At 37.4% G+C, this 137322-nt stretch overlaps 1 protein-coding gene across 6 annotated transcripts; it reads right to left on the reverse strand.

The window, feature by feature from the left end:
* Positions 1-2725: 2725 nt before the first annotated feature.
* On the reverse strand, positions 2726-103403 carry ADAMTS20 (ADAM metallopeptidase with thrombospondin type 1 motif 20). 6 transcript variants are annotated; one of them, XR_014183152.1, is made up of 39 exons: positions 103169-103403; positions 102510-102856; positions 88455-88614; positions 84422-84681; positions 74762-74845; positions 73957-74081; positions 73082-73122; positions 72654-72759; positions 71403-71549; positions 70669-70810; positions 69248-69352; positions 57357-57502; positions 56194-56375; positions 55964-56100; positions 54736-54853; positions 51324-51419; positions 49935-50101; positions 49696-49825; positions 48489-48615; positions 47602-47812; positions 46905-47069; positions 46042-46206; positions 44733-44855; positions 43325-43432; positions 41943-42107; positions 41422-41712; positions 40936-41097; positions 39322-39498; positions 14941-15108; positions 13517-13690; positions 10640-10813; positions 9874-10074; positions 9608-9737; positions 9359-9453; positions 9168-9262; positions 8636-8769; positions 7869-7937; positions 5147-5251; positions 2726-4476 (listed from the first exon to the last, which is right to left on the reverse strand). XR_014183152.1 is itself a non-coding variant. In XM_082043420.1 (39 exons), exons 1-39 carry the CDS (start codon positions 103257-103259, stop codon positions 4387-4389), a joined length of 5736 nt encoding a protein of 1911 aa, XP_081899546.1. In that variant the 5' UTR covers positions 103260-103403; the 3' UTR covers positions 2726-4386. The 6 variants fall into 6 exon arrangements, 4 of the variants coding, with proteins under 4 accessions (XP_081899546.1, XP_081899547.1, XP_081899548.1 ...); XM_082043420.1 differs by having other exon boundaries at positions 7869-7960; XM_082043421.1 differs by lacking the exon at positions 44733-44855 and having other exon boundaries at positions 7869-7960.
* Positions 103404-137322: the final 33919 nt, after the last annotated feature.

The following is a 137322-nucleotide window of genomic DNA, read 5'->3' on the forward strand; positions in this document are numbered from 1 at the left end:
CACTGGAACAGGCTGCCCAGGGGCGTTGTGGAGTCTCCTTCTCTGGAGACATTCAAAACACACCTGGACACATTCCTGTGTAACCTCATCTAGGTGTTCCTGCTCCAGCAGGGGGATTGGACTAGATGATCTTTTGAGGTCCCTTCCAATCCCTAACATTCTGTGATTCTGTGATATGGGTTCTGCTATGCTGGCCTCCAGTCCTACTTTTACCTGCACTGAGTGAGATAACATGTAACTGTTCAACATATGAGTAAGTATAAAGGCAGTCAAGTGTAGTCTTTGGCAATTTCATAGTTCAAAGTAGAAATATGGAAGTCTACTGTATCATGAAAGTTAATTTTCGGAAAGGTTCCGATGGGCTTTGGAAGCACCTTCTTTGGAAGGCAGTTGGAAATTTTTTCAATTTACAAATTAAGCCAACATGGATTACTATGAAATCTCAACTGGAATGTTCATATTTGATGTTCATTTTAATATTCCTTCCCTATTTAAATATTCAGTTACTATGCTTCAAAGCAATTTTTGTATATTTTTCTCCCTGTTGTCTATATTTTAATTAAGATTAAAATATTACAGCACATTTCCATTGCACGTCTAATTTAAGTTCAGTTTTGATAGCCACAGAACATCAATTCTAACAAATCTGTTTCTTTATGGAAACAATAAAAATCAACCCCTCACACTCCTCACTAATCTTATTGAAAGCCCTGCAAGATACAGAAAGCACTTGCAAGATAGTAATATTTTATTCAGATACTGAATATCTCAGGGATCTCATGTGTTACCACAATAAAACTGCAAAGACATAAACCCCCAGTAGATGTATGTAATTTTTATTTCAAATAGTGAACAAAACTGAGGATTTATGCTAAACATATTCCAGGTCATAGGACTGGAAGAAAAAACCAAATGCTTTCCTTTCACCTTTTCAAGTATGTCTCAGGTATTACAGCCTTTCAGTTAGGTAAGAAATATACCTGACTATCCTTCAAAAACCTGGATAGACATATACATGTGCTGAAATCACAGTCACAACTCTTCCCTTGGCTGATGGAACAACACTTATATGTGCATCCTGGATCAAATATTCTGCTTCTCTCTGTGGGTAGAGATGCACAACAGTCCCAGCAAGGGTGAATTCAGCTGGGATGGAAACCTGTTCATGGACCCAGAGCCAGGGTTTCCAGCTCCTCTGCTATCTCCCTGGTGTCACATTAGGGGAAATACAGGCAAAAGACATCTAGACAGTGTCTTCATCAAGGGATGCCACAGGTACTGACACATGGCAGCACACCATTTCATAGTACATTGAGTAACATTTGGTTAGATAAACGTAAGAAATAAGGCTTTTTACATCTAGTCAATCTTCGGCATTCAGTGCTCAGATAACTACGTGTATGTGTGTGGGGGTGCATATATATAAGCAAGAAAGTGCTGTTGTGTCACCTAATACTTGATGCTATTGTTGATGGGATTGAAAATGTCCTAGAAAACATCTAACGGAAAGTATTGATACAATCATCTTTAACTATTAGCATTCCTTAATTCTTTTCTTCTGTAAAGAATAGTGACAGGACAGTTGAGTGCTTCATTTCCTAAGCATCAACCAAAGCTGGAAAGCTATGTGACTGTGACCAGTCATGGGCAGTTTGGCACACACAGACCCACAAGTTGGAACTCACAGCACTCTCATGGAACAGCCCGCTACCCTGGTACATGTGTCAGCTGCCCGGTGCAATCCATAACAATGACAATTAAAGGAGATGGAAACATCATACTGCAAGTACAACCCATGATTCTCACTTCATTGCATGATCTTTCTAATACGTCAGCATCATCACATTTCCAAATTCATTAGAGCTTATTATCAGGCTCACGTTTGCCTTAAATTGCCCTCAGGATGAAAAGTTGGTAAGTTGAAATAGGGTAATTGATTAAGCCCTTTTTCTCAAAAAAATCAAAATCCTAACACAAGGAAATCACAAGATGCCAGAACAAACAAGTACTTTCTCACTACACTGGAGCTGAAACTCCAAAGGATAAAAGAAAGAAAAGATGTAAAAAACTACAATTCAATACAGTGCTGTTTCATGCAGAAGTTGACTTTGGGCCACAGGGTTTACTCTAATTATAGAAAATAAACATTTTTACTCAAAAATCACTACTATTACCCAACAAAAACATACTGTGTTGAATATTGGGTTAAAAATCACATTGGCAGTGGATTTACAGCGTGATTTTGTGGCAGCAGAGCTGAGAGCACTTCCTTGCCCTTAAGTGGAGTTTCAGGGCTGACAAAAAAATGGTTCTCCTGGGTATGGAGACAGACCGCAGTTCCCCTTCTGCCAAAGCAGGTGTCAAGGGACCATGGTCTAAATGAATTGATCAGTGTTTAGCAGAGAGAGAAGGAAGATTATTTCAGATTTCTACGTTATTTTAGTGAACAATTTACAGGGCAACCTGCCAAGAAAGGTAGAGGTGAACATCGGAGGATGACTGGAAGGAGGATGCAGACATGGAGTTTGTACCTCCAAAGCAGGATTTGCTTCCATGGGTGACATCTGTATGACTATAATCTCCTTGTGCAGCAGTTATTCCAGTATAAGTCTATGTATATTACTGTGAAGAGCTATTAACAATGTAGTTATACTGTGCATACACTATTTTTTTTGTAATGTTTTGTACTAAGCATTTGATTAAAAAAAAAAAGTACATATTCTGATACCATTCAAACAAGCATATTTATTATATAAATATTTTATAAATTACAAGATTTTAATTATAAATGTAAACATTTCTAGGAAAATAATGCTTTGTATTCTTATTAATGTTTACAACTAATATAAGGCACATAGTGCAAAAATACATTTCTGATGCAGAGATCACAAAATGATTACCTGCATGTGTTATCTAAAAAGTAGCTGCTTACATTTCTGTGGTACAGTATTGTTTTTAATTAATACATATTGCTAATTCATGGATAATTCTTTGTGGGCAATAATGTGATATAGCTGCCATTTGATCTACCAATTTCAGTGGCATGCAAAACAGATATTTGGTTTACAGAACACATATTGTCAGAAAAAGTATGTATAGCTATCTGGTATGTAACGTATGCTATTCTGCATGTAGAAAAATTTATTCTGAATACCTGAGAGTTTGCCCTGAAATGCATTATCTTTATATGCATGTATCTCTACAGTTGTGGACTATAAAGTAATACAAAACAACAAATCAAAGAGCTAGATTGTTTTTTAAACCTTGTAACTCTTCCATACATTTACTTCTCTTGAATAAATAATTTTAAGTAGAAGATGTTAGAAATGTATTTACAACCACTGAAAAATTCAATTGAATCAAAGATGGACACCAAATACGCTGTAGGGCTTGATGCTGCCTCTGCCCAGAGTTTTCCCTAAGGTTACTGAAAATTAGGCTGAATTGGAATATAAGAGGGACAAACACTACAACCTTTACTAATATGCTATTGGCCAATATAAGGAGTAAGGTGTATATGGAAAGTGTTTAAGTAAATACATATTCATACAATCACATACAAGATGCTACAGTAAACAAAATACACTGCTTTTACAGTATACTTGGATGAGAATCAGGGATTTAAAAATCAGATTTCCAAGCAAATTGTTTCCTTATTTTCTTTTCCTGTAACCACGACAAAAATAAACCTAGATGTTTAATGTACTATAGAGATTACAGGGGTTAAACCACACTTCACAGGATTACTGCTAGTATTTGAGCACCACAAAGAATATAATGAAAGGGATGGGGAAAAATGCTTTTACTGACAGAGACACACAGCTCTATAGAAACTATCTGAAGTGTGTTGGTTATACACTCTTCTTCTGGAAATTATTGTCAGATAATTCCTAAGAGGTTTCAGAAAATTAGAAGCATTTTCATATATTACCTGTCTTCTCTATATAGGAATAACTCCTTTTTATGGTTTACTACAGTTGATCAAAAAAATCAGTAGAGTACCATTTTACCGAATTCTGAGTAAAGAATTGCACTGATCAGTTGCAGGTAAAGTGTTACAATCATGAAACAATTTAGGCTGTTACCCATAGTAGAAACCTCAGTGCAAGTTACTTGCTAATATATACTGTACATTGAATGAATGCCTCTCCATTAAAACCTGAAGGTTTATGATTGTGATTTAGGCACTTATAAGCCCACAAATAGATAATACATCCCTGAACAAACACTGAAGAAAACAGGAATTCTTAGTAGTGAGCAGTACAGTAAGGAGCATTACAGAGATGAAAGAATTAATATATATATAATATATGTATTCACAGCACCTACAATTTGCACCTAAAAGGCAGATGTCCCTGCTTTGATGTTCTTACCACATCAGAGTTCTCACTGTATTTGAAGTTGGAGACCAATAATTGTGTTAGGAATACATTTTCCACAAAATCCTCCACATCTTCCATATATTTTAGTACCATCCTGGGAAAGAGACAAAGAGAACAGTCAATCAAGAAAAGCGACTGAAATCACAGTTGTACAAAAATCTCCTTGAGGTTTGCACACAACAGACCCTTTGACAAATAATACTGACAAATACTAAATCAAGAGAGAGCATCAAATTAGCAAAATGGGCACAAAGATAATTTATCAGTATCACCATGTACCTTCTTTCCTGTCTCACTGTACAATGTTGTCTTAAACTGTGCATGTTTGCAATTCTTGTTTAACTGGTCTTTTGGTTTCCCATACAAATCAAGTTGGAGGTCAGCAATCTGTAAAGATCCTCTGTAGTAGGGCTTCTTTAATAAAATGGGTTTTTTGGTGTTGGCTTTTTTTTTAAGCATTATGAAGTATTTTAGTAAACCTGATTAATATACGAATAGGCTCTTAAAACTAGTAAGAGGAGGATAGGCAGGCAGTGTTGATCTGGATTATATTCTATGTGATTAAACACGCTATGAGATATTTAAGAGTAAATTATCAGGCCTAGTTTTCACATTACATCTGGAAGAAGATTTAGAAGGGTCAGATACCTTGTGCACTATTTTTGATTTCCAACTAGCTTTCAGTAGATAGTCATCAGTTGCACCCCTGGAGGCGTAATATTCCAAGTCATAAGAGCAAGTAAAGGAAAAAAACATCAACTTACGTGGGATTTGTGTATGTCAGCAGTTGCATAGTTGCCCTGAGTAATCCACCTAACTGTACTGGATAATCTCAGACCTGTACCAGCCAAATTAATGCTGAACTGTCCCTAACAACAGAAGAAAAAAAAAAAAAAAGGCAAAATGTAAAATACAGAGCTGATAAACAGAGTTTAAAACACTAAAACACTTTGTATGTCTGCACATTTCACTTAGGGAATATCTAGACAGTAAGGACTCAAAGGTGTGTACTTAACCTGTACTTAACTGTACACCGCATTGTACCGTGACTTTTTGGACACTTAGGACACAGAGACATGAACAGGTTATTCTGCAGTAAGCAGCACCCGTGCATCAGCTCATCTGCAGCATCTGTCTGCAGAGTCTGAATACAGAACTAACAGACAATTGACATTATTTTAGCTTCCTTGCTACATACTAAATTTTAATTTATTAAAAGTAGAGACTTTCAACATGCGAGAATAAGGCTGGATTTCTTGAAAGACTTTGTTTTTTAAAGCGCCTGAATTTTTTTAAAGTAATGTGGTTAGAACCTACTGCTATCATGAAATTACAGACATATCACTTCCTAGCCATCTAACTCTCAATTTTTTGCTAGCATACTGTTCAAGTGTCATTATCTTATAATCTTCCATTTCTTTTTCAATATACCAAATAACAGAATTGAACGTGAACATAAGTGGAGGTTAAGATATATAAATTTATTGCTAAATGAAATGTTTTGCAGTACAAACCATTCACAACAGTTCATTGATTCTAAAATATTTGCCTACACAAAAACATACTCTGAAAACTAGTTTTAAAACAGACTGAGTCCATAGGAGAATAAGAAATATATTAGAAGATACAAACTGCACTTGATAAAGAAACTGTGGTAGAGAAACATATTAAATTGCATTCACAGAGTAGTACAATATGTTGGAAAGAAGTACTAACTCTAATGGTCAGTTCGGGCAGCACTATAATCACAAAACTCCTCCACATCTCCATATAATTCACTGAAGGCCTGAATTTCTGTATTCAAAACTAGTTAAAATTGCCTAAATCCTGAAAACAAAGCTTTAGCAAAGACTACATTTTTATTAGATGTTAGCTTCTGTATTTTATTGCTTAATACCATCATAGTCAAATATCATGTGATTCTGTGATCATAGTCAGATTTATATTTTTCTATATATAGAAGTATCTGTGTTGGTATATGCATGCATGTATGTATAAAAATACATCAGTCTTTATTCTTGTGATTCACTGAAATTCCTTTATAAAAACTCAGTCTTATATTGTCCAGTAGGGCAGATTTGTTTTCAGAGCACTTCTGTGTCAAGTTGCTATGCTTATAGCACTGATACACTCAGAATGAGCTAACATAAGCTCATATGGATAGGGTAGGTTGTTCTTCAAGTACCCAAAAAGTGGAAGATTTCCATTTAATAAATAAAGCATCTGGAGGAAATTCACACAGACTGGAATGCTTTCCACAATTAACCGGCCCAAAGTAACTTCATTCACAGTGATACCATTTTGCAAAAATAAATGAGAAGTGCTATGTACAATTATAACGACAGCTTAACAGCTGTCTGATGCCATGCTCAAGGTCAGGAACAGATTTCAAGGACTCAGAGTGCAGAAATGGAGGCCTTTTTACTGTATCTAAATTGTCTCAGCTGCCCTTGAATGTGTCCACCCACACAGCCTGTCCTAAGTTTAAGCCCCTTGGATGGATGGCCAACAGCAAGTCTGAGCTGGTCTGTCTTAACTTCATAATCAGTGAAAAGAAATGTGCTCTTCCAGAGGATGGTTGACATCATCCTAAGGTGTCTCACAGAGTAATATTAGCTGAACTGTTTTCTAGGAAATACCACATCTGCCAGTGGACTCCAAAAGCAGCCTAGATGGACTATTTCAGACTAGGGCTCTATCTGCATCAGCAAGGAGGACATTGTGATATGAGCAGATCCATGGAGTGAAAATGTTGGGCCAGAGAGCTCAATGTCCGTATACACTACACAGATCAGGGTTTTGTTTTGGACTAACTCTCATCTAGTCCCAGAAACTGAACCCTCATCAGCAGTTGGACTGCATTAAGGCCCGTCTGGAGCTCATTATTTTCATCCAGAAGGCATCCGTTTCATGGCTTTCAAGACTGCTCCATGATGCGAACCATCACACAGTAAAGTGGGACAATTCAGAGATTCACTTAAAAAGCACCATCCAATCCAATCCAATCTAACACACTAATGTAGACACATCAATGATTGTATAAATTTTAAATTATGCTGCTAAATGGGATTGATTTCCTCTGGTAGTCTTTAAAGATATGAAGAATCAGCAGAGAAACAGACAAAAGATAAGAAAAAATCTGCAGGATTATAGAAAAGGAAAGTCACCGGAGGAGAACAAAGACTAAGAAGGGAATAGGGGAAAAGAAAGGGTACATCACATCCAGGGGGAGGGAGAACGATATATGAAATACATAGAAAGCTGATTATACATACATGGAGCCTGGAGGGAAAGTGTGGAATAAACAGATTAAAAAAAAAAAAAAAAGGCAGAATGGAGAGAAAGGAGAAAGAAAAACTCTGTATTAATGTAGTCCACAGAGTAGACAGCGTAGGATATTGCTTTAGAAACTTAGAGTTCTAAAGCAGATTTTTTACTTTTTTCCTCTTACGTGCACATTTCAAGGTCATAAGGAATCGTAAATACCTGTGGACATCTGGCAGCACTGTAGCAATCTCCAGCTGTAGCAAAAGGAACTGGTCTCCCAAGTATAGTCTGAGCAAAAAGAAAATCTGTGGCTAGAAAAGAGAAAATTACTCAACACTGAAACTGCTACATGAGGAGGTCAGGTGAAAACTGACCTGCTAACTGACCTTTTTCTTTTTTTGGTTGGTTGGGGGCTTGTTTGTTTGTTTTTCCTCCAAACCATTTTAAATAGTCCATTTCAGTTAATGCAAAATCAGTCCAACCTACAAGCCCAGTTTCCTTTATGAGAGAGGAAGGGGTTGGGAGACCATGGATGTGCACTTGGGTGCAGCTCCCAGTGAGCTGGTTGTGGGCCACCTTGTCATCTTCAGGCAGAGGCCTGAAAGTGCTGCAAGATTCCCTGTCCATTTAGTATGTCTGCCAACTAACTACAGTGTAGGAAGGCTTTCCCAAGAAAAATATGCCAGGAGCTAAAAGAAAATGGAATAATGGGAACAAAACCTTAGAAACTGAAGCTAGTTCACACATAAAATATGAATCGGCAAGACACATGCCACTTGACCACTTGGAACAAACTAACACGGGAAGTAGTGTTGGTTTCTCCATTTTTTTTTTTAATTTGAAATTCTGACTGAATTCCTAAAGGAATTGCCCCAAAATGGTACAATTGAGTCCGTAAGTGGGGTCAGAAATCGTAATTTGGTAATCACAACCATGTGCAATTTCAATAGAATACTCACATAGGCAAAAACTGCCAAAATGCTTACTTTTGATTTGCATGGAGGCTACATCAAATCTTATTTTGCTAAAAACGGTGAAGCCAGCTGCGAGGTAATCATTTTGACAGGCACAGTCTTGCCTTCTGCTTCCATTGAAAGGACATTCATATGGATTCTGCAGCCTGGAGAATAGTAAAGGTTTAGATTTCCTTTTGATATTTTCCATAACATTGTAGTGAAAATTAATTGCATTGCATCATGCCGCATAAAAAATATTAAACAACAGTTAGTGAACAAGAAACTCAGCTGTTAATCTTGGCTCAGTGAAACACTATTTTCTACACCATTTCTACTAAGGTCAAGATTTTAAAAAATTATAATAATTTAGTGTAATTAACACAATTTCATCCCTGAAGTATCCACATTTCTGTCTGTGTGTTCTTATGTCTGGATCTTCAAAACAGAAAACCAGGGAGAAAAAATTCTACTCATCTGTCCTCACAAAAGCGAAGTATTATTTTATTATTTTATTTTGGAAGAAATAAACATACTTCATAAAGTTACAAACCCGCTTTTGTACCTGAATCCATATACTTCAGAAAAGTTGTCTGCTTCACCTTTTACCAAAGTCAGATATTCTTTGGGATTCTCTAAGTGCATGCCTGAACAATAAATCTGCAAGAGGAAATACAACCCTTCAGCAAAATCTTTATTAGAAAAGAATTATTACATAAAAATATGTGCTCATAAAAGCTCAAATATTGAAAGTACCTTTATCATCCTTCCCTTAACGTTTAGTAGGTATTCACCATCATTTCTAATCCCCTTTTTAATCTGGATATCTCTGCAGGTGGTAAGAATTTCACCTTCAAAATGAATTATTAAATCATATTAATATTTCATGAATAGAGCCTAGCTTTAGGACTTATGTTTGCAAGATTGTACTCCAAATAGATATATAAATTTTATATAAATAACCTGGAATATTAACTTCAGCTGAAAATTACAGCTGTTACTTACATTCTTCCTCACGGCAGATCTTTCTGGAGTCTGGTTTTAAACGTGGCAGGCACAAGTCACTGGATAAGCCGTTTTCAGTCATACATTCTACAGTTCTCTCCTTTACCCCCACTCCACAAGACACTGAGCACTAGACGTGGATAGCCATCCAGAGTTAGTTCAGAAGGTAGCAAATCATTAACAAAGTTACATCAGCAAATTAGTCTTGGCAGTCATTTGTGTTTGAGGCAGCTATGAAAAAAATCAGCTTGCACATCTATACTCACCTTGGTCCACTTCCCCACTCTCCAGGTAGCTGCTTGTGAACATCCTTTGACATTGCATTTATAAATGTATGCGGATGGCTCTACTGGGCATTCTCGGTACGCTACAGTTTGAAGGCCATGGGCATGCAGATCTTGAACAGAATGGATTCCAACACAGTACGTGATCCTCTGCTGGTAACCAAACCCACAGCTTGTTGAGCACTGAAATAAAATCCCCAACACGGGCGTTATTTCTAAGAAACAACCTTTGGGCAGCATTGCAATTATAGAAAAGTCAGCTGTGGCCCTCACATTGGTAAAGCCTGTAATTCCACGTATGCCATGTTAGCATGCAGAAGTGAAGGTCTGCAGTAGGTGTGCATGCAAGGAGGGGGGATGTCCCACGCTGCCTTTTTCTCAGATGTGCAAGGGGAGCAAGCACTGATCTACCACTTCTCTGAAATCAATTAAAAGATTTTTGTTTACTTCAGTGAGATCAGCTCACAGGAGAGTTTCCTGGGAAGCAGCAAAGGAATCCTGTGGTGGGGGCAGCTGTCCTCTAGCTTCTGTTCATAAGTCTCAGGGGGCTAACAGAAGACTGATAACACAGTCACTAGAATAAAACATGGCTGATTTGAAGGTGTAATGTGCAGAAAGTTTAGACACCCTTATTCAGATGAAAATACACATTTTTTGCTCTGCAGGCATAATGCACAGGTTACGGCAATATAACACTCTTTAGTGCAAAGCTCTATCAAAAAAAGCATGAGCAGTATAATTAGTCTACCTGTGACAGTTCTCCTGTCAGCACCACATATTTAGAGGGAGCTATCCCACAGTTTTTGGTTGATGTAGGCTTTGTGGCAGGATCACAGAAGCTTTCATCCACTTGGAGCTGGTTTTCACCTACACACTTCACTTTTCGATATATTTCCTTTCCTCTTCTATATGTTGTCGAGCACTAAGAGTGAGAAAAACAGCTATAGGCTTTGTACTTAAAACTAGCCCTTTACAGAACAAAGTTATTTGCCAACTGCCACACATACCAGTAAAACCCAGACAGCAACAACTTCTATGACATCTGTTATTAGTGTTGGACTGAATTACTCACTGGATCAAAACCCTTTACTCTGTTTCCAAAGTTCAGGTACCTCCAATCAGCTGAGAATACAATTATGTATAATGACATGACACTAACTGTGGGGTGAGATGGAGGAGAAAATTAAAATGTCAGGCCAGGATAACAGGCTGAGTGAAAAAGCTCTTCTGTGTGAAAAAAGCCAAAAAAGGATTTCAGTGTAATAAGAAAGGAGTAAGTTGGTCAAGAAGAGAAAAGGGGGAAAAGAAAGGGGGGGAAAGAAGGGGGGAAAAGGAAACAAAACTGCCTGTTAATGAAGACAGTGGCAGCCTTGGGCAGCAGTATCTCTTGAGCCTGTGTCTTTGCTCTCTCTGTGTCCTCAGATCTCTCCCATGGCAAGTTGGTGGGATGAAGAATTGTTAAGGTTCTGTCAGGACAGATGAGAACCTTGCTGCCACCAGAATGCAGAAAAGTGGAGGTACAGGCTGAGCAATACATGTCAACAGCACATCCCCAGCTATGGGTGCCTCAACTTACATGCTTGAACTTGCTGTGATAAAGGAAGGCTCAAATACACAAACTCCAGTCTCTGCAGAGGCAATAATCAATAACACCACCTAATACAGTCAGACCCAAACCTAACTTAGTATTATTTTGGACCCAACAACAGTCAATTAGAAAACTCATCAAAGTCTGACACATAATAAAGCCTATTGTTCAAATTTTATTATTATTGACTCAAAGAGGCATTTTGAAGTACTAAAACAAGACACCATAGAGTAAAACAGCTCTGACTTAGGAAACCTACAACTTTAACAGGTTAGGTCTTGAAAACCTCGAAGGATGTATACTGCACAAATTCCCTGTGCAGCCCATTAAACTGCCTGGGTTTTCTTCATGAAGAAAATGCTTTTCGTAACGTCCAGTTTGAACCTCTCTGGCTTCACTTTACTCGTGTTCCCTCTTGCCCTCCTACTGTGAGACACTGTGCAGAGCCAGGCTCCCTCCTCTTGGTAACTTGGTTGCTTTGGACTTGTAGAGGGCATGGAGTGTGGAGACAGTTGGCTGGTTTATCTTGCAGAAACACCTGATCTTTTAATGGCATGGGGCAGCTCAGAATATCAGGCACATAGGGAATAGCTCAGTCATGAGGTAATGGTGACAGGCAGAAGAATCCTTTTCATTATGCTCTATACATTAGTCTTGTAGCTATTCTTTTCTTTAGTATGAAAATGCCTATGTGGTAGGAGAAAGGTGGCTGCTGCTCTCGGCCTCCCAGCTGCAAGCTGGAGAAATGCTACATCGGGAAATGTTCCTGTGACGCTGTGACTGGTGAGGCAAGGAGATGACACAGGAGCACTGAGAGCTGAGACAGCTGGGCAAAATACTGCCAGTTGGGTGGAGGCCGTACTGCACCGGGAGCAGAATACAGGTGGATAAACACTTGAACTTGTAGCTTAATACTAGATGTACAAGGCTATATATGAGGCTGGTAAGAGAAGGGAATTGAACACAGGAATTTCAAGGAAACAGCAATATCCACGTGGAAGAAGTTACAAACCAGCCAGAAGATGTAGTGAAACACAATGCATTTGGGGTGGAGAGCTTGAACACCCAGCTGGAATATTGCAGATGTTTGACAGGAAAGGAAATTTCACCTTCATTGTCTGAAAGTGTATATGCTAAGTTCATATGCTAAAAGCACATTCTGAGACACTTCCATTAATTCCTCATTTTAACAGTTCTACGTGAAAAGAGAAAACATGGAAGAAACATATAGTGCCAGCTTTCCCTCAGTGTAGCTTAACAGAGGAATATATGTGTCCAAACTGAAGGAGTATTACCCAGGTTTTACAGAGCATCAATAAATGATGTATATATTAGCAGTATTCACCTCTACAGCATTGTGTTCCTGAGAGTTTTGAGCCTTCATATTCAAAGTTTCAGGGGATTTACCCTAGAAAACTTAATAATGCATATTATTAAGATGCCACAACTGCATAAACTGGGTTTTTGTTTAATCTTATGGTAAAAGACAGACCCTTCTGTATACTATTTTAAGTATTATACATAACTTCTGGGTTTCCATCTCTTTGTATATGTTTGTATACATGGATACAAAAGTTATTATATTTTTAGCATGTAGAAAACAGTTATCACACCTTTAAAAATGACAGTTCTCTCCTGAGGGTATCTTTATATTTTCTTAAATATGAAAATGCATATTTCATAGGAAAATCATAGAATCATAGAATAATTGCAGTTGGAAGACACCCTTAGGATCATAGAGTCCAACCATAACCTAACTCTAGCACTAAAACGTGTTCCTAAAAACCTTGTCTAAATGCCTTCTAAACACCTCCAGGGATGGTGAGTCCGCCACCTCCCTGGGCAGCCTGTTCTAACACTCTCTGTGAATAATTTTTTCCTAATATCTAATCTGAACCTTACCTGGCGCAACTTGAGCCTAATTCCTAATGCTGATCTTTATTTTGCCTATGTTTCCTGGTAAAAAAAAAAAAATGGAAAAAGATCTCATGACATGACTCAGTCAGTTACTTCATACAAGTTGGAAGCTTTACTTACATCTTCCCACTCATCTGCCAGCCACCGGTACTGCACGCAGGCAGGCAGCCAGCAATGCCTCTTGCCAGCGGGCCGGGCACCATGGGGACACATCGCTTCACTCACTTGGCCCAGGCCCTTCAGCTGACAGTAGACGTCCCTTTGCTGAATCCCCACTCCACAGGTTACAGAACACTAAGAAGAGACCAAAACCAGCCATTGCCAGTGTGAAATGAGACTGTCCCCTGAAGGTGCTACAGTTGCCATTATTACATGCTCTTAGTATATAGTATATTATTTAAAATATACCTCACAGCTCCTACCATACTAATATTTTATTGTATCAGAAAAAAAAATTATGACAAAAACATAAAACTGCAATTAAAATCAAAATTTTTAAGAAATACAGAAAATAAATGCATCTGAGGTACGTAGACCAATCTTTCTGCTTATCTTAATTCACAGCAGGAACAATCGCCATAGGAATATGCAAAGCAAAAGTCTACATTTTTGCAAGGTTAAACAGTTTACTTTTTGAGTTTAAATAATTCCTTTATTCAATACTGACAGTCTTGACTTGTTTTAAAATGGAAATATTAAAATTAAAGAAAAAAAATCAGTAGTTCAGGTTAGAGAAATCTTGAATACGGGGCAGTATGTTGAGGATGCTTCTTTCTTTTGCAGGTTCTACTAAGGATTTTGAATTCTGAGCAGCTTAAAAAGTTTCACATCCTTCCTGCCATGTGCCTCCTTTCCTCCTTCTTGGCTGAATGTATTTCACTACAACACCAGGGCTTGCTGTGACAGACAGCCCCCTTTTACCCCACTCAGCAGCCCAATTACAGGTCCCAAAGTCTACCAAAAGACTCAAGCCCAACCATAGAGCAGATATTACTCTAACAAGTGTGGCCAAATTATGGAGAGTGGTAATATGTCTTTGTCAACGTGAGGAATTATATTTTGAAAGAGTGAGTGAAATGCAAAATATTGCCACGTGCTCAGTTATGCATAATTTCACAACAAGATGAGAGATCTTTCATAAGATCAAACCAGGGAAAAGGCCCACAACTCCTTTTCATTGCTCTTCCCCAACAAACCTGGCTTTGCTTCAATATTTAGACTATGACAGCAATTACAGTGGTACTACTGAATTCATTGCTGAGGGTAAGTAAAGTAAAAAAATGTACAGTTATCTTGAATTTACAAGGTACCCACCCAATACAAGTTTCAGATTACCAAGTAGTTTCAGTTTTCACAGATATTTGCTCTGAATTACTTTTAAAAGAAAGAAAAACATAATTAACTACTTACTATTGTGTAGATTTACTTGTGATGTGCATACAAAAAAATCTTCCTGAGAATTGCTGCCATTGAGGCAGTGTGTCACCAATACGATCTTGTCTTGTACTCTCACAGAGAACATAATTATAGCAGATTTTACATACCTCTTTCCATCTGCTGGCCTTCCAAGCAGGACATCTTCCAGCTCTACATATTTTGTATGTCCGTGGTTTTTTCAAATGTCTGCAGTTTCCTTCCTCTATTTTAGCTTGGAAGCTATTAAAACAATGTACATCACGAAACTTCAAACCTTTTCCACAGGAAACAGAACACTGAAAAGAGAAATGTATTTCATTACTTTATTAAAAATCTCAAACTATAAGAAAACCAAAAGAAGCTGTGGCCTCTGTGATTATAGGAATAAATTTCTATGTTACGACATAACATTTACACATATAAAATTTCTTTGTAAGCTCTTTCATACTGAGCATTACCAATCAGATGTCAAACATCTTGTGTCTTGTCCATTCATTCATGTTGTCATTGACAACTACCCAAGCTCAGCCATCTACATCATGCAGGAGACAGCTTGATATACTGATCTCATAAGAAGATGCTCTATCAGCCTTCTGTTTCCGGTACATTCATTGCTATTTTTGTGTAAGCATTATGCTTATCATCAGCATTAAAAGAAGAAAAACGGAAAATTGTGGGTATGCATGTTTCCAGCTATTGGGCTATGAAGGCACATTTGTCCTGGCACCTCCTTCTGTCAGCTTTGTATATCTTGCTGTATGTGACACAGGGGCAAGAGAAGAGGTATAGATGCTATAGGTCATGGTGCAGTCCCTGGAGGCATGGCCTTGCCCTGCCACCCCGGGATTTGTTACTTATACACACGACTGGCTCCAGGACCTCTCTCCCTCTGGTGTAAACCCAATGGAGCTGCAGATACACTTTGAGAAACCCACCCTGGCAGGAGCACTGGCCATGACTGTAGCGCACCTGACAGATCAGTCTCTTCTGGAGAAAAGGCCGTTCTTCCGCTATATTTCCACCCTGCCACAAGACTTTAGTGAGGTTTGAATTTAATTCTTCAAACCAGGGCTGTCCTATTCCCCCCACAGAGCAGAGCTGCGGGTCCCAGGGAACTTTTGGTCAGACAAGGAACATCTGAAGCACTTCCACATTGGGTGGCTGCTCAGCTGACTTCTCTTGGATCGTGAGCATTCTGAATGTCAGCACTAAAGTGTCATTATTATTTTTATGCTTTCATTAATCTTTTTTATGCCATCCTATGAAGAAATTTTGATCAATTGAATTAATTCACTTTCTGTCTGGAAAGTGAACATTCTTAATTTGTTCTAGGATTTCCTCTGTACTTTATTTTACACTTAGACAAGGATTTCTTACACAATCAAGTAGAGAATTAATACTCAAAGAAAAATTCCATTTCTAAGTGGGTGTGAAAAGGAGCTAAACATAAATTTTCTTCCAAAGTACCTAAGATATTTCTCTTCCTTTTATCTTACATTGTCATCTATGTCACTAGAATTACATATAAACTTAATCAAGCACTTTTTTTAAAGTATATTTTCTGTCTTCAAGAAAAGAAGTTGTCCTGGTTTTGTTAAAAAACAAGTTTCTCTTTTAGTGAATTTTGCCTGACAGCTAAAGCCTTCATATTAACTGCATTTTCCTGGAGAACCAGACACATGTTTTGGTAAACCTAGCAATGGAATGCAAACTTATTGATAAGCATGGATGGACATCTCACGAGAGGGGCGACGAGAAACAAGTGACCAAGAAACTGACCAACTGTGTATAACATTCCATTCACGTGAATACTTCATATCAAAGTGGGAGATCATGAGGATCTCGTCCCTTTTTCCTTATGGCCGACATTAGGAGAGGACCTTTCTAGTTGTCCCTGTGAACTGAGGCCTAGTGAGAGACTGAATCCAGCTCCAGTTGGCTGCAGAGTCTAATCCAGGACTTTGGGTGCCGGCTCTGCAGTTGCTGAGACTTTCAAGATTGGTTTTGTATATTTTGTATTATTTTCTCTATTCTTATTAGTAGCATTAGTAAAACATTTTTTATTTTTTCCAACTCTCTTCTCTCTGTCCTTCTTTCCCTCCCAATCGCCTGTCCTGAGTGGGAAGGGGGGAGAGGGAGGGGCAAATGGGGGAAGTGGGGGGGAAAGGAGGTTAACAATACATCTGCCAGGGTTTTATTGTCACTCCGCAATCTAAACCCTCGACAGAAGTTCAGATCATTCAGCCTTCAATACCAAGCCTGGCAAACGTTTGCCTGAGAACAACACCTGGAGAAAAGCTTTTAAAATAGATAACAAGCAACTATATTAAATTAACCTGCTAGGAAAGAAACATTTTTCACAATAACTGTACTTCATTGAGCAGAATCTCAGCTGACTCATTTGTCTTCAAATACAACCGGGATTCCTATGTGTCCTTAAACATTAATATGTGTCACCTTAAAGGTTTCACTGAAACTGTCAATATATTTTAAATTAAATATTTGCAGAATAAAGGAATAAATTTAATTTATCACAATACAATGAAAAGCGTGTTTCTCTTAAGCAACTATGTTTGCAAAAAGATAAGAGTACTCATTTAGTCACAACTTGCTTTTTATATGTCTGCTGTACTATTCCAGAAAAAAAAGAGTATTTGTTTCTAAATTAAATCTTGCTCTCAGAAAAATCTTTCAATTTATCATTTTTAAATACTGTTAATGTAGTTTTGCAATTTATGTTCAATTAATTTAGAGACTGCTTCAAGACAGGAAAATACTTCCCAGAACAGAAATTACCTGAAACTATATTCTTTCATTCTTTTTATCTATGACTAATGTAGGTCAGAAAACTTAAAACTTTGCAAATCATATAATTATAAAGGGCTTTCAGAGAACTCAGCTCTGAATTCAGAGGGTTTAATTATCAAAGCAGGCAAGATAACATGTATGCATGAAAACTAAACTACTGATGTGATCTTAATAATTGATTTTACTCTCCCCTGAAGCTTTTTTCCCCCAGGAATTTCAATCATAAAATGTAGACCTAAAAGACCCCTAAATTCTGAAGATTCTTCCTTTTCATTCTTCAATCGTATGTAAGTGAAGTGCAGCACAGAGTTACTTAACCTCCTCCTACAATGTGTTAGGAAAATAGGGCATGTCCCTCCTTCCTCAATGGCTCCCAAGAAGCCTCCACGTCAGGAGATGAGGCTGCCACAGCACAGAATTATCTCGCTCTTTAATTTCTCATTGCCCTCAACATTAATATTAAGGCAACACTTTCCAGTATATATACATATTTGTCTATACAGCCTGTGCAGGTATCTTTTATCCAATAAAAACAAAATTTATTGTACAGGGCTGCTATTAGCAATAGAATATGCAAAGAAGTCTTGTAGCTGTATCTCAGTCTTCCTCACACCTTCAATAATATCTCTACCCACTAGTTATGACATTACATATTTCCTTCTACATGGGTTAGAATTGGATCTGTTTTGGTGGTTTCGGGTTTTTTTCTTTCTGTTTTGGGTTTTTTTGCTTGTTTTTTTAATTCATGAGTCCAAACTCAACTGTTACATCTCTTGTATATTTAAATACTGTAATTTAATATTTATAATTTGTGCTATTCTTTCTTCTGAAGAAAAAAGAAATCAAATATTTGTGTGTTAAATTAGCCTATTATAAGATATTTTTAGTAGTTACAGAACAACATCTGTATAAAGAGATTATTTTCAGTCCTCTTTCATAAGGATGTTTACTGAATTTTCTAACTACAGTACAATTATACAAGAATTAAGAAAATCCACATTTGTTTTCTGTCATATTAGATGGGAAGCTGAGTTCAGAAAGGAAAATAGCAGTCTGGATATTAAGGATAACAGAGGCTTTACAAACAGTTACTTCAAATGGTGCTTAAAATTTCTTTCACTCCAATACTGTTTAGATTGGATGACTCGAGATACCTGGAACCCATTCTTGTCTTAATGTTACATGCAGAAACACAAATGAAAGATAAGCAAAATCTGTAGGTAGATATGATTTTCAATTATTTTGAAAATATATTCGTATTTGCAAACAATTCATTTAATGATAAGAAATATAATTGAACTTTCAAGTAATGTAACTTTTGATAAGTAATCTGTTTTGGTTTTTTTTCTTGCTGAGACAATAAGTTACAGAATGTTGCCAACTCATATCAAGAAAATATCCACATTTAAATAACTTTTTTCCAGGGAGTTTTTTCACTCTGTGTTAATCTAGTGCTATCTTTAGCAACTTTTGAAGACATGTTCAACAGCTCGTGATTATGTCGGAAAATCTTAAATGCATTAAATCCTTACAAAATGTAAGTTTTAAGAAAATAGAGAGATAGCATTTCTGTATATAGATTTGCTATCTTACTCTTTCACATAATCATCAAGTCACAGATCTCATCCTGTGTTTCCGTGTGTCCAAAGCTCTGTTGAATAGATCTTACACTGAAAATAAACTTAATTGTGCAAAAGGTAATTTGCTAGTGTCCTAACACTGCAGGTTTCAACTGATGAGCTTTCAAAGTTGTTGGGGTTTTTGTGTGTTTTTTGTTTTGTTTTAATTTAAGGCATGAAAAAACACTGACGTTTAGTTCATTAGGTTAATGTGTGCTGCTTGTTTCACTGAAGGAAAGATCCTGGTATTTTTAAAAACTAACCCCCCCTAGACATTAAGCTGCTGTAAACTTCTGCTTAAATATGATTGCTCAAATTCAAAACCAAGCAAATCACCAGACTAAGAAGTGCCTCCAGGCAGCTTTGCTTGAATGAGGTGCTTGGGGTACTGGATGCCCCCGAATTCCATGGGGCAGCTCGTGCCCACTTCAGTGCAGTTCCATGGGCTGGATTCCCCTTCTGCTGCAGTGACCATCTCCCACCAACATCAGCATGAGTAAGAGGAACCTAAATACCTCTAAGGATCACACCCTTTGCAATTTCAATGGGATCTTGATATAATTAGGGCAACTAATTCCAGGATTGTTATTCTTGAAGTCTCACATGTACATCAGCTACAGAAGCACCTAGGCTGCCCTGAGCCACAGTCGCACTTTGAAAAGTTCCATTGGTGCTGAACAGTCCAATTCTACAAACATGCACAATCCTTTCACACACTGACCAGCTCAGCACTTTGTATCCCATAAGGACGATCAGCATCCTGAAAACAGGTTTTCCTCTGTTTCCACTGACAAGTTAAAAAAAAGAAAGCTTTTTTTTAAAAAGTTAAAAAAAAAAAATTTCTCTAAGAGTGCACTGAGTGCACAGGAGGTGAATGAGGCACGTTACAAAGTACAATGATAGATATTTAGTACAAGCAAAGAGAAATGCTCTTAAGTTTTTATTCTTTAACATATGAAAAAGCTAATGCACTCACCCTGGATGTAGATGATCCAGGATCAGAAATGGAAAGTTCAAGAGGGTGTATTACTCTGTATGTACAGTATCCTCCTGGAACTGGACATATTTTGGATTAATTCCTTAGATAATACATAAAAATAGTTCTTAAAGGGACTGTTTCCTCCCAGAATGCCTTGGCATCAGATGCAAGGAGCTCAGCTGTGTTCTTTACTGGATGGTGACACACCTTCAGCAAGAAAAATGAAGACTACTTCTGTCCAAGACAGCTTCTCATTGGAGACTCCTGACAAGCAGATAAGGGTTCTCTGTCCTCCAGCACAGAGAATGAATACCAAGAAAGGAAAACTGGTCTCCCAAATGCTGAATTAAAAGCTTTAATCAATATAAAGTGGGCATGCCTCTTAACTTTTCTGTAAGGGCAGAACACAGCTCCTGCTCGGTTCTCGGGATGAAAAATAGAGATTCCAAAGAAGATACCTGAGTGGGACTTCCAATTGGCTAAAGACATCTAAATACAGCTTACAGGGAGGTGTCTTGCATTGAGCTACATCCCCACCAGTGTTTTCCTTAGAGAGCTGCATATTCCACACATGGACCTAAGATACCTGTCTAACAAGTTTCCTTTCATTAAGAAGCATCAAATTCTCACTTGCACAGGAGTGAGCCCTTGTTCTGTACTCTGGTAGTCACTCGTGTTCTTTTGGAGCCTCTAGCCTGTAGTGCATTTCTTACAAGCCTGAATTTTGCCCTTCATAAGCCTGTGTTCCTTCTTGGAGTTTCTCATGCATTATCACACACTATCTCTGAAATATGGTCCTCTCACTGCTTGGTGCCCATTCTGTTCTGTGAGATGCTCTGGTGGTGATCTTCCCAAGGCTTAATTCCTCTGAGCAAGGGTAGTACAGCTGCACTTAACACTCTTGCTGCTTGACCTCCTTCCATTTAAACTTGAACAAGGTCAAGAACAATGCAGTCCTCATGGCACACTTCCCTAATGTGGCTTCACTTGTACAACATTCCATACAATTGGAGGCTTATGCAGAGTACATTTTCCACACATTTTCTGCAGATTGAATGTGTCGAAAAAAAAAATCCATAAGAACTTTAAAGTTCAAAAGAAACATGAACATTTATTTTTAAAAAAAGGTAAGTTGAAAAAAAATCCTGTAACCACTTTACACAGAAATTCTAGCACTTGTCTCAACATTGGCTAAAGTAATATTTCCCATATGTCAGCTTCTTTCAAAAACATAAAACTACAGTAAGAAGCTGGACTTGATTACTATTGTTCAAAGTCGTTCCATAATGCTAGCAACTAGGACTCATTTGTTTGGGTTTTTTCATAATAATGAAGTTCTGTGAGGATCAGTCTGTCAGAACTCCTGGTGCTTTCTGTGGCACAGCCGGCCCCTCAGACAGGCGTGCCAACATCACTGCCTACCAAATTAAGGCTCTTTCTGCAGGTGACACGCAGAGTTTCACTGAAAGCTTTTTGATTCTTTCGCTACTGTTATTATTTCATTGAAAAGATGAAGACCTTGGATTATTTAGTGGATTTTGTTCTAAATTTTCTTAACCTTTTCTTTCAAGGGAGTGTTTTGTATAGCTTAGCTGGTAGGTCAGTGGGCTTCTAGATACTGAAAAACAGACCAGTAAATGCAAAGCACAGAGCAGTTTCTTTTTGCATTCATATTCGCTATAAAGGGACCTAAAGTGACTGTCACTAGTAGTACTGTAACTGTACTAGTTTTAGCTGGGATGAAGTTAATTAGTACGGTGCAAGGTTTTGGATTTGTGACTAAAATGTTGCTGATAACATATGGACATTTTATTTATTTTTGAAAAGTGATTATACAGCATCAAGGCCTTTTCTGCCCCCCATGCTGCCCCACCAGCCAATAGGCTGGGGCTGCACAAGAGGTTTGGAGGTGACACAGCCAGGACAGCTGACCCCAAATGACCAAAGGGATATTCCACACCATATGACAACATGCTCAGCAATAAAAGCTGCAGGGAAGGAGGAGGAAGGGGGTTGTTGTTTGTCTTCCCAGGCAACTGTTACACGTGACGGAGCTCTGCTTTCCTGCAGATGGATAAACAGCTGCCTGTTGATGGGGAATAATGAATTAATTCCTTAGTTTGCTCTCCTTGTTGGCACAGCTTTTGCTTTACCTGTTAAAATGACTTTATCTTAACTCACAATTCTTCTCACTTGTATCCTCTCAATTCTTTGCCCCATCCCACGCCAGGGTGGGCAGGGGAGTGAGAGAGCAGCTGTGTGGGGATTAACTGCCTACCAGGGTTAAGCCACAACAGCACTGAAAAAGGATAAAACATATTACAAAAGGTATTTTCTTCCTCTTTTTGTCAGGCACTTCTGTGACTGGGCAGAAAGATTAAAAAGATAGGACATTTATATAATGAATCAGAATAATTACAAACCTACGGGGTTAAACACAGTAGTTGCTTGGGTTGTCTGACAAACTGCATTTTGATGATCTCTGGTTGGCCCAAAAGTCTGTTTGGGCTTTTTAACAACTTAGCTAGAAGTAAACTGGGACCACTACTGCACAGAAGATACTAGTAAAATGTTACTTTGAGCATTACTTAGTTGAGAGTTACTTCAAATTTTTGTTTGCCATATTAGAACTAGCTCTTCTTCTGCCTCCTTCCTCCCTGTTAGCTGCATCTTCCCAGGGCTCCTTGCAAGGCTCGAACATGAAATAGGTATTTTCAGCTAAAAGTATTCAAAAAGTTGTTTTTTTCCTTTAAGTACATTGACTGCTGTCCAGAAGCAACACAGACTCTGTAATTAGGTTCTACTGAATTATTTGATTCAGAATCAGTAACTCTTCACTAAAACAAGCATAAACACTTGTGCCATTAGCTCTATCACTCAGAAAAAAACACGGTTATAAAAGACCAACCATTACATCACTCCTGAAAAAGAGCAAATTGAACTCCGGAAGGTATGTATGTGATTTACTGTTACATCTAAGTTACACCTATTTTAACTACAGAAGTTAAACTGAAGATATTTTTGAGTCACTTCATTGAGTATGGCTTCATTTCAAAAGTTCAGTAATATATCACATTGCTCTGGTGGTCAGAAAATGTCTTGATTTGATTTGGTCCTCCTTGCAGCTGCAATCTGCAAATCTTTGCCATATTTCTAAACGTGTTCTTGCAACTTTAGCAATGGAAGGGAGGAAGACCAGGCTAAGAAGGACCCAAAGACTTCATCCAATCTATCATGCTGCTCAAAGCTACACCTGGACCATTCCTAACAGTAGTTTGTCACTCTTGTCTCCAATGACAGGGATGCTACAGCCTCCTTTGCATGCATTTTTCCACTGTCTAGCCATCCTTACAGTTAAAAAAAAAAGTCTTAGGATTTAACAATAGTCTCTCTTACTGTTAGATTAGATCGTTACTTCTCATTCTACACTTAGCAGACTGAGAAACACTCACCTCTTTGTAAACACTGATTACAGGCTGGCAGAATATCTCATTCAGTCTACTCTTCTGTAGACTTGGTCTTGAAAATTGCAGCTACCTCAGCCTTTCCTCATTCATCACTTAGTCCAAGTCTCTTACCATTCATGCTGCTGTCCTCTGAACACTCCAGGCTGTCTGCATGTTTTTTACAAGGATGTATCCAAGACTGTATGCTGCGTATCAGCTGAAGCTTCAGAATTAAAATGTACCATGACAAGAAGCCCATACCCAACAAGCATATACCAAATATTACTTTTTTTTGTTCAAGTTCTTTGTGGCCTTCCTACTTCACAGAGTTCTATATGACATTTGAAAGATAAGATCTAGAGTGAAAAGTACTTCCTGCATTAATATTTGCAATCATACTGCAAACCTCATGGGATCTTTGATGTAAATTAGTAATAAATTCACTTCCTTCCTGTAAGTGCTGCCCTCTGATCCAAACACTATGTAGATGGCATTCCTACCACACAAATTGACTGGGTCTCTAAGTTCAATAACTTCTTTTTTTTTAATTCAAACAAGACTATATTTCTAATGACCAAATGCACAGCCAGCTGAGCTCAGGGAATTCCAACAGCTCCCTTTCTCTCAAGCTGGTGAACTACTGCTGAGTGATGTCTATTTGTAGAATGCTCCAAATGGCCTCCACAGCTACTGCAAATTCCTCCCTGTCCATTGCCTCTGCATGTGGAAACAGAGCACCCCTAGAATATGTTTGACTCTTGTATATCAAAATGTGAAAGATGAGAAGCTAGCACTGCCCATGTTTCAGTGAGTTGCAACACAAGCATAATCTCAAAAACACTTTGCAAAGTTCAGTCCCCAGCACAGCTTCAGCTCGCATGACACTGACAGATGATCCCCTGAGGTCAGCGACACAGGGCAAGTCTCCACGTTCCGCCTGTTGGACTTGTCAAAACCATTTGCAAAGTGTATCATGAGGTACTGTAGCCCATCTGGAAACAAAAACAACCATAGACAATCCAGCAATGCATGTTCCAATCACACCTCTCTGAGCCAAACAGGTAATCATGATGTTTAATTGTTCTTTTCCAGGTTTTTGGCAGAGAGAGGTCAATAATATGGATATTCTTCTGTTCAGACTGTACAGTGAGATTTCCCAGTACTGGTTTTCAGTTCTATGCCCTGAAAAAAACCACAATTTTTAGTAGTTGCAACTACTACCACCTACAAAAATACAAATTCGGATTAGCTATCCAAGACTGAATCTTTCATGACAATGTTAGAGCTGCCTGAACTCCTTCCTGATTCCTTGCTAAGCCAGGATGGCCCACAGTTCCACAACCACCTTCCCTCACCTAAATTAAAGAGAAAATTTATCACAGCCTCTGAAACGAAGTATTATCTCAAAATCCTTCTCCATCCAATGCAAGCAACAGTACTGCTGTGACTTGTGCGGTATTTTTATGACTAGACATGTATATAGGCTCACGAGTCTCAGAGTCTCTTCATTCTAACTCATGAAGAAAGCCATTCTCCTTCCTCTGTGATAGGATCCTCCAAAAATACCTGAGTATTGCAATTGCTACACTTAACACATGAGTTATTTATAGCTAGATTCTGCAAATAACAATCATGTTTTTTCTAGTTAACATTGAGCTAAACTTCATCCAGATTATCAGAACATCTCTTTTGTGTTCAGACAGCTTTGAAGTGAAAGTACTGTTCTGACTGAAATTTATTTAGTGTTATTTCAAAATCTTAAATTTGAAGATCAGTTTTCCTCCCCAACAATTTCACATCCATTACTTGTAATTAATAAAAAACTGGTAAATTTGGAGTAGAATACATCTTAGATTTTTATAAACAAATGTAGTGTTAAATGTCAGTTCTCTTATTATTCTCATGAGGGAAAGTTACGAATTTCCCTCTCAGGAGCCGTTCTCTTCAGCATGGAAGCTAAGGAAGGATGGCCCTCACACAAAGTGACTGCCATTACCTGTAGCTCTCATGGCATGAAAACCAGAGAACAATTTGCTCCAAGTATCATCACCTGCAGCCACTATCACAATCTAATATGGAAGCTTCATAACTTCACCCCTCTCAAGAACAAAAGGGAGCAATGATAATTTTCTCTAAGGTCTGCCCAAGGTGCACTTCCACATTTTTGGTCTGGCTACGTACTCTGGCTGCATAACAGGGTGAGAAATCAGACACACGCCAAGTTTCCACCATCCATATGTTGGTCTCCAGGGCTTTCAGGTACATATCGTGGATGTGAAGACCAGTGCGTTCCAAACCAAAGCCAGTGTGGGTGTGCTGGAGCGTGCTGTGGTACAAGCTCATAGACAGTGTGCCTGTGGCAGCTGAGACCAGCGAGAGACAGCAGCGACTCTTTTGAGGTCATCTAACCTGTCCACTGCCCAAAGCCAGTCCTCTGCTGACAGGATTGAGCACTGTGTGCTCCATTAAAAGGCAGCATTTGTCTGATTCTTTTTCAGAGAATAATTTTGTTTCAACTTCCATCTGAAGGATAACAGAAAACTCCTGAATAATTTTTTTCCAAGCATGCTGAAGCACATCTACTGAATAGGTGGACAGAAATGAGAAACTACCTACATATACATACACACATAGAAAAAGTAGGAATAAAAAAAGAACAAAGAGGATTAAAGACAGATTTTAGGATTGATGTGGGTAACAGGAAAGTAAAACTGCTAGGAGAGGATATATATGGCATCTAATAGGAAAGTGTTAATATATTCCTCTTAAAGATAAAGGCATCCTGATTCAAACAAGCACACCCCAAACAAACCCTTCCATTGTATTAAAGTCAGAACCATCAGTACAGATCTTGAAAGTAAGATGATTTCATGTCTGCAGAAGCCCAACTCTATTGATGATACTACAGAGGAATTTTAGACAATATTTAAAGTTGTCACCACATGGTCTGATTTTGTTTGTCCTGCCAGCTGGCGGTGGCCTTAATGAGAGAGATCCCTCAGCAAAACAGCAGTCTGCCTGGATGGCAGATCAACAACCAACCACACTCTTTGCAGCTGTTGGAAAAATCAAAATCAGAACTCTTGAACTTCCACTTCATGATCATTCATAGAATTTCTTCCTTCTACTCAGAATTGTGAATAAGTCTTTTAATTTGGCCTGTCTTTCTGATATCTCAAAGCGCTATCTATTAACTCAAGTTTAGCACAACTACAGCAGATGACCACATCCTCCTTTGAAAGCCCTTTCATGTCTTTCCCTCTCATGATGAACACCACCATGCTGCTCATCACTGCCTTAGGCCCGGCATCCTTTTTGATGCCAGCTACGGACCACTTGAAAAACAGGCTGTTACCATGCACAGCTGCCCACCTACCATGATAGTCAGCCAGGCTTCTCTGTGCCATGTATTGCCATTGCATCCACATACATCTCATAATAATACATAATCTGTAAGCTTTTCCAGTCAGCAAACTTCTCTTTGTTTTACCTACATAGCATAATTAGATCTTCGAACAAACTTTTAGCTATTGCAGTAACACAAGAACAACAGAACTGCCAAAAAAGCTGCAACATTATTTTAGCAATTGTAGGATTTGGCTTTTACACTACCTGTATCTTTAGATACTGGTGGATACTCAGTGGTATCCAAGTCCTTTCCAAGGGCATGCTCATATAATAATCCACTGCCCAAAGAACTGTATTTCACAGGTGCTACTTCAGGTGTCATCATTAAAGAAATTTTCAGAAACATTTTTTCTGTAAATGGCTGACCCTGCTTTCCGTATTATAGAACTACTCTTCCTGCATTTTCTGTTTTTTCCTAAAAATGTAACAATCTAATTTCTCTTCATTTTAAGAATTAATTTACAACTTACAAGAGATAAGATTTTATTTTTAGACAAAGTTCTATCACTTTTCTTTCAAAAGAGAAGAGTTGTCTTACTTGTTTGGAGGTGATTCCACTACTCTGCTGCTATAAAGAGTGCAAATTCCTAATGCCAGGTAAAAATCTCAAGCTTTAGGGGGACTGAGAACTGATAAATAAAACAAAAGCCTTTTATGAGAGTTCACTGTAAAGCCTAAAAATACCATCACACAATTCAGAAAGGAAAATTTGGGCTCAAGCAATATTCAAATCTAAGTTTCACAACAAGGAACCAAATTTGACTCAAATTTTTGACAAGTTAATAAGTCAACATGGCATACAGGAAGGAGACTACCATCTTCCCATTTTCTGTAAGAGAGTAATCCAAGGCATCAGAGAACACAAATCATGGAGATATTAGTGTGAGTGTAGATGGAAGTTTGTATGGCACAGTGGAAGAGGAGAAAAATAAAGCAAGATGAACAGTTCAGCGTCAAAAATACAGGAAAGCTAGAAAGAGAGGGAAATTCTTCACAAAAATTGAATATCATACTTTATTGGACTCGAACATGAATAGTTGAGTCAAAGTCCAAAATCAGACTCAGTTGTCATGACCCATCCCCACGATATTATTTTCCTTCAGGCTTCAGCTTCCCTGGCAGAAGAGCTCACTATTAGACGCAACAGTAACCTAACAGAGAAACATCTACCAGTGGCAGGGATGCTAACACTGCTAATGTGATGGCATCAGTGAGATGCAAAAACAAGCCCTGTGCTAATTAAAGGTATTTTATGTTTCTGTTAATGTTTACTTGATAATTTTGAAAATTTAAAAATAATCACAGCTTCATGAGTTGATGATCAATATGTTCTCCGTCAACAGTAATGATATATCACGTGCTACCTCATTTAACGCTCCTTTATAGGTTCCATTTAATCTATCAATTACAGTAAAAATTGAATTGCATAGTTAGTTTTCCTGCCTTACTTGCTCTTGATTTGAATCTGCTGCATCGGGTTACCACCTGAGAATCAGAAAAACAAAAGGTATTTCTGCCTCCTTTCAGCAACCATTTGGCAGGCTCTGCTACCTCATGTGCAGGTCTTAAGTGTCACTAAGGAGTCTGCACGTACCACTGCTAAGAACTGCACCATCAGCCCTCAAGCAACATCATCACTGTAATTAATGACAGTATATATTACAATGATGAGAAGTAAGATCAGCTTATTAATTGCTGGGAGGGAACAGATAAACTACATTGCTCAGCTGGTATGTGTACCAAACTTGTATCATCTTTCAGTTGAATGACTTAAACAACAGATGGCTGAGGCAAATCACAATTAAAAATACAGGAACAATGGTAAGTTGTTAAAAACAAAACATAAAAACTCACAACACTACCACGAAAAAAAACCACAAACAAAAAAACCCACAAAACCAAAACCAATGCAAACAGCACCACCACCACAAAAACCCAGACAATTCTGCCTTACCTCTCCTTGTAAAATCAGTGGCAAAAACGAACAGAGGTAGACCCTCACTAACTCTTTCTGAAAATCTTAATCCACAGGTATAAATTTGTGTTGAATTTACAAGACTGAATAGTAATCCTGCTCTTTGCCTTTCATACCTCCTAGAAAGTATTTGGTACAGACACCTTTACCATTACATCATTGGAGATGTGAAATTGCTGACTTGTCCAGACTTCAGCAAGTCTCATCTTTCTTTATTCCACAGTCATGCAACACTAATAATACCTTTAAGCAATTACATGAAGGCAGCAGCATTGGAGACAAACAGTGAAGTGCAAGCATCAATAAAAAAGGGTGGCAAAAAAGGAGATAGTGTGAGCAAAAGAAATGGCAGAGATTTTTTTTTTTCTGTTTCAAATAAATGGATAAATTCCCAGACAAATTTTCCAAATGGAGAACAACGGATGTATCCACATCCATCCAGCAGGTGTGTTCACAGACCTCCATGAAAAACAAACAGCAAACCAAAGTGAATCCATTTTTGCTTTCACTGACCAGACAGTTTCACAGACTGCACCACAGGGAGGATCTTGTTATGCTTGGGAAAACTGAACAAATGCATGGGAATGACATAATCTGCATTCTCACTGGAAAGTAATGTTCACCTCTTGAGAGCGACATTTTAGTCATAGGTGTTCACAATAAAAGTTGGACCATGATGGAGCATCTCTGGTGTGGAAGCTACGTTTGCATGATCGTAAGGGTTGCACAGAAAAAAATCATTTGTTTATATACTTTTCACAATTTAAAACTTCATTTTATGGATTCTTCTTTTTTATCTTCAGAGATATGGTACTTTCAATTCACCAATTACAAAAGTAGTTAGAGATGATACAGTCTTACAATGCTAGACCTATTAGTTTTAGCTAAGTTTGCAAAAACCTAAAGATGAGCAGAAGAAACACTGGAGGCCAGCAACTGCAATCTCTGATTTATCATTTTTAATCATCTTAGCAGCAGCAAAACAGTAGCTCAGAAATAAAAGGAATAACAAATACATGAGCTCTGTATGTCTGTCTGCTCTATAAAAAGTATCGCTTCTCTTTTTCATTTGATTAAAAGCTAATGTTTTGTATTTGAACTTTAAAGACAACTGAAAATACAAAGCAATATATATTGAAATAGTACAGTATTGTCAGAAATTTTTCAAACGTTTTAGAACCATGCAAAAGTATAACTCTATGGTACTTAACACAATATCAGGTAAAGAATTAAGAAAAATAACTCAAATTACTTTAAACATTAATTGGACATGAATATATGCTTATATTTCAGCCAATAAGAAATACAACATTTTACCTACCTTCACATGTTGAATTCCAGTTTGTTTCCAACCTAAGCCACTCTCCTGTGTATTTTCAGTTTCCTTACAGATCAATCTTTCCAGCATTGCAGTCATGTGCATAAATGTGAGCACACATGCAAGCTTCTGAAAGACTGATTCTGCAGGAAATCTGTGTGCCTGAGCCTGCTCTCAAAGGGAAAGGGCCACAGATAAAGTAATACATACGTTAATATATGTACTGACCAACAGGACTGTCTGTCTTGTGGAGTCACCAGTCTCCTAGTTACCAGTTTCCAAAGAAAGAACTGGGAAGTCCTGTAACAGAGAACTATGGAACATTTTGTTCATTTCCTAACCCATGCCTGGAAACCAAAATATTTATGTATTAACCCTCATAAATGTCAGAAAATGCTAATACTTTAATATAAGCTTAATAACTTTTAGACTTGGGTCTCCAAAATGCTTTGAACCAACATTTGTGACTGGGGTTTTGGTGTTCAAAACTGCCACATATATACAGGCAGCTCAGAGATCTGACCACCGAGAACCCTTAAGCTTTTCTTAAAGTTGTAACTCTGCAAAAAAATACATGAATACTTCAGTAGCTTCACATTCCCTTCATTTCTATTAAATGCCTATATATATATATATTTATCAATGGTACTAAGGACCACCTGCTTTTTTCTCCCTTCCATGATACTGTTTTGTTTGTTTTTCTTTGACTATGTTCCCTGCTTACTTGTCCTCTTTCTAAATGGAGGGTCTGAAAGTTCTGCAAACCTTCTCATGCAAAGTGTTCTAGGAATGTAAAAAATTACGTTATGCCTTCAAGATTAAGACTGGAGCATTATGTTATGATCCTCACTATTCTTTGCCTTTTGTCACTAAGTGGGAGCAGGACTGGGCCATTAAATCATAGCTCCAGAAAAAGGTTCAACAGTTGGTATCTTTAAGCTTATCTTCAAAGATCATGTGCCAACTACCTATTCCAGTCCGGTTGTTCAATGGCATCAATTGCTGCTTTTATCAGTAACACTGTTTGGTTTTTTTTTTCTGTTCAAGTATATATGAGCTTCCCCCATGAAAACAATGTCACTACAATATCATACGAAGTTCATTGCAACACAAAGATTACTCAATTGTAAAAAAGCCTCAGTTTTAGTAAAAGTGATTAGTTCCCATCTCCCACCCTCCGCCCCTTTTTTTTAATATATATATATGTATTCTTTTTAGGACATTTAGGACCTTAAACATTCTTAATAAAGGACACGTTAAATATAAACACAAAGCCACACAACATGCATAAAAAAGAAGGGTTAAAATGCAATTGTATTTCACAGACACAAGTCACAATCATTAAATTAAATTATCACACATACATTATAACTTATTTATTATTTCAAGCTATACAGGCAACATAGCACCAAAATGGAGAAATTTCCTCTAAACTTGATGAACAGTACACAAATAATTGGTTTTGAATTTTGGAAACAAGTATTTTCGTCCATTTTTATAAGAATTAGCCTAAATGAAATCCACTATCTCAAGTCTGTTTTATTACACGATTTGGGTAGTGACATATGTTATCAGTTATCTCTGAAAAGGCACCCCCCATTTCCAAAGTTTAAAAAAATGAATAGCATATGTTAACATTAAGACTTCAGCCAGTGGGATATTAAATAAACGTGCTGCATTGGTAATGAGGTATTCTGAAGTCTGACATTAGGCAGCAGCAGTAGAGGTAAAAGCCTGAAGCTGGTTTTGAAAACCAGGTTCACTGATTCTGAATTCCCTTTTAATATAAAAGATTATCTTTGAAAATATAAATACTTTTTACACATTAGAGTGAATGAAGGTATTTATCATACATAGCAAGATTTTTTTTTTGCATTAAAATGAAAAGAAATATTTCACTTATGCAATTCTGGGCTGCTTCTGCTCCTGCAGAAGTCAATGGCATGCCTGGGAGTAACAACACTGGAAGAAGACTGAAATGTCAACGTCTAAAAACATGAATTTATATTCATTGAAAGCAATAATAGATTTCTTCCACTAGTGCAAAGACAGAATTACACTGAAATTGCTCTGGAGCAACTAAAAAGAAAACTGAAGAACTAGAAAAACATCCACATTAAAGAACACCACATTGTGTCTGAAGGGCAGTAAGTAATAACAGCAATATATTTCTGACACTTAAATGTAACTTAGAAGGTGAGCTGATCCACTCTTTTTATGCTTATTTTCTAGGAAATCACAAGGAATACTTAAGAAATTACATGAAAATCCTAAGAGTGAGAAAAGAAAAAAAAAAAACAACCACTTCATCAACATTTACAGAATCACAGAATGGCTGGGGTTGGAAGGGACCTCTGGAGGTCATCTAGTCCAACACACCTGCTAAAGCAGGTTCACCTAGAACAGATCACACAGGAATGTGTCCAGGCTGGTCTTGAATGTCTTCAGAGAAGGAGACTCCACAGCCTCTCAAACAAAATATGATTATCTTCTGTAAGAGTAAAATCTTGCCTGAATCACTGACCATAAAGACACCTCAGCACAACTGGATTTAGGCTGTTCCCAGTGAATTCTGAAAAACTAACGTTCTTAAACTGCAGATTTGTGAGATTTTTTTTTTAGTATAATTTGAACAGGTAGTGAAACACTCATTTGTGATACTCAATTTATTGACTAACAAAATACAACTGACATGATTAGTTTGTTGCCAGTGTTTGATTCTTCTAATAGTCTCAGAACAACGTAAAAACACTTTGCACATGTACTTGTTCTTGAGAAAGTTTTGCTTGTCAACTTTTAATCTTAAGGTCACTTTAATTACATTATCTTTTAAAACTTCAAAGAAATTAAGAAAAGAATTCCAGAGTTATCATCTGACTTCATAATCAGTATATGGTTAAATTTTATGTCAAACTCTTAAATGTCTTGAATTTGAAAATAATTGGATGTATCACAGCTCAACTCACAATATAAATGTGAAGTAAAAGAACATGAATCCAAACATGTTAAGAAAACAAATATAAGAAAAAGTGCTAATGACTGCATTACAATTAACTCACACTAGAGAGTATAAATCCTCTTCCATTAGTATTCAAATAAAATTCCAAATGTAGATGTTTTTATGAGAATCTAACAGAAAACAAAAACCTCAAGATGGACCTTAACTTTGCTGTACTCTGAACCGTAACTGGTAGTGCTTGGCAACCAAGCTGCATAAAGACTGTACATGAAACTGTTCAGATGAGGAAACTGGAACACCTCAAAAAGACCGATTGAGGTAAAACTGAGGATGGTACAGAGCAAAGGCATAACTGTCTGCTTTTGAGGCAAGACTTGTTACCTTCAAGTTACAGCAGCTTCCCATGGCACATCTGCTAAGAAAAGCACACAGTAAGGTATCTGCTTTCAAATGTGTTGTGAAGATTTACTGATAATGGAGTACCAAAACGACCTTTAGGTAACACACAGTTACAATCTGGTTTCAGTAATCCAGCTGTATTCTTTCTAAAGGAATGAGAAAGGATGAGAAGCAAACATATATTTCAAGTTGTGACATACCTGGTAAAAATGTCTCTGATAAAATTTAGGTTGCTATCCACACTCATCCAAGAACAAAAGCCCAAATGAAATATAAAGTGTCTAAAGTAACATCAACTGCAGGAACCTTGCTGTTTGGCTACCTAGCTCTACAAGGGTTTTGGTAAGCACTGAAAAACTATGCGGGAACCAATCCCATATTTTAACTCCTAAATATATCAAAATTCCTGTCATCCAAAAATGTGAACACACTTTCCTCACTATGAGAAGCTGGAAGGTATTGTCTTCCCGTATGAATAGCCTATTTTATTCCTTCAGGGTAATGCCCACTCACACTTCATAAAACTTTAAAGAAAATATATAAAACAAAAGGTACACAGCACAGTAAAACATATACGTATCAGGAATCTTGAGAAGCCTACAATTGTTTTCTATTGTGCAGCAACAACCCAGGAGGCAGAGAAAAAGACTAGAATGGAAGATATGACCATTTAACCAAGGGAGGCTTCACTTAGTAGTCAGGTACAATCCTTGAAGTGAAGGAAACCTCCATTAAGAAAAGCAGACTAGATGATTAGACGAGTTGAACAGCAGAAGGAAGAGTAACCCAAGAACTATGTTCACATTACATGCTTTTCCCAGGTACCAGGCCAGGGCTTTGGCACTTGAAATCTCCTAACTTGCTACTGTGTGTCAAATTATTTCCCAGGCAAGTACTGCCAAAAATAATATTTTATTCTCTAGTTCAGGTACTTTACTTTGGTGCTACACATGAAAGCTTTGCCGGATTGTATATGTATCTGCATGATATATCTGAAGATTTGTTGTACCTAAACATAACCACTGATGGAACCAGAAAGTTGATTTGATTATATGCCCATGTAACTTTTTGGCAGGTAACAGATAATTGTTTGGCTATGAATACTAAAGCATGTGGATATGAGAAATGCTGTTCAAAGGAAAAAAAAAACCCACAGTAGTGAGAGTACTAAAACAGCATTCTTGAACTGAATTAAGATGGATTATTCTAGAACTCTTCTAGCACAAAATTGTTAATTCTAGTCATTATGGTTCAGTTTTAAAATCTTATGGTATCTTTGCAAATTTGTAATATTGTCTCTTTTCATCCTTTAAATAAAAAACAACTTCTTGTCATGAGGGTCAGAAAACCTGAATCACTCTGAAAATTAATACAATACACCAGAAGTCTTACTGTACGAACTAAACACAAAAACACAATAATGCACTGAGGCAAAAAGGGATACAATAAAAATCTATACTAGAACAAAGTACTCTCAGCCAGCTGTCAGAATGCTATGGAATTTTTCTAGACATTATATAATGTGACATATGGTTTCCATATTTTTTAGCTTGTAATTTATTCATTCTTTCACGAAATTTTGGATCATTGCCTAATCCCTTCACCAATGAAACCAGAGTAGTCTAAAAGAAAAATCTCCAAGATATATAGGCCAAATTTACTGGTGGTGCAACTCCATTAAAATAAGCAGCTATATTTACTTCAAGTATTAACCTATAAAATATAAATATGTATATATCAAAAGATATACATCTGTATTGTAATTTTTGTATATCAAAGAAGAGGTAGTGTACCTAGACACATGCCAATTAGGCAATTAAATCTTGAAATCAAATTTTTCAAATTTTGAAACACTTTAATTTAGGAATGCTTGTATAATATTTATCAACCTCAGTTACATTAAAATTGACACCAACATTATCTGAAAACAAGGCAGAGTCCCTCAAGATGCATGGACTGGGTGTAAACCCACTCTATTTCCTTTGGCTTTTGTTAAAAAGGCAGAAAAAAAAATATTAGCCTCATTCAGTTCTTACTACAGAAAATTCCTTTAGAAATTTGTATAAAACTAAGAGGGCAGAAGATCATTGTCAGAGTCTCTCAATGACCTTCAGATCAAATGAATTCACATTACAGGCAAAAGGATGTGTTTCCAGTCATCCTCCCTGTAAAACTTCAGATATCCATGATATCCTTCTGGAGTGGATATCATGATATGAAAATTTTGGACTGAATTAAAGTTTCAAAGAACCAAAGTTTCTGAATATGCATGTTATTTCCAAGAAAATGTCCTAAAGTGGTAAGAGCCTTTAGAATTTGAGATTTACTTGCCTCACAACCCTTTGGACGACTGCAGAACATGGCAGGAGAGGAGCACACAGCATTGGTGCTTTGTACTGGTCAGCTCTGGCAGCCACAGACAGACACTACAAAATGTAACAGCCCATAGCTGCTGAACTGCAGAAACATTAACAGAATTCTGGCTTCAAATCACAAGCAGATCTTTCCGTGCAACCACTCTACTGTGCTTTTCCAAAATACGTTTTATTTTAATTACATTATGGAAAATGAATCCAAACCTGAAAGAAATGTACTTATAAGACATATTGCCAAGTGTCTTCTATCCTCAAATATATAGTGATAGCTAGTGGAAGAAGTCAGAATGCCCCAATATGGAAGAGAACATAAAAGACGCTGACAACTGATAAACTAGAACAATCCTTCTACATGGTGGATCAGGTTCTTGACTCAGGATTCTGAATTAACCTTAAATAATTTGACTTTTTTTGAACCTATTTCTGCTGGGATCTAAAATCCAAGAGGAAACTATCTAGCTATGTAAAAGCTGCAATAATCTGTGAGTGAAGCTTTTAGTTCGGACACGGTTTAGACAAAGCTACACCAGAATAAGGAAAAGGTTTTTTAAGCAATTTTGATACCTGTCTCTCTCTGGGCCAGAGACAGGGTCAATATTCAAGGAGGTCAAGTAGTTGTTCCAGGTAAAGCAATTGCTCAGAAACTCCCTTCTGTCTACTTACCTCCTCCACATATCACATTAATCCCATGCATGGCAGAAGTAAAAGATGGCAGAATCTATTATGGCAAATAACACTACATGTGGGAAATCTTGCATTTCAGTTGCTACTTAATTTTCGACATCGGAATCTCACTAACAGATAGAAAAGTGTAATCCATTGCTGCCCAGACACAAATATTACTGCATACTTTTATCAAAAATACAAACAGTATTTTATCTGTCTCTTGCTGTCTTTATAGAAAAGGGAATGTGTCAATGTGACATACTAGATGACTCGAGCCTCCAGAGAGTGTCCAGTCCTTAACAGTCCCCTGTATTAGAGGATATTGTGTTCCAGAAAGGCATAAGATTGGCAGAGCCATGACCTATTGCCAAACTACCACATCACTTGCCAACCACCTATAGGTGAAGGCTAAACAAAGCCATTTCTTTTAGGCTACAGTGTTTCTGTGACTAACAGCTTTTACTGCTCATTCATAATAGACATCCTCAATTAATGATTTTTGCTCTGTTTAAACAGCAACAAAAATTAAATGAAGTTTGTGTGTTGGCAGCATTCAAACTAGCTAAATTACTAAAAAGTTACAGCATATTTAACATGTGAGCCTGCTTTTATTTCTTGAGTACGTTTGTTTCTGCACAACACCACATGACAGTGTGATTAAATTAAAACTGAATAACCATAGAGCTTGCAATCCAATAACGCATTAAACAGAGGCCGCAAACTCTCTCTCTGATAACTAGATTCCATTCCATTTTGAAGGATTAAAATGGCTTTTTATGTCAATTGAAACATAAACCAATACGAAAATCTTTGCAAAACTAAGCCACGTTTAACATCTCCATTAGCCTGGAGAAGACAAGCCTGAGAGGGGATCTTATTTACAAGTATCTCAAGGGTGGGTGTCAAGAGGATAGGACCAGACTCTTTTCAGTGGTGCCCAACAATAGGATGAGGGGCAATGGGCACAGACTGAAGCATGGGAGGTTCCATCTGAATATGAGGAGAAACTTCTTTACAGAACACGCTGCCCAGGGAGGCTGTGGAGTCTCCTTCTCTGGAGACATTCAAGACCCGCCTGGACATATTCCTGTGTGATCTGTTCTAGGTGAACCTGATCTAGCAGGTGGGTTGGACTAGATGATCTCCAGAGGTCACTTCCAACGCCAGCCATTCTGTGATTCTGTGATTTATAATATATTACAATAGCTTACAGGTAACTTATTTAGGCAGAACAAACAACATCACTCAGGGAAGAAACAGGCCATGAATAACTTTCAATCTAAAAAGAAAACAAACATTGAGTCCAAAGGCAACGGTGTGCTGAATGCCCTGCTCTTCTTATCAGCATCCAAAGTACGTACATTAATTAAGCAATAGCAAGTCACCACTGATTATTTGGCTAACAGCTAAATAAGACACTCTGGTGTCTGCTAAGCACAAACCTAAAGTCTGTTTTGCACAGTGGAAGAAAGAGATAACTGTGGTAAATTATTAATTCACACTTCCATTTTGAAGTCTATTTGCAATAAATTAGAATACATTCTATAAACAGTAATAAACTATTTACAGTTGAAACTGGATAAGATTTTTTAAAAGGTTTCAATTTAAAAAATGTATCCATGTTAATTAAAAAAACAAATTACAAAATTTTATTAATTAAAAAAAGAAAGAAAAATAGAACTGTTGTCCTAGCCCATCTTCCAGGGATGTCAACGAGAGGTTTTTAGCAGATTTGTGTGGAACCAGAACTGGATCCAAGCTCCTTTGATTGCCATTACTCTCCTTAGAATTGAGCATAATAATAAATATTGTTGCCGAATTCACAGTTTGGGAAATATTACGTACTCTATATTGTAGAGCTTGCTACAATTTGCTTCAGTATGTTAATAATCTGCTAGTTGCAATTTTAGAGATTAATAGTGATTACTGTAGGCAGTTTTACACATTATTAGACAGTGACATGTAGACAATAACATATTATAGTTACATACATAATTATACATAGACAGCTTTAATTAGTCACTGTTTCAAAACCACAAATATAAACTTTTATACACAAATGTACACATAATATGGAGTAAAATGCTTGATGACAGAGCATAATATAAATGTGTGAGTTGTACTTAAATATAGTATTAGAAAAAATTATGCACTAAAAAGCTTTTTTTTTTTTACAAATATAAATATGTAGATAATACTACAGTATAAATTACAGCATACACTTTTCAATACTTTAAACACAGATCAAATCATAACCCTTCGAAACAGAACAACCTATTAGGTATTACTATTGGCTATGATGATTTCTGGTAATTTTCAAAATATTGTCTATGATGTTTTACAGAGCATAACACTGTTCCCACTGAAGTAAATGGCTGTTTCCCATTTAATTCAATGACTGCAGGAATGATTGCTTAATAAAACTACATAGACTATATTTCACATGCATTATTATTTCACTGTTACCAAATAAAGTAATATAATTTCTAAAAGGCAAGGGGAAATAGAGTGATAGAAAGAATAAGAAAGCAAAAGATATTAGTGAATGCTATCGTACCGATTTCCATGGTCCCCGATGCCATGAAACATCACCAGGGCAAGAATGCACATTACATTGTGCCATATTAGGCGGCTTGTCTAGAATTTCACAGTTTTGATCACCCAACATTTGGCCAGTAGGAAGCTGACAGATCACCAGTCTTGTCTTTATTCCATCTCCACAGGTTTGAGTACACTGAAATACAGAATTTTATATGCAATATTTTTGTTGAGACAGTCATTACATGCCATTCAAACAAAGAGATACAGCAATAATCAGTACATGTTATTATTTACTATGTCTGTTTTCCTATTCCCTGGACACTTAATTCAAGAATAAGGACTTACAGTCTAACTCCATATAATGAAAAAACAATTCTGTCATCAGAATGTTTACCAAATTAGACTTCTATAGTTTATCAAGTAATTTTCTACAATAAGTCTCAGTTACAGAGAATCTACTTTGTCAAGGAGTAGTAACCATTTGTGAGAATAAATGTGCATATATACATATTTCTTTAGCAGGCAGAAAAGATGGAAATTGGTCCTACAAATATGCCTCACTGCCAGAAAAACCTCAAACAATGGGCACACTTTCTCATAGTCTAATTTATACAAAGTGTAAAGTACGTATAGGATGTGTTTTCTGGGTTTTCGTTTTCCTGTAATTCTTTGATTCCAGGCAAAATTACTAATTTTCATTACTAATGAGCTATTAAAACCAGTCTGATCAAAAGTGAGCACGTTCCAATAGCTTGTAGCTTTTTACTGTGTTTCAGAGAATTTTAAATGAGACAAAAACTGCAGCATCTGCATTAACTGGATGCCAAGTCTGCAGCTATGGACAGAAAGAACAAGACACTCAGAGAGGCCTTGAGAACTAAATGGCCAAAATGAGGGGAAAAAAAGAAATTAAAAAGTCACTAGATTTTTCTTCTTTTCCCAGCTCTAGAGATTGATTTACCAAGAACAAGAGGACAGGAATCACAACGGGCTGAATTAGAATGAATGCCAAACCAGGTTTAACTCTTTTTGTTGTGTTTGAGCAAGAATGCGTGGTCAGGATAAGACATCACACTGCATGGAGAAACTGTTCTTTGCAATAATGTATAGTGTTCATCAAAATATTGTAACACAGGAACACCTTTTAAATGAATGATCCTATCTTTAATCTTCTAATTTGTAACTTCAGCCTAGCAGATACTACTACTAGTTGCAGTTATGCTAGTGAGTACCTTTGAAATTTGATGTAAAAAAGTGTCTTTACAGCTTCTTGTACTCGTTTTTTTTCTTAGACTAGCTACTACACTGAGGTTTTTCTGCATGCAATTAATGTTTTTGTAACAGAAAGTAATTTTGTATGTCTCATAATTGAGTGTTGCAGTGGTGACTTATGTTGTACATCCTTAGCCTCACACAGTACTTACTTCTTTTGGATGTATATTTACTCATAATTACAGTACAATTCTGGATTTGATCAAAGAACAGGTTTAGGTAAACAGGCTGAAACTCATTCTTTTTAAATAAGTAAAAAAAAAAGGTGTTCAGTTCCATTCACAGTCAAACGATTATGTTATGATTCCTAAGCGTATGTGGTAAATCATGTTTCCCTTTGAAAGTGAAATGATCTTACTTCTCCCCAGTTCCCATAGTTCCATCGTGGGCAGGGTCCAGAATCACAGTGTCTTGACTCTGGGGGTTTTGTTGCCTCATCACAATAACTGGCACTTCTTCCTTCTTCATCTTGACATACTACAACTCGACGGTGAAATCCACCTGCACAAGTACTAGAGCACTACCAAAACATGTAAACATATGTATCACCATTGCATAATCAGAAAAATGTAAAATATGTTGGTTAAAACAACCTAAAACTAGTGGTTTTAATGTTAACTTTCAAAACTGAAATTTGCAAATAAAAATTACTACTATGCAGAATATTTTAAAGTTGAAATAACAGAAAAGTTACATGTTGAATTTAATATAATAACAACAATAATAATAATTTTTTAAATATATGTGCTTCTCTTGTGACCAAATCAGTACTGCAATAATATGTCTAAAAATGTTAACAGACACAAAAAGAACAAATTAATATATTAAAAAAAAAAATTCTTACTGCTCCCCAGGGTCCAGTTCTCCATTGATATCCTCCCACAGAGGGACGGTTCCACTGGTTTATGTTGTCTTGTGGATGGTGTATTGGAAGATAACCCATTTCTGGAAAATAGCTTGGATGGTCATGTATTTTCGGAATATGATGATAAACTGGTGGACATGGTGGCATGTTACATTCTTGTTCTTTGGAAGGTCGGCCTTCAGGATCACAGTAATTCTCGTTGATTTCTTGATGACGGTTGACACAGATAACTTGTCTTGTTACTATTCCACTATCACACGTAACTGTGCACTGACCAAAAATTAACCCAACGTTTGTGACAGAACATTGATAATTAATAACCAAAGATATTTATATTTACTTTTGACAGTAAGAAATATATACTTTGTTTTTTCAAGGAATGCAATTTCAATCACACTTGTGCCGATTATGAAATCTCAATTTCTTTGAATGAAATCTCAAGACTTTGGCCAATAATCTAAATAGACATATTAAAAAAATAAATTACAATCAATACTTACAGGGGACCAATTTCCAACTTGCCACTCTCCACATGGGCTGAAGCAGCTTGAAATTTCAGCTGGTCGTGGTAAATGAGCACAGAGAGATTCATCTGCTATTCCTCCATGAGCATCTCTACAACTCACATAGCGAGCACGATCACCTTTCCCACAGGATGCAGAACACTGTCAGAGAACAATCCAAGCTCATCGCAATTTGGGAGACCAAAACAAGATCATGCAAGCATCTCAAATACTAAAATAGCTTAGTATCAGCTTGACTTCAGAATTAAACACTAAGAGCCAGATTTCCATTTCACACTGATAGAGCCATGAATTCAGGAAGGAAAGTGAAATATTGCTGAATGGTTTAGGCCTTCAGAATTCCCTTTGGCTTGGAACTGAATTGCATGACCTTGATTCTTAGGAAGCAATTCAGCATATCTGGACAGGCAGTACTCCAACTATAACATGGAATCATTATACAATTGCAAAACCAACTTTTTTATTTATTCATAATAAAAATATTAGAGAGTAACTTCCTGAACATTTTAGTTATTACACAGTGATGCAATATTTATATCAACTGATTTAATAAAAACTGATATTTACAATCTATTTGCCATAGCAGTTCACATCAGAATACTGCATTGAGCCCCTTCTGATGCCTTTACAGATGAGAAGTTCAAGGTGTATTTAGTTAATGTAGTTGTGCAAAGATATAATTGTGTTATATGCTCTGTTAAGAACCTCAAGGGATTAACAGACACACCTACATTTTCATAGATAATTTTAAATTTTCACATGGCTGTCAAATAAAACAATTTTCAACACTATCAACATCAAAAACTCTTCCACTTAAAGTTTGTGTAGAAAGCATATTTTAAATGTTTATTTTACAAATTATGTAAAATTAGATCTTTAAATCCCAAAACTGTTTAATATTGCTATTCACACGAAATATTTAAATCATACCTTAGAATGAAAGATGTTCTCCATACTCAGAAACTGATTATTAAAAACCAAAACAAAACAACAAAAACAAACAACAACAAAACCAAAAACAAAAAAAATCCCAAACCAATAAAACAAACAAACAAAACCCCACAACACTTCTTTGCACACTCCGAGTCATAGGAAAGCTATTTTGCTCAGAACCCAGCCCCTAGCATCATTTTCCTCCCCACCCCCCCCAGCAAGGTTCGAAGCATACAGAATTTGCTGGGAACATCTATCTCCTCCTTAAGAAACAAGTTCTTAAAAAAAATTTTTTTTAAATGGAATTCCTTTAGAATTTATCACCAGCAGATTTCAGTCTGAAAAATATATGAGAGCTTTACAGAAAAACAGGTGAAGGAATGGAGGACTGCTCTGTAAGATGTGACCAATATTACTTTACATACTGGGGTCCATGATCCATATCTCCATTGGGTCACTTTCCCTACAGGAACCAGAGGAAGCACTGTAGTCCATAAATTTGTATTTTCTGGACAAGAGGGCAATTCACATTCCTGTGGGGGCAAGCAAAAAAAGCTTTCAAAATATGCATTTTGGAAAAGTCAAAGGTAAAGCAAAGGGCTCCCACAGAGACAGATCCTACCATTATGATAAGCCAGCATTAACAAGTAAATACTTTCTTCTAAATTTCCCTGGCCTTATACAAAGGCTTTTCATTGAATTATTTTGTTTCAAACTGCAAGTCAAAGAAAATTTATTTGATGTTAAAACTGTATTTGTAACAACTAATAATGTTTGCACTGTGAACAAGAGCTGTACTGGGCAACTTTCTGGAGAGAAGGGGCAGAGCCATTACTGTGTCCTGGTTAATAGCCACATGCAGCACAGAAGAACTGAGTGAGGGCAGTGGCTGTGTGCTGTGCTGTCCTTTATACGTTCAGCTACTGAGAACACAAAATTGCCCAGTTTCAGCCAATAGCTGAACAGATACCACAATCCAAAATACAAAGCATACTCAAACCCAACATTTTCGCATGGAAAAGGAAATCAGTATCAGTTACTCAGCTTTTATATTTTGAAATCTTATTCAAGAAGCCATCAGAGTGCTGGTAACTTGTGTCTGGTTTACTCTGGACCATAGAATCCTTTTTTCCCCCCCCCTTTTCTCCTTGAGACAAGAAGCACAGTATATGTTTACAAGCTTAGCTGGATATAAATGAGATGTATCAACATCTTGGCCAAATCAATGTATTAATACATAGCACTTAAGACACCAATTGCTGTTTATCTCACTCTATTAAAAACATTTCTTCTGAGAAATGATAGATTTATATTAAGGGAAGTAAACTGAGACAAGAAGAAAGGGTAGAGAACCATATGAATACCATATTGAATCATAATTTGTGTCTACACGTTTTGAAATACTATTACTCCAACAACTGAAGCTTTCTTCAAGTAACCATAATGTTCCTTTAAGAAGTATATACAAGCAGAATTTTAGAGAATACCAAGCCAGTTAGGTACTGTTATTAAGCATCATGGCAAGCAGTCTCCTTGTAATATTCTACATGTTGGAGCTTCGCTCCCCACCCCCGCTTCAAATAATCAAAGGTCTTTGGACCGCTTCAATCATGTACCACATTTTCAAGTCTCTGATCTCCAAATTACTCTTCTTTTACCTAATTCCCTAGGCCAAATTTAATGTTCAGGAAAGAAGCAGATAGTTTCAGTCTTTTTTTCTCATTTTAGAACTTGTTTCTGCAAGTTCCTTCAAAGAGTCAGTAGACAACAATCGTATTTAGATGTTTTTAACTAAAAAGTGCAATCAGCTGAAAGGTATATTTTTCAACTTACTTGGTTATCTCTAGGACGAGTAGCAGCATTACATTCCCTGTCATCATCCAAAATAACTCTATAAGTCCCAGTAACACATTTGACTGCACGCATCTGGTATCCACGTCCACACGTCACACTACACTGTCAAAGTCAATAATTTCACACGCTTGAAATGGCACTATTTATAATCAAATTTAATTTTGAATTACAGATTCTATTTTAAATCTCTGAAATGACTATGGTGTTAACTTTCTTCATGGCAGACCATATGGTGCTTAAATAGTGACCGCAACACGCCAATATTTTGTGTTCATGCAGGAAAACAGCTGTCTCTATTTTTCTCCCATCTACCCCCTACAGTCATTCGGCTGGAGACTGGGAGGGAACACAGCCAGGACAGCTGATCCAAACCGATCCAAGGGACAATCCATGCCACAGAATGTCATACTTAGCAACAAAAACTGGGGTAGAGGAAGTGGGGAGGGAAGGGAGCAAGAGGTGGCTACCAAATGAGTCACTGGCTGCAGCTGTTAAATATCTTTCCCTTCACTATAGGGTTTGACAAGAGCATACTCAAAGGCGGCACCTAAAATGTTAGATGTCTGAAAACAGTGTGACATAAATCCCATCCTACAAATATTGTGGTTCAAGCACAAGTACTAGTAAAAACCCAGGTCCTGAATAGCTATTACCAGATGGTAGGATGGAAAAACCACAATCAAAAGGTCTGGTCCAGTGACGTGGACTGGCAAATTGCTTTTACAAGCTATTCCTGCAAGGCCATACACAGTGATTTTCCATTCAGAAGAATTATATGATGGGACTGAAGTAGTTTATTATTTATTTTGGCATTTACTTTGTAGAAATAGAAAGTCATCAACTTCTGATAAAAAATTACTCAAAAGGAACTCAGTATTATGTTACACAAGCGTGTGGTTATCTCTAACATGAAAAAATATTGCATGAGAAAAGTTCTACACAAAATAAAGGTTTAAGTTAAAAAAATACTTAATTTCAAAAGGCATATTTATTCTGTATTTTACTAACAGGTTATATGTAAAAAAAAAAAAAATATCAGCTACATCTTTTATATCAAGGCTTGGGGTCAATGACTATTTTAGGCATTTAACTTATATGTGGATGTTCCTAAATTACATGTTAGATAGCTGCTAGGAGAAAAACAAACAAACAAACAAACAAAAACATGTAACTCAATTCAACCAAAGTAACTTTTTAAGATCCAATTAAAATGTTTAAAAGGTATTGATTTGTGATCCCTCATAATCTAAACAAGAAACCAAGAAGCCAGGAATCGTTATGTACTCACTGATCCCCAAGGCCCTACTTGCCAAGATGCACATTCATGAAGTTCACACGCTGTTACTGATTCTGGTCTCTTATTTGGATTACAGAAATCGTCTCTCAGTTGTTCATCATTAAGTTGGCACCATACTTGACGATGCTTCATTCCTTTTCCACACGTCACGGGACACTGTAAAATTATTAGAGTCATCGGTTTGTAAAGACATAAATCTGCATTAGTGGCTTCACTTTATTTTACAGTAATCTGTTGGATTTTAAAGATAACAGATAATGGAAGTATTCCATGAATATTAGTCCAACAAAAGTAGTTCTTTTATGAACTCTCCATTTCCTGTAAACATCAAGTCAATAACACAAAGGAATCAGTATTAAGTTTCTAAAGCTACAAAAATATGAGAACAATGTACACATCATTTATTTCCATTAGAATAAAGAATACTTGTTTAAAATATGAGTGCACATATCACAGCTTTTACAGGAAAAATGTTTAAGCCATCCACAATTCTTTCATACTCATTTCCTCTATAATAAAATAGATATAATTCTGTGCTTCAGTTGGCTGGATGGTTGCCATTGCTACACAAGAAAGGAAGGTACATATATTACTCTACATAGGCTTAAGTAGCTTCACTATCTCATTTTAATGTAACAAAATCTCAGAGAAAAATAAATTCTAAGTGTGTTTTTCAGAAATTCTCATGCCATCTGTACATCCGGGACGTATATCAGCCAAGTCCTAGGACTTCAGAATTTTTACTTTCATGTGCCCCAAAATAGCCAGAACAAGAAAAACAAACACTTAAAGCAGCTTATTTTAATATAGATGACCAGGATCAAAGGTGTGTTAAGTTTTACATCATTCATTACCTCACTCCACTCACTAGCAGACCAGCTTGGACATAAGAATTCATTGCAACTCTGTGTTACAACTCTGGGAAGTTCCCAGCATTCTCTGTCAGGAAGATGACGACCCAAATTGTTCATACAAAAAGCCTCTCTAGTTCTGACACCTCTTTCGCAGCTCCTGGAACACTGCAGTGTACAGAAAACATTATGAAACATGAAACACAACATGGTAAAACCACGTCAAAATACATTATGAGCCCTATAGGTGAAAGGCATTAATGATTGCATTAGACAAATGTATAATACATTTAATCCACAGATTGCTAATATGTTTGTGTAAGTTAAATTTGGCACCTTGTTCAGGAGTTCCAACATAAAAGTCTTCAATTAAGATTAAAACTGAAATAGTTTTTAGTCCTTTTCTCCAAAATACCTGCAGAATTATTAAGACTGTAAACAAAATATACACTTTTAACCACGAGTCTCTGCTTACTTCCAAAACCAAGCTGCAAACAATTTGACTACAGCATCTTACAAAAATATGAGGAAGTTGCTGAAATATAAAGGTTGCTATTAGCTACTCCTACAACTCTGCATTTGTCAAACATTATTTTCCTTAACTTACTTAAACTAAAAAATCAATTACATAGAAATAAAAATTTGATATGAATGCTAACCAGAACTATAATGGTACAATTATAAGGTTTTGAATTTGTACCTCTGACCATTCTGTGTAGTGCCAACTTGTTAACAAACAGTCACCATGGCAGGGCTCTCTGGTTGGTGGTTTCTGCTGATCAGCACAGTACTTATCATCCACTGGAGCAATGAGTCCTTTTGAAACCGAGTACTTCATGCAGTGGATCTCTACAGACCGATACCCTGGGCCACACTTCGACGTGCAGTCACTTTTGCCAACACTGTGCCACCTACAAGGACAGACTGTTATAGAAAGCTAACTATGTTTTAAAAAATAAGACCATGGTAAATAAAGGACTCCAAGAACATACCAGGAATTGTCATGTAAATATAGATATGCATTTTAGGGAACAGATAAAACTGTAAAATGTATCTCACGACAAGAATTTTCAAAGCAATATAAAAGAATTTGACTCATAGGCTTAAAAACATCTTTTTTAATTTAAAGGATCTTTTGTTTTAATCTCCTAGGTGACTTTGAAAAAAAAAAAGTAAGCTATAATTCTAGCTGTTCATCCTTTGAACATTTCAGCGTGATCTTTCTTGGAGTGCAAAAACACAAGTCTGTTTCAAATTAGTTCCAGTTGTGGGTACAGTTCTGGTGAAAAATGTATGCTACCCAGCAATTCAAGTTTTTGCACCACGATAGATAGAGCGGATTCACAATCATAACAAAAGACTCTGTTCTTCACCAATACAAGTCAGAAAAGTACACTAGTTCTACTCATATTCAGAGGTGCAAACATAATGTGTAAATCCATTATAACAATAGATTTGAGGAAAGGAGGGAGAGATGGGAGCGATGAGGCAGGTAGAGAGGGGTGAAGAGGATAAAGCAATCTGAATTATTTTGTTTCAATCTCTATCAACAAAAATATGTAAGACCACAACAGTTCCTCTTTTTACCTTAATTCACACTCCATATTACACTCCTCAAAGATATCTGGTACAGTGGGTATAAGTTCACATCTTTGATCAGACACTACCATGTGATCACTTTTACGTATGCATGTCATTCTTCTTCGTCGAATACCTTGCAAAGGAAACAAAAAAAGTGAGTAGAGGGCTGAAAATAGGGGTGCCTTTTTACACTAATGGATTCCATTAATCTTTTAGGAATTTAACTGTGATACCCCATTAACACTAATCATTGTATAGAGCAGGCTCTGCACAAACATTCTGCTTTGTGCAGCTGACTACATGCCAGGTGGAGAACAACCTTGTTGCAGGCATCCCTGCCACCTCCCAGCCGTAGTACAGGGGTCTCATGAGGATATCAGTTTCCAGAAAACAGCGAAACTGCAACAGTCCATTCACCCATAAGGCTAGGTATTCCGAATGCATCACGTCTGTCCTTCGCTAAATTCCTAAATTTTCAATCCATCATGGTAACTTAGAGTTTGTGATCTTCCTCTTTAAGGAAGCAGAAAATTTGATCACAGAATACCTCAAGATCTGGAGTGTCAGAAAAACTACCACAGCTGACAGACACTCTGCTTCTCTCACACGAGTGTATACAGCCTGATTCAAAAACAGAAGAAACTCACCATCACATAACTACAGGCATTTCTAGCACCTGTTAATAGGAGTATCTATCAAAAAACTCTGTAGGTACACTTTATGTATACCCTTCATATGTATTGCAGTTTTATTTTTACACTGGAATGGCCTATAGAGTAACAGTTAAAAATTGTAAAATATAGCTTTACTCCACCTAGCAGATAACCAAAAAAGACAAATAAATATGACAAATCAGTGACCATCTGGAAAAAGGATAACAGAAGCCTGGTACACATTAGTACATATACAATACCACTTTCTAAGGATACATTAGATTTGATTTGATTTTTTTTTTTTTTTAATAAACCGCCCCTATGGTTACAAAATAAATGAACACAAATGTACTTCTGAATATAGAATTGCATTCCATAAGTACTGAAAACAGCAAAACAAAATCAGAAGCCATTCTGCCCTTAAAGGCTTTGTGCACCTAAAGTTTACTGAGAGTGCCGAGTGCCTTAGGAGCAGGGGCAAAAAATTTGAGTATTTAAGACCAGTCCCTTCCTAAATGCCATCAGGTCTTTGGCTCTGGTGACAAAAGGACTCACAGTACCTTGGCACATCCTGCTGCAGTCTTGCCAAGGTCCATAAGGATCCCATGCAAATGCATCACTTCTGTCTTCTATTGGGATATTGAATGAGTAGCGCACATCAGGGTTGTATAAATTCCCTACACACAAAACCTTAATTGAGATAAAATGATATCTGGTTTTCAGTGAATTTGAAAATAAAATTATGAAAATAATGATTATGTAGCAAATTTTCAAACTTAAGAAAAAAGAAAACATGCACCTGTAAGGTTAGCTCTTCTTCGACTCTATCAGTGCTGTTAATCCGTTCTATCGTATTGTTTGAACCACTGTACTCAAAAATGGCTCCTTGTATATTGATTTCTCTTTTTGACATGCTTACAACAAAATTTCCATTCAAGATAAAATTTCCATGAATATCAGATAAAGCTATAAATAAAATAAAATATTTGAAATAAAGCATCTATTTAATTAAAAGGTTGTATCAATAACAACTCCTAATAATATAACTTCCCACCAACACAGCTTTATTTTAGTCCATCTGTAATACTTTAAAGTTGTATCAAACAGTTTCTCAAGCATGAATTCAGTCCTAACCATCAGCAACTCTCACCAAGCAGTTGTCATGGATTTTCTCTGTATTAGTAAGACAACACTAATAATATTTGTTCAGCTGAAGGGTTGACTGCAGTCATCACTTTTAAATTCAGTTAGGTTCTGCTACTATAGAAAGAAACAATTATCTGTATTTCTGGCTTATTCTACAGCCCACATTCTCGTATTTGCTAGCGTGCTTTTAAAAGTAAATTTCAAAGTAAAAATAAATTATTAAGCACTTACAAAAATAATTAAATATAACAACCAATTTATAATAATAAAGATTAAAACCAAGTTAAAAATTAAATTTTAAAAGAAAGTAAATTTTTTAGTAGAGGTGTGCTATTCAGGCATTACTACATTTGAAATGGTAGCTAGTGTCAAGGGGGTGAAGGTTGTTTCTGTGTCCTGTGAGATGCAACAACAGGGCAACAGGTGACAAGGAAAACATTTTGAAGATTCTGAAGTTTGTTGAGTAGGATGGTAATGGAAGAAGAGACAGAAGGAAATTTTGCAGCAATATTCTCTCAGGCACTTCAGATATAAGTACTGTGAAATACAACAACCAAGATTTTTGCTAAAACATGCTTATGAATTCTTTGTTCCTCTCACACACCTTTACAAATTATCAACACATGATCTTTAGATAGACATGACAGAAAAAGAGAAGAGTGAGACAACTGGCGTTTGCTGAAGGTCAGAACGCTTCATTCATAAACAAAGTGTATGTTTCCAAGATTTAAAACCACACGTACCTGCATTATTCCTGAGTTTACTTGTGGAGTTTTAATTAACATTGCCACAAAAAAGTAAAAAAATTTACTAACTGATGCAATGTGCTATAATCCCTGTTCTCTGACAAATGAACACATGTGTTTAAGAAGTAGAAACCTAACAACCTCTCACTCATTTTTCTGAAAACTAATATCTACTGAGAGACTCAGGCAAACGATGATACAATGGAATTAGATATTTGGTCTAAAGACTTTTTCAGACTCCTGATAATGTGCATCTAGAGCAGACCTCTGGTAAGAGCACAAAAACTAGCTTTTACCAAGGTAGTTGTCATCTTCTGGCTTCCCTGAGTAGCTGTACTGCCGAATATCAATGTTTGTTGCTCCTTTGGGAATATTTACCACAATATTGTAACCTGCAATGTAATTATTCACAAATTAATTGTATATTAAAGCAGTCAAATGCTAGTAAACATTATATACATTTAACTAGTTTTATTCACAAAACCCTACAGTGTACCGGAGACAACCACTGCTGATTCTGTGATTCTGTGAATGCCTTCATGTTTTAGGAAGGAAATGTGAATATCTTCATAGATATTAAATTTCTTGGTTGGTGGTTGGGTTTTTTGTTGTTATTTGATAGGTTGGGGGTTTTTTTGGTAAGTTGAATTGAACGTTTATCTTCATAACTCATTAAAATTCATTCCTGTATTCAGAAAAGTGAATTCAATTCTTTACCAGCAACATGAGTTCAACCTGCTCTAAAACATCTCTAGGGAGCAGCACTACTCTAGAAAGCGGTCAAGTATATCAAGTGGGTCTCAGAAAACACTGTGGCTCCTCACAATTTAACCACAAAACTTTTATACAAGTCTGGATAAGTTACTTGACACAAAGTAACTCCACTCCCTGTTTATACAATTGGGTTAGCTTCTGTCTCATCAGAGCAGTGCATGACAGCACTAAAGAATGAGTCCTAAGTAGCCAAATATTACACTATTTCAGGCCATGCACTTAGGTAGATATATCAGATAAACTAGCCATGCTTGCTTCACATTCTGCTACTTAAAATGTTATCATAGTGTGCTCCCTTCATATACAAATGCTTCACAAATGAGTTCTCATTTCCTGTGATACCTACAAATAGTATTACAGTGGCCTTGTCATAAGGTAACAAGATAAGGTGCAGCAAGACCCACTTGAACTGTCACTCTGCACATTAAGCATAAGTTATATATATATAAAAAAAAAAAGCAGCTGTTTCTCATAGAGGTTAATCACAAATTCAAAAGGATTACTATGTCTAAGAAAAACTGAGTATGGCAAACATTGGAAACAAATAATAAACACAAACATTCAATCTGAAGCATTGATATTATCTTTGCTAAATTTTGCACTTATTTTGCTATATTTAAGTCTTGTCATAATTTAACTTTACTTAGTTGACTCACCTCTGTGGGTAAAAATTTAGATGGCAATATCATTTTCAATTTAACAGTTCATTAACTTCCCAGTGCTTTTAATCAATTAAAACTCTGCCATGCATTTAAATAAACATTTAATTTAATCACAGGTCCATCACGTTTACCAGCTGGGGGCAGCACTGCAATTGCAAAGTGAGAGACTGTCTGCTGTGGATAAACACACAGCCTTTGGTCACCCTGCCAACATTCAGGAAAAAAAACCAAACACACTGAAAAAAGTCCCTCATCTCACATGCTGAAGACCTTGTGGTAATAGAACAATAGAAGACAAAATACGGGAGGAAACTACACACAAAATTGCATAGCATGTTGTCAAGAATACACAGGAAAATAGATCACATATTAAGGTACCGAGAATAACAACTTTCCAGGAAATCTGCAGATACTATAATGTGATGCTATAATAATAGCCAACATAAAAATTATGTGTGCATAATTAGATTACAATTTCCTAAATTGGGAACTAACTAAATTAGTATTTCACTGTAATTAATTTCTGATAATTGTTTCACTACTGTTTAAACACTTAATGACACCATTGTAACTGCATGAACACAAGCATGTATCACAGGCTGCTATTGTCTAATTCCAAGTTCCAGCTCAGTAAAAATGACTCACATCAGTATGGAAGGGGACCAGGTGAAGTTAAAAGAAGTTCAAGTGCACAGACTTTATCATTCTTATCTTGTGATCCTAACTCGGACTGTTTTGGAAAAGAATGTTTCCTCAGACTATGTTTTCAGTCACTATCCTGAGGATGTCACAGGCCTCCCATGGACACTGAAGTGTCAGCGATCTGCTAGCTCTTGTTTGCGCTGTGGCACTACTACTTGTGTAGTGCCCCCCAATGTTTAGCATACTGCTCAGTAGTATGACTCAGCATCATCTTCTATATGCTCTAAGAACTCAAACATAATTGCATTCAACTAAAATAATAAACCAAGATTTTCCTCATCCCAATTTTTTTTTTTTTCTTCCTCCAACTTTAGTCAGAAGCAAATAAATCTGTGACAATATAAAGCTGATAAACAGCAGAGCATGACAGTCTCAACCATAGTTGTATAAATAGAAGTTTCAGTGTAATGGTCACTTGTATCAAACATATTTGTGATAGAATTCATGTTCTACCTATAGCAAAATGATCATTTATAGTGGTGGAAAGCACAAACCACTATCAGACCTTCACTCACAATTACCAAACTAATATGTTTTTTACTTCAGCATTTTGACCACATGTTTGGAAACTCAGTCTAATAGTTGGCTGTGCCTTCTTCCAACTTCTCAGGACAGTCACAAGAAAACACATACAGCTGCCCTTCCCATACAAAGACACATATCCCGCCTTTATGTTTTTTGGTACTTTTTGCTTGGCACAAGCCCTCTGTAGAAGGGAAAAAAAAAAAAAAAAGATACTGGGCATATTTTCCTCTTCAACGAGCAATTCCTCTGTACTATGAAGATTCTATTTGGTAGCTCTTCAGACATCATTTTCACTTTGCCTGTGGTCTCTTTCAACCAGCGAAGTGGTATGAAACAGCCTTTGGGAATTTGATATTAACCTGGAGACTTCTGTCCTTACAGTCCACGCTCTAACTACTTAATTGTAGTGCTACACACACGCAAATCTCTCCAGGCTTCCCAGAAAGGACTACACATAGAAGAACTATCAGTAGCTCTATTAGAGAAACTAAATCAAAGAAACAGGAATTACCAGGGTTATTCAGAAGAGTTTCTCATTCACTACATGCCAATGAAGAGGGAAGAACATAAATGTTGCTGCTCCTGTTCTCTGAAAAGAAAAGGCTCACATTTCACTGGCTTTTTCCCTACAGGACAAAAGGAACCTCATCAGCTGCTCGCACCACAGGCTTCTCGCTATCTCTACACAACCAAAAGGAGACATTGGAATAAGTCCTTCAGCTGCATAGCTTCAGATGAGAGAATGCAAAGTGCAAAGTAGGATGCATTCTTCCTTTTAAAGTACTTTTACGCTCATCCATCTCTATTTGTGTCTTTTGGTTTGACCTTACAGGTGATTTTTTTTTTTCCACACCTTGAATATGTAAGTGTGTCACAGCATTTGCTTCTGCATCCTAGAGAGGGAATGTGACTGAAAATTAGAGATGTTTTTTTGTTGGCAGAGGTCCTAAAGGTCATACACTGAAATCTCAATTTCTCAAATGTAAAACAATTTCTAAGCAATACTGAAATGTGGATTACGTTTTAAAAAAAATAAACAACATACCATAATGAGCACTGTTGAAAGTACCTGCAAGAGTCTTACATGAAGAATTATCACCACCACAGATTCCACATTTGTCTCTCCTTGCCTTGGAATTCAAAATGTGATCACAGCCTGCTTGCTACAAAAAAAAGTGCAATAACCCTGTGTCACCCAGCCCAACGGACAACAATGAAAACAAACAATGTCAGCTTCCCACTCCCCAAAAATATTCTTATGCACTATATATGTATATATCTGGTCTTCCTTGGCAATTCATGAAAAGCCTTTTATGTTTTTAAGGGCTGTGATGCAAGGGCAAAACACAATAGTGCTGTTGTACTAAGAATGTACAATCCAAATAATAGGCCAAAAACTGTATAAGAATACATAACAGTACGTAAAGATTTTTTAATTAAAAAGGCCAACATAGTGTATAAGTTTTAACTTCTATTTACATTAACAAGTCTTGGAATCCTAAAAGCAGTTTGTATGTGTCATGAACTCTTTTAAAGTCTGTCTTTACTGCAAAATAAGCAAAGGAATACATGCAGACTATGCTGGTTGAACTAGCATAAGCACAATTTTTGTTTATGTATCTTTACCTAAGCTCCCTTTTTTTTAAAAAAATATGATAAACAAGACAATTCTCTGGCATTTCCACCTTCCTCTTGATTCAACGCTACATTTTCTCCTCAACCTGAATATACTCAGTTTCACTACAATCAGCAAAAAAACGTCCAGGCTTGACAAAATGTCTTGAGATGTTATAACATATCAGCTTGCTTCTCCCAACAAAATCTTGTGGCACTTCCATAACTGCTATTAAGCAAAGAATGCTGAAATGATCCCTTTCCTGATTTTGCAATGAAATAATAAATACATAATCTATCTACCCTTGGATTTTCTACTTTTTTTTATTCCTCTATGATGGCAAGAAACACACAGCATACTTCTTTCATCTCTTTATGCCAATTTTGGATCAGCTTCTCTCTGCTCACTTGGACAATATTAACTCTCTCACATATGAGGCTTAATGAGGAAAGATTGTGGGTCTTCAGATTCAACTCTCTGTTCTTCACTTAATTGCCTCAATTTCCAGATCTTTAATTTGGTAGGGATTAAAATTAACTGAAGTAAATTCAGAAACATCTTGCTTTACATATTTTCAAAAATGGTTATTTGGATGAATATTTAATATCCATTTTACCATCTAATAAAATTCATTTTAATAATTAATAAGTTTAAATACCCTGCATAAGCCTTGAACACAAAGGTCATTGGTTTCTGCTCCACAGGGAGTACCATCAGCAACTCTGTCCTTCAGCTGATAGTAGGAAGTTGTTCCAGAAACTCGGCAAAAAAGTTTACAGCGATCTTTCATAGAAACTGGAAAGAAAATCCAACAGGTTTCTTGTCTGTTTTAAAATTTTAATTAAAGTAACATTTTTATTTCATTAATTGAAAAAAATCATTACTTACTACCACTGTATTTTGGAAGCCAGCGAACAGCAGATGTAAGACCGTTGATATTAAAGTGTTTGCCATCAAATTCAGAGCACTGTTGCTCCCGGAAATCTTTTTTGCCTTTTGGACAATTATCAGTATTACATGATCGAAATTTCATCCTACGGCCAACACAGTACTTTCCTCCGTTTCTTGGTCTAACAAAAATAGGTAAATGTAAAATACGGTCAGTTTCTAAAATTGCTGTTTTCCACAAAATGTGGCTTGAGCCACGGATCTAAAGGGGAAAGTCTCACACAGCACTCTGCCATGTTTTATTGGCTTTCCTCCACACACTCATCTTCTATTGCACTGTGTATACATTTATAAGGATGTGAAGAAAAGTTCATGTAAAATACTACTGCTGAGGAAGGTGGTAATCAATTTACTGATGTTTATTAACGTATATTACATTTTTATTTCTCTTAAAATTATAATTATTTTCCTTGGGAAAAACATTATTTACCTTAATGCTTTCGTCAGCTTAGCTGGGTTACAACCCTATTTTTACAGAAGCAACATTTCCCTCCACAATTGGAAATTATGGTTCTGCTTCTGAAGAAGTTAAGGCTAAAGTTCTCATTTAATTTTATTATAGAGGATGAAACCCACACTTAATTATGCAGTCAAAAGAAGTTTCTTATCATAAAGGTAAACTGTAAATGACTCTGCTGTAATCAGTGCTTCTGGTGGGTGTTACTGGTGATGATGCTGTGAAAAAGCCTTAAATCAAAGCAAATCAAGTGTTTCACTAAAAAGATTACCAGGGAATGCATCCACTTCTTTTTGCAGCTTTTACTCCAAATAAAGCATCTCAATGTTTTAAGAAATCCTCAGCATTTAGAGTATAATAATAATAATAATTAAAAAAGACCCTGCCATACTAAGTCTTTAGAAATTTCTGTAAATATGAATGATATTGAGACAGGAGTAATGTAACAGTTCTCTGCATATTACAGTCTGTAGACCTTTCTCTCTTTTGAAATATGGCTGAAACAAGTTTTTGGTTTTGTTTTTTTTTTCTTTTTTGGCACATCAAACTGATTTGCAGAACCCACAATACCTTCATTTTGTTTTGAACCAATCCATTATGTCATAATATCTTCATTATGCACTAATGTAAAACACAAAAAACATACTCTGGTCTATTACACAGCCTGGTGGTGCTCTTGATTCCACCTCCACAAGTTCTTGAACATGAGCTATAAGGTCCCCATGGTCCCCATTCTCCATCTACAGGATGCGTCTCCATTTCTCTGCTCACACAAACTCCATGGCGGCAGTGCTGCACAGTTGACAAACAAGATAAAATTTCTAAGTCAAGCAAAAGGTTACTGTATATTTTAGGTACAGAAATAACAAAATTTAAGATTTCTCTGCTCTTAATCTGTGTCTGGACATTTTCTAAATCGTTCAAATTCCTATATGATATCTTATCCACTAGTCATATTTTCAAAAATGCTGTCTAGAGTTCTTTGCTCTCTATGAAATCTACTGGATGCTGAATGTATCTTTAGCTCTTGTGACTTTATTGAAATGCCTATACAAGAATCTCAAAATCCTAATCCTGAATTCTTGGCAAGTTTTCCTGCACAAACTTCAAAAATAGATTTACAGACGTCTTGTATCTATGAGATTCTCCCAGTTTAATTTGGAAATTCTTGCTAATGCAAAAACAGTGAAAAGGTGTGATAACAAATCACCAAGAAATTCAGGGTGTTTTTAGCATTCCAAAAACTAAAACATCTAGTGGGATATTTTTGGAAAAGCACACAAATTTTCAAGCATTTATGACCTTGTTTATGCTAAAGCAAGATGACGTAAGAGATTTATGCTTAAACTCAAGACTTTCTCACCTATAACAATAGGTGTAAAATATGTTCTATTTTTACTAATTTATATTTTACAGTATGTTTATATTTAATAATAATTTAATAAATATTGCCATTAAAATGAATATTTAAAGAAGTAATAATTCTTCAAGTAAGATACTACAGTGTAATGTCTATTGTGTTACTACAAATTTTATTTCTGCTGAAGAACTACCTATTTTCAACTGAAAACTTACATAAAGGTGCAATTTCCCTTTAATTTGATGGGGTTTACAGTATTCAGATGACAAAGTTTGTTGTGGTCATGTCAGTTATGAGACTTTACCACCCTATATTTGTAAACTGTTATTATTTATAGAAAGTTGTAATTACTAGCAATTTGTTTCTGGAAGAATCAAGTGATCAGTCTCTTGCTTTTAAGTTTTTACTTTCTAAGGCCCTGACTCTGAAAATATTTATCCACTTCAGTGGTTACTCAAAAAGTACACGACTAAAAAGTCTAAATAAAAATATTATGACTGGTGCGTGTAGTGACTTTTTCCGAAGAACCTGCAGGAATTACCAGCACTAATCTTATTGATGACTTATGGCAGTTGGAATTCTAATTTATTTCTATGGTTTAGAAAATCCCAAGTGGTATATTTGGTCATAACATAGCAGAACAGTTTACACACTAAAATAGAACATTTACAAGACACAATAATATCAGCACTGTGTCCCCCGCTGACTTCTATGTGGATAACATTTCCTCAGCTTTGCCCTTGACTCCAAACACCCTCTGAAGCATCAAAGGCTCCCCACAACTGGACACAAGACACTGGGCAAGATGGACTACATGGGATTAGTGCTCATACACAATAGAGATAATTCTTTATTTTAGATGACTGTTTGCAGACTCAAGATAATACTGACCATTAGGTTTGTTATCAGGAGGGATTCTTTCCCTGCAGTACAGACATGGATCGGTCACTAGAATCATCAGAACAAGATTACATCGACTCAACTACTTGTTATTCCTGAAGCTTGGGCTTTGTGTCTCCACTGCCTGTGACACAGAACAGCTTCAAATTATCTTAGAGTCTAGAAGGGTTTTAGTAACTAAAGCCTCTGCCACACAAAACAATTTAAGAACCTCTAATACAGAGCAGATAAAATAATTCCGTAATTCCATCCCCTTTTAAAACTAATTTAAATGTTGCATAGAATTTCTCAAGAGTTATTATGATGTTACAAATTTATTATAGGAACTATCAATTAACATAAATTTTGCTGACCACATAGCAACGATGTGTGCAGTCCTTCTGAACATACCTGAATGACACAAAACTCAAATGTTGTTCGGTGGCTTTATCACTGCATAAAATAATTCCTAGAAGCATTTTTTTCCTAATTAGTATACGCATTTGTTATATTGGTACTTATGCTCATAGGTTAACAATCATTTTGCTTTCAAAACAGTAATTTGTCACAGAATCAGATTCTCCTTTTTGAGTTCTGCCTGAGCTCTTAATCCAACTTGGCAATAAAATTGTCTGCCTGTATAATTCGTCATGCCAACTCTTGCATATGGGACATATCTTTGAAGCTCTGAATGCCTTCCTCTAAGAATATGGCCATTCAAGTTGATTTTCAAGCCCAGAGCAAACACAGAACTCAAGCGACATCTATCTTGTCATAAAATCACTTAAATGATGCAGCAAATTGGCCAGATCATCACTCGATTGATGCTAACACTAATGCTTTAAGACCAAGAAAACACCACTATTTCACTGCATATCTGCATATGATTTTCTCTACTGCAGTGCTTACTGTTCGATTTTATTACATTTTCCAAGATGCCCTTACAGTACCTTTGTACCCAAACCTAGAAATAAGAGATACGGCTGTACAATATAAAAGTCTGAGGTAAATATGAGGAAACACTAAGACCTTGCCTTTCCAAAAATTACAATTAGCGTTTTAAGAAACAGTATTTACTACTATAGGCTGAAGATACTAAATCCCACTTCACAAAATGAATACTGCATCTAAATACAAGACAGCGACCTAGAGATTAGGTTCTTCCTCCATCCACAAAAACATTTACAATGACTTGAATGAAGATTTCTGGAAAAGACAAAGTTGTAAAAAGACATTTTATACCCACAACAGCATTATTTTGATCCATAAAAATGCAAAGCACTTGTTCACATCTGGGATTTTAATAGCTTTTTCAACAAACGTGTCTTAGCCATTATTCTACTGCATTCCTACAGAAGCAGTATGATGAAGTCACAGTAGAAAACGCCAGCACCAGACACATTCAAGATGTTTCTCTGTGCTTGCTTGAATCATTCCTTCAGTGAGAATACTATGATACATAGAACTTTCATAAACTTGAATATAATTGCTACATTTGTTATGGCAACTATAATGTATGCATCATGTAAAGTGGGTATCACTTGTAATTCCAAACATACTGATTACAGCAAGTGGCAACTGTGTCACTTGGTCAACAGTTGGTTTTCTGTCAAAAAGGCAGAAATTCTGACTCAAATTCACATACACTTATTATATCCAAAGAGATAAGAGAGAGGATTAATGGTCCAAATTTGGGATCAATGAACCTACAGGTACCCAGATTTGTATTTATTTATCAATTATTTATAATAAGCACTTTGAATCTTGCCTAGGGATTAAATTATTATTTGATAAATTGGTTTCAGGTATTTCCAACTTTTCATAGTTTATTGAACTTGCTAAATTGCCAGGAAAGTGATTTTGAAAGAAATTATTAAAGTATTAATTATCAGGCTATGCTTGATTTCAGCTGAATCAAAGAGAGTGATAGATGCATACAGAACAGGACTAGAGCTCTTCTGAAATCAAGTACTTCATACACAGCCTAGTATGACTCACAGCAGCCAAAGGACTCCAAGCTCACTCTTATAGCCTATATTTTCCGGATTAGTCCTAGAGATACACATGGGTTTTGAAGATCTGGGGGCAAAGACTGAAGCAATGATGCTCAGTGTCTGGGGACATAATTTCACATGTTAGAGCCCCATGCAGCCTTGTGGAAAATGAGGCTCAGGAAAAGCTATTAACTGAGTTCCAGACACCAGCATATTTCCACAGATGTTGCTGGTAGCTGCTGGTCCTTCTAAAAGGAAAGAAGATTATTGAACACTGAAGACAGTATGAGGAGAAAATTAAAAGAGCAAAGAATTGCAGAAGTGGATATGATGGCCTGTATCTTGCCTTCCAAATATCCAGTTTTATCATTCTGATTTCTTTTGCCTTATAAACATGATTCCTTCACTCCTGATATCCAGACATGGCCCTGAAAATGACTGTGAGCCAGTGAATAGCACAGGAAGAGAAAGTTGTAATGGACTAAATGCAGGAAAGAAAAATAGGCATAGCTGGTACCACAAAACAGATAAACTCTAAAACCAGTGCTGTAGCACAGGACCAGTTTACTACAAAGTATCTGGCCTGTAGCTGAGGTCTGAGCATAAACTGTCTCAAAGCAGATTCCAATCACCCGGAGCTGGAAAAGCAGCATGAATCTTAGAAGTTACTTACATTCAGCACACAACTCCATGAGCGGGGAAGGAAGATAAGAACACACATGCAGATGAATGCTAAAGTCCACAAACCTCAGAGCTTTTGTTTCTGGCTGTATTTATCTCTATGGGATGTTCCCATTCATTCCCTTGAATGAATGTGCTGCTACAGACCTCTCTGCCTTGTCTGCTGCAAGGGGATGAAAGGAAACATTTTGCTGCACATTAGACCTATGTCTGTTCTCCGGCTTCTTCCTATAATACACATACTTAAAGAAACCCCATTGCTCAAAGAAACAAAACCAATATGAAAAGTGGGGCCTAGAGCATATAAAAACAGTGAAAATAGAGCAGTTAGTAATCATTAGAGCTTGAAAAAGTGTCTAACCAAAGTTGTAATTATGGCATCTTAGGCCCCTCTGTAGCATGGATTCTCAGATGAGCCTACATTTATTATTCAGATGACATCAATTACCAACAAAATCCACAATATTTTAATAATTTTTTCAACCTTTTCATTTGTTTCTTGCAAAAATCTACACAGTTAATTCTTCCCTTGATATATTACCAGAGAAAACTTTTTTTTTTCTGAAATCACATCTCATCAGAAAAGTATTTTACAAAAATCCCAGTTTATAACAAAAGCTCTTGGTTTGAGCCCTTAAATACACGTTAGTCTGTACTTACAGTTCAAAAGATCTGCTGCTGCTTCCCAGATGGTTAACATATTCCCCTACACCCAACTCTGTTAAAATCCATCCAATCTTTTTATACTTACTTGACATATACATAAAAACACATAATGAATGATTTTTTCAGATTAACTACCTTCATATATTACATTCATGAGGTATTCAAGCAATGCAATGATTTTAAAAGAAATCAATACATGGGTAGTAACCTACACCTGAAGAACAGCAAATATACCTCAGAATCAGAGACTGCTACTTCTTTTAGTGATCAAGGCAATCCTTTCTTGGTCTGCATCCACATTCTCAATTGTCTCTGCATCCCTCTCCTTATGTGGCTATAAAGGGACTTGGATGAAATCTTAATTCACTTGATAGCTATTCTAGCTATTTTTAGAGACACTAGCTCAATCTATAAAATATGCCTACAGTGAATAGAAGCAATGAACATTTCTCTCATACATACACAAGGCACATGCTTTCCAATCAAACTGATTTTTGTATCATGTGCTGTTAAACAGCTTATTCCAGACTTCTCTGACACCTGTTTTTTTTCAATGTTTATGTAGCAAACCACCATTATGGAAAAAAAAAAAAAGTTTGGGTCAGAATCACACTGCTACCCCTTCCAAAGTACAAGCAATCAATAGAATATGGGCATATTTGTATATAGCTCCAGAATCCATTAAGGATCAGATTGCAACCCTTTCAGGTGTCTCAAAAAATAATTATAAAAAGAGAAACTTTATTGGGCATCTTTGTTGTTATTTTCACAGCAAAGATGACTTGTTCTGAGAATGCCACTCCTAGAAGATAGATGGTTTCACCAAGTATTCTTCGGAGATGGGTTTTTTGGCTCAGATGTGTATCACAAACTCCATCAGATGAGTTACAATTATTGGAGTATCATGTAAACTACACTGCTAAAAACTGCAGCACTTTGTTATACAGAAACCATGATTCTGAGTCAGGAGTAAGCTGGAGATGGGTATGTGTAAAGAGTTTCTATATCAGTTGGCTTGTAAGCAGTTTGGTTACACATACTAGTGTAGATATTTCTTTTCCATGATAGTACTAGCTTACTACTCCTTTTAATCACACTCCTCCATAAAATCACATTAAATATTTTCTGCGAATGACATTTAGTGCACTCTGAAAACTAGTGCCCTGTAGATTTAGAATTATGAACAAATCCAGTGAATCTAGGGATTCTACCTGTTAGCACTATGTTGTGTCTTGTTTTGGTGGTTTTTTTTTGTTTCACAGAATCACAGAATGTCAGGGATTGGAAGGGACCTCAAAAGATCATCTAGTCCAATCCCCCTGCCAGAGCAGGAACACCTAGATGAGGTTACACAGGAATGTGTCCAGACAGGTCTTGAATGTCTCCACAGGAGGAGACTCCACAAACTCTCTGGGCAGCCTTTCAGTGTTCTGTTACCCTCACTGAGAAAAAGTTTCTTCTCACATTCAAGTGGAACCTCCTATGTTCCAGTTTGCATCCATTACCCCTTGTCCTATCACTGGTTGTCGCCGAGAAGAGCCTGGCTCCATCCTCGTTACACTCACACTTTGTATATGTGTAAACATTAATGAGGTCACCACTCAGTCTCCTCTTCTCCAAGCTAAAGAGACTCAGCTCCCTCAGCCTTTCCTCATAAGGGAGATGTTCCACTCCCTTAATCATCTTTGTTGCCCCACGCTGGACTCTCTCCAGCAGTTCCCTGTCCTTCTGGAACTGAGGGGCCCAGAACTGGACACAATATTCCAGATGTGGTCTCACCAGGGCAGAGTAGAGGGGAAGGAGAACCTCTCTCGACCTACTACCACCCCACTTCTAATCCACCCCAGGATGCCATTGGCCTTCCTGGCCACAAGGGCACAGTGCTGGCTCATGGTCATCCTGCTGTCCACCAGGAGCCCCAGGTCCCTTTTTTCTACACTGCTCTCTGATAGGTCGTTCCCTAACTTATACTGGAACCTGGGGTTGTTCCTGCCCAGATGCAATAGTCTACACTTTCCCTTGTTATATTTCATTAAATTTTTCCCTGCCAAGCTCTCCAGCCTGTCCAGGTCTCGCTGGATGGTGGCACAGCCTTCTGGTGTGTCAGCCATTCCTCCCAGCTTCATGTCATCAGCAGACTTGCTGATAGTACACTCTATTCCCTTGTCCAAGTCATTGATGAATATATTGAATAGTACTGGTCTCAGTACTGACCCTTGAGGCACTCCACTAGATACAGGCCTCCAGCTGGACTCTGCCCCATTGACCACAACTCTCTGGCTTCTTTCATTCAGCCAGTTCACAGTCCACCTCACTACCTGATCGTCCAGACCGCACTCCCTCAGTTTAGCTGTAAGGATGCTGTGGGAGACTGTGTCAAATGCTTTACTGAAGTCAAGGTAGAACACATCCACCACTCTGCCATCATCTATCCACCTGGTTATGTCCTCATAAAAGGCTATGAGGTTAGTTAAGCATGACTTCCTCTTGCTGAAGCCATGTTGACTGCCCCTAATGACCCTCTTATCCCTGATATGCCTTGAGATGGCACCAAGGATAAGTCGTTCCATCACTTTCCCAGCGATGGAGGTGAGGCTGACTGGTCTGTAGTTACCTGGGTTACTCCTTCTTGCCCTTTTTGAAGACTGGAGTGACATTTGCTTTCCTCCTGTCCTCAGGCACCTCTCCCGTTTCCCAAGACTTAGCAAAGATGATGGACAGTGGTCCAGCAATTACCTCAGCCAGCTCCCTCAGCACCTGCAGGTGCATCCCATCCGGACCCATGGATTTATGGATGTCCAGTTTGCTTAATTGCTCCCTAACCCAGTCCTCATCAACTAAGGCATACTCCTCCATTGTCCTGACTTCCTCTGGGGCCTCAGGGGTACAGGGCTCCTCAGGACAGCCTCTGGCAGAGTAGACAAAGAAGGCATTCAGTAATTCTGCCTTCTCTGTATCTTCTGTCACCAGGGCACCCACCTCATTCATCAGTGGGCCTACATTGCCTCTGGTGTTAGTTTTATCTGCCATAGTTTGTTTGTTTAAATCTGAACAAAGATATGCAATGTGCCAAAACCCAAATCACTCTCCAAACTCACATCTTTTTTGGAATTTCAGAAAGAAAGGGAAAAATAACCCACAAAAAACAGAACACCACACTTCCTGTGCTCAAGGTGATGAGAAATCTTTTGTGCTATCCCACAGAATACATACAAGCAAAGTCCTTACTACACAGACACTTGAATAGTCTCCCCCGCAAAATATAAAATAAACAGGTAGTAAAAGAAACAATCAATTGAAAACATAATCCAAACAGATAATACCAAGAGCCTGCTGGTCTGCAGAAATTTCAAAGCATAAATAAATTTCTGACTAGAATGAAATAAGTAAGCCTTAGAGGAAGCAGAGTGAAAAGATCTCCTTTAAGTCATTCACATTTCCTAAACCTCCAGCAAATTAGCTCCTATCTAGAACATGATGGCACCAAAAATTATGACAGTTAAGAGAAGGAAACCGGGCCAATTAAAGCATTCGAGTTTCTATCTTAATGGAAAGTCAGTCTCACATGTCTTGTAATACAGAGGGCTCTCCTCTGGTATCTTGGTCCTCAATGCAGCATATAAATCCTTACTGTGATTTATTATGTTTTTAATTTATACATATAGTTTATACCAACACAACAAAAATTACAACAGTATATACAAAATTAATTGTGGCATCCAGTGAGCAGGCTACCTCCAACTAATCATACAGCATATTTCTTAACTCTGAAGACACTGTGATGGTAACTTTGATTACACACACAAGAGATGAAAAAGCTCTAACCATTTGCTCTTTTTCATGCCATTGTGCCTCATTACACAATTTTAAAAAAACCCAACTTTCTAATAAAAACTTCATATTCTGTTTATATCATATAGTTGTATTTAGGAAGACCATCCAGGAATGTATACCTTTGTCTTTAATAGTACCTCTCACAAAAAAACACCAGAAACACTTTCAAGCAATGACTAATATAGTCCTTATGGTGTGTAGAAATTCACCACTGTAGAACTAGCAAATATTTACATATGGCATGTCTAGATATGTTCACTATCATTTTGTCTCTGAAGAACCAATTCGGCCAAAGCATTTAAAGGCTGCATCCTCTGCTTCAGTGAAGGTCTGTGTGATGTTATTAACAGAAGAGCTGATAGAAACTTAGACTTCCTATGGATCTTTTTGAAGCCAAACAAGCAAACAAAAAGCACCTGAAGTGGTGAGATACAATGTGAATATCAATGGAGTGAGAAACTGTTCTCATACATGGCGGAATTGCTACCTATGGGCTACTGTCAGACCTAAACACTCAGGACGTATAAAAAGAGGATGCGGAGAGAAATTTTCATATACTTCAGCAGAAGTCCAACAAGCAAATATAATTCATTTTTGCAGGTAACTCTAGGATGAACAAAGTACAGTTTGTGATCAGACCAAATAAATTTGACTAGAGAGTAAAGTGCCGTAAAAGTGAAAGTTTTCCATTTTAGTAATATTAATTCTAGATAGTAATATTAACTGTACAGAATTAATACAGGGAATGGTCAAAGTCCCAAGAAAATATTTTCTTTATTCTCTAAGACATAGAAATGTTAGGCTATTATATATTCCCTTTAATGTTATAGGAAAAGGCTACTCACACTTAGCAGTAATATTACACATATTAAAAAGTCACTGAACTCTCCAGGTGTGTGCACTATTAGACATACAAAATACAATTCTCTTTCAAAATGCATGCATGCTGATGGATTGCATGTGGCAAGATACTCCATTAGGAAGCACAGGCACTCAGAAAAAAAGCTGTTTGTTCATTTGCTTGCGAGTCTACAATATTATTAGATTTTTATCTTGAAAATATGAAAATAAACTTGTGTCAAATCTAAGCTTAAAATGTTGATACTAAAATTGCAAGTGTATTCATCACAGCAAAAATGCTTAAAATTCCAAATATAAATGTATTTAGCATGCTGGTAAATATTAATTACAATAACTAGTCACCATGTCTTAATTCCATTAACATCATCACAAACTCTCACTGAGCTTGAAAGGAGCTGTCCTTTAGAAAGAAACAGCTGACAATTTGTCTGCTTAATTGCTGTTCTTTCTTACATCTTTCAAAGGTAATGACTGTAATTAGCTATTCACTTAGAGAAAACTGGTATCACCGCAGTAATTGCATAAAATAAGTTCTTATATTCTTATATAAAAGAAATGCTCTGATGTTGGCAAATAAGAGTCAAGTCAATTGACTTAAAGTTTAGACATAAAGTTTATATAAAAAATGAATTTCCTTTCTGATCAGTGACTGACTGAAAAAACAGGTTAAACCTTGTAACTCCAGTTGCATGCATAGCATTTAATCGAGCAAAGCTTCCACTGCAACCTTCAAATAACTTTTCCTAATCTTGCAAGACAGAAAGAAAACAATTTAGATAGTTTACCCACTAAATAGTTGTTGATTAAGAGAGTATTCTCAAATTCCTCACAACTACTGTCTTACCAAATACAGAAAATGAAAAAAGCCATATATAAAGATTAAAAGCTACCAGAGGAAATCTAGCAGCCTGTTAAACATAGAAACTAGACCTGATATTTTTAATCATCTTTGAACCTATAAAACTATCAAAAGATAAAAAATTAATATAGCATCCTCAGCTCCTGAAGCTCCCAAAGTACACTACTATTAAAAGTGGCTCAACAAAATAAACCTGCCATACTTGAGACAATAATTGTCATAGCAGAGCATGGCAAAAAAATCTCTGAAATATTTATTCTCACAATGCTCTGACAGCGAAAAAAAAAAAATACTTACATCTGCTGATGGTGAACTGAGATGAGAGAAGCCAAAGATGAGACGAGCAAAGAACTCAAGCACCTAATTTCTGTTCATTTCCCAAACTGCATACAAATCTAAAACTAAACCCCTCAAATCCTCACTAATAATTCTGGATTCAACTAGCCTCTACCACTTCTGTTTCTATCAAGGTTCTGTATGTGCCTTGACTATACCTACTAATTAGATACTAATGACTTTTATGAACAGCCAAAGACTGGTTGTATCCTCAGAGGATACAGATCAAGATCTGCATTCAAAAACAACCTGCCAGAGGAGGAAGTAGTCAGCTGACCCCTCATCCCTCAAACACTCTTTACCAAACAGGGTGTAGGAAGTTCAGCTTCCATTTCTTCTTTTTTATGTGTCAAAGCATTCAATCCATACTTCAAACACCCAAGTAGAATCCTACACATTAGGGTATAGGTGAGAAAAGAGCTCCTGGCTTTTAGCACTGAACAGATCCAAGTATCCTGAATTATGTTAAAATAGGCAAGACAGAACATCAATGCTAGTTATGTGTGGTTAAGACACTTACTGGAGTAGATTAAGAGATACCAATAGATGCTTTCATACTTCATCTAAAATAGATACGATGCACAAATATCTACTGGAAGCAGGATTCTAATCCAAAGAGTCCCTCTTTCCAAAGAAGTATATTCCTGTATCCAAATCAGTCATACTTAAAATACATACAATTCATTTTGGTTCAGTGAAAGAGTCTCAGTAGGACAAACTGGGGGAAACACACTTTTGGGATGTCTTGTTTCCAGGAAATTAATCTTTGGAACACTACTAATGAGGCAAAAAACAACTTGTTATGAATGATCTGAAGTTTTCAAACAAAAGGGAAGATGGAAACTTTCCCTTGAGACCTTCCACCTATTTTTAACCAACTTGTCATCTGTAAACTTTTATCAGTACTCTGAACAGACAACCTATGTTATTTATGTCACAACGTTACAAGACTAAGAGAAACTGCAGGCAAAGTCAGTAGATACTGTTCACACAGCAAGCACTGATCTTTCTTATCTACATCAATGATTTTGCTGTGTGCAAGTACTGAGAAACACATGAAGGCTTACCATTCCCACACCACAAACTGTTCCATCTGCCAAAGGCATGTGCTGAGTACGGCAACCCTTGTGAACACCTTCTGTGCTTGTGCACCATAAGCGTTTGCACTGTTTCTAGAAAGAAAATAAGATTACCTTTGTTGTACCTGTAACACCATTTTTTACATTAGTTGGTAGATTTGTATTGTTTTCTTATACTATGCACTATGCAAGTGCAGTGTTTGCTATTAGTACTACAATTTTTCACAGATAAAACCCAACAAAAAAATATCTGCATAAGGCCAGGCAGGAATATGGAATATTTGCAGCTGATCTCATTAGAAGTAACAGATAACTTCACTTTCTAATTCAGTAGACAGTCTAATAAAAAAGCACGTAAGAGATTATGGCTGATACTATGTAGCACAGTTTGAGTACAAACCCCAGATAAAGACACTAACTGGAATTATTTAAAAAAAATACAGCGACTAGAAAATTAAGAAGAAAGCCTCTTTTTCAAATTGTTACAAGACTCTTAATGGACAAATAACCTTTGTGGATTACAAAATTTACGAAACAGTCTTCAGTAACACCATCTTCAGGTCTTTGCATCCCTCTTTACTTTTCTATAATATTCCCATAAATTCTGACTCTTCCTAAACTACACTTTACCTCACCAACAGCTCCACCTAATTCAGTCTCAATATGATCTTAAATCCTCTCCTTTAAACAGCTCCAACAAGCAGTGCAATGCTAGCAGAGGTATTTGAGAAGCTGGTCCAAAATTTAACTGTGTGACATCCCAACAGTAATGAATGAAGGCATAATGTCATATTTCTATTTATTTTACATTGCACTGTCCACATTAAGCTTTCAACATACAAGTTTATTAATCTGCTCAAGTTGTCTTTCCAGATCCTAACTTTGCTTTAAAGAAGTTTTGGGGTTAGTATACAAAATGTACTCTCTAACAGGTATGAAAATATTTTCTGACTCTGACAAAGTAGAGAGAATCTACACTTTGGACTTCATTATATTAGAGTTATAGATTTTTTTAAAGTACTACAACAAGCAGGTAAGAAAGACCTGTTAATGTCAGATAGGGGCTATAGTGTTAAAACATTGTAAAAAGTGCTGAAATAATTCCTTTCCAGAAGTTGCAGAAAGCCTTAATTTATGCAGCTTTAGATCTTTTAAAGAAATTATAATCACATTTAGAGATGTGCAAATCAAAACAAATTAATCTTACTTTCTAGTTCTATTTTTCTAGCATATGGAGCTGCAATGCACTCCACTGAACTCTTTCCCCTTCAACAAAACAAAACCTGAATTTTGACATGTTTCAGGATAAAATTCTTCAGAAACCAGAAGTCCTGAGATTTCATTTCTAACCTACGTTATAGTAAGTTTTTAGTACAGATTGAGCATGACTCCATGTGATGTTCACTCACCAGGTACGGGCACACTTGTGACCCAAGACCAAACATAAGTTCACACTGCTTGTTCACATCATACATCGACCCAGGCAGCTGAGAGGAGAGATCATATATTCTTCCACTAGGTTTGTCTAGGAGACATTCACCATAACCAGTGCTGTTGTAAGAACAGGAACAAAATGTGAATAAATTGCTCCTAATTAATTCATTGGGAGCCTACTCACACAACACTTACACATGTATCTCAGCAGAGTTCAAGGTTTGCATGCCTACCTGCCTATATAATGATTTTAATTGAAAATAAAATAAACCAGGTCACTTGATTTTTCTTTATTGGATTTTGCATTTTATATAACAAATAAAGCTTAAGGGGCTCTTTTGCTTTCACATTCTTACAGGAAAAAAAATATAGTATTTTCTAAAATATACCTACCACTTATGTTTTATATAAACACTTCCTAGAATAAAGTGTGCCTATTCTGACCTACTAAAATCATACTAAAGAGTTTTTCAATAAACTCCACCGCTATATTAAAAAAAAAAAAATCTTAGCTTTATATATTGAGTGCAGCTTTAACAAAGCCATGAATCATCCTAAGAATTAAATATGTGTGTTTTCCTGGAGGACTGAGGCCCTACAAGTCAGTGGTTAAACCTAACAACAACACAAAACTGGTATTTAAGCAATACTTCTTCTCAGAAAGACATGAAATAGAAAAAAAAATACATAGCATTTTATTGATACTTACTCAAGAAATTCAGTGATATATTTTTGGCTGCATTTTGACCAGGTCCATGGACTGGTGTGATAATTTAAAGTTGGAGCCATCACATGATACTGATGTTTAATTCCAGCTTCTTTACATTTAAAACTGTCATCATGAGGCACATTAAATCTAAAAAGCAAAACAGACAAACTCCAAAACAAATTCAGCAATAATTCATTGACATTCTCTTTTTTGTAGCAGCAAATGCTTGAGTTTGGAGTTTTAAAATGTCTTTAAATTTAACAGGACTCACGTAATATGACTACGTGACATTATGGCAATGGATATCTCAAAAAATGCCTTATCTCTGCTTATCCAAAATGCACCTAATTATATAATGTTGGGCACAGTAAGAATTTTACAGTTATGTAGTTCTTTAGCTTACCAGAAAAATTCCAGTTTGGGGGACTATGACGCTTTAAATGAACAACCCCTCTCCTCAACTGAATATACTGGCTACCCCAAGACTGTCCATAACACATCACCCCAATATTCACATCACAACTCTTTCTATTCAGTAACAAAAACAAACTACAGAGCACACCAACATCATATTCACGCAACTAGCATATTGTCTTATTTTATATCCAGGTATAAGCACCATGAAGAATGGTATATATCTAAATGAACTTCCAGCCACATGAAAATCAACAAGCTAACTACTGAGCTCTGTAACGTCATCGTTACCTACGCTGTGACATGCCTCATGGAGCTAGAGTATAGCACCTTTCTGCCATCACTGATGAGGTATGCTTCATAAAATAAAATGCTGTCATCTCCTCTTATTTTTCTGTATAAAGTATTGCTCTTTGTGTTACTCTATTGTGTTCTGAAATGATCAAACAAAAGGAAGAATATTTCTGCGTTATATTAATAGTTGTATTTTCTTAAAGGTACATTTCTATCAGGACTAGAATGTAGTTGGAGTTAATGGGACTATGTTGCACACCTAAGATATCTGTCCCAGTGTCCCAACCAGTTCATATGACAAAAGGACAGAATACAACTGTATGGCCAGTATTTCCCATCATTAAGGATACCAACCAGGTTGTAAAATTCACAATTTCTCTAACTCTAGGTGGTGGGCAAAGCTGGCTCACTGCAAGGGACAAAAATCATGACTCTTCTTTAAGGACATAGCGGACCACTTAGAAATGTGGAGCACATCACTGGAAATTGGTCATATTCGAAGGAAAATAAAAAATATTTACCTTCTGGGAAATAGGTACTTACACATGTCCAAGCTCATGGGCTATAGTAAACGCAGCACTCAATCCATTTTCTTCGCTTATAGAACAGCTGCGTAGTGGGTCACACATTGTACCTAGCTCTGCTAAACCTGCAAAATTAAATCCTTATATAAAAGCACAACAGAATAAATCTTCCTGTAGAAGGGGTGACTCAATAAACTAATACTATGGCACCTGAGTTGAAAGTCATGCCTCAACTATGCAGCAATTTTCCACAAAACGAACAACCACCTGGCACTGCAATATCTGCCATGGCAGAACAGCATTGAGAAGCTGATTTTTTTTGTCTATGTGACTTAAATTTTGCACCTGTTTTCTGATTTATTCCTAATCAATTTTTCTCCCTACAGTGAAATTCTCTTACACATCCTCTATCATAAAAATCATACTCATTAAAAAAGTATAACTCACCAAGAGTATCACACTTCTCTCTAGCTCTGCAGATATCTTCCCTTGAAGGAAAAGATTTATTCAAAATTATTACAATAACTAAAAAGAACTATTTTAAAGTATTTCATTGTTGCTATATTAATTACAGCAATTGAAAATCTGATTCTCAATTTTTAATCTTACAGCCCATTCAAACAATTTGCATTCCAGTGAAAGAAGTAATTTAAATTCAACAGACTATGTTCACAGTATTGCTTTCTATATAGTTTGCAAAAAATGAAATTCAAATGCTATGTTATTTCTCTACAATATAGAAGGTAGATCAAGCATGAAATGCTGCTGAAAAACTTGCAGATCACAATATATCATAAGGTACTTGAAACTACCTTATGTAGTAGATGATGTGCCAAAACAACATAAAATTCAGGAATTTATATCAAACAGTTTGAATTGCTGGAGTGTGTCCGACTTGAGCACAAAGGGAAAAAAAATAATGAAAGGGAACCCCAAAAGAGACAATGTATTTCAGTGAACTAACATTAGAACCTTCAGTGAGGCAACAGGTGTACAGGAAGAATATATACTAATATTTAAACATTTTCTACGTGTAAGCTTTTGGAAGTTCTAATTACATCTGCACTATCAGGAGCAGACCTTCACTGCATACTTCAGCTTATTCCCTTATGTATAACACCCCATCCCTGTCACGTATATGTACAATGGTTAAGACTTTGCTTCCTTGTAACAGTTTCAGGTCTAAGTAATTTCCATCATCTCTAGTCAAAGGTTTAGCAGATGGTTAGCTACCAACATAAAACAACATAAAAAAGAAAAAAAAGAAACTGAAGCATTCGTCTCACCTAGCTGAGTAATTACAGCTATTTCAGATACTCTACCTAGTGATAAGAACAGCAGTATCATGATGAGAAGGATGAGCATCATCCAAAGTGTTTTGTGCTTGCTGCCATAAGCAAAAATTACGAAGAGTGGTAGCTGCGTTAAAAGTGATAGCTGGTCCTTCCTAAGCAAGAAATGAGGGGGTGAAAAAAAAAGAAAAGTTTAATATTCATGCACTTGCACTTATTACTTTGGGATTTGTTCCCCTAATCTGCAAAACAATGACTGTGCATAGAAAGGAAGTCAGCAGGACTCCTCACTCATAAGAGTTCACTCACACAGGTTTGTAGGATCAAATCTTATTCAGCTACAAGTCAGCAGTCATGAGAATCCATTATTTTAATCACTGTATATGAATACGAACCACATATTAAGTTTGTAAAAAAATAGAGTGACAAGACATTATGATAAACACATGTATTTAAAAAGTGTATATTCTTACAATCTTAAAATATTACAGCTGTTAGGGCTGAAAACCCTCCATGAAAACCCTCTATACAAGCTGTCATTTCCCTGTCATGTTTCCATTACTATAACCCCTCTTTAGGTGCCATAAGCTTTCATATAGTCCACTTAGGTCAACAGGAAGGGCTGACAGAGAGATAGGGAAATACAGGCATTAAATAAAGGCTCTGCAGTTAACCTGACATTTGTCATTTAGTGTCCTATTAAAATATATATATATAGTTCAAGAAAATACCTTTTATTTAAAACTAAAATATTTTAAACTTTGGGATTACAAGGCAAATTCATGTATTTTGTTTCTTCTATTAGAAATAAATTTTTAATATTTATTTTTCCTACCTGTTCATTGTGAATTACAATTAATTTTACAATAACTATATTTATAAGATTTCCAATACTTGAATCTTTATAGATTGCTGCAACCTAAAGAGAAAAAAGGCAGAAGATTAGAATATTAAATTCATCTGATAAACTGTATCTCTTTTTGTCATGCAAGCAAGTTAAAGAAAAACAAGTTGCTACACAAGAGATGTGTCATGCATCCATCTGTATATCTCTACCCAAGGATACTGTGACAAACCCAAAATAGTTGCCCAGTTTTTAAACTGAATTGCTACCTCAAAGTAGCTCATGTTTACTAGACACAAAAAGATCAGAACATGTACACACTGTTTTCCAATACTAATCTCCACATAAAAAGGTAACTATCCTAAAATAGACTTCTTAAATGCAAAAAAATGCATTTTTTAATATCCAAATGGCTATAATTTTATATTCATTTCCAAATGCTTAGACACGATGTTGAAGTGCTAGAGTAAAAAGTATACTTCTACACTGTAAAACCTGTAGTTTATTGATAAAATATTGAAGAAAGAATGAAAGTCATATTACTGTGACTGTCACAGACATAAGCTGATTTATGCAGAAAACTTGTAGAATCAATACCTAAAATATTAAAGGGTTTTCAATTTTGAACCAATAAGTTTTTGCCTTTGCTTTCAATGGAAGCTGGACTGAGTTGTAAACCTGTATGGCCCCTGGCACATAAAAAGGTTTCTTTCCTCATTCATAAAATTTGTATTTACATACCCAACAGGCATTTTTATATATTAATATAGTCTTGCAGCCAGATCATAAAAACTATGAGTCAATTCCATATACCAAAGTGAACCATTTTGAAAATCTATTCTTCATAAAAGCATTTTAAAAGTTTATTCCTTCTCAATATTGGCTTCAGATGTCCTATCCACATAGATTCTACATTTGGCTTAAAGCAAGTGTTGAATGACAGCTTTATCTATAATACACAAGAGTTTCCACCAAACACAGTACTGGTTTTCCTTCCTCCTGGATTCAAGGCTACAAAAGTAACAGGATCAAGGAACTGATCCAGCTGCAAAACAATGTATTTTTTTTTCTTTTTTTTAAAATCATGTCATCTTGATCAATGTGATCTCATTCCTGGTGCAACCTCTCTGACACAGGTGTTGACAGGGGAAAAGGTGCAAAGAACAGACTTCTTTCCTAAGTAGCCTATGCATGAACTGGCTGAAGTTGCTTGTGGAAAGCAGAGCCTTGCTGTGTGTGAACCCTGTGTACCTGAGGCTGAGTAATTCTACCAAAAGCTGGAACTGACAGAGCACTGACTCCCACTGACTCATACTGTGCCTTTCCCTCATCTGGAGAGAGCACAATGCGCAGCATTGTCCTTCATTCTTTTGATGATACAGAAGCTGAAAATATAGGATTTGATAAGGGCAGAGAAGGAGCCTGAGTTTTGAACTCCATGTGGAGAACACATTTGAGAGCAACACAGCTATTATCTGCTTTCTTCCTTATGGAATCCCTTCTTTCTTACTAACCAGCAAGTGTCCAATTATTCCAAGGTGGCAACAAGCAGCATCTCTCAAGCGCTCACTGAAGACTTCTATGAGGCATGGACACTTTTGGAATACCTTTATCAAAGATCAGGTGCCTGTAAAGGCTAAAGTGCTATATAGGCAGAAGGGGTTATCCAAATTTGAATGGAATAAACTACCACTTTACTACTATCAAAACTATTTTTAGACTACCAGAAATGATCAAGCTCAAAATGTGTTCTTATAATTTGAGATCCACTTTGATAATCCTAGAGAGGATATTTGTAGATATTTATCTTCCCCATGAAATATCAAATAATCAAGTTTCGCTCCTGAAGGAACTGTCTTCTTAGAGTAATGTGACACAATTATCACATTCATCTCAGCTCACGTAACTAACAGTAAGCGAGCTGTCTAAAATCCTTCAGCAGTCAACGGAGAAGAAGAAAAGATGGAACTGTTGTGTAGACATGCCTATCTGAAGATACATATTTAGTTATATGTATTTTTATATAAGACATTAAGAAGTTATTTCAATTCTTCATCCCTTTACTATGAAAGGAGACAAGACGTCTAATTTTCAGATGTAGGAGGCTAGGGCAGACCAATTCCAACCTAATTATTTCAAGTTTTATTTCTCTTTAGCAAAGAAGAAATAAAAGACAGGTTCATACAGCATTTCAAAATCATGTCAGAGAGGAATCCAAAATTATATCTGTGAGGATCTTTGACTTACGAAGTAGTCTAGCTAATGTCTTGTTTTGGAACAGAAAGCTACATTTCACTGGTTGTCAAGTAAAGTGCATGTAGGTCATCAGAGATGGTGACACTTGATGCAGTGGACAAAAACCATACAGGATTTGTCTGGTTCTACAAGGGTAGAATAGGCAAAGGGATTGAGAACTGGATGGGAGGCTTAACTAGGCTCAGCTAACACCAAATAATACCACCAGTGCCTAAACTCCACGTATCAGCCTACAGTGCAACATTACCCTCAATTTCTTAAAGGCCTCCTGTACCATAGTATGTGACAGCAAGATTTATTTCTGATCCTGGGTGATTAGAATGATCTGGGCAAAGAGTCCAAGCTGAAGCCTTCCTGGGAATAAACTTGGCTTTTCTTGTTCTTGTTTATGGGTATTACTGTAGTTGATGGATGTTCCCTCACGTACATTAACAGTCCCTTGGAAAAAAAATCTGTTACTGTAGTGCAAGTGCTGTCTACTGAGGTTATCTGCTAACAAAATCTGAAAACATATAGGAGGCAAAAAAAACATCACAAGACCCAGAGTCAGATATCCTCCTTCCTGCCTGTCGACACAATGACCATTTAAAATATTTGAGTAAAGTTTTTTTTTCAAAACCTGATAATGGTTACTCATACCTCAGAAGAGGTGCATTAGACTGAGTAAGTATAAAAACGAGAAGAATCATCACACACCAGAAAAGAACCTGCTACAGGTCCTTCAGCACCATATCTATGCACCATCTGAATTATCTGCTGGCTATCTCTGGCTGGAGAACAGCTGAGACCTGAAATCATGCCCCTTAGATGCCCAAGGCCAGCAGTTCTTGCCAGAATCTGAAGCATACTTTCTCTCACGCTGGAGACAGGTAAGCTCCTGCTAAACGTAAACGTAACACTGCTCTCATTAATCCTACATTTGAGTCAAAGTATGGATCCTGTGACTCATGGGCACTTTCATGACTTCCAAACATTCAGTTATTTCCATTGCTTTCAAAAGATTAAAGAGCAATATTCTGTGCTAATAATGAGATGCCCTTACCAGTGAAACATGGTGTATTCTGCAGTCTGGCTGAACACATGTGAAAAGATAAATCCTGAAAGTTGAAAACCACACACCATACTTGAAGATTTACCTAGGGAATTGTACATGCTAAAATAATCAACTGAGACTTGAAATGATAGATCAATGTAGGGAAGTACAAAAGATCTGGAATATGAGATTCTTATTTTTAGTGAAAAAAGGGGTAAGTACTTCTTCCTCCTGTATTCCAAGGATACCTCTTTCAATGCTCTCCTGTTAGAAGCATTCATGAAAAAGAATGATGAAATGGGATAGGAATTTGATAGAATACACCATGTCTTTACAATTTCCAGATCTACTTGCTTTACAGTGATCTAAATCCAGGCTTCACAAAAGTAGGAGGTAATAGCCAAGACAAAGGGAAATTAGTTTCAAGAGATTTCTCAGACTCTTGAAACCAGCATCCACACAGCAGAACACACAACAACAAAGAAAGGAGAAAAAAAAGTATATAGAAATGAAGCTAGTTACCCTTCAGTGAAAGGATCATAGCTTTCATTTTCAAGAAATTCTCAAAGATTAAGTCAGATCTTGTCATCACCACAGCTGTGGCTGCCAGGTGACTGGAAACAACTTCGTTAGAACAAAGTTTAGTTTCTCTTGATATCCCTGTTGTAACTATTAAACAGGGACTGTGAATTGTGGTAAAATGCCCTATTTAGAAAAGAGGCTAGTAAACAAGCAAGTGTATCTAGAGGCTGGAGATAAGTAAACAATATCTTCAAATTGAGTTGGACTTCTTCAGCTCCTTTTTTCTTAAATATTTTAACACAAGACCTCTTTACTTTTCCTCTTGTCTGTTACATACAACCATGATACCAAGACAATACAAACATTCATATCCCTTGAAAGAAACATGATATCACTTCTTAGCTCACATATCTTTTGCAGGCTCCAATAATCTCTTATTTATTACTGTACTGTTGAAAGGATGTAAGATATCCAGGATCTGGGTTATTTCTCCTTCACCTCTTCCATTGTCATATCCTGATTCTGGCATGTATTTCCTAAGACTCCAGAATTGTCTGAAGTCATGAGATAAAGTAGTCATCACAGCAGTTGTTATGTCACTGAGAGAATGAGAAAGAGCTGTGCTATTTCTTCTGGTGTTACTCTTGTTCTGCTCCATCATATTTCTGCACAAACTGTGCTTGCACCAGTGGAACATAATGCCAGCAGAGACTTCTCATGCAAGCTTGCCCAAATACACCTACACACCTCAGAGTTACCTTTTTTTTTCTTATGAGTTTTAGATCATCTCCCATCCCCTCATCCAAGTCCTCTTCAATTTACCTACCATCCCTCAAGATAACAAAGTAGAGGTTTCAAATGACCCACTATTGTGCTCTAGAAGATGCAAAAAGAAAGAATACATTTCATTTAAAGGCTGAGCCATCCTGCCAGGAATGCCTGGGCTTTTTCTTATCTATAACCTGGGACTGAGACAGATGCAATGACATTCCTTTAATATTGCAATAACTCAGTAAATGGTGACTTAGTCATCATTGTCTACACCCTTTTGATGAAAATATGCACCAAGGCTATAACTGGATCATCAAATGCCATCATGTACAGCTCAGATGTCAAATCATCCTTCCTTTCAGTATCTGAAAGAAACTACCTGAAAAGATCATTTCACAAGGCACAGTCAGGCTTCTCCAGCCATTAGAAGCTACTCAAGAAGATATGAGCATTGCTTGGCAAAATGTTTCCTTCTTATACATGAGACGAGTCCCAGGTAGCTTAGAGCAAGGCCTTCATCATAATTAAACAGTGCTAAGACTTCATTGTAGGGACAGACCTGGAACCCTCTACTACTAAGGATAAAGTCATAAGGTCATGTACTAGCCTAATCATCAAATATCTAATTAACAACCAGCACCAACACCTAAGTAACAATAGTAGTAAATAGCACTAAAAGCAGTGAAGCGTAAAGATAGGCAAGTATGTGCCTGCCTACACACTGCAAAATTTCATAGAATTACAGAATCACTTAGGTTGGAAAAGACCCTTAAAATCACGGAGTCCAACCATCACCCTAACACTGCCAAGTCCACCACTAAGCCGGGTCCCAAAGTGTCACACCTACACATCTTTTAAACACCTCCAGAGATAGTGACTCAACCACTTCCCTGGGCAGCCTGTTGCAATGCCTGGCCACCCACTTCTACGAAGGAATTTTTCCTAATATCCAATCTAAACCTCCTCCCACACAACTTCAGGCCATTTCCTCTTGTCCTATCACTTGTTACTTGAGAGAAGAGACCAACGCCCCACCTTGCTACAACCTCCTTTCAGGTAGCTGTAGGGAGCAATAAGGTCTCACACTGAGAGACCTTTTCCTCTCTCCTTTTCTCCAGGCTAAACCCCAGTTCCCTCAGCTGCCCTTCACAAGACTTTTTCTCTAGACCCTTCACTTTTTTTGTCACCTTTTTTTGGGTGTGCTCGAGCACTTCAATGTCTTTCTTGTATTGAGAGGCCCAAAACTGAACACAGCATTCGAGGCCCGGCCTCACCAGCACTGAGTACAGGAGGACAATCACTGCCCTGGTTCTGCTGGCCACACTATTCCTGATACAAGCCAGGATGCTGTTGGCCTTCTTTGCCACTTGAGCACACTGGTAGCTCTAGTATCTCTGTATTAGCTTGGGGACTTCAAGATGTAGTAAGGTATGAGGCACCAATATACAAGCACCCTGGACCTAAAATACAAGGACAGTCACAATTTAAGAACAGAGTAGGGTTTTATTTTAATACCCATATAGATATCCTTATGTCAAGATAAGCAACAAGTCTAGCTCAGAGAATTTTGTATGAATGATACTTTGAAAATAATTGTTTCCAGCTATGTATATTCATCAGTGTATAATCAAATATCCATTTTCATTTTAACCATGTCAAAGAGCACAAGATCGTGTGGTTTTATATGTAAAGAAGAAACATGATAAAGTATAGTACTTAAGTAAGAAACAAATGCCTTTATGCTGGATCTCTAGCACTGAGCATTGCTGCAGCATTAGAAGTAATACAATGATCTGAGTGAAATAAGGGGTAAAATACAAGCTTGGTAGGTAAGTAGCAGATGCAAGGAGCAACATACTCATCACTGAATTTTGAATTTAAAAATATTTATTGCCTATCATACAAATGAAATTAACCTAGAAATTATTTAAGTCTACTGCCTATTTTTAGATGACTATATAGCAGAATCACTAATGTCAAATATTCTTAAAAGCTAGTGTGCATCTGTGTTTTCCCAGAGTGTTACAGAAAGATGAATTGTTAACAGTTGTTATTATGAACTGCAAAGAAAGTATGAAAACTTTCTTTAAATTCATCCCATATACATTAGGACAAAAATCATTTGGCTGCTTTTTAATGATGGAGGCAGTACACTGGTATGTGAGATTGTGTAATATATTCTATGTGAAAAGATAAGTGCTGATGATTAGCTGTCCAACTGGAAAAAAGTGTAGACAAGACTACAACTAAAAAACCTTTTTGCCGTTAAAACCTGTTAATCACTGCCTTACAGTTTACATTGGTAAATTATGGTAGCCACAACACATTCCTAAAAGAAAAGTAACTATTTCAAGGTACTTTGATGGCAGCTTGATTTGCACATATCGGAAAGACTACATTAAAACCTGTTAATCACTGCCTTACAGTTTACATTGGTAAATTATGGTAGCCACAACACATTCCTAAAAGAAAAGTAACTATTTCAAGGTACTTTGATGGCAGCTTGATTTGCACATATCGGAAAGACTACACAAAGAACAAAACAATAGAGACTCAAAACCATTTATGTGCAGTCCAAGTTAGGAACTCATTTTGATGAATATTAAAAATAACAGCTTTGAATACTATTTTATAATGGTACTATTTTAACATTATAAAATGCCATTTTATGATTCCACAGTCTCACTGCAAGCTGAGTGATGTAAATTGATGCTGTCTCAATCCTCTTCTTGAATGCACAGCTACTCCCCTCCTGTGATCCAACTCCAGCACACACATGACCAGGCAGTCAGCCAAATTCATGAGCTGAGCTGGACAACGTAGTCCTACCACAGGTGGTTTTACATGTCAAGTTTTCTTTTCAGAAAGGCAAGATTAAAAAGTTCTTACTGTAACCAAACCAAGGACAGACCAAGAAGTTTCTTACTGCCAAAGTATATAAGCAGTACATTTCTTGAAAAGATGTCAGTTATCAGATATCCGCTTCAGAGAATGAGCGCAGTACCTCAAAATGTATCATGGAACCAGATTTGGTGAGGTTTTGGTGCTTTTATAGCAAACTCCGGTGTCTTAATGAATTATTTCAGTTGCTAAGATCACGGCTTCTTGTTAGGGACTTTGAATTGGCACAACATAATGTGCCCAAGACAGGGTCCTCCAGCTACTGGATCTATTAAGGCACTACCTATTGCCTGCTCTGCTGATGCAGTAATTGGAGGAGCAAGAAAGAACACTGCAAGTCAAACAATCACAGATTTCTTTATTATTTCATTTATCATTTCACATTAAATAATGCCACTCTATTGTATTTTAATATAAAAGTTTTGATGAAGTCCTATGGCAAAGGTATTCCTTGTACTTTAAAATACATATTATAATCAGAACAAGCAAGTATTTCCAAGACATGGTGTAAATACTGTGAGTACTCATCTTGCCAATATTTATGCAATTTTAAAGAAATGAGAAAATGCATTCCAGTTCCAGTTCAATAGGATTACTTGCATACTGAGAGTTAAGCCTTTTCAGGATGAATTGGATGAGTGACAAGACAGTTAAAACCCTTAAAATATTTAGCAGTATATTTCAGTTCTTTTTTTCCCCACTCATAAAACAGTACCCTAAACCAGCAAGTTTACTTTGGTGGCTTTGTTAATGCTAAAAAAAAAAAAATAAAAAATAAAAATAGACCAGGATTTCAAAGCTTATTCTGGCAGCTAGATGTCTAAGTTTCATTAAAATTTAATGGGATTTATATACTTAGACTTTTTAGGTTTCTTTAAAATCCAAGCCAAAACTGAATATCCTTAAAAGTTTCAGAATTATTATAAGAGTAGACTATAATGCTTGCTTCATCTAAAATGCCAGCAACTTGACAATTTCCTGTAACAGAAGAAGTTGCTTGACCAGACACAAGTGCCAGTTAAATTTAACAATCAAAGCTATCTCTATTATAGCAGAAAATATAAAATTTAATAGTTTCATTTCTTCCCTTTATGGGTAATGAAATAAGACTAATAACAATTCTATTTCAAACACTACTAGGCTATGGGTCAAAAAATGACCCACCTTCATACTGATGAATTCTAATACAGATTACATAGCAAAGAGTGGTAGTCATTTGTTTTCTTCTTCACGTTTATGACTAGCTTACTGAAAAATAACTTTTATGGGGAAGGAGAAGGAAGAGAATGAAAGCTATACCTTCATATGCATTCTTTTATTTGTTTGACAAAGCAATATATATGTGCATAGAGAGTTGTCCAGATGACAAAGGTCCCTTACAACTTTAACCTGTGATTCTATGACATTGCTGAAATGCTTCAAGGAGGAGGGATACAAGCTGGGATATATATTCTTGAGGGGTGGGGAGGAAATTAACTGGACTGTGAAGAAAATGTTCAAGAATTAAGATCTGATTTTATTCTTTTTTTTAACCTGCATTTATATAAGCTAAACTTTTCTAGAAACGAAGCATTGAACTTTTGTTTCACGATTACCTTCAGAAGAGGCAGATGTACACATGCAATAAGAGCTGCCAGATGATGCCAGCTATACATCTTACTGAACACCACAGTAGATAGAGATATTAAATTCACATTAAAGATTTATTAATAAAGGTTTATTATTATTATTAAAGGTATATTGTATGCCGTTACCTCAAAACCAGCCATAACTGCCTTAAGCCCTAGTTTTACAGTGTAGCTAGGTAAGAGCAATAATGAAATCACCAGTTTTTAGCAAAGAACTGGTATTCTTTCACTTTTTCACAATGCCTTTTAACCTCTGACTGCTGTAATTCATCCATGTATTTAACTTACTGAAGCTTAAGAATTCTTCTAATGTAACAGCAAATCTGTAAGTCACAGCATTTCACCTATGCACCTTACCGTATTACACTGAGAAGATCCATAATCTGAAGTTTTAGCCCTACTTTTTAAAAAATGTTTATGGAATATCTTTATTTTAATACAGAATTCAATCAAACCAGAAGACAGAAAAGCTGCAGAAGAGAAAGCAACAGAACAGAAATAACTGAAAATGCTCATACTTATGAACTTAAGTTTACTTACTATTGACATCAGTGTTAGTACGTAGTGCTGTAAGTTCTGCCCATGGTGATGGACCATTTTGGTGTCAGCTGTAACCATCACTTCTACATATCTTGGATAGGAAAGAAAGCGTTTTTTCCTGGAATGTGGATTGCCACCATCTTCTACAGATAAGTTATTTAAAGCATACTTTAGACTGAGAGACTTCTGTAAAACATTGCTCTCTTTATTTAAACTGCTCAAGGTTGGATGTAGTAAAGTGCTCTTCTTCAATTCCTTTTCTGTGAAGTAAAAGAAAGTTTACCGTTGAACGCAGTTTCTAAATTTAAAAAGAGAAACGGGCAAAAGGCTGCCCAAAATGGACAAAGGAAACTTATATTTATGGTCTTATTTCCAAGAGAACTAGTGCAAGAATTAAAAAAAAAAATTAAACATTGAAGGCTGTAATAGGAACAACAGTTAGATGTCTTGCACAGTATCATATAGTTTTATCATATTTGGATTCATTGTTAAAAATTACTTGAGAGATAGCAGTATTCTACAGTTCCTAGAATGTAGTATAATCCAAACATGCAGGCTGGATGGAGATAAACACTGCAGTTTAAGCAGTGCAACAAAGGAAACTAGTTAATTTTTATTTTTTTAAACACACAAACCTTTGACATCACCAGAACCAATCAAAACCAACCACAACAAAGACTAAACTTCAGTCCTGAATTCAAGTCCCTATTGATTTTTTTTCATTTATATAACATTATATTTATATGAAGTTTACTTCACAAGCAAGTACACATCAAAAGCCTCCAGTGACTTCCTTCACAGCTTTGTTAATATTCATTATGTAGGATTAGATTCTAAAGGAAATATACAACCTCCTCAGATAACTCCAAACTAAGTACTGCAATATTTCCAATTATGCTGTAGAGTCCAGCCACCAGAGGTTTTTGATGCCTGATATCTAAAATCCATGCATTGACCTGGGATTCACCTTAGCAATAAGCCACACAAAAATACTTCACCGAGAAGCATATCAGAATTCTCACTGGTCTCCAGAAGTTAGACACCAAACTTGACACTTCAGTCCCCTCAAAGCAAACATCCCCTGTCCTTCTGGAAGTTGTAATAGCTACTTTTTGAGAGGAAAAAATCTACCAAAGGATGTATCCTAATCCTTTCATTCTAATGGCTTAGCGGCTACAGCACTGACTGAAGAATTCAGAGGACCCAACACTGTCTTCCTCAGTTTGAGAGGATTCAAACCTATGCATTCCATATTTCCGTGGAAGAGGTCTCATCAATAAACTTCAAGCTACTTTTGTCAGGTCAATACTCTGCCCTCTTTAAAATTAAGGAGCAATACAGAGAGAAAGCAACAGTAGAGGGACAACAGCAAGCACCTTAAATTTTGCTGAGTAAAAGTCAGTCACAAAATGTAGCTATAATAATTGCAAAAACTATTAGCACTAACAATAACAAGGGGAGAATTTGTTGACTGGCTTTGAAAACGAACTTGTTTGTGAGTACCTATGTATATTAGATGAGTTCAGACTGAGTGTGAAGCAATCTCATATGCACATTATCTTTACTGGGTCACAGAAGGTGTCTGAGATTTCAGGGTACTGCAAAATGGAAAACAGCATCTATATTTAAAGTGGGAGCTTAAAGACTACATAAATTTATGAACCAGACAAGACAAATTCAATACCCTAACAAATCAAATTAATTTTGTTGATGAACATCAGAAATCAACAAGTGGATGAGTAATAGCTCTCATATTTATCAAAAGCATATTATGACAAACTCAGATGAGCTTCCATGTATTAAGGAAACAGGATTCATGGATAGAGGAAATGCAGCAGATGTCCCATCCTGATTTGAGTAATGCTTGTACAAGGGTTTCCCATTAATTTATCATCAGCCAAGGTAGTTTAGATGAAACCAATGCAAAGTGAGGAAGAGATTAGTTCGACAATATTAGAAGTAATTATCACGGTCCAATTTCAAATGAAGAAGTTGTACCAAATGCTTTGCTTCTCCATATCTTCAGTCAAGATTCATTTACTAGAGTTCACAAGTATTGCTGTCATAGATACACTCTTGTTCTTTCTTGAAGCAAGGACATGAATAACCAGGCAAGACTAGCATTAAAGAAGACAAATCTCTTCTTCAGAAGGACAGAAATATACAACATGAGGATTTTCTCCATGAACATTTCTGAAGCCTCACTCCTCCAAAAACTCAATCTTTTGTTGTTGCTCCAATAAACAAAAAGGAGGAAAATCACAATATTCTTAATGCTTGGAAACTTTTTCTCACACTAGGTTGCTTATATTAATAGAATTCTTACATACAATATAGAAAAAAACACCCCACACAACAGCCTGAAAGACCACTACTTTAGTTCAGTACCTATTATTTATAATAAAAAAAAAAAAAAAATCAGGAATAACAATACTTGCTTGATTTTCAAAGTACTAACTCCTTGTCCTGCAATGACCATCAATGAACAGATAGTATCAGCTTCCTAAGAAAGAGCTAAAGAAATAACTTTCACTAGAATTTGTTTAATGCAAGATGATCATAATGGTTGCTTTCTAGCCTTAGTATATATGGAAAAGTAGAATTCTCAATATATTGTTTGAGAATAAAATATGCTTTAAGATTTTTTTCAAAATTAAAGACTGCACCATTATTTTGCAATTTATGTTTTCAAACATCTGGACAGATATTCCATAAAGCTGAAATATTGTTTTCATTTTCTTCAGTTAGTTATATTTATGCACTCAGCCTTCCTTAAACATTCCTGAAGTGCAAATCCATTCAAAAATGTATAAATGCAGATTTCAATGCCATGAGAGGTGTAGAATTTTAATTAGACAGAATGTTTTTAAATGCCAAGCTGAACCAAATATAAGCCACTTACTCCTACTGTGAACTTCCACCCATTTGTGCTTTCTTTGAAGCCAAATAAATGACACCTGTATGCTTCTATCAAAAGCAAGAGAAAAGCATTTATTGTGGCACTAGGCTTAAGAGAAAAATTAGAATGAAAAATATTTTTTAATGGCACTAACATAATAGTGAAGATTAAGAACTGCATTGCTCAGGCAAGATCTTCAAAAGCTTCCACATCATTATATTCCAAAAGCAGATGGTATATCAGTGTCTAGAATGAGTCTATGGACACCTACAATTTCAAATAAATCCTTTCTAATCCCACTCTTTTGTCTAGTTTCTGTACTTTGATAGTAGTAGCAGGTGCCTTTCTCCCATCATACTATTTTCTGATTATGATGATGCATGCAAAACTATGAAAAACTACTGAAAGTTCTCTCCCCCACTAAAAAAATGTATTAAAGTCCAGTATTTTCTACTCAGTTTTTCATGGTATTAATAAAGCCTGTTCTGTCTTTCATAGTCACTTTCACCATGTACCTTCTCACTCTTAAGTTACTTTGCTTAATGATTAACTTATATACTGTGAAGCCATGAAAGTACAGCTATCCACTTGTCACATATCTTAATAGTATGATTTAAATTACTTCATTTTATTTTAGACAAAACTAAATATTATGAATATGTAGTATTAATGTATTATTGAAATATAAGGAGAATTATCTACATTTAAGGGTTACATTAGATACCCCCATTATTAAGAAAGACATATGTCCTGTATTATCTGTTAGACCTGCAATAAGTTCATTATCTTTTGTGAATATAAGCTGCAACAGCTCCTGTGGATCTACTCTTTTAATGTTTACATATGGGACAATGTAGGTGTAAAAGTAAACCCACAGAGAAGTTCTTGCAATATCACGGTTATTTTTTTTTCCATGCACATTTTGTCCTACATTTGAATTAGCCACTGGCAAGGAGAAAAAGAACAAAAAAAAAAAAAAAATCAATGCCTGCCAAGGCTATGTGAAAGAAATGTGTAGGTTGTAAGGAAACAACCTAGAGATAAATATTATTTACAAAAATTAAATATTGCCTTTCTTTTTCAAATGTCAGATGTTTACAAAAAGTCACATTGAAATTTAAAGTATGACTATACCTGAAACTTCACAAGGTTTATGGGATTTCTGATACTTTTTAAGTTCTTCATGCCTGTATATAAGATGTGGTTTGTTATGCTCATCTTCATATTCACCTCCATCCGCTTTCATCAAAGGTTCTAAAAAATATTCACCATCATGTGCTTTAAAGGTGCCCATCTGAAAGTAAAAGTAGCAATTGATTTATTTTCCACTAAAAATACTGGTATAAAAATAATTTTCATTGAAATAAACTATTTATGATAGTATTTTTAAATTAATAGAGTAAATTTACACGAGACAGGAAACTTCAGTGGAAGCTGGAGATGGAAGCTTGAAGGTAAGACAAAGAGAAGTTTGCATTCAGACATGTGTCCCACCATAATACACAAGGTAGTCTGTTATGAGTTAACAATGTATCATAGGTAATCACTATACAGAATTAATGAAACAAAGGCAATCACAAAAATTAAGAGAATCTATGTATAACTAAGCACAATACTAAGCGGGATCACCCAGGAACTGTGCAAAGGAGAACAGCGGCCATCAAAAATTCAGGATTTGAGTCCAAATTCTAGACTGATTTCTTACCTTCTGTCCTTTACATAATTAATAATTTTTTTTATTCTGAAATGGCATTTTGCCCATAGATTAGAAACACTGTTAACCTGATATGCTTTTTAAAGACTTTGAAATGAGTTCCAGGAATTCAAAGTTGACCATTCCATTCATGTGTTTGTCTCCTTGATTTCTCTCCCCCACATATAGCAGACACATATGGGTTAACTATGTGATGGAAACCAAAGAAATTTTGTTACTAATGAAAGCACTGGCATATAGCACATATACAAAGAAAAAGAAAAAAAAAGAAGATACTTTCCCCCACCTACCCCTACCCCATAATCCATTCAATTATGAAATCCTAAAACAGAATCTCTTCTGCATTTCTAACCAAAATCATAGCTTCCTATGTCTTAAGTACCTTATTTCAGGAGACTATGAGGAGGAAACACCACACAAGAATTTCAAATTATTTTCAGGCTTTTTGGCAGCTTCCTCACTTTAGCCAATTGAGCACCTCGAGTGAGCAGGTGCACTGCATCCTCTTAGCTGTTTTGCCCTATTAGTGAGGCATGTTGATCAGTAAGAGAATAGTGATAATACACACAATGTGGTTTAAGAGATTGAGTGTCCATGTCAACCTTGAAACTCAGGGTTATAGAGAGTAGCAGAGCAAGATACATGAGAAAAGAAGTAGGAATAGGTTTCTTTTCAAGCAACCTATAGTCTTTTGAAATCTGCTGTAGACTGCCTTACTGTCGAGAGAATTATACTGGAATTATAATATCCCTTTGAATTTGAGTTCTTTTCAGCAGTTCTCAGTTTTCTATGTTTAAAAGTCTGCTAGGCTTCAGGCATATGTCAGACTACCTGTAACATTGCCTGATACATAGCATACATACCATCCAAAATTACAGTTATTGTAAACCCACTGTTGTTGTGTCCTCCGCATCATCCTTGTCACAGAATGAAAAAAGACCCAGCTAAATAGTATTTTCCTTTTAGGACTGTTTAAATCTAACTCACAGAAACACTTTTTCCCCTCAGTTTCACTTAAATTCTTTGCAAGTAGTCTTCATGCTGGATCCTTCACACGTTCAGTTCAGCCTTCTCACATCCAGTGTTTCCAGGGGATGTGGTTTCTAGAGGACAACAGATGATGTGTCCTGAGAACGTTATGTGCCTCCCTGCGAAGGGCCTCATGGAAACAGATATGCCACAGCTTGTCCATAAGTCCTAAGTAGGTGCAGCCTTCTGGGCAAAATAACAGGGACAGACATGAAGAGCCTGTCACTCAGGACAAAGCAGCAAGAACTGATGCTAAGATTCATGTTGATTTTTATATAAACTATTAGGTCCCAGAAACAAAAACAGGTTAAATTAGACCCTGTGCTATTTGTGAACACTAACATGCTAATTAATTCTTTTCTCCTAACATACCATAAACCCTATTTCTAGATAAGAGGCATTTAAAATATCTTATTTCAGATTTGAGCAAAATCTTTACTGCTATTGCTTTTTTCCACACATTTTACTTCTCTCCTATTCCTTCCGATAGCTAGAGCAGATAATCTCTATTCATTTCTTCAATGACTTTTGCAACTAACAGGCTTCAAATTTTGCAAAGAAGTGGTTTCAGCTACAACAAACATAATTATGAGAATAATAGCATAGAACTAGTAGGGAAAGACTTTGTGCTACATTTTAAACTCATCTTCTGGAATATCAGACTTACACTGGAAAAGATGAACTGCAACAACAAGGCTATGTTTTTCTAGTATTTCACACCTGGAGGAAAAAAAAAAATACTAAGGTATACATTTTTGAGTAATTTTGATCACTTGGAAAATTCCACTCAGACTCCTGACCCCATACTTACACAACCATGTGCAACCAGAAGAAAAATCCTGTCTAGGATTTCAAAACCATATTCATGCACCATTATCCTATGCAGTGGATTGGGAAGAGTCAGTAGCTGATCTAAATCAATCTAGGATTGCTGATACTCCAAAATAGGTATTCCTGCCTTGCCCCTATTCTAGATGTGCACTCACACACTTCTTTGTTCATGCACTAGCAATGAAAATCATGTACACTATATAGCAACTCCCCTGGGCAGATAAACATCTGTGCCTCCTACCAAAGAAAGATATTCCAAAGATATTTTTCAACTGAAATAGCAAGGGTCACCTGGAACAGAGAACCATTTTCCTGGCAAAGAATCAACTTCGGATCAGCAAGAGTTATTGTAAAACCAGACCATCAAGCAACTCAGAATGGTGCTTCAAAGTCTGCATATCCAGCTGAGCCTAACAATGAATACACAGTATAAAATGCCTGGCAACATCTGTGGCTCAACTTTTCTTACTCTGTAGTCTCTCAGTCAGAACTGACACACGTCTCTTAACTGAAATCCAGAATCTTGTGCTGAAAAAAACACTCAAGTAATCTGGAACAGGGGAGAAGCAAGCAATTGTCTCTCTTTTAAAAGACACACAGAAGTAACATTAACCGTGCTCATCTTCACAGTAAATTATTAGAGAAATTGCCTAGAAAGCAAAAGAATAAAGTCTCCTTCATTATACCCAAGAAAATACAAAACACACCACGAACTTACAGCCCAAAACGTTAGGACAGACAGATGGAAGGGAAGAATCCTATGTTTCATTACATCAAAATTATTTTTTGTTTTAAATCAAAAGATTCATACAAGAAGGCACAATAGTGTCCTTAAGACTGGAGATTCCACCTTTCCAGATACTTGAGCTAACTATTTAAAAAAAAACAGAGCTAGGCTCCCTCTCACTTGGCGACTCTTTGGCCCACTGATTCTTGTATCCCAGGATCAACTGTCTGTTTAGATATGGATATCATGCAGCAAACTTTAATTCTTTCCTCAATGAATTCTCTCCTCTTCAATAATATATAGATAAACAAGTTACTACCACTGACTAGCTAGGAATAGCTCCCACCAGTAGTCTACAATAAATTTTTTGCACCTCCCCATCCAAGTTGAGAAGAACTCATCGTCTTGTATGCAAGAAAAAACAAAGGAGATCAAAAAAGTGCTCTGTCTTAAGAAGAGTATATGGTATTTGTCATTTAAAACACAAGCAGACATTGAAGCCACCAGCTCTAATCCTTTAAATTCTCTATGAAGACTAAAGCTGGATTTCCATTAGCTACACATGGTTATCTCCTCATTTTCCTAACACACAGGTCTACAAAAATTCAGTCACCAGCTACACTACATGTTTTGCAGTCCTTCATTCGTGAAAGCAATACTTTATCTGGTGAGAGACTTTGCTGATAAAAATTGAGCTATTACTGCAAGTCAGGCACACAAGGAAGACGGCTGTAAGATAAAAATGAAAAATACTTCTGGTAAAACCAAATAAACCAAAGTCACTTAGATGTACAGAGGCAGGTTGCCGAAACAGAAGCCCAAGCATATACAGGAAATGAAATCAGAAATGAACTGGATTTATTTATCATCTACAGATGCCTCTCAAATCATATAACAAGAAATCTGCCTGAAACATTCTATTTCTGTTCTCAGATAAAGAGGTAAAAGTACATTAAAAATATCTCTTCAGTAGAAGGGGAGTAAAAAAATTGAAAACAGTCTCTTGCACATCATAAATAAGTGGTCCAAAGAGGGAGTACTACCCAGGACTATGGATATGCATAGATTTGAGGAAATTTATGAGAAAACCCACATGAAAAAGATAATTTATTTCTTGGATTTAAAATACTCTGGATGAGTTAGATACTTTATATTAAATCAAGGTTCAATGGATCAACATAGCTACTCACTATATATGGCACGACTTAGTGGTTTAAAACTGTATAGTCTTAATCAATGTATTTGCTCTACTCCAAAAGCAGTAGAAATAAACACTGCAAAATTTATGGTTGAAGTATGTACCATGCCCATATACAAATCACATCCTTGTGCATAATGGCAACTTCATAAAACACATGGAAAACATAAGGGATATATAGCAGGTTTCAGAAATGTGGAATTAATCTTGATATGTCCAACAGCAAAACTGGAAAAGTTTCAGAAAAATGCTAAAAGAACAACTGAAGTACTGGAAAACATTACTCTAAACTGGCAGACTCTCATCTAGATAAGCTCCACTTCTGTACTTGAGTATTTTTCATGCCTTCATGGTATGGCTTCTTCACTCAAATGCAAAAACCTGCAAGTAGTTTACAGCAAGAGCACTTTAATAGTCAAAGTAAATTACAAAATCCCTTCCTTTTATATCATTCACTTCCTTCCCTCCCTCCCCCTTGTATTAATTCAAAGCTTTTCTGAATCATGTGAGAAGCCCTTTACCCTTTTCTTCCTGCTCCACTGTTACAATGTTTTCTAAAGAAAGACTTCAGTGCAGCTTAATTAGTTCATTGAAGAAAAAACTATAAGAGGTTATCTGATCATGGTATACTTCCAATATCTAGAAAAAATATTCCTACTAGTAGCTAATTCAGCTAGAAACACAAGAGGTAGTGGTTGCAAGCTAATGTATTAAAACTTAGCTAACATAATATAATTAAGAAAACTAATAAAATAATACAGCAGCTAAGCAACAGGGAAGAAATATCTAGCAATGAATAAGTGTTTTCTGGTGGAACACCTTTTTAGAAGTGACTGAATGCAACACTATATTTGAAGTTCTTAGAGAAATAGAATAAAATGCTAAAAGCTTATTGTAGGAGAAAAATCTTGCATTTAACTGTGATCCAACTACATCTCCTTACAAATTCTGTAATGTTAAGTTTTCATGAGCAGATAGTAACCACACCTTAAGCACACTTAATCACATCTTGAACAGAAGTAAGGAGTCAACCACATACACTCAGAAGTACCCTGGTCTGGAAAGGCAGCTAATCACTGGTTAAATGCAATTCCATAATTCCAGATTGGAATTTAAATTCCATGTAAACTCCTAAAGGGATCTTAGTGACTTCCACCCAGAAACACATGCACACACACAAAAGCATTTCCATTTTGCATGACATGTAGAGGAAAGAATATTCTTGCAGAAAGAGTAAATCCTGGCTTTAGGTACCCTGTATGGTTATTCTAGGCAAGAAAGTATGGCAGAAGCCTGGTATTCCAGGAGTTTCTAAATACAATTTGGAACAACAGACTAGCTAAATAGCATAGAATTTAAAAGAATGTTACAATAACAATCTCAAAGACAGCTGGAAAGAGCAGGGATCATTGCAATTAACAAAATTCATTGAAGTGGAAGGGAGGGCTGATCTATTAAATTTTATCTTCATATACAATTCACATTGAACAAACTAGACAGGTCAAACATTATGCATAGCATCTGTTGTCATAGATTCATACGTGGAGATTTCATTATGGAAAAGCAGCTACTCTTTAACACCTGTTGAAGCCAGTTAAATGAAATGTATATATACATGAAGGGTTTTTTGGGGCGAGGTGTTAGCTTTGATATTTGTTTTTTTAGGGGTTTTGTTTAACAAATAATTATGAAGCCAAGTACTCCCATAGAAAACAGACTTGGGGATCCATATGCTTAATATTGGAGGAAACTCCATCATATAATCTTGTCTGTCTCAGTAAATGTCAAGCAAATGTACATTTGCAACTTGTCTCTGTTTAAAGAGAAGTTCCTAGCTTTGATATTTTTAAGTACATGCAGAACCACCTTTTTTCTCTCACTGGGAGATTAATAGCTCCAAAAAGTCCTTTCAACCTCATACATACTATCAGTCAGCTATTACTTAAGTACGTACAATGTATGGCTAGATTTACACCTGTTTTAGTCAACCACAGAGTAAGTTACTCTGAGTACTTTTGTCAGCATGTATATACCCAGAAGGTATGCCCTGTGCTCAGTCTCTTGACTTCACTGTGATAATCTTGCCATTTTCAACATGAAAGTACATCTGTAACAGAATGACAACTGAGATTATTTCAGATACAATATCTCATGTGAGAAGCCAATCCACTCCCCAGGAGTACAAAGTTTCCTGAGATCCATGACAGCTGTTGACTGCCACCTGGAGCTGGAAACATTAACTTAAGATCCATGTCCTTCCCCCGCCCTGCCCCGCCCCCAAAAAAACCAAAACACACCAACCACCACACACACACAAAAAAAAACAAACAAAACCAAAAAACCACACCACAACCACAAAAAAACAACTGTAGTGAGACAGCAAAGAGTTGTATTTTGAGCCCTCTCCCTTCCCCTGGCATCCCTGTCACTTATGTTCATGCACAGTGCCTTCTTAGTACTTCCTGGCAGTTTCATGAACATATGCATTTTTTTATATGCAAGTAAGTAAATTCAACCTCCTGTGGCTGCCCACAGCTCTCCAGCAAATTCACCTAAGTTCACCTGTGTTACATAAACCCAAAATGCTGAGAGATTGTGGATCTCCTATAAAGGCAGCAGTTAAGAACAGGTTGCAACCATCAGAACAATTTATCTGACAAACAGAATGTGCTCAGGCAAGTGCCAAGGAAGAAGGCTACCAACAGAGTGTGGGCAAAAGGCAGGCGAAGGCTGGCTGAGCACCCTTGGCATAAAACATTGAACAGACTGGGACACGCCTACATAGAAGACAACTCATGCAGAATTGCTGGTGAAAAGGTAGAGACATACTCAGATCCTACTGCTTCCAACGGACATTTTTTGTGACAGACCATCAGCTGCACAATTCACAACCTCATGAGTTTTCTCAGTTTACAACTGCAGTTACCACCTGTATTTGCTGATCTGTGCTGGTCCATGTGTAAAAGTATAGCATCTGTGGAAATATTTTCAGGAAAAGCAGAGATATAAAGAGCTCAGGGAAAATGTGACATGGATGTTTGTTTTTCTTGTAACAGCTGCAGTGGGAACGTAAGCTATAATATCTTACTATTTTATAACAAATACTGTAATGAATAGAGATTTTGCCAAGGCAGGCAGGCAGAAATTGACTCTGGGATACAGGATCATCAAGTAAATTCAAGTTTTATGATCCACTCTCAGATGTATATGAAAAAGATATCTAGTGTCTACAATGTTAAAAAGAGACGAGATAGCAAGAGTAAAAGATCTGTACCATTCACGCTGTGACCAGCAGAGCAAGACCAGGAAGACTTCAGGCAACTGCAGTCATTAAAATAGACTGTTGATGAAAAATGCTAGATCAAGTGTCACGGAAGTGAAAATATTTTAAAATTGGTCCTGCTTCTGAGAATACATAAGGGAAAAGCTAATAGAAAAACAAATCAAAGTAAATGAAATAAAAAATGTAAATGAAATGAAGTCAAGAGCAAAAGAATGAATAATCACAGAAGAAAGCAGAAAAAAAAATCAGATGTAAAATTCAAAAGAAGAAATGTTTAGTTATAATAGCAATCAGAAAATAACATTTTTCTCTTATATTTTCAAGGTCAATCCTTGTATTTGAAACTATTTTGTGCTAGTGAGTGACAGAAGAAATGTACAGGGTGAAAATGGAAGCACTGTCATTTTTGATTGTTGTATTACAGAGATTCAGGGCTGGAGATTCACCTTGTATACCTAAGTGACAGCTGATACCAGAACTACTCAGTGGAAGCCACCACATCAGCCAGGCAGCAGCAATAAGACTTAGTTTATCCAAACAAGAACTGGTTGTCTTGTGTTGACATTTTAATGTGACTTTTTCCCAGCTTACGATAGAATCTCTACATTAAGATAAAAATTTATAAAAACGAGTATGTGGCTTAAGGATGCTCACAGGTTTATAAATGCGACCTTAATGTTGAAAACTAATGTGCCTTTCAGATTTAGAAGGTAATTTTTCTGAAGTGACAGCCCATATGTTAAAGCATTAAGTTATGTCAAGGTAAGCATTTCTTCCAGTTACAAGTGTTATACTACATTGCTTTTCCAAAGCAAGCTTTAACTCATTAAAATTATTAGTACTAAGCAGCACAAAACTGGGGAGGAAGTATCCAGCACCGATTATCTGCACTAGATCTCCACAAGAAACTGGATGCTGGCTATGCTAACATTAGCTTCTAGCAAGTTTGGGGTTTTGATTTGGGTTTTGTTTTGTGGGTTTTTTTTTTCTTTTGTTGTAGTTTTGTTTGGTTTTAGTTGTTGTTTTGTTGGTTTGGGTTTTTGTGTGTGTGCATGGTTTTGTTTTGTTTGTATGTTTGGGGTTTTTTTGTCAAACAATTAAATATTACATTTCATTAAAATAAATTCTAAGGCTGCCTACTTCTGAAAAGGAACCACTGCACTCATCCATAGTAGCAGACAGAATTGTTTTCAAGATCTCAGAAAGGTGATCTGCTGACCCATATTAGTAAAAAAATAAACACAACCTCTTCTACTGAAGAAATTCTGAAGATCCACATTTAAGTTCATATTCCTGCCATGCTCCAGACAAAAGTTCACATGCAGTAAATGACTGTTGCCAAGGGGTTTCCTTGAGCTCCCAGGGAAGGAATTTGTCACACAGACCTTGTTACATTCTGGAAGCTACATTAGAACAAAGCAGTCCTGCCTTCCTACACTGAGGAAAGCTGATAGCAAATGCATGCAAGAAGAGATTCACATACACTTTCCTACCCTAAATTTTGCCAGTTAGTAAGCATGTGAAACTGCTCTATACACCGCAGACTGTACCTCCAAAGAGATGTATGTTTCCTCCTTTCTTACCTTTCCCTCTCTCACAGTAGAGTCACATAAAACACCTTCGGCACTTAGACATTCTCCCAGCTCAAAAAAACTGATTTTAACTATCCTCAGCATCAGTCAACACATTCCTGAGCTCTAAAGAAAAATACCAAGCTTCTCAAAGGACTAGAACTGGTTTTATAGCATTCATTCAGGATTAAAACAAATAAAAAATAAAGCTCCTTTCTTCAGACAGGGGGCTGCTAGGAACTGAAGGATTGTTCTAGCTATAAACGGTGATAGCTCCCTCATTTTAAAATACTTCATTCACTGGTATTTTCTTGTATTTGTCAATAAACTTGTAAACCATATGCTCTTGAAAGTTAAATTATTTTTTTATTTTTTACCTCTTTGATTTTCCTGTCTGGATAATGTTTGAGTGGTGTCTTTAGTCTACAAGCATCCAGGGACACCCTCAGCAAAACTTGTTTACCATGTTTGTGGGAAGCTGTAATTGATCAATGCAAAAAAAAAAAAAAAACAAAACAAAAAAACAAACCACATATAGAACTCAGGAAAATAAAGTGAAATAAAGTGTGAAATTTCAAAAATTACTCTAAAGAGGCAATAAATATGCCTGTATGTGATCAGATGTTCAACTAAGCACTCAGGCCATCACTCCAAATGACCTTCTGCCTTTGACAGCATCCCAAACTTCCCTAATTACATACTCCCTCCTTGCAATTACAACATACTCCCCACTGACCTTCTAACCTCCCTTTGCCATTTGCATCCCTGAACCCAGGGCACACTCTGAAATGTAACACAACAAAACCGCATACAGGGTGTCAGGAGCCATTAAGCAATGCTCCACGGGTACTCTGGGTTGTACATGCTCTTGGCACACTCAGAAAAAGGCTTAACTGAGGGCGAAAAGGAAAAGCAGAGCTTGGAGGGTGAGAACACACTCAACTTGAGAATGCAAAAAAAGGAAAAAAAAAAAAGGAAAGAACGAACTTGGAAACCAGGAGTGAAGCTGTGAACACAAACAGCGCAGAGTTTGAGGATAGATGCCTACAGGATAAAGTGAACTTAAGTACCTGGTTTAACTTTAGATCACACAGGCACACCTTCAGAGCAAGTCTCAAATTCCACTGTTAAATTTCCTGTACTTTTTAATCTAAGTCCACAGCCTTTTTTCCTCCCTAACTTTAAGAGCACTGGTCTACAGCAATTGCCTTACATATGCAAAGCTGGAAGATAAAATTATACCTAACGGTTCAAAGCAATCTCTTATTTTCATTTCCATACACTGAGGTCAAGTTCAGCATTGAAGAAAATGCATCCTACTAGGAGAAGGGATTTTACTTAAAATAAATATAATAACAGAACTACTAAGCCACTAGTCTAGTTTCTACTGTCTCACAATAAATAGCATCTTCCTTCAGCAGCAGTCGCACTTAAATCTTCGCATATATTTGTGAAGTATGGTACTGTTCAATGAAAAGCAATAACTGATTAACTTACTTTTGCAGGTGCATTTGTTGAATGCACAAATCTATGAAATTTTTAAAACCTTGAGGAAAAAAAAAAAAATCTTTTTACTAACTTTTAAGGGTAGTCACACCTGGGACTGGGGAATCCATTCAGGGAGGACAAGATTTCACAGCAAAATTACACCTCGCCTCTATCTCCCTCCTTTCACATAAATTCTTCTCTCCACTCCAAAAGAGTTCTCTCCCCTGGCAGTCACATGAAAAGTTGAATATCTACTTTGAATCCATTAGGGTGAGGAAGAACATTAGGCTGAAGGCTCCAAGTCAGACTGGAGCATACTCTGTGCAGATACAGGCTACCAGCTGGTTATGACCACCTCTTCATCCCCACACAATCCCTCCCTGGAGAACTATAGGCATGTTCCACAAGAAGTGCACCAGCATGCATGCCAGGCTCCACTTCCTCTTCTGAAAACCTCAATAGCCTCATTAGTGAGGGGAAAACAGCCACAGTGCTGGGTATGCTGTGTACCCTCTTCCTGGGCAGAGGATGGAAAGAGTAGTGAAAGAAGATCCTGAGAGCACCAGGACAGCAAGGCCTTTGCTGGTGGGTCACCCTAGGCACTCTTGTCAGCCAGGCAATGACTGAGGACATGAAATCCAGCTGGAAACTGCAGTAAAATTTCACAAGGCTCATTTAGAAGAGGCAAAGGCTCAGTTTAAAGGCACTCAAGGACTTCTGAGTGGAAGTATACATGATGCAGACTGTAGTGTACCAGCCAAATAGGAAGAAAGAGACAAAAGAATCACAGAATCACAGAATGTTAGGGATTGGAAGGGACCTTGAAAGATCATCTAGTCCAATCCCCCTGCTGGAGCAGGAACACCTAGATGAGGTTACACAGGAATGTGTCCAGGCGGGTTTTGAATGTCTCCACAGAAGGAGACTCCACAACCTCCCCGGGCAGCCTGTTCCAGGGTTCTGTCACCCTCACTGAGAAGAAGTTTCTTCTCAAATTTAAGTGGAACCTTTTGTGTTCCAGTTTGTACCCACTGCCTCTTGTCCTATCATTGGTTGTCACCGAGAAGAGCCTGCCTCCGTTCTCGTGATACTCACCCTTTATATATTTGTAAACATTAATGAGGTCACCCCTCATAAGGGAGATGTTCCACTCCCTTAATCATCTTTGTTGCCCTACGCTGGACTCTTTCAAGCAGTTCCCTGTTCTTCTGGAACTGAGGGGCCCAGAACTGGACACAATATTCCAGATGTGGTCTCACCAGGGCAGAGCAGAGGGGAAGGAGAACCTCTCTCAACCTACTAACCACCCCCCTTCCAATACACCCCAGGATGCCATTTGCCTTCCTGGCCACAAGGGCACAGTGCTGGCTCATGGTCATCCTGCTGTCCACCAGGACCCTCAGGTCCCTTTCCCCTACACTGCTCTCTAATAGGCCATTCCCCAACTTATGCTGGAACCTGGGGTTGTTCCTACCCAGATGTAAGACTCTACGCTTTCCCTTGTTATATTTCATTAAATTTTTCCCTGCCCAACTCTCCAGCCTGTCCAGGTCTCACTGGATGGTAGCACAGCCTTCCAGCGTATCAGCCACTCCTCCCAGCTTTGTGTCATGAGCAAACTTGCTGATAGTACACTATTCCCTCATCCAAATAATTGATGAATATATTGAATAAGAATTGAGATATTCAAACTATTACAGAGAAGAAGAGGGTCTTGTGCTGAAGAGTTCAAGAACTGCTAAATAAATAAAGGTAGTTGAGACAACTTTTAAATGCAGTAGGTAGATGTTTTTGAGAAAAGTTATTTGCAGTGCATGTGGTCCCTTCAAGTAATGAAAAGTGACGGTTTGCTGGGACAGAATTAATACAGGCAACAAAAGTTACAAGAACATAAAATTTTAAAACTTCTTATATTTATTCCATATCAAGTATGACACTATTCTCAGTGCCATGGTAAAGGAGCATCTACTAGAACACGAAACATCATCAAAAAACCCAGATATTTCTAATTCTTCCTCCCTCTGTGAGATAGGAGTGGAACCTATCAGGGGAGTTGGTGTAGGTTTCAACTGGATTTTACACAACATAGATAAGAACCAATGACAGCTGTTTGTAAAGCAAGATATATAGGCACAGCTTTGATGAAAACAGAACTACTTCTGCAGTAACTTCCAAGGACTAGCCCAAGCCTACAAGCCTCAACTCAAAGACAAGGTGGCATATAACCACATATCGAACAGTAAGCACTAGACAGAGGCGTCTCCCTCAAGTAAGTTACGTCTGATCCCCTTTTCCATCATGTGTATCCCCTTCCTTTAAAATGCATCCACCCTTCTGCAAGCATCCAGCCAACTCCAATTTATTTTCTACAGGCTACTATCAAGAGACTACAACATGAAGCTGGATTTTTTCAGTTCCCAAAAATAAAAGCCTTGCACCTTTACTTTCCTGGGTGACTGCAAAAAACATGGAACAAGCTCAACTTAAATTCACAGTATTATTTAAAACATCATATTTTTACAGTGTGCATGTCACACATACTTGTCCTCAGCAATTCAATAAACAGTGATGTGGTAAGGCAATACGCATCAGTCTTCTTGTTTCTAGGCACAAAACTATAAAATTTAGCAACACAGTACAACTGTTTTGATAGACAGTTGTGCGATAGTGTTTCTTCATTATCAGTTCAGAAAACATAAGGACTGTTATCAAGGGATAAGTGAAGAGTGTATATCAATGGAGTTTTGATTTGTTTGCTCAATTCAGTTCTTAAGAAGCATTTTACAGACATACTTGCCATTGAAGTTAGTAGGAAGCTTCCCATTCACTTTTAACAGAAATGTGACTAGAGAGCACTGCTGTACATCTATTAGAACATGACACACCCCTACAGCATTGGAGGAAGCAGAGGAACAAAAACATGAACACCAGTTCTTCTTCCATCATCTCAAGTATCATTGTTCCTCACTCATAACCACACAATATCTATAAAGCTACAAACACATAACTGATGCCAACTAACAGCATCATTTTACCAAAACAATAGCTTACTGTGTTTCTGAGGCATGTTTTTTTCCTCTGTCGTAACGCTCTTGGTGACCGTAGTTACATCAACCAATTCTATTACAGCCCAGCAATAGATCCTTTGAAAGCAGCATTTGTATATCCCGCCAAAAAAGTATCATTATGACTGCAAACTGCCGGATGCCAAGACATTTCATGGCCAGCTACTTGGAATGATGCCTGAGAATTCTCAGCTCAGCTCTGCAGCAAAGCCATCCAACTACATTTCTTTCAGGGAGAAGAAGAACATGAATGGAGACAGGAGGCAGTAACCAATATGCTTACCAAGCCACCACAGATGCTGAAGACAGCCATGTGAGTCTCCTGGGCATTGACATGCCCACGGTAGAAACAGTGGCGCAGATCAGGGGAGGGCTGCTTCTGCGGGGCCCCTGCGTGCACCACGGTGTATTGAGCAGCAATGAAGCCTGCATCGGCACTCAGGTTGAGCTGGAAGACCTGCCCGTATGCACTGAGCTGGTAATGCGTTCGGAAAGCAGTGGGTTCCAACGGTGCCTCCAAGCTCCTTTTCCTCCTGCTGAAGTGATGTGTGTGGGGGAAAACTTCTCCGAATTCATTCACTCGGACAGGTGTGATAATTTCATAGGAGGAGAGCTTCTTCACAAAGGTCTCTGCAACAGAAAGCAAGAGACCCAGCCTGACGCAGCAGCACAGAAGCTGCTTCACCCGCACCCACACGGCTCCGGACACGGCACCCGCTGAACCCGCCGGGGCTGCGGGGACAGGCGGGGCGGGGACCCGCCGAGCGCCCCGCGCCCCCGTCCCGCGCAGCAGCCGTTGGGCTCCCGAACGGCCGCGCCCCCCAACGGCCGCCCCGCTGCTCCCCCCGCGGGCCGGGGAGCGGCAGTGCCACCCAAGGCAGGGCGCCCACCGCACGGCCGGGACACGCTAGGCAGCCGCCGCCTTTGTTGCCGCTTGTTTACCTTGTCCCGGGTGGAAGCGCACTCCGCACGACTCGGTGACAAGCAGGGAGATGGGGCACAGCAAACCCGCCAGCCACCTCGCCACCCGCATGGCTCGCTCCGCGGCGGGCGTGCCCTCAGCGCCCCCGGGCCGCTGCCTCAGCAGCTGCCGGCCGCCCGGGCCGAGCCCGCACCGTGCGGCTCCTCCATGCTCCCCGCGCCACTCCGCGCTCCCCTCACACCCGCTGCCGCGGGAAGCCGCCCCGCGATCGCGCTCTCCCTCCTCCCAGCCCCTCGCCTCCGCTCCCAGCCCGCTCTCCGCCGCCGGGGTGGGCGAGGGCGGCCCTTCCCGTCCCTTCCTCCGCCTCCCTTGCCCCTGCCCCCGCCGCCGGCGGAGAAGCGAGGCGATGCCCGGCTGCCTTCGGGCGGGGGCTATCCCCGGACCCGCACTTCAAAGCGGCCCCGGCCCCGGCCCGCCCCCGGGGCAGGAGCTGACCAATGGCGGGGGCAGCCCCCGCGCGCGGCCACCGCGCGGCACCTCCCCCTCACGCGCCGCCCGCGCGGGCCGGGCCCTCAGCGCCCCCGGGGCGCGCAGGGGTGGCCCGGGGGTCCCGCTGGGGCCCGGCGGAACCGGGCGCTCCGTCCCGCCGCCTGTCACCCCGCTCCCCGCGTCGCCTGGTGCAGCTGGCATTGCAGCCCAAGAGATGTGTCATTTAAGAAAAAAAAAAAAAAATAAAAAAGGGAAGCCTGGCAGTGCCGAATTTAGCCTGAGAAGTTCGGGGGTGTCCCCGCAGTGTTGCCCACAGACCCCGCTGATCACCGTCCTCTGCACATCAGCTCCGGGTGGAGACGTTTCCACACGCAGCTTCGAAGGATATAAACTAGAACACAGGAGGTTCCATTTAAATTTGAGAAGAAACTTCTTCTCAGGGTGACAGAACACTGGAACAGGCTGCCCAGGGAGGTTGTGGAGTCTCCTACTCTGGAGACATTCAAAACCCACCTGGACACATTCCTGTGTAACCTCATCTAGGTGTTCCTGCTCCGGCAGGGGGATTGGACTAAATGATCTTTTGAGGTCACTTCCAATCCCTAACATTCTGTGATTTTGTGGTTCTGTGAAGGAGATCTTAAAAGAGAGTTTCACACCATGGTGTTGACAGACCAGACTTGTTTTCTTTAAACACTGGATCCCCAGCTCAGGTTGTTCTGTCTGGGCAAAGTCTTCATAAAACTGCTTGTACCAGCATTCAGGGAGCCCCGCATCCCTTACAGGGAGCCTGTGGATTATCAGCCTTGCTGAAAAGAGATTGTTAGGAGGCTTTACTCTGGCAATTGCTGCATGAATACAATGGTTCCTGCTCAGGAAAAACAGGCAGTCCTGGGATTCGTTTTAATGAAATGTAATTTGTAATTGTTTGGTCCTCAAATCTACTTTTCATGGCAGTGATTGAACCCACGTCTGGGAGCAAGGGTGGGAATCTATGCTTGAACTAAAAAATCCCCAAGCTGGAGAATTCATTTAGCTGATGACTAATCACTGTTAAAGATGAGAGAATCATTTTCAGTGTCATCCAGCTATGAGGAGATATCTACAATGCAGATGCCTATGGTGAGCCAGGTTTCTAAGCTGGGTGGAGGTCTGTTCAACACAGACGGTGAGATCTGTCTGTTCAGCCACCAACGCTCTACAAAAAACATGCAATGTACATGCAACTTTTCTTCAAATATGCCTTTTCTTTCCTCTTTATTAAGCGCTTTGTCTTGATGTTTGCTTGTCTGCTTCAACAAAAAGTCAGATACAGGGTTTAAACAGAGTTGTGTGTAAGCTCAGCAAATACTGTGTTCAGTGCATTTGTTCATCAGTGTGCTGGTGGCCAAGATACCATGAACAACTTCAGAAGTGATAACCTCCTTATTGTGTGCCCAGAGGTTCAGTGCACAGGTGGAATTGAGCTCACCTAGCCTGTTCCCCTGTTTTTACTGGGGTACAAGAGGAGTCAACAATTACTCTGCCAAAGGCAAAATGGCATCAAAAAGGTTTGTTGAGCTTCAAGTGCCTTATATGTCCTAAGGTTGTTTTGTGGTCTGACTCACCTTTCTTTTAGGAATCTTGTAAGGTAGAAATGGAGCTGGAGGACTTGCTTTCTTGTCCTGAAACAAGGGAATGACCTGATCAGGCTCTCAGTGAAGGTGAGTAGTAATGGAAGAACCTTCAGCAATGAAGTCAGATTTCTCCTGTCAAAGTCCAGGACTGAAGAAGAGATGTCTGGATTGTTCCAGAGTGTATTGGTATATTTATTCAGCATAATCTTGAAAATATTGAGTCTTGTTGGGAAGATTGAGTTGTCTTTTTGAATACTCTGAAGACAGCAGCTCTCAGATTCATATTAAACTGCTTTCTCTGTGTTGGTCACTGATAAACACTGCCATATAACAAGAAAAAAATATTTGAAATCTGAAGACTTCTGCAAAGTGAGAACAAACAGAAATATATGTCTCCAAATACCATGAATATCAAAGTAGTCCAGCAACAAAGCAAGACTTCCAAAATATTTCTTTTAAACTGCCAACCCTTGAGAAGACTGATCATGAGATGCAAACACAACTCCAGTTCTGAGCATTGGATGGTGAGAAAGAGTAGGAGATGGATGGAAAGAGCTCCATCCTCACCATTGCAGAGGCATGAAGATACAAGGCTTATTTTAGTACGTTGAGATGTTCTGTTGCAGAAAGCTAACACATAGGGTGCTCACTTAGTAGTAGAGCACAGCTTAAAACTGAGTGCTTTGATTTTACTGAGTGTTGTGAAAAGCATGAATAATAGGAAAAAGTTAAATTCAGAGGAGTAATTGTTGCACATGCTTTTGCACATCTCCAGCAAATGAGAATGTGCCACATTTTTTAATCTTACTTATTGAAATAATAGAGCGCAGAAAGATCACTTTCCTTAGTCAACTTAAACAGTCATTAGTGATTAAGTAAAGGGGCTTTATTTCATTAAGCATAATCAAATACCCACTGATTAAGATGTGATGCTTCACTTGTTTATGGTTTGCAAAATTATTGTTTCTAAAAATGAACAGAAAAATTAAGCACTAGGGAAGACAAAGTTCAGTGTTCTCACTTTAAGAACAAAGCTTCATTGTAGCCCACTTCAAAGCAAGTATAAGCAGATGATTCAATTTTTTAACAATTTATGTATGCATTTATGTATGTATTTCCAGTGTTTTAGAAAAGGCAATGTTTACTTCAAAATGTTTACTTCAAAATATTTTAAAAATAATAAGATTGCCTTTCTTAAATCCCATTCTAATGTGCTTCACTTTCGTTGTATTTCCATTAGAATGGAACACCAGCTCTTCTATAGTGAACACTGAAGGTCCATCTCTGTCTAAAGACTGACTGTTTAAAGCGATTTAAAATTGACAACGTTTATTTAGATTGCCAGCGTTGCTCAAAATCCAGTGCCAACTGAGCCAATTTTTTCAATTTTTTTTTCATTTTTTCATCTCAAACAAAAAGTAACCTTCCAAATGTGAATCTGGTGATTCAAGGCATTTAATCAAATACCTTCTTATACTTAGCAGCCACTATGCTCTCAGAAACCACTGAAGCTCTACCGGTATTAGGCACAAGTCTGATTTTCGAAGGCAAGATGGGTTAGCTGTGCAGGACCAAAGGAGAATAAGAGGCGGGTTTAGGCAGTTCTGGTGGTATTCACATTACCCAAATGGCTTTGGGCAATAAGCTGCGGTCATTTAACCTGACCTCTATCCATATGGCATCAGTTTGAATCTTGTGAGGAGTAAATATAGCCCATATATCAAAGGAAGGGGTGTATTTCTATGAAGAAATATAAGTACAACAGAAAATTCAGAAAGCAAGGAAATAGTATGTTTGCTATGGCTCTAAGAGGTAGAAGGGTGGAGACAGGCATAGGGATGAAATGAAGTTGGAAAACTATGGAAGATGATTGAATGAGCGAAACTGCAAAAAAAATAATGAAATATTAAAAATAAAAATTCAGACAATGGATTGAGCACTGGAACAAGGACACAGAGAGGCCGTGCCATCTCCATCCTTGTAGGTACTCAAAACTCAACTGGACAAGGAAGGCTTCAGCAACCTGAACTAACTTTGAAATTTGCCCTGCTTTGAGCAGGAGGATAACCTCCAGAGGTTCCTTCCAGCCCAGATTATTCTATGATATTATGAAAGAAATAAAAGAGGTTCCTGGAGAAAGCAGAAGACACCAAAGTAGAGAGGAAGAAGAGAATAATTGGACCTACTAAAAGAACAGAGATGTACAGGAAAAAAAAAGTCAAGAGAAAATAGCCTGAGACTACAAAGAAACAGAAGAGGAACAAAGGAGAAGCAACTGAGAATGTCTGCTGTGATTTTTCAAGGCTAGAAGTTACAGACTGGTAAAGCTTCAGCTAAGGCAGTGGAACTATGTTGGCTTACATCTGCAAATGCAGTCCTCAGCGATGTAATGTATTCTGACTTCATTAAATCTGCATTGACATTATAGCGTGCTTTTGAACAGTTGCCTTTAAAATTCCTCCTACATTAATGAAATAAATCCATCTATTTATACTGTTTATTCTTTTCACCTATCTCTTTCAGCGGATATGTTTGGAATGAAGTACGTTGTGCCAATTACTTTGCAAGTGAATGAAATACAAGGATATTCTGTGCTCACTGAAACCACTTGCTTTTCTTGGGGTTTCACTAGGATTGCATGAAAGATTGAATTGCAATTATGTCATGAGTATTCAAATATTTGTACTGTACACTTAACATGCTGCAGTAGATACGGCTCTCCAGATAAAAGAGTAGGATTTGTAAAAATGGACATGGAGTAGTTAATGAGTTTCTTCTTTAGGTCCTGTACAACCTACCACAGATTAGCTATTAAATCCTTGAACTCATTTTTGCCCCCATTTTAAAAAGTGGGGTTTGTAAGTGTATTTTATTGAAAATCACAAAGCAGAAAATGGTAGCAATATAAAAGCCACTTGTTCAGAAAAGGCAAAGACAATGTTTAATTGAAATCATTATAAAAAGTAAGACTTATGAATGAATGTTATTTTAAAAAGAGACTATCTGAAGTATACATATTTCTTTCTATTATTACATCTCAGCATTTTTCTTTTGTGGAATACAATTTAAATCAATCCTTCGGACTCTTTATTTACTGTTCTTGTCAGGACACTAAACCCACTGCACATATCTGCCCAGTTTGCAGTCATTTCTCTTATTCATCACCTTGTCTGATGCTTATCCTGAGAAGTCCCAGAGGTTATATTTATACTGTATATATATATATATATACACACCATGGAGCCACCTGAGCCCTGGCACCAGGTCAGAGTGGCTTGAGTCCCCATTGATCAAGGCTGGTGCTGTCTGGAGGGGGTTAGTCTTGCCCAGACGCTGAGCCTTGGGGCGAGCCTGGTGGGTACCTGTCCCATGGCCCTCGCCACCTGCACCCCACCGTGCCTCCTGCACAAATCCATCTGCCATCAGCTGCTGGAGCTGGGGCTGCAGGAGCAGGACGGCTGACTGGAGTGCAGGTGAATCGGTGCTCTGTGGGCTGTTCCTGCATGCCCAGCCACTGCCACTGCCGGCAGCTTTGGCTTTTCTCGTGAGACTCAAGGCCAGCAGTTATCATCCATCAAAACACTATCAGAGACTGCCTTTCAGCAAGGTCTCTGAGCATACTCCAAATCACTTAAAGCCCACATAGGTCCAATGCTGTTTGCCCCATCCTCCCCCCTGCTCTCTCCTCCCTAGCCTTGCCCCACACCATCCTGCCCCATCTTCAGCTTCCCTCCCAAAGTGTCTACCCACTCGCCAGCCCAGCTGTGGGTCCAGCAGCTGGTCAGGAAAGGGAAGATCTAGTCATGAAACCTCCACAGTCCACAAGGACAGCATATAAGTTGCAGTGAAATATGAGTGCATTGTCACTGACACAAGTAAAATAGAGGCTAAATGACCATAGGGTCCAAATAAAGGGCAACTAAAATAAAATCATTACTCGTCAAGTATGAAGTGAAAATTAAACAACCCACATTGGATAGCATGGCACTAAGGCCTTCTCTAGTCTTGAGAGCAGGATGGGAAGGTCTGCAAGCGTTGGAGCGGTGTGGCGAAGGTGTGAGGACAGTAGGGATGCTGCCGGTGGTGCTCTGGGGTGAGCTGACAAGCTAACCCTGGCATGGTTTTATCCTTTCTTGCTGGGTGGAGCTGGAATAGACTGTCCCTTCAGCCAGCCTGGTACTGCATATTATACCATGTAATTGGAACTTGCTTCCTTTGGTTTTTATTGAGATCCTCAATTATTTTAGATATGAATAATTTTGCAGTATTGTGTATGAAATACTAAATTATTGGAAAAAATATTATTTACAAATAAATTTATGACAGGAAGATATAGCTACTAATTTAAGAAGCTTATCATTTATCAGAATGATTTATTTGTGTTATAAGTGAAGACAGGCACTTTGATATCATTACAAATCCCATGGGAAGGAAAGCAAAGAAGCATATTGGTGTTACATCCAGCATTGCGCAAGCACCATGGATGTACCGGGGCTCAGTGTCCCAGGACAGAAGCTAGCAGACTGCTCTTTGCTTTCTGCTAACCCTGGGGCAGAAATCCCACTCTGAACTTCACCCTATTTTCATGCTCCATCAGCACCGTGCACTTGTTGTATCAACTGAGGGAATTTCGGCTTTCAAGAGGAGGCAAGTGTAGGTCACCACATACTCTTCAAGTACATAAGAGAAAACCACTCTAACCTGAGATGTACAAGTGACCCCATACAAATAATTCAGAAAAATAAGAATTACTGTACTGTGAAGACAAAGGCATGTTCACTCACTCTGCCAAAAAAGCAAGCTGATTTTTTTTTTTTTTTTAAAGTCACGAGCACGCTGCAGCTGTTACTTTGGCTCGAGAGAAAGTATTCCCTACAGTAAAGAGACATAGGGCCCGATTCATCTCTCATATCAACCCTGTTAGTTATGCCAGGGATAATTTGGCTCACATAGCACTCTCCTAGCTACCAGCCTTTTCCAGAGTCCCACTCTGGGTAGTACTCTAAAATTACTCCACAAGAGAATATAGCATTCCAAGACACAAACAGCAGTCATAAAATGTGAGCATTGAATTGTTAATAGCAAGTGAAATGGCTCCTAATTGTGCTAACTCAAATCTGTGTTTACCCAGTGATATCCTGTGCCCGTTAGAAGTGCCAGCTTTAGGAGGAATTAAGGTCCTTAAACCCAGAAGCTCTTATTAAAGTGTATGCCCATACAAGTGAACTTCACAAAGGCTAGAAGGATCCAGAAGCATCTGAACCTCATTCATCATGCTAGGGGTGGCTCTATAGTCTGATAAAAAAGATTTACTGGAGCACAACACGGCTATCATGAGACATCTTCATATCACAGTGGTGTGTTTCAGAGGAAGAGTGAGCTCGTTTTGTACTAACTTAACTATTCTGACATTATAATCACATCATACGAATGCAGGATCTTTGTAGTATCTCACTGAGCAAGTTATTCTCATTCATTAATACCATCTGTATATCAGAATTCTTAACTCTGGCTATGCAATTGCTGAAGACAAAAGGAGAGTGGAATTGTGTATAGAATTTCCAGGCTCTTCCTGGAGAGAAGACATGCTTCATGTCTTGCAAGAAGCTTCTAGGAAAAGAGTTGTCAGCTCTCTGACAGGTGATAGTCACTGAGTTATCACACCAGAACTTACCATCTTTATTCTGTTTTTTCAAATACTTGATTTTTAAATCTTCCTTCATTCATTACTTTTCCCATCTGGGAAACTCACAAGAAAAATACCAAACTGACCACCAAGACTAAGGATGGATGATGGCTTCCACAGCAAAGCAGTACAAAGCTGTATGTAAAGAACTATGTTTACTGTACATAAAAGCTCAACATTCAAATTTATGGGTGGAAGAACCTTGAGCTTCTTTTTTTCAGTCTTTTTTTCTTTGATAAATCATATGTTATTCTGACACTTCTGTGGGACCCAGTTTATATCGTTCTGAGTAACTTAACAAAATGAATTAATTTCAGTTATATTTTCAACCTGCTTTGCAATCCATCATTCTGTAAGGGCTGGAAATGTTATACCTCTGTCTTTATTAAATCTCAAATATTATCTCCTGATAGCCAGATTGTACATGCTGACTTTGCAGAAAGTAGCAATGCCCTAAGTGGACTAATGGATTACATCTTCAAAGAGATTACAGCAAAATTTTTATTTTGATGAATAAATCCAAATTCACCAGAAATTAGTTTTAGATTTACAAAACCAATGAAGGAGGAGAGTTTTTTTATCCCAGCCAGCAGTTACAAAATTCATCCAGGAGAAAACAAGACTTGATCTTATGTTTCCATTAGCTGTTCAGTAGAGTAAGCTGGGCATGCTTGTTACCCATTTTCTTGATGATGATGTTCCACTATATATTACATACTTTCCATTTCTCTAGTGGAAAATCTGTTACAGTATAGCACTTAGATCGGCTTTCTGTTGCATGGTTTCATATCTCATTAAGACAGCCCCAGAAAATAAATTCAAGGATCTCACATCATTCCTGTTGGTGTCTCTAAGCTGGGGTTACTAGGCAGAACTTCTTTCCATAACATTGGAGTAGTCTCTTCTGCTTTACTTTTGGCAGCTTGAAAGAAATGGCATCAAAGTTGAAGCTTTTCCAGTTTTGCCTTTTACATTCTCTAACCAGGAATTTTGGGGAAAAATTTACATTAGGTCTGAAAGGAATTAAAATAAAATGTGGGGTTAGCCACTGAACAAACAGGTAATGACTTTATATAGTGCCAAGCAGGACCCAAAACATTTGCTGTGAATATTTATGTTCCTGAATGGATTTGAAGATAAGACTGCTGAGGGGACAGGTCACCAAGTATTCTAAATTTGTAAGATGTGGGAGTTTGGTGTAGAAGCACAAGGATACTTCCTTCAGTGTTTCAAAAACTGATTTAATGAAAGCTTACAATATTTTCCTGAGATGCCACTGTTCCACTTCATATAGCACTTATAAAATCGCTTCTAGCAAGTGAGAGGCACAAAACCAAGGCTTTTGGCTAAAACCAGTATTCAGAGAAACTGTTTGTGCTTTCTACAACCTCAGACACAAACTTCAATGTTACTAGAAAAATCCAAAAAACTATTATTGACAATCCTAAGACTTTCCTGCCAAGCAATGGGGGTTGTGTTGTAGACCCTATTTGCTAAGCCCTGAAGCAAAATCATTTGGTCATTTGATTTAAGAGCTTAGAGAGTCACAAAATAGACAATACTTGAATAACAGTATTTTTAATAAGAGTACTTGGAATTTGAGCTAAGAAGACACTTTTTTTCCTTCTTTTTTCTTGCTAAGGCTAGTTCTCTCTTCTTTTAAACATTTTCATTTCCAAAACCAGATAAATATTAAGCTTCCGTACTCAATAATGCATTTGTTACTAAAGAATGAGAAACCCTAAGTAGTTCCACTGTGATTTTAGCATTACTCTCCCACACATGCATAATGATAAGTTCTTTCATTACACTTTGAGCCAATAATGACCACTTTTATTCAACACTTAATAAAATTATAAGATGGTTCCCTACTCACAGAAGTACCTAGAGGCCTGAAAGGGACTTCAGTGGCATGTGGTCTGCTTACAGGGAAATGGACTCTGCTCACGTGCCCACTTGCTCCTGAAAACTGCTGCTGCAAAGCATGGAACTACAGATAAATGTACATAGTGAGTTACCTGGAAGTTAGACATACTTCAAGACTGGCCACATCAGTGCTCGCAGGGAGAAATTACATGTGGCTCTGTCATGTTTGAATTCCTGTGACACTGTTCAGGCAAAAAGAGTAGTTACAGTAATTTCTGAATGGCTGCCTGTTTCTAGAATACATGGACAGTCTACATCCTCATTTATACATAGTGAAATTTTATTATTACATGTATGATGCCACTCTCCATGGCTTGGCATCTTATTGCAAAACAAGGACAAATCAAATTTAAAAAAAACCAAAAATAAAATAAATAAAGTAAAAGATCTAAAGTAAATTCAGTATTTGGATTTGGTAGGGAACCAAACTAAATTATGAGTAAGGAAAGTGTAACTCTGAAAACTGAAGTAATCAGATTCCATTTTTTTTAATTCATAATTGCAGCATTTTGAACCAGCTAAAATTAGCAGAATATTCCCAGGAAAACCCCTACATTAAAATACAGGTTACAAAAACAGTTACAATTTTGTCACCAGTATGTAAAAACAGCAGCTGAATTCCGGCTCTATTCTGTACAGCAGCTGGTAGAAGGAAATAATCTGATACAATGATCCCAAGTTAGCAGGTGGTGGCATCAGTCAGGCTTTTCAAAAAAGCAAATCAGCCTCATCAGAAAGATTAACACTAAACAGAGAAAAACACCATTCCTCCTTAACATGCATTTTAGTGAGTTATTTCACAAATAATTTAGACAGTTATGATGACTCAAAAATATATAAGTGAGGGAGACATCTTAATTCATAAGGGTATGTCACTATACATAACAGTGGTGTTCACTTTCCTTAAGGTTTTTTCTATTAATACTCAGTCTATAATTTGCTCTTTAAAATGAGCATAAAGATGTTGTCAAATGTCCCCCTGATCCTTCTGTCATTAGACTTAGTGGATCTGTGTGTGCACGCTGTCTGTGCCTGCAAATTTCTGTGCTCTCAGGTTCCCACAAATGACCATGCTGGTTACTCTCCCCTCCCTGCATGCATTACTTTCCACGCCAGCGATAAGAAAATGTTACTTTAAAATATGCAATCATATTTCTTTGATGAAGAACTGTCATGTTCTCTGTTATTCTCCCTTTCTAAACAATACTTTCATTTACAGAGTTTATGATTTTTTCTCCTTTCTTACAGTTCATTTGCTAAGACACATACTCAGTACATATTCTTACAAAGAAAGAGATATTTAAAATGCAGTAGGTATATCTGTAAGAGTTCTTTGTGTCTAATACATTTTCTAAACAATAGAAATCTGTTTTCAATAAGTAAGTTCCTTTAAATGTCTGTTTCTAAAGGCTTTTACTGATAAATGTACTCTTTTTTAACAAACATACACACACACTTTGTTCTTACAGCTGACTCAAGGCTGTAAACTATGTTTAGCATGATATTTTTTTTTTATACTCCCAAATTCTGCCCATTAGATACAGTCTTTCTGATTTTGAAACACTTTGCATCTACTTTTCTCAAAAGCATGCTAGGGACAATTATGTTCTCTAGTTGCTAAAAGATAATTTTTGATAATACATGGAAGCTTTTCCTACAGATTTTACCAGTCTACTTGGACACACATAGCTTGCATTAGTGAATGCCCTAACAATATGCTCTTGTCTGCACTCAGTAATGCTTTATATAGTACATCAGACATAGTAAAAGAGTCATTCAGAATATGGCAAGCGCGTTATCTCTCTGGAAGTAGAAACTAACCCGTGTTGCTTACATAATAGTACTATTATTACTGTATCTTATTCCTCTTTGGAAAATAATTATCTCCTTCCACATTTAGAGAATACCCAGGACCAAACTTTTCTGTGAATTACACCATATGTACCTAGTGAACTCGTCTGATGTCTCTTCATTGTCATCTGCAGGCAGTCACCTAACACCTGGCAGAGGGACACTTAAATATAATTATCTGTAACTTTAGTACAGATGAAAACTATTAGCTGCAAAGACTGAGGGTGACAGACTGCTAGACAAGCAGAAGCCTACCTTATTCAGGTCATTTCTTCAAATAAATAATAAAATAGCTACAACTTAATCTCTGTAACCACTGGAAAAAGCCTACAGGGCAACAGATACATTTCTTGCTTAATGTGCTAAATCTGAATATATTAGGAAGACCTCTTGTAGGTCTAGTAATTAGCAATAAGAACTCTTCATCACATGTATAGAAGACAGTCTTATCGGTATAGGTTTATAGATCATGTTACTTCAGATTTGCTCAGCTTATTCTCTCCAGTTTTCCATTTTCTGTTACAAGATCTTCCAGTTCCTGAAAACTTGCAAGTTACATTCACCACAGACAGTATATCCATTTTTGTATCATAATGGTTTTAGATTGTGTTATGCATCAAAATATAAAATAAAACACAAAACTTTTATGAAATAATTAAATTATGTTTGGCTTCTTTTTAAACTAGATTATCTGCTAGGTAAAATTGTTGTGTTAGATACTCTGGACTTCAGTTTATTTTCTTGTCATGTATGTATGTCATGTGTGTCTTACCATGTATGTCAATGTCATAAAAATAGAGGTAGCAGCAGAAACCTTTGAATTTAGATGAAACAGAAAAGTCCTAAAGTTAGAGGAGCAGAAAATGGTGTCCTCTTGCCAGAGGTTTAAAATTAAAATTAAAATTAAATGTCATGCATCCAGTGTGGTCAGTTCTTGCCAAGAAAGCATCCTGGCAGGAGATGAGAGGGAAGATCACCTTCTCTGGCAGTTACCCCAGTGACCTGACAGAGCCCAGTAGGGTGGACGGGCATCAGGGTGGAAGTGAAAACCAGAGACACTGGCCACCCACGTCTGAATCAAGAGGGCAAGAGGCCAGGCAGGACCACAGGATACTTCTCTTGCCCTTATTAGAAAGCAGAGTGAGTTAATGCAGCAACCAGTTCTTTCCAAATTCTCAGGTACTTGAAACCAATGCATGCACTTTCTTCTTATTTGGAACTTATTCGATTTGCTGCTGGCAAATATGCAGAAAGGGAAGCTTCTCCTGGTGCAACCCTTTGTGCGAAGTGAAGGGGCTATGAGCACCCATGTAAGAAAATGCTCAGAGGTATTTTTGCCCTGAAAAACCCCTGCTGGCATTTTGAAAGCTCACTGTCATTAGAGATCATGATAGAGGAGTGACATGCAACTGTACTGGGAGTAGCTGATTCCAACAGGAATACCAAACACAGGGACTCGCTGTTCTCCTCTCATATGTTCTCCTGTATGTTCAGAGAGGGAGAGGGCAAGCACTCGTGTTGGGGGACCTACAGGCTGGTGTCACCAAAGAGAGCAGCAACCAGAAGGAAGGTGGTGTGGCATATTCCCCTCAGCGGAGGGAAAGGCACTGTAGGGCCAACTAAAAGGAGTGACAGTGAGCAACAGCTTTGGGATCCAGCCAGAAGGGGATATGTTGTTTAATCGAGCCTATTTTAGGTGGTGTGTAAGAGTCATGCCTCACAGCACGATTAAAGAACATGCCTTACGTTTCCCTCAAATACTCTGCAGGACTTGTACAGCAATGACGACAGACTCTTCAGCATCCTAGAGGAGAAACATTGACATGATGATTTTCACGTGATGTGAATAAATATTAATATATCATCATATATGAGTTCATGTTCTTTTTAAATTGTAAACTCTCAATCTCTAAAGACGGCTGCATCATAAAAACCAGAAATGCAGAGGAAATAGTTCATTATTGCTGAATGCTGAGATTAAACAGATGCTTTATTACTATCTGCTTTTATCTAGCCTTTTTTAGCGCAGGGAGGGATATTACCTCAATTGCTATAGCTTTGGTAGTGTCTTGGCTGTATCAGAATCTGACCTGCAGTTCATGTCTGGTCTGGTTCAGATATGACATAATGTACTTTAATAAGAGGAGATGAACGATAAATGTTAAGAATTGAACTTTTTAGCAAAAACTGCCATATAGTAAACAATCCAAAAGCAAGAATGATTAAATGTGAAACTGCTAGTGACTCCCATGAGAGTGGGCAGTGTGAGAGGACTGCAAGAAACCCCTGTCTCTCTTTGGGTGGCCTGCTAAAGACTCAGGCAATATTGCATTCCTCTCTTGACAGTGGAGGTGCTGCTTCCGTTTTGTCTCCTCTAAGGGCTCCCGAGTACCTAACTGGACAGATCTATCCCATTTCACTCTCTGCTTGTGCTTCTCAGAGCAAGCAGGAACTATAAATAAGTGTTACTGGAAGCCTCGCGCGTTGTTCTGGGCTTTCAGTAGTGGGATGGATCCAGTCACACAAGAAGAAACTTTGTGGGCTCAGTGCTGCTCCTGGTGATATCGACAGCAGTTCTGCAACTAACATCAAGGACAACAGGATTGAATTAAGTGTGAAATAATCCTAAAAGCATTCACATATTTTTCAGACTAATAATGGATTTTCACTTGAAGACAAATAGTATCAAATCTACCAGTTAACATAAGTATAGTTTCACCCAAGCAGTACATTTCAATCATTGTCTAAAAATTATCTCTGTCCTTGATAACTACCTTACATCTACTTCTACTATAAATTCTAAAAATGAAAGTGCTTCAGGCTCTTACAAATATGTTATATTGGTTATTAGTAAGCAAAAGTAATTCTTAAAAAAACTACATCAAGAACTCTCTATAGACATTCTCCTGGTTTAAATATTAAATACAGAGGACAAGTTTTACTACTTGGAGATTTATTGAAGGAGTAGAAATTGATACCACTTTCCAAAAATCAGCATTTTAAAAATAATGTATTGTAATGAATTTTAAACTACTTTGAAATAGATCACATTAAACTGACTACAAAGTTTAAAATATTACTGATTAATATAATTAATTTCAGTCTTAGTTATCTGTGTTGTACGAAATGTAAATTACTTGGTACATATGACAACATATAAACATTAAAACATATTTTAGCTGTGATTATGTGTATGTCGTTCTCAGTAACAGAGTTTATATCTTTTGAATTAAAAATCCCTCCTGAAGAGGAATATCTGTGATACAGCACATGTTGGGGTAATGGAGAATGTGTGTTTGGGAACAAAGGCCTACACAATCATGGTTTTCTGTTTTCTTGATCTCAAATATCATTGAAGTATCAGCCAAGTATTTGTGCACTGTGACCCAAAATTCCTAGCGCAGTGAAGCGCATGAGAGATTGGCCACAGAATTCTGAGTTCCCAGATATTCCCAGTTCAGCAAAGCACTAACCGTGTCTTCAGTGATGCTGCACACCTTGAAACCCACCAGTCTCAGCAGGATTTGGGGATGCAACATGTATCCATGAAAGCCACAAGACCTTGCACTACCAGGTTCAAAGTGTGAACATTTGTGATGGTACTTATACGTATCAAAGTCATATAAGAGCTTAAGCCACTTTTCAAATCTAATTAAACTTTTTGAGGAGAGCTACCACTATACCTATTTGTTAAAACCGTGTTACAGATGTTGTACAGGGCTTGTACAAACCTGTGCCTATGAACAAATTAAAAGCTTTTAGGATCACAGAGGAGTTTTTGAAGTTTAAAATTAGCCATGATTACACAGACAATAACCTGTCGCTTCTGTAAAATAAAACACTGTCAAGAAGAAATAAAGTGTCCTGAAGCAATGACAGAACATAACTTTACACTTGCTTCAAACGTGCTTCTAAAGCTGCTAGAAGTTGATTATTAAAGTAATCTCTTATTTTGAAAGATCTATTTGTTGTCATGTTGATCGACTATAAAAGCTTATATAAGACACAAAATTATTTGCAGTGCTGTAGGAAAGATAAAATTATACAATCTATTTTCTGTGACCACCATGCATACTAAAGATAGTTTTCATGAACATTTAGTAGTGTTAAAATATATTAAGAAAAATCCACAACATCATTCATTATAAGTGTTCTTTTTAAGTGCAACTAAATATTTAATTAGCGGAACGGGCTTTATTCTGATCTACTTGCTTTATTTATTTATTTTCCTGGTACTTCTGGCGCAAAGTCAAAGACAGCTCAAAGCTACTTAACACTGAGAAGCAAAATTGAATTTTGCTGCCTGAAAAGTCAGGAGAAAGTTCACTTGTGCCTCGGGAAAGGGCAAAGGAGGGAAGGGAAAAGAGGAAGAATTTCAGAGGAGAAGCAGGGCAAGAGCTCCAGAGACCCAGGGCTCCTGCACCAAGCACTGCCAGCGGTGAAGAGGGGACCACACTGCCATGGGGGGGACAGTGCTCCTTTGCTCCTCATAGCTGCTGTCCCCTGTGCTCCAATGCTTGGTTTCTGACCCCTTAACACAGGCAGGATGTATATGGTTGTTTCTGTCGTCCCTGGCAGTGTGTGGCCTTAGGCACCTTTGATGGCATATTCAGCTGAAGCTGCAGGAGGTCTGCTCTGGATGCTGAGGTTGAGGAATGGCTGTAAAAGACTGCTGTTGACTTGTGGGGGCTTTGAGTCATAAGAGGGAGATGGTGGAAACAGGGATCAAGCAGCACTCCCCATCCTTGTGCAAGGGCAAGAGGTCCATATGCTAGAGAGAGGTTGCTGATCTCTGTGACAGAGGATGCACCTATTTAACTTGATTGAACCCAGTTTGCAGGATGGATACTGAGCCAGTTGCTGCTTGCTGCAAGGAGCAGACCCAAACGGCATCACCCCACAACAGCCCGAGTGGAGCAGAAACCAGGACTGGGAGAAAAATCCCCCCCCCCAGTGAGGAGAGAATCCCTCACAGACATTTCAGTTTAAAAAGTCACTTTTTCAAATTTCTTTATTATTTTGCACTGTAATAAATCAAGTACCAGAATGAGTAATCTGGTGTCCTTTAAGGAAAAGTGAGGATGGTGTATATGCAATCTGATCAACATAGAAGCTGTGAGGGAATAAAGCAAATTCCGTCTGGAGAAAACCTATAGAGGATCTAGCTGGTAAATTGTGGAAGTCTCTAGTGCAGTCTGAATTTTCAGAGGTTTATGATTTGCTAAAATCTGGGAGAATGCAAGGGCAAATCCACTATCATATTTACTATGTCTTTGCTCCAAAAAACTTTCTTTTAGGGGAGCAGCACTTTTTCAGCAAGTACAAAACAACTTACTTTTTGTATAAACTAATTACCAGAGGTGGCTACAGTGTTTTATCTGAAATTTTTCAAGTTTCATCAACCCAAAGTCTGGTAAAGTTATGAACAGGATCCTGCAAAGGTTGCCTTGTACAATCTGAATTCTAAGCAAACATAGAAGTCCAACTACCATAGCTACTTACCTTACTGGAAAGTAAATATAGAAATATTTGATACCTTGGAAGTTTATACTAATATATGCTTTAGGTAAAGGAAGGAAAAAAAATAAAAAGACATGTCTGTCTGTATTATTTCCTTAAAGGTGTGTTAGCTAGTTTTTTCCCACTTCTTACGAGAGAACATAAAAGCCAGACCTGTCTCTTTTTCATCTCCATAAACCAAGAAACTGACATGATCTGTCAAGATCAAGAGATTGAAAAGCTGCATACGTCAGTGTCAGTACTTAATCTGACTGCTGAGATAGACTTTCCCCTGCCAAGGCCTTACCAAAGCAACAGAGCAGACATAGGATGTATGAACAAAAGACCATGCTAGTGAGCAAACTTACATTGTTATAGCTTGTGATATGGGAACAACTTGTGAATGTAAGTCCCCACAACATTTTTTTTCATGGTAAAAGTAACCTTATTTGAAAATATCCAGACATCAAAACAAGCAAGCTATAGAAGGCTGAGTAGGGGAACTGAGAAGTTGTCAGTGCTGGCAAAGGCAGCATTTAAGGATGCCAATTTGCAGCCCTGCTCTAACCATGCTTCCTTTCCACTTCTAGAAAGTTGCAGCAAAAATAGCAGTGTCAAAACACTCATAGACTGAGAGATACTCACCCTCTAAGGAAAATCCTAAGGGAAGCAAACCCTATGGATCGGCTGGGGCAAAGCAGCCCATTTAGGACTGCAGGCTCTCACAACAGCTGTAGTTGGAATCTATGGTATAAAAGGTTTCGCATGTCTTGTTTGCACCTTATTCATTTCACTGTTACTCTTGAGTTTTTAATATATTCCCATAGCAGGTGCCTATATATTTTTAGGTATCCAAATGTATGTCTATGTGTGTTATATTTTCCATCCCCTTAGGTAAGGAGAACATACTTCTTCTTTATGAAATAGATAACTGAATTTGGATCTTAAACTATTTTTAACAAAGCAGCAGTTCATGGTGGCGATTACTGCACATGCATACTAGAATCCAAATGCCGAATAATCCTGCTCAATTTCTCTAACAGCTGAACAAAATCATTTTTTAAAAAACATTCTGATAACAGCTGAATGGCTTTCCTTCAAATTTCTGGGTTAAGGTAGATATGTAAGTTTGCAGCCCAGGATAATCAAGAAAAGCCACTGCAAAGAAAGACTTAAGATATAAAGTGGTATCCAAACTATAACCATATCATCCCTGAGACAAAATAAATTACCCAGTTACAACAGTAATAATACTGCATATTTATATAGTAAATTCCATCCAGAGATTTTAAAGTGTTTCAATGAAATATTAATCATCAAAACTTTCCTGATGAACAGTTGCCATTATCCTCATTTTAGAGATCAAAACACTGTAGCACATCATGATTTAAATTACTTGCTAGCTTCACTCAAGAAATCCATTGCAGATCCATGAAACATGTCCAAATATGAGGACTTCGCATTTTAAATTGTCAGTCTGAAGTCTTACACTTAAATGCAATGTGCTTTTGTATTTGATCTTTGTCCAGAACTTCAAACCTAATTTAAACTCTCAGTTTAAAGTCCTACCATTTGTATGCTATGTGGCCCACAAGAAAATGCTGTTAACATAGTTGGAGACTTTGTCTGAACATAAGATGAACATACTTTTCCCACAAATGTCTTTGGCTAAATCATCACCTTGTTATTATATCACTTACCACAGTATACATGTATCTCAGAAATGGTGTTAAAGTGAAGAGAGAGTGAAGCATGTGGCTTTGCATTCTTTAGAGAGCTATATTAGTTTGTACTTCCAATCTGAGCAAGAACACTTTCACACCCCTCTTTGAATGCACCAGAGGTTATGTGAGGCATGTACTATGAGGAAGAATGTGCTTCAGCGAGATCCAAAACTGTGATTTTAACGGTTGTAATTCTGTGCTCCAGTATGACGGGTACAAAGTGAGTTATGTCGTCCTTTTCCCTTCCAAATGTGGATGATAAAAACTGTAGCAAGACAGCTCTTTTAACCCTGAAGTGTTTCTCTTGAAAAATACCCAAGACTAGTCTAATTGTCAAGCTTGCTAGACACGTGGAGGAATTATGCTCTGCTACTTCATTTCTTTCCTGAGTAACAGTGCACTTCTGCTTGCCTAGAAGTAGTGTTCTGCAGTTATCACAAAGTCAAGAGAGAGAAGAAATGAAGGGTCACCTAGCAGTAATTCTAAGCAGAAGGCAGGTCTAGTTCTAGGCACTATTTGAAACAAATGTGAGGTTTCTCCGAGTTGTTCTCTTTGGATTAACTCAGACTCTCCAAGAAGGTCTCACATGGTTCTGGATAGAAACAGCTTCATCACCAAAATCGAGACAGTGCCTTTGGGATCACAACACAGTGCAGCACAGTGCATGCGTGGATGGCTGATGCCATCAGATAATGACTCACTGACAGTAACTGACTCATCCTTCCTTTGGGAACAAAGGTTTGCTGTTAGAGATTTATAACGTAGACGTATAAGATGCTTGCCCACAGCAGCAATCTCTTCAAGTGCACAACAAGTTTGGGGGGATCCCTGAGAGAGCCCTTGGGGAGGCCTTTAGGCAACGCCTCTTGAGGGTATCTTTGAAGATGCTGCACACATCACTCTTTATAGGCTCAACATAACAGCTCTGCCAGTCTCTGGGGGTCTCCTTGATTGCATGTTAATGTTCAACAATCACTGAACTTCTTTCTTTGTCCTAAATGCGAGGAAGGGGAAATCCCAATATCCTGCAGCTGAAAGAAAAGAGCAAACTAATTCAGATATGCTCATGAGCACCAAAAGGCCCCTTGTCCGCCTGACCCACAGTTCTTGTTATCACCCTTTATGTCATGAAACTATGGGCCCTCTGTGGGCCCTACTATTTTGAATGAAATTTGTCTACAAGGGCATAACACTTTACTGTTACGTACAGAAACTATTACTATGGCTGTACAGAACAGCAAGCTGTAACGTGGCGTGCCCTTTCTGCCTGGCAGTTGTTGGCAGAACAAAACTATTTGCAATCTTTTCCACAGCTGCAAAGTAGCTTTTGTGTATTCATTTCTCTGGGATCTAATGCTATTCAAAATGCAGTATTCATTTTTAATTTAAACTATTGTATCTTTTGGACCATTAACTTGACTGTTGAAATACCTCACATATAAGATATAGCAGGTATATGCAGCTTTTCAGGGGCAAATTTTCAGATCGTTTCAGTTTACTCTGTATGTGTACTGCTCTAGAAAGCATGCATGACATTTTAATTATTTCAAATGGCATTATATTATTTGGCCATAACCTGCAGAATTGTGTGCAAGCCAGAAAGTTTGTGATTTATTGAGAGAAAACTGCAGTCACAAATGTTTCTGGAAGACTGGAACGTTTCAGTTTGAGATTAAGATTCCCTGCCTTCATGTTGTCCTGGAACTGTAGTGTTAGGGAACTCAAAGTGCTTGACATAGAGCACAACACAGTGTAGCATACAAATATCCCATGTGAAAAAATCCCTTTCACATCAATATGTTTACTGCCATCCAGAGGCAGCATAGAACCAATATTAATAATAATTACTTGTGAACACCACCCTCGAGACAGAAAAAGTCTGAAGAATGAAATCAGCCAAAAACTTTCAGCTGATCAGTAAAGCAAACAGAATTGATGGAAGGTGGTACTTGTATAGAATTTGCATTCCAAAAGTAAATTACTGAAATGGCAATAGTAAATTGAAATAAGAGGAAAGGTTATGTGATTACTATGATTTTACCAGCATGAATTTGGGATTTATACCAGCTCACATGACTGAAGCAAAAAACAATTACGAAAGGTGTTTCAACCAGGTGCCAATAAGAGCTTCAGGTCATACCACATGGATCATTTTATTCCTTTACCTTTAAGTATTGCCATCAGTAATGTCGTGTAAGGAGCTATTAGATTGCTTAAGTTACATGCACACTTATATGCTTGTGGGATTGTAGTCCCTGACAGTATCTCACTTTTAAATATGTTGGCATAAGGCGTAAGAGTCAGTTATAAAATAGTTTGCAAATAAATGGGTAAAGAAAATCACATGTACAAAATAAGTATGTAACAACCTGTTCTTCAAAGCTTGTATGAACATTAGTTTTCTCATAGGTTAATGAAAAGGTGATGGGCAAATTGAGAGTTCAGAATTTAAATGATTGACGTATGATGTTCAATGCATATAGTAATGCTTTATTTGGAACTACTGATGGTAAAAGTGTGAGGGGAAGAGTATTTTTATTTTACCTATTTGCTTTTTCCATATTCCTTGTAGTAACACACAGGTATAGAAAATACATATAGCTATGATAATGCTATGGTGTAAACCTGTGAAAACAAAGAAACTAATATTACTGAAAATCTTTTTCAGCACACTTCATTGAGTGGCAGCAAAGACTCCTAAACAAGGTTAATCTTTCTTGTCTGATTACAACAATGCTTAGTTATAAGGAGATGAGTTAAGAAGTCTTTTGTAGTGTTAGCTTTCATAATATCTACCTCTCCAGGGTCGAGTAAAACCTTTCAGATTTTCCAAAGACAGTTTTGATGCCTTAATTGCTATCTTTTTTTTCTGGGCTAATTAACATCAGTTTGCAAAAATCTCCTGCAAGACATTGTAAAACTTCACTTGTTAAAGAGATTGTGGGGCTCGCTCTTGACAAATGTGAAGTGACATTCTGCCTGTGTCTTTTGTAAGATCATATAAAGGAGCTGGTTCATCTACCAGAAAAAGAAAAAAATCCCACCAGGAACCAGTGAAAAGACAATACTCATCATACAGAGTCGCAGGGCTAAGTAAATGGTTCACACGTCTTGCTTGCATGAGATGAAAGGAAATGAATCTGAATTCATTTTACATTTGATCACGGACAAGAAATGCTCCAGATCAAAGTGTGCCATAATAATGGAGACTAACTAAATGCAACTAGATCCAAAAACATCTGTCAGGGGTTTGATGTCTAAAAATGGAAATCCTTTCTATTAATGTATTATTACATAACCACATGAGAACTGAAAGACTCTTGAAGTCTTATTTTGTTTTTGTGTATTGTGGTTGAGAAAATTCAATTAACATAACCCCCCTCAAATAAATCTAACACATTGGGAGAAAAGAGAGTGAGATATAATGATGAGTCTTCAACCTCTGTTCTCTTCGTGTATGATCAGACACTATTTTTAAAGAGGCTAACTGCAAAAGTGCTGGTGACCTGAATAAAATATATCAGCGGCACAGGAAATGAATTTGATGGTTGTAATCCAATTTTCAGTGGACAAGGGTGAACATCACAAAAACCTCCTCTACAATTAGCACTAATTGGCAACTTTTTTGGCAGTCTCTGTACAGAGGCCAAAAATTGAATGGACAGGGAGATTAAACTCTCCTTTTGCTCCTACAAGTAATCTGTTTGAGCAACAGCTAAGATTTATTTGTACCACAATGTGGAGAAAAAAATGCAGCATTTTTGACTGTGGTTTACCTGCACTGGGGATGAGCAGACTTCGTTCTTCAGGGTTAGCAAGACAACATTTATGGGCTAATTAAGTTACAGCAGAAGAGTGAAAACATTTTTTAAACTCTTTAGCTGTACGTGCTTAAAAGGTAAGAAATATTTGAAGGTAGAGTGAAAAAAGTGCAGAAACTTGAGCTCTGCAGAAGTTAACAAAAATGGGTTTGTCTTTTTTAATGGGAGAGGCACGTGTGTGCAGAAGTCAATGCTGTTTCCTTCCTTTTTCCTCTGGGATCACTCCATCACTAATGCAATGTTTTAGTGTATTAGAGATGCATCTTTTTGAGCAGTCTGGATGCTCAGAAAAACTGATATCCTTTCTAAACTCTGTTTAGGTTACTGAATTTCAAACTGAGCTCAAGGATAGTTGGACTCACCTTGTTCCACAGAGGAGGAGGCATACTTTCCTGCAGCCAGCCTTGCTCCTCAAAAGCTTTTGGAAGTTGTCAGGCTTTAGGACAGCTTTTGGCTCTGCAATAGTTGGGACTTGTAGTGGCATAGAAGTGACCCTCCTGTTTCTGGTTGAGTGAAGCTACAGTGCAGCAGAGCCTTTGATCCATTACGCTGTAATACGGTTTGCAAAAAAAATCAGGGGACAGAGCAGAGTCCCATTTCTGGTATGTTACAAAATCTACCCACTCTTGGCTGTAGCACTCTTTATTGTTACCATTTCCAAGAAACTGTCTGTCTTATCCCCAGGCCTCACGGATTGTCTCTGCAGTTTCAAAGAAACGCATGCAGCTCTGCTTCTGTTGACAACACTTTCTGTTCTTCTAACATTATTTTGATTTATTCTAGAGTCTGGTCTCTGTTTATTGCTGACCTTAAAGGAGCTTAGATCGCTGTTCCACCGGTGTAGTCTAACAGTAGTAATTTCTGGAAACAGCACTTAGTACTTCCTGAGAACTGTTTATTTTTCACAACTTCTGTGTCATTCAGTTTTGCAAGCTCAGACTTTCAGCCCCCTGACAGATTAAAATTCTCTTCTGTTCTTGTCTGAAATTATTAAGCACTAACAGTATATTCAGAGAAGGCCCCTAGCACTGTATGTGCTTCTCCTGGAAAAGTTTATTGTCTTCAGAAGACACAGAATAGGTGAGTTGAGAGGATATCACTAGAATTTCGGTGTCTTGCTGCCAACAGTCAATGTTAACATTGCATTTCTGTGGAAGAAACAACCCTTCTGGAATGGATTTAAAAGCATGGGAGGTGGTGGCTTGCCAGAAGTGATTGGTTGTCTCTTGCAAGTCGGGCATGCAGCTCTTCTTGAGGTGTTCACTCTTTTCGGTGATTTGATATTCTCTTCTATATTGCAAAGAAATATATGTAAGTATTGTTATAGGCTAGAATCAATGAGATAGCAAGATAGCAAGGGCTATTAATAGCGAGACATTACATAATATTAATCCTTGCCAACAGTGTCCTGAGAATTTGGTTATTAACCAAAGCCGGCATGAGCAATAGGATAACAGGGGGCTGTAACTTGAGAGACAGTAGCTCTCAGTGAAGAGGCTACAGATCTTTCACATCAATCAAGATGCAAAGATGTTTGATCTACCCTGACAAAACTTAACTTTCAACTATTTTACACTCTCAGGTTTCTTTTAATTATTATTTTTTTCAATGCCTTGTTATTTTAATGGAAGATAGACAAGAAAGAATTTTTCCATATTATTTCTTTGTGTTTTTACCAAATTTTTCAAGGTGAGAAAAGGATATACAGCTGCCTACAATGAAAAGGTAAAATATGTTACTTGCAGGAATAAGGTTTCCATCTTTTTACTGTAGTCTGTTTTCAAACACTGATCAGATTCTGCTGATGCCATTCAAATTCAGTACTCCCTTCCTTCATGTACACTGTAGGTAACAAAAATCAGTGGCCATCAGTTCTTTACTCTGAGCAGATCTGCTAAAGTAAACCACAGCTGAACTATTAGTGAAGAATAGCATTGCAGATAAAGATGCCTGGAACAGTTTCCAAGCTTTAAACTCCAAGTATGACCCAAGTGCCAGTTTCTGGCAGTGGATGCTTGTATTTCTTTGAATGACCAATTTTTATATGCACATTGTTTCAATTTAACAAAAGTTGTTAACTAAATTCTTTATTGTTCCATGGATGAGTATTATATATGCTTGGACTCCAGGCAAATATAAAAAATATTTTAATGAACACATCTTTGTATGCAAACAACAGTTTCCAGACTTCTGGAGCTTTGGGTCAATCTATTTGACAGTGTTTGCAGTGTATTTTTAGTGTCTTCCACCAGTGAATTACACCATTTATTGTTAAAAAATCAGACGAGCTGTTATTTAGAACAGATTTTTTTCTGAAGTCAAAATGAGCTGGTTTATTAAATTGCCAGATCTGTTAAAAATTTAAGTAAAATAAGGAAGATTTCTTATCCTTGTCATTTATTAATATTAATTCTAACTTGTATCACACTAAGGCTTGCTCTGGTCTCTGTGGTAGTAAATTAAATCTCCTTATGCAGTGCTCCCGAAAGAGAACACAAGGATGAGAAATTTTGGCTCCATGAATTCACCAGGGATTTTGTCCTTTCAGCAAAGCCAGGATTTGACCTAAGATGTGTACTGGTACATAAATTATCCTGTTTTGTCAGGTACTGACAAACTGAGCTACACCGAGGGATGATGTAGTTTTGCATATGTTGTGCTCTATGTGCATTTGGTCACCATACTCCATGAGTTCTCTCCTCCTAGAAGGGCAATCGGGGCTAAGCTTGTGGGGAAGGGTGAGGTGGACCTGAGGAAGCAGCTCTGATAAGATCACAAACAGAAACATCCCCTTTTAAAGAGCTCTGTGTCCAACAGTGTCTGAGGAAAGGAAACAGACCTGAAGCAATTGATGTTCTCACCCTGTGTCTTCAAAACCCAAAGGCAGAAATGTTCCAATGATTTCAAAGGGATCAGACTGGATTTTAACAAAAAATTAAACAGAAAGACCCATGCTGAAAGCATCACTGTGGAACAGTCCTGGAACCTACCAGCCACCTTCCAGGTCAACAGTTTGGGGGAGATTTGGTTTGGCTGGAAATCCTGGGCCTACCTTGTGGTGACCTCAGGAGGGCTTTCATTGGGACCATCTTGTTGTGGAAGGGCTGACTGGAGAATGATGCCAAGTCTCCCAATCATTTCCTACTATCGTGAACATCTTCCTTTGGCCTTGCTCTGAGAAATTTCTTCTCCGGTCCTTCTGTCTCTCCTCCATCTCTTTCATTTAATCCTCAGCTGCTGTTTCTGTCTCCCACAGGTTGTTCCCAAACTCCTGTTCTCCAGCACACGAGACTCTAGACTCTTCCTTCTGCCATTCAGGTTCAGAAAATTCTGCTTCCAATTAATTCACTGTAAATGTTTCTATGAATTGGTGACTAGTGGAACTTTTGCATCCACATTACTGTAATCTAGAAGACAGCATTTTAAAAACAGCAGCTTGGTGAATAAGATGGCAGAATAAACAATGTTGCGATTACCAGCAAACATCCTTGGAAACTTTTTATGGATACTGCCAGCAAAACACAAGGGTAGTTCAATACCTGTAGTATTGCTAGGACATCTCCTTTTCAAAGACATAGTAAGTAGTGAACATTCCAAATACTGAAACAACATCACATAGGGAAATAATTAGGAAGTGCATTATTAGTGTCACGTCTCTGACTAATATTCAATCTACATTTTCTGCATTAACCAGCAAGCAGTTAATCTTTCAAAGGAGCAATACTAACAATAACAATAATAGAGTTCAAATAAATCAAGGAAATGATATATGATGTACTGAACTTGGTTTTAATTCAGGGCTCCAAGCTGCTTAGATAGCTCCTATGCTTGTTAAATCCATGCAGGTTTTGCCCTCAATATGTTTCACATTACTGAGCATAGCTGAGCTGACTTGCTCTGAAAGTAAAAAATGAGAACTAATTCATAGTGAAGTCAAAGAGATACCATGCAATATAAACATCAAAATCTACTTTTTTTTTTTGGCTGAGCTTCTGTGGAGTCTGATGGTAAGTCAGGCCATTATACAAGGGAATTTCAATTTCCGGAAATTGTTTAGGCTGGGTCTTTATTCTGGGGTCTTTGAAGGGTTTTGATAGACACTCAGGCACTGACATCCCCTGTTTATCTGTTACAGCACACTTCACAGAGCAACCAATTCTATAATCTTGTTGTCTTTTTCCTGAGTTTCATAATTCAGTTCTCTACGTTTAACTTTTTATCAAGGTGAACCAATTTTTTTCTTAGACAGCTTCTTTAATTTTATTGACATTTTTTATAACACAAGCTTTGCATGAGTCTTTTAAATTTATTTATTGGAATCTCAGCAGATTTGCTGTGATATCTAGAAATCCTCACTCTGTGGACTTCTTTACCATTGTACATTCATAGAATAAATTTTCTTCTGAAAACTAAGCGTTTTTTCTTGGTATCTCATTCTCCCAGTGAATTTAATAACAAACAAATGTGACAGTGAAAATCCAAAAGTCACTGAATTATTCTTTTCATGGGTATTTCTACAGTAACCTGTATTATGTTTCTTAACAGTTATTGTAAAGCCAAAATCCAAAAGTTAGCTTTTTTTTTTTTTTTTACTCTAAGTGGCTACATTTCATGTAATAAACCCAGTAGAATAACTCATTCCACTAGTAGACTCATGGCTTCTCTTCTAAGGACAAAGCTGTTTACACAGACACACTGCAGTGCTAAACATGCTCAAGAATCCACTTCTGAGAAGCAAAGAATACAGACTCTTGAGTAACAATATTTGAGGTTTGATGATTTAGAAAGGAACCTGATCTTGGCATTTTTTACTTTGCTTTTCTAAGTCAGGACTTTTTTATTTTACTCTTAAAAACTAAAGATTTTGAAGATTATTTTAATTAATTTTGAAAACATCACTGGTTTCATTTCCCTTTTAAAAATTTCTATTTTGTGTCTTGAAAAATGTCTATGATGTATATGGAGCAAAACACAAACATATCAATTCCTGCACTGACGGCTTTCACTTTTAATGGGCCTCCAACCTTTATCTTCTGAAGTTACAATTAACTGAGTTCAAACTCCAACATTAAAATTGCCTCTACATCTGTGATGCTGAAACCCTTCAGCTGCCTTTCACCTGTACTGCAGGAAGCTACTGGTGTTCAGAGGATGGCTGCTTTTTATATGTTCCCTTTATAGATTCCATCTTTGCAAATTCACTGCCCCAGAATCTGTTCTCAACTCCATTTAATGTAATTTAAAAGAATTTTTAAAACTTTACATTTTAACTAATTCTCCTGGGTTTTTTTTCCAGCATGATCCATAATTGTTTAATATTTTGTAATAGTTTTGGCTACCCTGCCAGCCTGGTCCTCACTACCTACAGGGTATCTAGGTTAAACACAAGACTGGAAGCTTTGAAGTGACTTGGAGGGGAGGAATGTGGAAACCTGGAGTTTTAAGCTCCTTCTTTTCCTAAAGCAGGAAAAACATAAAAGATGTTCGCCTCTCTCTAGAAAATGCCTCCACAACTCCTTCAGTGTTTTTTTATGGCATTCTGCTGGTTCGGCAGCAGGTGGTACACTGATGTTCTTCAGCTCTTTTGTGAATAATACTCTGCATTTCTCTCATCAGCTTGGAAGCTACTCTCCAGATCTCTCTAAGGAGAGAGAGAAGAAAATCCAGTTTCATAATTCTTTATCAATCACAAAAAAACAAGGCAGAGCTAGTTGTGAAGAAAAGGGTCATATCATCCTTTGAATATCTGTTCTGGTAGCTAAGGAGAATGAAGTAAGGTTTTCCACAGGGTTTTCCTTCTTGGGTAGGATCCTCTTCTGCTGTGAAAATAAGTTTTTCAGGTCCAGCCTCTTCACACACGTCTTCAGTCAGGCTCTAGACCCCTTATCCAGTCATTTCCTATTATAGGAGGGGGCACTGAGGCACATTTTGGCTTTATCTTGACCTCTCTCTACCCCATGGACTGTTCTAGGCTTTCTTAAATCTTTTTAATCACAGCAGCTACATTTTCTATTTTCTTCTTCCATTCTGTTGCCAGTGTTAACAACTTCACTCTAGGCTGGTGGCTTCCAACATGGGAGACCATGTTTTCCTTAGGCTGCAGGCCAAATTCTGATCTCAGTCATGATATTGTAAAGGACAATACTCATTTAATGAAGGTTGGAGTCCACCTCATCATCTTCTTAGACTGTCTTTCCAGAGCTTATGTTCAGCTATTCTGACTGCAGTCCTCCAAAGTGAGACTTCCCTTAACTTCAGAGTTGAATGCTACCAGCACATTGCAGGCATGAGCTCTCAAACAAAATTCTATTTAAATAAAAATGAGATAAATATTTACTGCTGAAAAAATATTTTAGCTGTGACAGACGTTAGAAATGAACATTTTGTAAAAGTTTGTACAGCGGGAAGTTCTGTGTATCCCCAGCATAAACAGGATTCAGAAAAAAAAAAAAAAAAACAGGAAAAATTAAGCCTCTTCAGTATTTACATATCCAGGTCTTCTCTTTATAAAACATTTGTTGCAGTACAATTGAGTTCTGTGACATGAACATCTCAAAAATAGATCTGACATACTGATTTCCATTGCAAGAATATTTGCCAGAGTTAAATGCACATGACACTTAAGATTTTGCTGAGTCAAGCTGATTCAATCATGGGAGAGCTCAGAAGAAATTTTTAACATATATATTTTTATAGCAGTATATTTTATTTTACATTTTTCTGCTTAAAATCTGACTTCGTGCAAGTTTAACCTGTATGCAAGTTTGTAGTCTCTCTTTAAGTGGCTGTTTCCTCTAGAAAGAGTGAAATTGAGGAGAAAAGCTGAATTGCCTAACTGGTTTACAACCTACTCATCAATAGATTACATGGGAAGTGGAATTTAGTCAAGGACGATGAGAATGAGAGTGAAGAGATGCACACAGCAACTCTTTCATTTAGTTAAAATCACTTTTCCAAAAATCCTCTTCCAGTGTAATAAGGTTGGAAACAAATTTATTTTCAATCTTGAGAAAGATTAAACTCCACGTGGCTATTGAGAGGAAAACAGAGGATTCCAGTCATAAATGAAATCAATTCTGACACAAAATATCTTGTTCTCCAGATGATAATAGAAGAAAAGAGAATCCATGCTCACAGCTGGATTTGTCTACCAACCTCTTTTAAAGTACAAATACATTCCATGTCTGTCAGAAAAGGATTTAAACACTCTTGCTGCCATGAAGTTTTAAAGTACTTGTACTACTAAATATAAGAATTGTTTTTACCATTTTTCTGAAGCTTTCCTTTATTACTTTATCTTTTTTCAATAGATGTAGTGTAAGATGGAAGATTCCTCCCTTGAAAATTTCAGAGTTAATGGATGTGATTTGTCACTTTGCTGCAAATAGTCAAACCATCCTCCCATGCAGGGTCTGGAGAACAGCTGATTTCATCTTCTCTTACAGTAATAGAATCTGACATATTCTGAATTAAACTTTTAATAGTCACATTGGAGGTATTAAATGTGCTTGCTGTTGGCAAAGTATTACAATCCGCTAGTAAGTAAAATCTGCAGCTCCACTTGGAAACTCCACTTCTGCTAAATGGAAGAAAAAAGCCTGCTGTGCTTGTTGTCTTTTTTTCTTCCTTTCTTTTTAACATTTTGCCTCATTGTCCAATAAAGTTGCTCTGAGGCCTGGTCTTCAAGCCTACGGTGTTCGTTACAGCTCCAGCTGCAGTTTTGTGGCAATGTTTCAGCATTGTACGGGATAAAAAGAGTCCTCTGATTCAAGCATGTGGAAAGGGGAAACACAATGTAAAGCCACAACATATCTACCGCGCACCAAAGGGGGTTGCCACATGATAGCAGCAGTCTGCCAAATCCTCTGAACTTTTGGCATCTAATAATAGGGACGGTGCAATAAAAGAAAATCAAGGAAGGAAATTATTAGGGAGCTGGAAAAAGGGTAGGACTTAATGTCACTTTTTGCAGGGCAAACTCTTTACCCCACTTCATTAATGCAATGATGATTGGATTGATAAAGGCTTAGCTTAGACTACGTCTGTTGGACAATAGCTGCTCTTTATTTATCTCTGTTCTGTGTATCAAAAAATATAAAGAGAAGTTTACACTCTTCCTACACTCCAACCTCTCACCCCAGTCCCAGAGTCTGGCAACTTCTTTCCCACTGCTTTGTTTCAATTAGAAAGGATATGCTCAAGTATCGCCTTTGTTCCCACTTCAGAGGGATGGTCTCTAGGACCTGTGGTAACCTCCAGCAAGAAAGACAAATTGAGCATAGTAACCCTCAGGGCACTATTGATCCCAAAAGAAAAACATGGGAAAAGCACACATGAAAATCTTTAATGAGTAGTGCTTTTTCAAAAAAGTGAAAAGCTGTTTATTTCTTAAAATATATTACTGAGTGATGATTTATTTATAACTACGTATTTACTAAGTGTAGATTATATTGCTTTACTAACAAAATAATAAAAATGGTCAGTCTTGGGCTTTTTTTTTATTACATTTATATTATTTTTTTTCGAGAAAATATACCTCTTCGGATGACGGAATTAACACCACAAAGGAAAATTTGAATACTTACTCTGAACAAACCTCATGTCTTTGTGATACTAATCCCAAAATAACATAGCACAGAAAGTGATCACTACTGGCACTGACTCGGTTTACTTCACTAAATTCTGCCTAAATTCAGCTCTCCATTTATATGGCTGCATAGCTCATGAATTCTGGGGAAGGGGGGGGTCATCTGACTTTTCTGACTTTTTTTAATTTGAAAACTATGACATAGAAAGCCAATGATGTCAATGGAATCAGCTCAGACTTATTTAAGTGATGGCAGAGTGTGTCGTTATAAATAAAATCTTCATCACGTTGCATGGAAATATGATCTCTAATTACCTCAGAACACGTGGTTTAATCTCCTTTATTCATTTATATTTTTATTTTCCATGTCTTTCCTCTGAGAAATCTTTTAGCTATCTGCACAGTAATTTTCACGTCTTGCTCTTCTTTTAGCTCCTTCTCCTACTTCATTCCCGTGTCGCTCCATTCCTGAATGTTGATGTTATTTTTTCCCCATCCTTTCTTTCCCCTAGTTCAATCTCTTGGATTTGTTTTTGTTTGTTTGGTTGGTTGGTTGGTTTGGTTTGGGTTTGTTTTTTTTTTTTCTCTTAAAAATCATTTTTCACCTTATAAGATGAAATACTTTTCTTCTGGAATGTCAGGAGCAAGCAATTCCTCCTGGACCAGAATTATCACTCCACAGCATTTTATTTTGAGAGAGTGAAGTTCGAGGAGAGAAAGGACAACATCTGCTAGTTCAGAGGAAGGCACATTATCCATCAAACCACACTAACCAGCCACCCATTGTGTTCTCAGGCACTAGTTCTACAAGGACTGGTCCAGACCAGTTAAACCCAGTTCTGTAATGCAGGCAAACAGCAGACGTGTGTGAACTTCAGTAACTTCACTCTCTTCATTGTTTAGAAATACTTTGAGTTAGCCTTATGCCAGTTATTGCAGTTAGATGAGAGAAAGTCAGATGGAATTAATTGATTTGATTTATCCGTTTATGGAGAATGTCAAAGAAAACTCATTAACTGTAGTATTCCGCTGGTTCTCTGTGAGGGAAAATCTAGATAGCAACAAGCATATCATTCAGGCAGTTTTGAAATATTTAGAAACCAGCAGAGATGAAAGGAAATAAATCTGTTTTGACAAGAACTTACGAGAAATCACATTCGATCCAATGATGGAGATTGGAAACAAGACTCATACGGTTTAATCGTTAACTAACAACTGTACAAAACCACTAGAAAGGCTTTCAGTATATTAATATGTGTCATCATATGGCTTTTTCTGAGCAAGATCTTAGAAATGCAAATGAATTATTTGTACATATATTGCTATAGATAAAGCTCTGCTAAAAGGAAGTAATTATAGAATAACTTTGTTTTGATGGGTATCGGAGGTGGTAGTGCCTTCTCAGAAAGAAAGACACGGATTATCGACAGCAAGATCTAAGCTCATTCCAACCAGCTAATTCACTCCCATCCTTTCAGCAATTGGCTATGGGAAATTAAAAATCTCATTTCAGTGACCACACTCAGGTACTTCACTGGTGTTAGATCAAGTTTCTGACCTCAGAAGATGAAATGGGTGAAAATTTTACTGAAGAAGCTTTAAGGTTTCCAAAGGCTCAGAAAGTAGAGTTCTTCTCAGGCATCAGGGATATTTTCCAGGGCATTGCAATCTTTCCTGGGACTATTTAACAATCCTGCAAGTATCTTTGATATGCATCATATTTCAGAATGTTAGTTCTGGTAAAGTTAGTGGCTCTTGCTTATTTTTTATATGACATATGACTTCCCTCCACACCACATCCAGGGTAGGCACCAGAAATTCACATGATAAAGCATCTGTTTTTTCCCCAGAAATCTCCTATTTGAAGAGAAGAGGCAAACAAAGAATAGAAAAGTATTATCATAATTACATTTTTACAGATGGGAAATAGAGAGATTTTAAGTAGGACTCTTTTCACCAGACATCATATTTTCAAAAGTCCAGCTCTAAGAAGAACTGTGTCACCTTGAAGTCCCTCCATAGCTACTGAAGATAAATAAGCACCATCACAAAGCCATTCATCTGGTCTATTCTAACTGTCTCTGTTAGAAGAAAATTAATCTGTACCTATAAAGAGAACCCAATTCTGATTAGCAGTCAGTCAGTGACTCACTCAGATTTAAAAGTCTATCTTTTGATGCCTGTTAGGGCTGATTACTCTTGTCCCTGGTCACTTGACAGGCTGTACAGCAAGTCTAAATCAGAGCCACAGACTGAAAACAGATTTCAGTTGTGTCAAGCCAAAGCCTCAACCATGAGGGCGCCATTCAACTCTGAATGGCAGTTTATAACAATAAACTATATTTTCTGAGCTAGAGAAAGAAAAAGTGAATATCTAAATAGGCAAGGATGAGGAATTGCTTCCTGATTTACATCCTTCCATTTCAGAAAGCTGCTTTCCTTTTGTCAGGCTGGCATGTGTGTTACTTCTTTTGTGCCAAGCAAGAATTTTCAGAGAGTTCAGAACATAAATGAAAGGTCACAGAAGTATAGTTTGCCTGCACTAAATCTTCAAAGCGAAGAGGCTGCTAATCACCAAGGATGAAGTCTAGCATAGGAGAAAAGCTTGAAACAGCTTCTTCAGAGAATGTTTTAACAATCAGACCCCTTTTGGGGAGGGGAATAAAGTAAGCACACAATTGTAACCTTTATCTAATAATCACTACCAGTAGCTGCAGTACCACCTTTTCCTCAGAAAAGTGATATATCAACATTTAGAGACAATACAAGAGGGAAAGAATATTAACATTATACAAAACCGAGTCTGTTCTTTGATTACCAACTTTCATCATTTGTTGAAATAATAAACTGTTAAATTTTTTATCCTAAAATAATGCAGTTCTTTGTAATTTTTTTTGGTGATGCTTCATATTTGAAACATTTAAAAAAAAAAAAGAGAGTTAAACATGAAAATAGTTCAAAAGTCTTTAAGGCCA

This window comes from Streptopelia decaocto, assembly GCF_964273445.1.
Source record: "Streptopelia decaocto genome assembly, chromosome: 1".
Taxonomy (NCBI): Eukaryota; Metazoa; Chordata; class Aves; order Columbiformes; family Columbidae; genus Streptopelia; species Streptopelia decaocto.

Coding starts and splice junctions, on each gene's coding strand:
- ADAMTS20 (XM_082043420.1), bottom strand. CDS start 103,259: ATGCGGGTGGCGAGGTGGCTGGCGGGTTTGCTGTGCCCCATCTCCCTG. Junction 41,713..41,942: donor AAGTTGGAAATTGGTCCCCT/GTAAGTATTGAT, acceptor ATTTTTGGTCAG/TGCACAGTTACGTGTGATAG. Junction 41,098..41,421: donor GAACTGGACCCTGGGGAGCA/GTAAGAATTTTT, acceptor ATGTTTTGGTAG/TGCTCTAGTACTTGTGCAGG.